Below are 144,179 nucleotides of genomic sequence, written 5' to 3'. Positions count from 1 at the left end.
CTGGCTTTGCCCCCAAAAGGTGTGGAAATGCATATTGTTTTAGAATGCGTGCAACACTGAATGACAAAAGAAGAGGCCAGGGCAATACCGGTATGGTCAAGTTTTACAGGATGCAGACAGGAACTCATCTCAACAATAGAGAGATATGCACAGCTGTTTCCCCCCGCCCTCCTCCCCCCGCACTAATACTTACTCTGGGTTAATTAATAATTAAAAATTGATTTATTAAATATAAAAAGTAGGATTTAAGTGGTTCCAAGTAAAGACAGACAGAACAAAGTAAATTACCAAGCAAAATAAAACAAAAGCACACAAGTCTAAGCCTAATACAGTAGGAAACTAAATACAGGTAAATCTCACCCTCAGAGATGTTCCAATAAGCTTCTTTGACAGACTAGCCTCCTTCTAGCCTGGGTCCAGCAATCACTCCCACCCCTGTAGTTACTGTCCTTTGTTCCAGTTTCTTTCAAGCATCTCTTTCGGGTGGAGAGGCTAACTCTTGAGCCAGCTGAAGACAAAATGGAGGGGTTTCCCCAGGGGCTTATGTAGTCTCTCTCTCGTGGGTGGAAACCCCTTCCCTTCTCCTATGCAGAATCTAGCTCCAAAATGGAGTTTTGGAGTCACATGGGCAAATCACATGTCCATGCATGACTCAGTTCTTTACAGGCCGACACCACATTCCCAGGAAAGCTCAGATGTGGATTGGCATCTTTCAAAGTTCATGGTTAGTTTAGGTGTTTCTTGATTGGGCACTTACTAAGAATAGTCTTTTCTCAAGGAGCTGACCAACTGCTTCACTTAGGCTACTTAAAATCAAACAACTACATAGCCAATATTCATAATTTCAAATACAAAAATGATACATGCATGCAAATAGGATGAATATATCCAATAGATCATAACCTTTGCAGAGAGATATGTTACATGGCATTACTAGCATAAAACATATTCCAGTTATGTCATATTTAAACTCATAAGCATATTTCTATAAAGCAGTATGGGGTGCAACGTCACACATATCTCCAGTCCCTCAATAAAGATGTTGAGTATATTCATCTTTAGTGCTGCCAAGATCAAACTTTTTTGGATAGTTACTGGAAAGTGGGGGAAGCTGCTCTGTAATAATTCATGCATACTGTATTACTTTATTTGACCTGGTTATTGCAGTGTTTGCTGTATGAATAGGTTGGTTTAGCTAAATAGCTGGCTGTTGGAAAAACAAGCAGGAAGATAAGATAAAATACTGTCATGTAAACACTCTAGAGGGTATTAAAAGACAATGTTTGAGCTACTGTCTGGGAAAATCCTACTTCCTTGGCCCTTTGTTACACAGCTTATCTTGCCAATGCTGGAAAACATCAGATCAAAAGGACCATAAAGAGATTAAAAGCTTCTCTCTCTCTGGAGAGGAAGCAGTTGTTTGGGTGTTGTGTGAGGGGAAAAGACTGGCACACACACACACACACACACACCTGTTTGGGTCTAATACCCAGCCAGACCCACTGCATAAGCACGGTTGGTAACCAATGCACTGTAGCCCAGGACCTGGCCTAAGAGCAGGGATTCCACTCTGAGAGAGGTGAGGGCACAAGGCCTGAGGTGAATTAACTAAGAGAGAGACCAGGGGAGGGGTCAGAGGTGCAGCTAGCCCTAAAACTGTGACAATATGTAAGCAATAAGAATTAAGGGCCCAGGGCATTTCACCTGGGGATTAATGACCAGACTGAAGAAGTGGATGTGACAAGAGTCATTGACCAAAACCACCCATTGGGTATGTCTACACTGCAATAGAACACCCACATCTGGCCTGTGTCAGCTGACTCAGGCTACAGGGCTGTTTAATAGTGGAGTACACATTTGGGAGCTTGAGCTCTGAGACCTTCCCCCCTTGCAAAGTCCCAGAGCCTGGACTCCTGCTTGAGCCCAAATGTCTCCACTGCTATTTTATAGCCCCACAGCCCAAGCCCCATCAGCCCAAGTCAGCTGACATGGGCCAGCACGGGGAGTTTTAATGCAGTATAGACAAACCCATTAAGACCCAGATAAGCCCTATAATCATGTTGCTATTGCTATTCTAAGACTAAAATGAAATGAAAGAAAAATATATGATGAGGTTTTTTAATGGTCGGTACAGTTTCAAGTGTCAGTGCATTTCTAGATAGAAAACGGTAGCACTATTCCCATTTCTAAGGCATTGTGAGGTTACATGACTTGCTCAAGGTCACACAGCAAGAGAGCGTCAGAGCCAAAGTCAGACTCCAGGAGTTCCTATCTCAGTCCACGAAACCATGCTCTAACATCAAATAAAAATAACAATAACACTTATCACTTAGTGCTTCGCATCATCAGAGTCCCACTCAAACAATAATTAAACACTGTTGCTGAATTCTGGATAATTCTATGACCAATAAGAATGTTTGAAGTTATGCAAAGTAACAGTAATCATATCTCATTGGTCACAGAGTAAATTGGTTGTCCGGCATCATATTGGCTCAGAGGGTGAGGGAAGGGAGAAACAAGGCAGGCCCTCTGGAAGGTGGAGTCAACCCCAGGAAGCAGGAACTTCCCAACAACAGCTGAAAGCAGTAGTGGCGACTGGGACCAGACAGTATCTCTACATGTTAGTTCAGTACTTAGCATAACAGGGCCTCATCTAAAGGGCATTACAGACAATGGGAGTTTTACTGCTGAATTCAGTGGACTTTGGATTAGGCTCTTACTGAGGGAAAGCTAAGTCAAAGAGATGAGTTTTGCATTTAGGACCTGAGTCAGCAAAAGCACATAACCACATGCTTAACTTTAAATCCATGCTTGAGTCCCATTGAGCCAGTCCCAGTGCTTAAGTGCTTTGCGGAATTGGGACCTTAGTTCTCAATGCAGTGAAGCCCATGATCATTCTTTACTCTTGGTGGAGTGAGTTTCACACTCTAGATCCATATCCTGTGAACGTTCTATCTCCTGCACAGTACCTCTCACGACTGGTTGACAGTTTTGTTGGAACTTAGCTGTTTCTGGTAGAACTTCGCTGTTGTAGGAGGTCACCATCCTGTAAGGAGAGTCAGTCCCCTGGAGAGCTTTGAACCTCAGTACAGAGATGCTGAACTGGACAGTGCAGAGCACTGGAGTGATGTCTCCAGGGCGGCTTTTCTTATTTAGCAGACAGGCTGCTTGCTGCATTTTGTACCAGATCAGATGGAGGTTTTCAGAGTGTGTGGCTTCTTTCCTAGATAATGTAATTTCAGTCGGGCTCTGTGCAGGTGCAGGAGTCTGCCCACACAGTTCAATTGGCAAGATTGGGCCCCAAGACTGGAGGTTACAAACATGTGGAACATCATGGCCAGATCTGTAACTCATAGGAAAAAAGTGTCTTCTTCTGGCTAGATATAAATGGATGTGGGTGCTTTTGGCCACCTTGATTGTTTGGGCATTGAGGATTCCCTGGTCACGAAGGAGTCCAATAGATTGTTGAGTGACTAAATAATTTGAGCGCAGATGTTAATGGAGGATTTATAGATGAGGCAAGTTTTCCTGCTTTCTGCTAACAACACCTCAGTCTTGCCTGGGTGGCATTTTTTGCAGGGAGGGAGGTAGTACTGCCAGAGCCTTCCACCGAGACATGTAGCTACACACCACAGTGTGAGTGCAGCCTGCTTTTCACTATGGCATGTAGCTACACATACCCCTACATGCCACCACCAGTCATGTGCAGTGTAGATGTAACCTTAGAGTGATGGGAGAAGGTGGGCCTGAATGAGGATTGAGTGTGCACGCTCCTATACCAGCTCAACTCCACTGCCAGGATGGGCAGCATGCAAACTCCTGGCTCCTCCTTGCACTGCCTTTCTCCACTCCCCTGATGTGACTGATGCCACTGCCCGTAGTAGACTCTCTCCATCTTTGCATGGTGGAAGGAAAGGCAAGGACTGAGAGGATTTCTACGCCCTATTTAAGAGTCCAATGAGGATGATAAAGTTCCCTGTGCCATCTCCTCAGCTGAGCCCCAGCAAAGTGCTAACCAGAATTCTAGCCCATAATATTCAGATTCAGAGACATTAAAGGGAAAGCACTTAAGCACATGCTTCATTTTAAGCCCTGTGGCAGCCCATGGGACTTTACTAACATGTAAAGTTAAGTGTGTGTTTAAGTGTTTTTCAGTATCGGGGCCATCAGTTCAAATTTACTAGAGAAGATTAATTGCTTGTACCCTTTCCCCCCATCACCCAGTTTTTTAATAAGCTCTAGCAAAAGCAGGGAAGTAGCAACAGTTTGCAATAACATTCCTTTCTTAACATTATTGTGTCAATTCCTTATTTGTCCAGGCGCAGAATCATCCCTGCCTCCTCTGGAACATTGCTCTGGCTGTTGTGAAACTTATTGGTGAGGGCAGCAGAGCTGATTAACAGCAAGGCAGCCTGCTTCTGAATTCAGCCAACAAACTGCATATGACCCATTTCTCCCACAAAATTTGTCTGCTTTGTGAGTTTATTGAAAATTATGGGGGGGATTTCCCCTTTTCCTCCCTTCCCGCAACAAGAAAATGCTCACTCAGCCAAGATGCAAAACCCTGTTGTTTGGCCCTGGTGGCAACAATAGATGCAGACTTCTGTGGGTTCCCCTCTAGGTACCACAGAATTGCATGATTTCCATGCGAATCGATGCTGCTCTGTGTTTCCCAACAAGGAATGAGGGGGCTGGCTCACCCCAGTGCTCTGTGAGATTCAAACCAGAAGCATTTTTTAAATTGTTGGAAGCAGAGTACCTGAGGGGATATCTTAAAGTTAAGACAGTATGGTAAGTGGTGCATTAGATGGTCAGATAGGTCACTCAAAATTACCTGCTGCCCTAGGTAAAACTTCAGTATGCCACCCCCTTCCTCATAGGTCTAGGGTAGTATATTTGGCCCAGCTGCCTCTCCACCATGACAGAGGGATGGCTGGGCCAAATTTGAATGAATGGCATTGAGACCTACTGCATAGGGTCATAGTGCCACACAAATTTGGCCCAACTGCCACTCCATCATGATGGAGGCACAGGTGGGCCAAATCTGTCACCCTAGGCTGCTGCCCAGAAATCTGCCACCTTAGGCAACTGCCTAGTTTGCCTAGAGCTAGAATGGCCCCTGGATAGAGGGGGGGAAAGACTTTCAGAAATTCAAGTGGAGAAGACTTCACATTTGTACAAGATATTGCCTGCTCCAACAGACATATTGGTCTGAATCTGAGTGATTTTATGAGCAAAATAACTTGAAAATGCCTCACAATGGGAAAGATTCAACTCAGTTACCAAGTGAAGACAGATTGGATTGAACAAAGTATTCACTACTAAAACAATTCCACTGATTAAAGGTGCTATGTGGACTCTTCTTTGCTTCCTGTTCAGGGCATAAGAATGGAAAAAATGTCTTACAATGCAATCAATCAGCTTTGGCACAAGACTTCTGTCACTGGTGCTGTAGCCACCTTCCTTCCTGCTTGAGTTGTTACACACCATCCACAAACCAGGGTGACCTGTGCTGATGAAACTGGAGAAGAGGTATTTAGGTGTCATTCTATTGAAAGAGGACAAAATCATTACAAAGTGCTACCAAACCATTGGTAGAATTGTCCATCAGAAAAACAATATTCTCCCTTGGATCTCACTGATAATACCCAAGTTCCATCAGCCTCAGAGACTGTACCAACAAAACTTATCCCTTACCTTGACACAAGTGGTGAGTCCTAACCTCAAACCACATAAAAGTCAGTCCATGATAGGGTCAATATTTCCAATTGCTCAAGCCCAAATGCCATGTCACGAGTGTGGCTAGCTAGCTGAGTGGAGCCTTTGACTACCAGGAATAGTCTCCTAGCTGGCACTGTAGCCAACTGAGAGAAATCAGCATTAATGTAGGTGACTGAATTAATACTGCAAAGCAGAACTGGTTAAAATTTTTTGTGCAAACACATTTTTCAATAAGAGCTTTTTTTCAAAGTGAAATTTTTTGCAGAGAACTTTCATTTCATTCAAAGTTTTCCAGATTTTCAATGAAAAGCTAAAAATATTTTTGGCTTTCTTTTTTTGTTTGCTTTTTGTTTTTGTACTACCTTTGAGACATTTCTTCCCCCTTTTCTTTTTCCCACTAGAAAAGAAGAGGGGGAGGGGACTAAACAAACAAACACTCAAAAACTTTTCAGTATTTGAATTTGGGTTTTTTGTTTTTTTGGATTTCAAGAAAAAAAAACGTTTTTTGATTTTAGTTTTTACTGAAAAACAAAGTAAATTCATGGAAAAATTTTTAAACAGTCAAAACAATGACCATTTTCCCACCAGCTCTCCTGCATAGCTGTTAGGGGCACCAATCTGAATGACATAAGAACAGGCCAATGCCTTCTTACAAAGGAACCTCTTTCCAGGGTCAGTTAATGTTTTTTGTTCTTTTTCATATTCACACTTTTCTGTGGTTGGATCCAGAAGCAGTATTATTAAAAGGAAAGGCAAGTGAAATGAACTGAGTTGGTGGGAAAAGGGTTAAGCCTTTTAGTAATATTTATTGTGTCACGGAGATTTATTTGTTACACTGACCTATTTACGGAAACAGTAATTAATACTGTAACAAATATGTGGCCACATAGGAACCTCATGAATGGGTTTAGTGTGAAAAAACTGGTGGTTGGTGGCCTGTGATATACAGAAGATTGGACTAGATGACCTCGTGGTCCCTTCTGGTCTTAAACTGTATGGGCTTGTCTACACTGCAATAAATCACTTGCAGCTAGCCCAGGTCAGCTGACTCGGGCCAGCTGCAAGTGTTTTATTGTCATGTAGGCATACCCAATGAATGACTCAGTTTTGCACACCATGGTTACCTTGAACTTCACAGCAATAGCAGGGACAGAACCTAGAACTTCTTATTCTGTAAGCACAGACCTCCCCTAGAGGAGCATCACTGCCTGTGAAACACAGGGCATTTGAATTGAAACCTGAACGCTGCTCCAACAGTAGCTGTAACCGTTGGTCTGTCCATGCTCAAGAAGAGAACATTCTTTTTTTTATTTTAAATTCGCAAATTGCATCACAATGCATTGGTCAAGTGTGTCTGTGAAACACATCCCTGCAGTGGATAGAATCAAAGATTTGTAACTATGTGTCATATACTACACACATTGCTCTATTGTGCTTAAAAAAGCCAACAGAGGTCGAGGAGATGGTGCTTAGATTCAGAGACTTAGGCAGAGCATATCTTGTAGATATCCAGTCTTAACTGACAGACTCCAACTGATGGAGAATCCACCATCATATCCCTTGGTTAGTTGTTCCAATGGCTGTCTCCTGACTCGCCAAGAGTCTTGCCGGCTGCCTCCTGTAGGTGGCAGTGCTTTACATTTTTCTCACACAAATCAAGAGATGCTGTAAGTTGCCTATTGCTGTATAACACGAAGGCTTATATGACAAATACTATGGGCCAGATTTTCAAAAAAAAACAAAAACCCTCACCTCCCAGTTAAGCATCAAAATAAGCATCACAGTGAGAGTTCCTGGGTGCTGAGCACTTTGGAAAATCGGGCTCTTCTCTTCATACATAAATGAGCTCTGAGCAATTTTGAAGATCGGGCCCCATGTCTATATGAGGGAAAACTTGAATATGATACACATTTAATCTATTAGTTCACAGTTACGCTTTCAGAAACAGAAGACTCAAGATTCTGACTCTCAAATGTCCTTCATTTCAAGAGAGGTTACCTATTTTAGTCCCAAGGGCACCACACGAGTTTGGTGTCATCTCACTTGACAGAAAGATGTGTTTACACTAAAGGAATGAATGCTGCATCATTTTAAACTTCCTGCATGAATAATTTTGTGTATCTCTCCTGTTTCTTCATCAGATGTCATGTCCCACATTAGGGCCTTGGCGGATTGAGAGCTATGATCAAGATCATTTTTAAAATATGTTTTTTTTCTTTTGAAGGGGCCAGTCCTGTCAAGTGACAAATACCGTAAATTCCCATAGACCAACACCTGAACTGTCAGCGATCACCCTAGTTAAGGGTGCTCAGTCCCTTGCATGATTGGGTCCTTAGTTAATTAAGTATTCGTAAAAGGTACTGGCTTGACAGTCCTGGAGAATAAAGTCCTTTTTACCTTCAGAGCAATTACAGCTTGGACAGCAGCAGCGTAGACTTCCCCCATGCTGTCAAGATGTCAGCTTGACTTAAAGACATCACCTCTAGGGTCTCAAGTAATTCACGGTCTTGTCAGCGTTCAGCCCTTCTGAAAGTCAGCGCATGTCAGTCCCGGTGCCCACATCACCCCAGCTTCTCTCTGGACCCTGCCGACAAGGGTGATAATAGAGATGATGGTTCTGTGGTACTTGTCTGTTGGGGAACAGACCGAGAGAGAGTACTTCTGACAACACAGGGAAGCGTTAAATGAAAGTGCAATCAAAATGCTTGTTCCCCTTTGCCCACATAGTCCAGACCTGCACCCAGGGACATGTAACACTTACCCCAAATTACAGTATAAAATTAATGTGTTCAGGATTAATAGCTCTTATAATCAGGGCTTGTACCATATAATATTCAATAAAAATGCATGGTTTTCTTCTTAAACACATTTCAGCTTTTGTGTGTGAAAAGAGCCCATTATTCAGCCTGAATTATTCAAGCAATATTGCAAGTGCCCCTGCCCTTTTGTTAATTTGCTTGGCTTGGTGCACATATGGCATTTGTTCTAGATCATCTGTGGAACTTGCTTCTTTAACAAGTTTGCAGGTTTCAAATTCCTCTGTTTTTGATAGATGTACTGTATGTACTATTAGGTTAAAAAAAAAGTTACAGGTGGCTGGTCTTTTTCTCAATTTAACCCCACAAAAGCCCCTTTATTAAAAGAAGTCTTAATGAAAAGTAGAGCTACTGTATGTGAGGCTGCAAAGATCCCTGGTGGAAATATTTAGTGTTTACATTTTGCTGAACTATTTATAGTGTGGACACATACTACACTAAAGGCTCTCTTTCCCCCATATAATAGAAATCCTTGTTCCTGAATTCTATATACTTAGTATGGTTTACATTTTTTTATCCAGCCTTACCACATTTTATTCCACCCAGCTTTCCACACTACTTTGTGTGTCTTTAACATAGCTGCATAACAGCAACACCTTCTGGAAGAAGGCAGCCATTGGAAAGCAGAGCCATTTTGGCCTTGCACAGCCTGTTGCAGTCACTGGTAAGTGTATAATGTGCACAGAACATTTCAAAAAATAATTAGAACATATGAATAACAGTATGTGCATTTATTGCTCCAGTTAGTGGTAATTGAAAACTTTGGTTTTTAATACCTCTTTGAGAGTCTTTTTTATTAAGGGTACTTTTAACACTAACATTCGGTATTTTAATTACATCAGATTTATAGGCCTAATCCCTGCTCTATACACTCTTTGTTTGAGAATATTGAGAAAAGAGCTTTGGAGCCCCTCTGCTGGTTAGTGGAAGCAGTCTCCTTTTCCCCCCACAGAATGCTACTGGCTAAATCAGTGGTTCTCAAAGTTTTATATTGGTGACCCCTTTCACACAGCAAACCTCTAAGTGGGATGCCCCTATATGAATTAAAAGCCTCTTTTTTATATTTAACACTATTATAAATGCTGGAGGCAAAGTGGGGTTTGGGGGTGGAGGCTGACAGCTTGCAACCCCCCCCCGTAATAATTTCATGACCCCCAGTTTGAGAACCCCTGGACTAAATAGTATGAAGAGCACAGAACCAACATTTTCAAACCTGAATGTCTAAACCTGGGCTCCTAGCTCCATATTTAGGCACCTGAATTGAAATGGTCTCATTTTCAAATGTGCTGAGCATCTGCAAATCTCATTTGTTTAAATGACAGCAAGGGTTGCTTAGCACCTCTGATAACAGAGTACTTCTACTTAGGTGCCTAAGTTAGGAACCCAAGTTTGAAAGCTTTGGATTATAACAAACTGTTCCTGCAAATTACTACTGTTGGACTGCATGAGTACAGATAGGAAGCACTATGTTGGTCATGTATTCTTAATAAGCAGTACTGTAGTACCTTTATCTTTGATTTTTCACTATATTCCCTTATTTAAAATACTACAGCCTATTATAGTAATAATAAACATCTCTGGAGCAGCATATAAACACGTTAATTAATTCTCACACCACTATTGAGTGGTAAGGAATCAGACATTATTATCGCCTTTTTGGGGAAACAGGTATAGAAGAGTTCAGTGACTTTGCATAAGATCACACAACCAAGTAAACAGCAAAGCTAGAAGTAGAATTTGGGATTTCCTTATCCCAGACTCTCGTGTTTAGTCATCTAGAGATCACAGTCATCTACAATCATCTAATCATTTACAACTTGCTTGAGTGGTACTAGATTGTTCCAGGCCATTAAATAACCATAGCAGCTACTGTTCTAGGGATTGATCCTGTACTGTTGAAGTTAATAGGAGTTTTCCCATTGACTTGAATGAGAGCAGGATCAAGCCCTGGATAAGCATTGTAGAATTTTATTCCCTCACGCACTCAGGGCAAGTAATACTTTTGGATGGCCAACTAAAAGCGTATTAGATTTTCATCATCATGGGCAATTAGACCTGGGGCTGGTCAACTTTGATGGCAATCTTGCAAGGGTGATATACAGGGCTTTTTCAGTTTCAAAGCCATTAACAAACACCATTGTAGAATACTCTAAAATGCAGGTATGTCTATAGCCAAAATACATTCAAAGTTGTGATTTTTAACCTCTCTCTTCTATGTACTATTCACATTTTTTTTTAATATGGTTTGTATTTGTTGGTTTCTACCCTTTCTCTCCCCACACCTTTACTTGTGCTGGCTCCTTCCTTAGCTCCCACCAATAGCCAGCCTTCACTGATAAAGAAGCTAGTGTACTGCAAAGCTTTCACACAGCGCAGCCATCATCCACAGGATCGCTCTAATTTTATTTGTTCCGTCGAGAGAAGCAGCTCTGAGGAGTAGCCTGGTGAGAAATTAGGAAGAGGTTTGTCCAGAGTGGCAGTTATGCTTAGGGGTGCCTTCATGGGGAAAATTATTTAGGAAAAAAGCCTGTGAGTGGTCTGCGTGACCTGACTTACATTGGTAAAACATTCAAGGGCTAACTGTACCCATAGGCTTCCCAACAGCATGGAATACGTACTCTTCCCAACCAACCATAGCAGTACACAGCCTTCCCTCTCCACTTCACTTTTCTCTAAGTAAAATAATATTTGCTCTTATGAAGCACAGATCTAGGGCTTGATCCTGCATGAGGGTAGCTTGAGAGGCATTAAGAAAGCCACTCGAGGGCAGCGAGCAGCTGCTCAGCTCAGCGTAGTGCTACTAGCCAACCAGAGAATATGTGGTGGGCCATATGGCACCAGCTGTGCCCCTGCTCCCCACAGGCGTACCCATTTCCTAAGCAGTGTCTGTTGCAAGTCTCATATTCTGTAGTTTGCATGAGGATGCAGCATGCTTGCAATAAACAGCCCTCGCCTCTGCCTCCTCCGCTGCACGGCAGGGAAGGTGCAATATGCTGAGAACATCACACGGCTTTACCTACTTCCTGTTCCCATGCTGGGGTGTAACAGGGAAACATCTCCACTCTGTGATTCCCTTTGCCCCCTCCCCAGGTTTTACATTGCAAGATTAAGCCCCTAGTTCTACCAAAAAACAAGTAAATTTGTTTCCCAGAGAAGTAAAGAACAAGAGCCCGGGTGGAAGTCAAGCATGCTGCACGATAGAGTAGGGAACTGTACAAGTTCCTCCCCACCCCTCCAGTTCTGAAAAGGCATCCATAATCATGACTGAAATTGCCCAGATTACGCCAATCCTAAAGAGAGAATATAAATCATATGGGCTTTTGGGGGGTTGGTTGGTTGGTTGTTTTTTGCAGAGAGGAGAAAGTTAAAAATCAGTAGAGATGTTTTAACTTGTGTGGTCCAAGACAGCCTTCAGCACAGGTCTTCAGAAGTGACAGGCATGAAGTGCCCTACCCAACAAGAGAACCTTCACTATAGCTGTCCTCAAGAATTTGCATATCCCTGCTTCTTCCCTTTGTCTATGTTGGCAGCCCATTCTTGCAGTCAGTCTAGCTCACCTAAGCCTTCTCCAGCTGGTGAAGCATCTTGACTTTCCTGGCTATCCACGTCCACACATTTTTACTGACTTCAGTGAATAACCCTTTTAAATGCTGTCTTGTGGGCCTAATTATTTAAAGATACACTTTCTGATTAAGAAAGCCAGACCCATGGAAGTTGAGCGCCATCTATTGTTAACTCATAAAACAACAATTTGGTTTGCAAGCGAAAGGGCCCTTCTTTCCATCTAAGAGTGGCCTTAGCTACAGCGATCATGAAATCCATGAGAACAATCCTTAAGGCTGCTGGGAGCCTCATTATCTGAGCTGGTGGCTGCCATAGTTTATTTTCACATTTAGAGAATAATCTGAGCCAGTGTCTTCGGGCTGGAAATCTTATGAGATCCAGCTTTCTTATGAGATTGTCAAAACAGCCTGGGTAAATCTTGTCCTCCAACATTATTACAATAGTGTCTGGCTGGTATTTCGGTACATATCATGTGAAACTCTATGACACCAGCCTCATGCTGGTATTTCATTAACTATCACCTAACTAGCACTGTACATTTACATGGCATGTATAATAGAGTAAGATCTATTTGTAACCTATAAATCCACTCATGCAAACACTTACTACCGAGTACAGTACTTACTACTGAGAGTAATTCTAGTGAAATCAGTAACTACTCCCAACAGTAAATGCTATCTCAGCTTTCAATTAAAAAAAATAGTTTCTAGGGCTCATGGCTGCAGAGAAAGGCTGGAAATTGTGAAAAAAATACACCCTAAAAGCTCAGAAACCCAAAGGAAAAGGAAAAGAGCTCAAACATTTTTGTGGTTTTTTAATCTCATTATTTTTAAGACACTCTCATGACATTTTGGGTCCTGACTCATGATTTTTGAATGCTGGGAATTGGCAACGTTGCTGATCCAAAACTAACATTTTACTTAGAAGATATGAACGGACCAAAGAAGGAGAGATGAGATACTGGTGTTGCTGTAGGGTCAGATTTAAAGTTGTTTGAGTGATCATAACTGTGCATTTTAATCCTTTCAAGTATTTGGGTTTCTTTTATTTAACTATCACTGTTGTTTTTTGATAACTGCAAAAGTCTTGTAAAGCTTTTTATCCTTATGTCAGTGATACGCACCCTCAAGTTTACCTCCTAATATTTTTGCCTTGGGTTTTACACATGGTTAGACAACAATGTTACACAGTACTAGATTTCAGACAGTGCTGTGGCCCCTTGGATAGCCCCAGAAAGCTGCCTAACTTAGATACCAGAGGCCTCTGCAGGCCCCAGAATTGGGAGGGAGCAAAGGTGGCTTAAAACCACCATAGCACCTCTGCCCCTGAGCTGTGAGTATTGTGCTGTGCCTCCAAGAGGCACAGTGCAGAATCACATCCTTGGGCTGTAAACATGTTTGGTGGTGACAGTGGTTATATATAGCTGTGTACTGTGTAATTTAAAACTATTATTTAAAACACTGTGCTGTCTCCTGGATACTTTACTTTCGTTCTTTCTTGTAGCTGTTTTCCCTACTCAAAATAAGCCATTTGAGACTGAAAGTATATAGCTGCTCTTTGTGTATGGAGAAACAGAACACCCGTGTCCTTTAGAATTTGCACAGGACACAGAAGGGGCTCTGTTTTATCCCAAGACTGACATTTTTCTTCAGGTAGGAAGAAAGATCCAATCATGCGTTTCTAAAAGTTAAAGGAGTAATTTGCCTGAAAAGTTAAAACTGTGATAAACAACCCAGAGTCATTCTGCCAGTGGAAATCAAAGGGGTCATGGCCTGATTGCTGGAGACAAGGCAGGTTTTAAGCATAAGCTAAATGAATAAAAGTTGGGAGCTCTGTGTTTTATCAGAGAATGAATGTTCCTGCAGCTCAGGCATTCAAAATTGGATTAACCTGGAAAAGCCAGAACAGGGACAAGATACAGACATGAATGTAATAGGTGCTGACTGCAAGGGCTTCAGGGTCCCTGCTTGTCAACTTTTGCTTCTGCAGTGGAGGTCACAGAAGATTTTATTTGGTGAAAGGAACTTAGCTCATTTTAAAAACAAAAAACAAATAAACAAACAAAAAGCCAGTACTACAGAATGAGTTGCAGTAATAGAAAATACCTGATAGCAGCAATGAAGGAAGAGGCCAGATGTGGATCTCACTGTCCATTACCATGTGTCTCAACCCACCTTTCTCATTATTAAACCCTTTGGGCCAGATTTTTCATCTACTAAATACATTTTGTGCCATATAAAGTGGAATTAAAGCAGCCAGAAATAGCCACTAAACACTCCCCCTGTGGAGCAGAACTCCCCCTAGCATAAAGTTGGCAAAGGCAGTCTAGCCACCCCCAGCCACCTCCAGCCTAAGTGGAGGGAGGGTGTGCACATGTCTGACTGGCATTCCAGCATGCCTGATCCTCCATTGACAAAAGGTCCCTTGCAATTCCAATTTGCAGGGAAGCCAGGCAGCTTGGGTTTGAGGAGCAGAAGATCACAAAGGAAACCTTTGCACAGCTGAGAACTCATGAGGTCTCATGAGTTTCAGTTCAGCGACACAACTCAAGACCATGCTTCTCTTCTCAATGTGAACAATTTGTACTTTAATGAATAGACTAGTTGGATTTCTTATTTTGCAAGTCATGTCAAGAATAGCAAAGATAAATGCAGTAAGTATTATCATGTACTGCATGCCGGATAATAACATGAGTGGACTCCATGCTTGTAAAACTAAACGAGCTCTTTACACAGGTGCTGCGACTGCCGCTGCCATTGAAACCATGTGCACACAGACTAACTTCCTGGTGCCTCTTCCAAACTCTTCCCTGTTGCAACCTGTGATTCTCTCTCCAAGTTCCAGGCAGATTCCTACATTCAAGAGACAGAACTGATTAGATTTCAAGTAGCCAAGCACCATTTAACAAGTACATATTGCTGTGCCTGTACTCCGTTATTGTTATGGTTAATTTGACATCAAGCCCTCAGAGTTCTGATAGACCTAATCCTAGTCTCCAACTAGAGCTGTGGAAACCTTTCCAAATTTGGGTGACAAATTGGCTTGCAATTTCTTTTTCAAAAGTCAGAAGCAGCTTGCATGGATTCACAAGCCCTGAAGCTCTAAAAGGTTTGGGTGTGAGCTCAGTTTACTTATATTTGAAGCCAAGCTGAAGGCAACATTCAAGTTTGCAAAGCTTTGCTGGGACTGGAAGTGATACTGATCTTGCCATAAATCTGATTGTGAGGTTTAGTTGAGAAGATTTTGTAGAGAATAAAGAAAATGTATTAACAAAACTAAGCACTTTTACAAATTAATGTGGCAGAGAAAAGGACTTATAAAAGGAGGAGCTGTGGGGATGGCAGAGGAGGACCATGGCAGAATCTATTTTAGGTTCATATGGCCCCCCATCACCATAATGTCAGAAAACCTTACAATCTTGAATGTATTTTTCCCCATCATGCCCATGGAGAAGTGCTATTATCCCCATTTTACAGATGAGGAACTGAGGCACAGCAATACTAAATGACTTGTTCAAGATCACACAAGAAGTCTGTGGTAAAGCAGGAAATTGAACCCATTTCTCCCGTGGCTGAAGCCAGCCACTGACCAGGTACATGTCTCCATGCCATGGGGCCTGTATGCTAGGTATGTCTTTAAAATGAATCATTTAGCTCTTCCAGAATAACCATAGAAATACCAATATGAATTTAAAACGTGCTATTTGATATAAATGTCAGGGATTTATTCCTAAATGAAAGCTGTTTCTTAACTGGTAATCTTTCATTAAGCACTGAGCGCAAGAGGAGCAGTGGTCTTTTAGGAACTGGCAGAGTTTTAAAGATTTACCATGACAGCACTTTTGGTTTTCAGCCTACGTGTGAATGATCTTTAGCCCACAGCCTATGACTTTAGCTATGACTGCACGAAGCAGAGGTTTGATCTGTAGATCACACGTGGTCTGCAGAGTCGAACTAGTCAGGAAACAATTTTTTTCAAATGGAAAAATTTTAGGTTTTGTTTTTTGAAAAACCAAATTCTAGAAAAACACATTTTTCCATGAACATTTCAGTTTAGCTGAAAGGTCATTTTTCATAAAAAAAAGTTTTGACAAAAATATTTCAACCAACTCGACTTCAGAGCATTTGCTGAGGGTCCACAGAGAGCTGACAGGGGTGCTGGCTCCTCCTGCTTGTTTTTTTCCTATTAAATCCCATTAAAATACATTAAATCCTTTCCTAATGTAACTTTTCACTATAGTTGCCATAGAGATGCTATGAGATTGTGCATGGGAAGGGATGTGTTCATGAGACTCTCTCTGTTAGGATGTGAGCCTTATGAAAAATTTGGGAATCCCTGGCATAAAGTATTCTTGTCCCTTTGGCCCGAGCAGTCAGCCAATATTCAGGGCCTTCCAGGGTTGTTTCAGTTAGAATGAGAAATCAGTGATATGAGTCCAGTATATTCTTGGGTGTAATCTTGTTCATTTACTAAACATGTACACAAAATGTTGTTTCCCTGAACATAAGAATGACCACACTACTGGGTCAAACTAAAGGTCCATCTAGTGCAGTATCCTGTCTTCCGACAGAGGCCAATGTCAGATGCTCCAGAGGGAATGAATAGAACAGGTAATCATCAAGTGATCCATCCCCTTTTGCCCATTCCTAGTTTCTGGCAAACAGAGGCTAGGGACACCATCCTTGCTAATAGCCATTGATGAACCTATCCTCCATGGACAACCAGCAATAGTTAGTTACCCTGCTCAGAAATCCTCAAGTCTGCTGTCCCATTGATCTCTGTGCCCAAGAAGCTCTGTCTCTCTGCTTCCACTCAGGGTTACTTTCATCACTGCTTCTCCAGGCTTTCTGCCTCTATTACGCACATGCTGCAAAACCAATATCCTAGCCCTCCATGTTTGCAGCCAGGGAAATCCCTTAGTCCATGTGGTTTAGCTGTAACTTGCCATATGCCTTGGGTGGTCCCACCATTGTAGTAAAGTTGGGTAGGAAACAGATTTTCCATTTCATGTGAAAGCCCATGACTGTGAAATTTTTCCATTCTGAAATGGAACAAAACACACACACACACACACACACACACACACACTTTCAAAATTGCCTTACAAACAAAATTTGCCCCACTCCAAAAAAATAAAAAATAAAAAAATCATTTCAGGTCAATCAAAACATTTAACTCTGATTTTGACCTTTCAAACCCCCTTTTAAATTTGTTTTGTATAAAAACAATGAATTTTATTTCAAAATGAAAAAATCAAAATCTTTGTTTCTGAAATTATCACAATGGACTGTTTCAGCATTATCACTTTGTTTAAAGAAGAACAGGAGTACTTTGTTTAGGGATTTTTTGTTGCTTTTTTTTTCCAATACAAAATTTTGTCAGAATCAACATGTTTTTCATGTTTAATTTTCAATAAACTAGCGATTTTTGTCGCAAAAAAAATAAATAAAACATTGCCAATCAGCTCTAGTTTGTAGCTGTTAATATTATGCAAAATAATTTGATTGGTTCTTTCAATGAGTCGGAAAGTATGCTATTGCAAACCCATTGACGCTAATGAGGTCTGTGATTGACTTTGAGTCATAGACTCACCTGATGGCAACCATTAACACCTTTCAACACAACAGTATATTACCTGCAGACAAAGAAACCAAGGCACAGATAGTGATTTGCCTAATGTTGCATGGGAAATTTATGGCAGAGTAAGATGGAGAACTGAAGTTGATCTCCTGCTTCGAAGTCCCGTGCCTTAAACACCAAACCACCCTTCCTCCCCTGCAGCAAAATTATCCAAAGACCTTGTTTATTTTTCTTAAAGAGATGGAATAGGAGTGGTCTTTAATCAGGCAATTTATCACAAACCCCTCCAGCCTCATCTGAATAATCCTAACAAGGACTCTACAAGTGCAGGCAACTTTGTGAAGAACAGGTTCTTCCACTAAACTTGAAGTTGCATGGCTGGGCTCTCAGGGCCAGGTTTTCAAAGAGAGTCTTGATTGCAAAGTCATGCTCATTATTACCAGCAATATTTATATTATAGTAGCACCTTGGAGGCTCAATCAGGATCAGGGCCCTATTGTACTGGTTATTGTACAAACATAGAGGAAGACATGATCCCTGTATGAAAGAGCTTACAAGACACTCGTTGCATGTGCAACCAGGTATCTGTGTACACAACTAACCAGCATGCATGTGCAGCACAGCTGCATGCCACCCCAACTTCTGTTGAAATATAACCTTTAAAACAAAGCTACAGACGTATGCCATTTATGTGCCATGCAAAGTTAGCTACAGTTTTTAGGCACAGTATAAATGGGAAGCCAAGGCTTTAATAAAATCTCTCTTACTTACAGTACAACTGGGGAGTCAAGTATTTTAAGTTAGATTGCTGGCAACAACTTTCACTGAGTAAACACAGGTGTGGAATACTCAGAGGGGTTTCACTCTATTCCATTCAGTGGGGCAGGAGGTTTGTGACTTAGGAGAAACCTACAGAAGGTTGTGATTTGTGACTCAGGAGAAACCAATTCAATTTCAAAGACCAGAGGGTACATTTAAATAACATGAAGGCTGTGACACAAATTCAAAGTTGATAGGAGAGTCTAAATTAAGGCTGATTCTTCCTAATGGTGGCAAAAAACAAGGCCCAAAACATTCACAGGACACCATATGAACCAAATTCTGTTCTCACCAGCATCCTGCAGCCCCATGGGGAGTGATAGGTGTAACTGAGGACTGGATTCAGCCATGCTCCAATAGGGTACTTTCAGACTTTGGTCTGTTTGTCATGGGGTTCAGAGTCCTCTCATTCACACCAAAGTAAATCCCTGGAGTTAAAGCAGTTAATCAGGCACACTGCTTCTAAAAATACAGTAAGATCAGCATGTATTAGAGGAAGCGGAGGAAAGACTAGGAGGAATCAGACAGAAGTGACATTGAGAAGTGGGGAGAAGATTTTAAAAAGGTGGGAGAAGTGGTGAACTTGGGAGCAAAGGACTGGCAGTGAATGAGTCGGACAGACCTGAGGCAGTCAAGGTCATCAAGTCAGGCTGTAAGGAACAGAGCCTCCACTGTGACAATGGTAAATCCATACCAAATAAAGAAAACTGTTTCTTTAAACTTTCTTGTGTCTGCGCCAATCCTTTTAAACTGTTTAAGAACCAGTGCATATGGGAAATTAGCCTGAACATATGGACAAAGTCACCAAGAGCAACATCTCAGCACAGAAATAGAGCTACAGTCCAGAACACCAGGGAGGCATTACTGCTATTTAAACATAAGGGTTTTGAGGGAAAGAGACTGTGTCTGACTTGCCTTCTGTGTTTAAATAGGTTTCTTGCTTCCTCTATAGCATCGCCCACTACTGAAGGCATCTGCTCTCAACATTATTAATCAGCCTGCAACCTTGTGTTCCTTTCAGACTCCTCAGTCCTACGTGGTGCTCAAAAAGATATGGAGGCAGAAAAACAAAGTGCCCATTTTGATCATCTCACTAGAAGGGTGCATGACATCCTATCAGACACAGATCTGTACATGTGACCCTCCGGTTTGTGACATCCAATCTGGGGCCCTGATCCTGCAAACAGAATTGCATAAGTGTACCATTGCTCCAGCATTGAAGTCATGTTATCTTAGGGTGACCAGACGTCCCGATCTCTGGTCGGGACGCAATTTGTCCTGATATTTTGCTCGGCCGGCAGCACTCATATTTTTTTTTTGCCCCCCCGTGTCCCGATATTTTCTTCATCACATCTGGTCACTCTACGTTATCTGGGAATGATGCCACACACCTTGGAAAAAAAAATCCATCTGGTACAAACTCCAGAAGCCTGTCTGCGTAGTCACCATGGATGCATCAACCCAATGAGAAGAGTTAGATCTCCATAGGATTGACTCAAACCACCCAAGAGGTTGCCTTTTTCTCCATGATCACAACCTTCACACTGATACATTCCAGCGGAACAATTAAACTGTCAACCAATAGGCGGAGGTTCTGTGTAGGAGACAGAACGTTCACTGGACGTGGACCTACAGTGTGGAACTCACTCCTGTACGAGAAAAATTGACCTCAGATCTTGTCATGTTTATAACTCAATGCAAAACTAATTCAGTCAATTTACCTCTGTCCCTCAGTAAAGCCCTGATCCTACACCAGTCAAGTCCCTGGGCATTTGCCTTTGACTTCTATTCACTAAGGACCAGACTTTTAAAGCTGCAGACAAGTGCTTAGTGGGATTTTCAAACATGCTTAGGCACCTAAATCCCACTGGACACTTTTGAAAGCCCCACTAGATTCCTATTTGCATCTTTGGAAGCCTAAATACCTTGAAAATCTGCCCTAAAAACCATCTTTCACACATACCCTCAGACAACACATCTTCCCCTCCACCCCCCACAAACCGCTACAGCATAACCAAGCTGTTTCTTCTACAGGTTGGGAGGAAGAGAGAGAGTCAGAGATTGTTATTACTATTTTTAAATACTTGAGGAGTACTCAGATGCTAGGGACCTCATAAGTAGGTAGATAGAACATACCAACATAGTGACTAGAAAAAAATCTAAGATATGGATATATAATTCAATACTATAAAAATGAGGTTTCAAACTAGAACCTGATTCTGCAGCACATCTGAAGCACAATACTGCTTCAACAATAATCTCCCTGGATGGGAGATGGATGGCCCACTGAGCTGAGCACCATCCTTGCCCTGCCTCTGCTCTTTGGCTCAACTATCACCTCCCTTTGCCTTCATTCAGAATACCTTAACCACTGAGCTCTTAACTATGTTTTTAAATCTAATATATATAGGTGAACCCTTTGGGAAGATGACAGCCACTTCAAATATGAGACTGAAAACCGGTATGCAAAATCTCTGTGTAAGGCTGTTTCCATTGCTCCTTCCGGCTATTACAAGGAAAGCTGGTTGAATTTTTTTGACATTCAAACTTCTGATGAAATTTTGAATTTTAAAATTGGGAAAAATTTTCACCAACTTTTTGTGAGTCCTCCGCCCCTCCCACACCTCCAAACACACACACACTTCAGATAACTGTAGAGCTGGTTGAAATTTTTCAAATTTCAAAATTTCAAATGAAAGAGAAAAGGAAACACAGTGGATCACATATTGAATTTAAATCAACAATGTGATGCTGCAATCAAAAAGGCAAAGGTCATTCTGAGCTGTATTAACAGGACTGTAATATGTAAGACATATTGGATAATTGTTCCATTCTGCTCAGTACTGCTGAAGTCTAGCTGAAGTACTATGCTCAGTTTTGAGCACTGCACTTTAAGAAAGATGTGAACAAATTGGAAAGAGTCCAGAAGAGAGCAACAAAAATGATAAGAGATTTAGAAGTCATGCCCTGTGAGGAAAGATTGAAAGAATTGGGCATGTTTAGTCTAGAAAAGACTGAGGGGGGACATCAGATATATAAAGGGTTGTTATAAAGAGAACGGTGATCAATTGTTCCCCTCTTATCAACTGAGCATAGGTCAAGAAGTAATCACGTTAGTTTACAGGAAGGGAAATTTAAGTTAGATATTAAGGAAAATTTTCTAACCATGAGCATAGTTAAGCACTGAAACAGGTTATCTACGGAGGTTGTGGAATCCCAGTCATCGGTGGTTTTCAAGAACAGGTTAGACAACACTTTTCAGGGATGGTCAAGGTTTCCTGCCTTGAAATAGAGGGACAGATTAGATGACCTGTTGAAGTCCTCTCCAGCTCTACATTTCTATGATTATTTTTACCCTCACCTAGCATAAAAACTTAATAAAAACTTTTCAAAAGTGCTCAGCATTGACTTAACTCCACTCCCATTGAAGTCACTGATACATGACCCACTGATTTAATTGAGCATAATGAGACCAACGCTGAGCCCTTTTTTGATAATCCTACAGTTGAATTTCAAATGATCTAGGATAGAGATGGACAAAATTGTTATGAAGTCATTTTAGGTAGGGCCTGCCACTTGCTTTTGGTTCCAGGTCATTTTGGATCGTGGTAAAAAATAGTTCTTCGAATAATGTGCCTATAGGTGTTCCACTTCAGGTGCGCAGGCATCTCTTGAGCCTTTGATCAGAGATTTTCCATTAGCAGTATCCATTCAGCCCATGCATGCATCCTATACAACCTCGTGCCTTGCACCAAGGCTACATAGGGGTATATACGTCAACTGCCCTCAGTTTCTTCTCAAGCACCTCAGCCTGAAATGGTGCCCTACTGTGTCCGTCTTAAGCATGTCTTGGCTAATTTCTTGTTTATAGTTTTATATTAGTTGGTATTAGACATTTGTTAGATAGTTAGTAGATAAGTAGTGAGATGATTAATTTGTTCCTCTACCTCTCTCTTGGCAGGTCATGCCCGGATCTCCAGGATTCAAACATTGCCTTTTTTGTTGGGAGGCTAACTCAGTCAGCAATGGACACTCTAAGGCCATCTCTACACTAGCACTTATGTCAGCAAAACTTTTATTGCTCAGGGGGTCTGAAAAAAATACCCCTCTGAGCGACATGCGTTTTGCTGGCATAAGTGCTCATGTGCACAGTGCTATGTTGAGCTGGTTTTAGTATGTCGACGGGAGAGCTGTCCCGTCGGCATAATGTGGCTACACAAGCGTTCTTACAATGGCACAGCTGTATACTCTTCACTATAGGCCAGGAACTCGTTCAATACAGATTGCTTCCTTTAGTCTTTCCTTGGCCCTAATGTTGCCCTGGATTTGAGGGGTGTGTGTACCCCAGAATGTGATTAAACTAATTGCCATCATATTATGAGCACTCAGCCACTATGAATTAATAAAATAGAACACCACATAGTTAAGGGTTAATTTGGAGACAGGCTTTCAGAAGCAAGATCATAATTATTTGGCAGTTTCCACTAATCAGAATGGGAGGAGGGGAAAGACAAGTCAACAACTGAGACTGAAAACCTTGGTGGAAGGAGGACCTTGAGTCTGGATGCCTCTCATATTAGAAGTATTGAAAATTAGAAAAAATTATGATCCAGAAGGGATAATTATGACCTATGTTTTTTGTAGAAGTTAGTTATAAAAAGATTAGCTAATAGAGTGTACTTTGGAGCAGTCCTTTGAAGCCATCTTGAGAGATGTTTTTCCTGACATCTTTTCTTCCCGGTGGGTGAGCAACTGTCCACTGTGAACCCGCTGTTAATTACTCAATACCATTCCAGATGTTAGGTAAATATCTGGGATGTTCTAAACCTATTGCTTATGTATGTGTGCACTTAAATCTAATAAACTGCAGTGTTAGATAAGAGCACACTTACTTGCATTTATTAGATGGAATTACTGTGTTCCTGTTGATTTATTCCTGACACTGCCTGGAGTGAAACAGTTAAGTTACCACTGCTGGGGGTTCTCAAAACCCTGGGTAACACTAAGGGTGTTCTCAAAGGTTCAGAAGTAGTGGTCACTTACCTTCGCCAGGAGATAATTTTAGTCTTCCCATACCTCAACAACTGGCTGTTCAAGGGTCAATTTTATGAAGCAGTAGTCATCCACTCAAATAGTCCTTTCTTTTTTCCAGGAATTGGGTCTTCAGCTCAATAAAAGAAAATCCACAATGACCTCTGTATAGAGAATACAATTCACAGGGGTGTACTTAGATTTGTTGACAGCCAGGGCACACCTTCACACAGACAGATCCTTAGCTTTATCAAACCTAGTCAGGACAATTCAAGGGAGTCCTCCAGCCTCAGTAAGAAACTGTCCACAGCTTCTGGGTCATATTGCACCTTTGTGACCAGTCACACAAGATTGCCTCCATTGCTTCCAGGTGGAAAGATCAAACTCAATGTCAGTGCCAGCACTCCTTTCATTCAGTCACCTCCAACAATAACCGTAACAATGGATACATCTCTGTTGGGATAGGGAGCTCACCTCAGTTCTCTCACAGCTAAGAGCAGATGGTTGCCTCAGGAAATCAGTTTCCACATCAATCTGTTGGAACTCAAGGCAGTCAGGAGTGCTTGTCTTCATTTTCTACTCCTCATCAGGGAAAATCCATCAGGATCATGATGACAATGTGGCCTTCATGTTCTATATCAACAAACAAGAGGGAGAAATATCCCCCTTCCTGTGCAATGAAGCAATAAAGCTGTGGAACTGATGTATAGCCCATCGGATCCAAATTTCAGCCATTTACCTCCCAGGGGTTCAGAAAACCACGGGGTGACATCCTCAGCAGGCATTTCTCCCAGGACTCTCAAATTCCCCACAGCATATCTCAAAATTGGGGACTTCCAGAGGTGGATCTCTTTGCTACTTCCAGGAACAAGTAGTATCATCTCTTTTGCTCAAGAGGAGGTCTAGGACATCACTCTCTGGAACATGACTTCCTTCTATCTTAGATGAAGGTACTATTCTATGTGTTTTCTCCAGCACTGCTAACACTGAGAGTGATGAACAAGATCAGACACAAAAAGTCCAGGGTTAACCTTTTAGGACTGACCTGGCCAGGACAATCTTGGTATCGTTACCCTGCTTCATCTGTGTGCCCACCCAGTGATCAAAACTTCCGATCATTCCTCATCTCTTCTCCCAAGATGCAGGTCATTTACTTCACCCCAAACTCAAGGCATGGTTCCTCAATGGTTCGCAGGATTAGAATTTATCTGCTCTATGGAAGCATAAGTGTTACTGAATTGTAAAAAGGAATCCACCTGAATTACTTACCTGCAGAAATAGAAGAAGTTCAACCATTGGTGTCAACACCACTGACTCATGTCTGAATCCTCCTTGCTGTCAGCTATCCTGGATTACCTGTTGGATTTAAAGAAATACGGGTTACTAATTAGCTTGATTATGGTTTACTTGGCTACAATATCAACATCCTCCAGTAGAAGGATTTCTATATTTGCTCACCCTATCTCTTCACGGTTTATTAAGGGTTTGGGGAACCTCTACCCCTCAAGTTAGGAGCCCATTCTGATTTGGATCCTCAACCTCATACTTAGATATCTAACAAGACCTCCATTTGAATCAATGACAACATATTCTTTGCCTCACTTATCCATGAAGACAGACTTTTTAGTAGCTATCACGTTAGCCTCTAGAGTCTGAGAAATTGGGGGGGGGAGGGGCGGAAGGAGAGGGGCTTGATAGCAGACCTCCTCCACTTGACAGTGTTCTTCAAGGACAACATCTCTTTACACATAAATTCTTACCTGAAGTACTACTAGATTTTCATCTTAACCTGTCCATTCATCTGGTGTTTTTGTCCAAAAAACACAGAAGTTTCAACTTATTTTCATACCTTAGACAGACACGGGCCTTCTGCCTACCCAGGACCAGTCAATTTTGGGAAGTCACACAGATGCTTCATTTCCATCGTGGACAGATAGATGTCTACAATCTCTGCTCAACCCCCCAAAGTGAGGTAGCACATTCTACCAGATCACAAGTAACATCTATGGCATTACTCAAAAACATTCTAGTACCTGAGATGCCCAAGGCCATTACATGTTCTTTACTACATACATTTTCTAAACACTATACCTTGATCCATGTCAGATGTGGCACTTGGTAATACAGTCCTGTCTTCAGTTCTGGACTCAATTCCTCCCCTCCTTCCTGTGGGGATACTGCTCCGAAGTCACCGGAAGTGGAGCACCCATAGGGGGAATGCATCTCAAAGAACCACAGTTACTGCAAGAGTGAGTAACTTCTTCCTTACACAACTAAAAGGCATTTTAATAGACTGTGGCGATGTTGGGGTTTTTATGATAGACGTGAATTAATGGAAGTGTATTATAGTACTTTATTGTTCAAAAGAAGTAGCACCATAAGGATTTCCCTGTATGAGCTCTGAAGTTCATTCTAGTGTCTTGGAACAGAGAGAGATCAACCATCGCCAAACTCATGCAGTTTCTGCCAGGAACACCTCTTTGGAGAAGCATAGAGGACAGATGTGGAGATATTGGACCAAATTCTATTTTTCGTTGTGATGGTGTAACTTTAGAGCAACTTCACTGTAATGATGCTTATGACCACAATTGAGCAGGGGGAAGGGGAGAGGAGAAGCTAACATGAAGTCGAAAACCACCTTTGTGCCAACATAACTCCAAGCACTGAATTCCAAGTCTGTATTTTGACTGCATTTATTGGAAACTCTGGCATGACTTTTTTGCATCTTTCCTTGTTTGAAGAGCTATATAGCAAAGAAATTTTTTCTCTCTGGCCTCCATCTAACTAATGTTTTAAAACCAGTCTTTCAATGACAGACATATCTGTCACCTCTGTTTTAGAAGAATCTGTACCTTAGAAGTATTGTTCTGGAAATTATAAGTGCATACTTCAACCCTGCAAGAACAATGTTGCCATTTATACTATTCTTCTCTCAAAGGAGCAAACAAGTTCTTTGGCAAATAAAGCTTTTGTCACTCATTGGGAATCTCCAAATAGTATTGGTGATTGGATCCTCTCAAGATTTTGCAGTGGGAAGCAGTCTCTCTCTCTCTCTCTCTCTCTCTCTCTCTCTCACTAAGGGTCTGGACCTATTGATGGTGCTAATCATTTATTAGAGAGTGCTCAGCACTTTGCAGGACCAGGCCCCAAATTAACACCACTTGGGATAAGCAGGCTTTGAATATTGTATTAGCGAAACAAAGGCAAATACTACTACTAAGCACGTTGATTGAATGGAGGAGAATAGAAAGGGGGAACATGGGAATAAGTCTGATTCTGACATGCAGGCTTGTCATTCCCTTAGCAATAACTAACACTTAGTACTTACATGAATATGGGGGGCACCACTGATGTGTACCTCATCGGTGTATGGAACTGTACCATCTTATTTGCAGTATTCACTGTACCAAGAATGGGAAATAGGGCAAGTCATTTGGGAAATGTGACTACTAGATATGGTAAGTGTCACGATTTTAATGACAACCATTCTACAATCCTTTCCATCTTCAAAATGCTTCACGTTAGTCAATGTCCTTACCCCTCAGAAACACCCTGTGAAATAAGCACTGTAAGTATTCAGTTTTCTTCTGGATTGCTTCACTCCCTTGAAATCTTTACTGAGAAACCCTGATAATAATGGCTTCATTTAATCACTGCTGCAAAGTTCTGATGTGCTGTTAAAAGCTGTTTCATGACATTGTGGTTAGCAGCCAGTCAGTTTAACTGCTTCATTTGCCCAACAGCTTTTACTCTAATGAAATAAGTATATCTGCATCCAGGTTTGGCTAGAAAGATGCATGTCTGATATTCTTAGGGCCCAATTCTTCACCCATTTCCTTGGATGTCATGCCCCTTTACTTCAATGAGTAACTGAGGGCAGAACCGAAATTTAGGATTTTTACTACACAATTAGCTCCTCAGCACTGTGTGTGTTTCCATTGGCCTAATTTGATAAAATACTTCTTTAAAATTCAGCTTTCAAGCTTCAAAGTTATACATACATGTGGTATGTATGCCATATTAGATGTACTTGACAGTGCAGATTTCATAACATGCCACAAACAGCGGTCCATTAAATTCCTTTATTGAAAACAGAAACACTGCATAATTACAGATCTGATGAGGAAACTGCAAACAATATAGACTACTTCTATTGCCAGCAAAATACAGTTATAACAGGAAGTTTAGACATACAAATATAAAGTGTTTCTTTCATGCCAGATGGTTTGTGTATAACAATGCCATTAGGAGTGTTTAATTGTGCTTCTACAAAATCTTTAAAGAAGGATGAGGTAGAGTTTCCTTTGCTTTACCCAATATTTTTTTCCCACACATCTGTTCCTTTAATACTTTTATATGCTCAGATCTTGGTAAAATATCCTGTTAACTTGAACATTTATGAAAGCAGAGACTCTTCAGAGGTGTTTATTTCTCCCTGTTTAAGTTGACAATTTCTCCTACTTAAAATGCCGGAATTCCAAGTATTTCTACAGTACATTAATAACCAATTCAGAAACTGATTAGATTGAGGCATTCATTGACCCAAACACATACCACTCTAATGAAAATGCTTTAATATAATTTAATATAAAAACCCTATTATTCCTCATCATTATAAAGACCCTTCAATATCCAGTCAATTTATACTGCAGCAGCCCAGGCAACCCTACTAGAAGGTGAAGGATGGAGAAGAAAGAGATTAATTTCTTGGCAACATCTTAAATTAAGGGATGATAATAGTTAACAATTATCTAATTCTCCTCCTATCATGAGCCCTAGCCAGCTACTGGCACATGATATGATAGAAAGGTTTTGTGGGAGTTCGATTTGAAAAGATATGGAACCTTTCATCTTACATGGTTGGCTTGACTCTAGCACCTAACATTTTTTTGCTGTTTGGTGACCTATACAAAATGAGTTGCTGGTCTCAGTCAAGCTGTTAGGCTCCGATTCAGGAAAGCAAGTGCATAACTTTAAGCACTTAAGCTTGTGATAAGCACTTTTCCAAATACTGATTCACATCATAAATCATCACTCCAACATTTGGCACTAATTGGCAGTCTTGCTCTAAGGGCCGAATGGGCATAGAAATACTATGTGGACCCCAGAACATGATTGAGGTACTGTGGTGGAGCACACTGTAGGAGGTTATACTGTCACTGCCCTTGCTGTACCTGTTCTGCGGATAGAAGGCTTCACCCTGGCACCTCCCACTAGCACTTAGTATTGACCGAAAATCATTGGAAGCCAAACACAATGGGAGCTACATTTGTATTCTAAATCAACGCGAGGAAGTGCTGTCAAATGGGGAGACACCAAAGACTAGAACCACCGGGGGTTGTCTTGTCTCAGAAGTGCAAAGATAAACTCTGAGGTATAAGAGAAAGGAAAAAGGACCCCCTATGTTATCCATTTCACTGAGGAACACCCAGGGTAGAAGGGGGGGGGGTTGATTCATGAATGTTTTGGATCCTGGTTTGACTGAAACCAGCAAGCTCTGCAGAAAAAGCTTAGGTGAGAGACTATTTTAGACAAAGGATTGTAGCCTGCTAAAATTAAATTTTAATCTAGCAGACGTGTGTTATACTTTTATTTGTAACCTTTGGCTCTTATTACCATTCCTCACTATCTCTTAAATCTCTACTTTATTAATAAATATATATTTGTTTTGAGTATTAATAGATTACAGTGCTGTGTTCTTAGATTGGAGCTGGTACTCAGTTGAATCAAGTAAACTGGTATTTGTGTTCTAGTCCCTTGGGAGTTGCAACCCCCGTAATTACAGAATGTCCAGTGACAGGGGCTGAACACTACGGGAGGGATGCTTTTGGAGTGGCTGGGGGACTGGGATGTACCTATTGTTAACCTACAATGCAAAGTAAGGGCCGGCAGAGCCCAGAGGACAGTGTTTGAGTGGCTGAAGGGCTGGTAGTGACAGGGAGCTGACAGCCAGCTACCAAAAGAAAGACTTCCTCATGCTGGAGGCAGCAGGATAATGTGACTCAGAGTCCTGGGTACCCTAAGAAAGTGTCACAGCTGTTGCTTGTTTTTCTTCTGGACACTTCTTAAAGATTATGGGTGAGTTTGGGGTTGTTGGGAATATTTAAAAAAAAATTTAAACCAAATTATTTTTAAATCCATGTATATTTTAAAAAGAAAACCAAAAAATTTGTAAATATTCCTGTACAGAAAGTTATCCAAAGCTCTTTTTCTTATCTCAATCACTTTTACAATTATGCCAGACATAATAGAGCTGATGACCCCTTCAGTGTGTCTGATCCTGCTGGAGGGCAAGTGCCTCCGATGGCAGTTCCCACTTAAGTCAACCGCTAAGCACCTGGCATGATCAGGTTCTAAAACAGACTTAAATGAACTAAGAGAACTAACTATTGTATGGATGGAAGGAGAACATATTTTACCTAATATTTTTCCACACACATAGTTGGTCATTAACATAAGTGATTTCTCATGGGGGTTATTACAAAGAATTGTGAAGTCATTTGTAAATCATGGTTAATTTCTTCTTCAAAGTCTTAGTCTCTTTTCTTATAATAACCTCATTCAGCCTGTAATTCTAAACATTTAGGCAAAAAAAACTTCTGAAACTTAAAGTTAGACCCCTGAATCCTTATCTGGGCTCCTGAAAAAATTGCCAAATTTTCGTAAGTTCTTAGCATCCAGCAGCTCCCATTGACTGTTAGGGTCCAATGTTAATATCTTGGCCTTAATAATTCAGATAAAAAGTGACTGATTGTGTCTGGTTTTTAAAATCACAATTTTTTAAATGAGCAACCCCAGAATAAACATATCCCCCAAAACATTGATTCTATCCTTTATCTACTGAGTCTTTCTATCCTTTTTTTTTTTTTTTTTTTTTTTTTTTTGGTGGGGGGATTTATTTTGTGTATTTCAACACAGGTCTTCCTTCAGATTAAAGGAGAGTCACATGGGTCTATCCACACTGGCAAGAGCAGAGTGTTTCCAACGTGACTGATCCTAGTAGGGTACTGGCATGGTTCTCTAGCCCATGGGGACAGGTTTTTTTTGTGTGTGTCTGAGAAACGACCTTTGCAATTGTGCCACAGACCAAGAGCATGACCAGTCTGATTTGGTAGTATTTTTACACCTACTTTGCACTGGTGTAAATGACTGCACAAGGGCAATGGAGAATCAAATGGAATTGGGGACACCTATAGCATGGTTTGGCTAATACTGTTGTCAGATTTTTCCATCCTGGTCAGGGAAAATATATTGGAACCTAGCCTAATAACCACCATGTTTAACAAAGGAAGATGATTCTAATACTACTGGTAAGATGATTCTAATACTACTGTTTCTTTACCAATTCAATGTCAGTATCTTCCTCCTCCATTATGAATAACAATCTAGCTACCTAAATTAAGCAAGAAGGAACATTATCTTACCATTAGGAAGAGGTATTTTAGCAAATATCAGTTATTCTTTGCACAATCTTGACCTTCATGACAAAATGTATTTCTGTAGAACTGGATAAAACACAGCACTCTAATAATTCTCAACTGCTACTTGCTGAAGTCAAGAGCACTCAGCACCAGAGTAGGATGGATCCCACAGGGTGATTTGCATGTTATGTTATAAGGCACAGCTCTAAAACGGGATAGGGTGGACTTCTAGTATACAGGGGTTTAGAAGCATGATGGATAAAGTTGCTCCTACGCCCTTGATTTTATTTTTATAAACGTAAAAATTAAATTTATCTCTGATCAGTGAATAGTGCTCTTGTCAAATCTGTACTGTGTGTCAGATGCAATTTTAAACTTGGAACTGAGCTATGCATTTTGCAGGATTATAGTCCTACTGCAGGAAACCTTAAAAATAAGACACATCATACAAAAAGTGTGTGTCTACATATAACATTGTTCCTCTGTATAATCAAGATGTTGCAACTAATCAGGAAGGGATGCTTCAAATGCTGGCTCTGCATCTGGCATCTATCTGTGCTGCTTAAACAGATTTCTTGAAGTGAATTAGATTCATAGAAGAGATTTTACCTGTAGCAAAATAAATTCTGTTTTGTTAAAGGCTAGATTGAATCCTACGAGCCACATAAGACGTCGTAATAATTATAAGAATATTTTGCATTTACCCACAATGCTTGTTGACCTCAAAGTGCTTTGCAAACACACAGTTCCATTTTTGGATTACAGGAGAGCTGATGGTTAGAGGATGGTGACAATACATACCTCCCCAGAAAGACTCCTGGATGAGGATCATTCATCCTCCTTCTCCTTGCTCCAAGGAGGACCCACTTTGTTGGCCAGGGTCTTTAAGGGAGGCTATTGCTGGCAGCACTAGCCTGGTTTAATCCTTGCATTCAGGGGAGTGAAAGGACAGACTGTGTCCACTTCCTGGATGGACAGGCATAGGAATTGCCATACTAGATCATCAGATCAGTGCTCCCTCTACTCCAGTATCCTGTCTCTGACTGTGACCAGTACAAGATGCTTCAGAGAAAGGTGCAAGGAACCCTGTGGTAGACAGTTATGGGATAACCTTCCCATATGGGGAAATGTCTACCTAGGTCCCAGCAGCTAGTGGTTGGCTTATGCTTCTGTGCTCATAACAGGGCAGACTTTTTAAGATTTCTCCCGTGTCCCCCAGGCCAAAAATATGAGATCACTGGGTATTTATTCCTCGCAACACCTGCGAGTTAGGTTGCACTGTTTCCATTTTGCAGGTGGGCAAGTGGAGTCAAAGAGAGGCTAGATGACTTGCCCATGATCACAGAGTCAATGTGAGAGCCAGAACTGAAACTCTGAAGTACGTGGCTCCTCAGCCTTTGCTCAAACTCCCCTCCTCTCTAGCATGTGCCCCATTTTGCAAATGGGATCAAAGAACTCAGGGTAAAAAGTTTTTGGCTAGGCTTTTGTGTTATGCTCCAGGTATGAATAGCCTACTTGGCTTTCAGTGATAATTTGGTTAGATACATGGAAAGAAATAAGAATTCGGCAGTATATTTTGCATTTCATGAAGGCCATGAGACTCCAGACTTACTGTTTAAACTAAAGCTGGTTTTGTTCATTATGTTTAATAGAATTTGAATTAATGGAATGCCCTGCGCAGTCTTGTCTAGAGGCTGACCATGTGAAAGGAAATACAGATTTAAAAGCTTTAATAAAAATATTTTGGAAGAGGCACTTTGCAGACTGGGATGAGTCTGCTAGGGGACGTGGGCAGACTTAGCTATGGCTGGAGTTTTCTGGGAATCCTTCTCATGGACACTGTTGAAGACTATATTGAGTCATTGAGATCATCCAGTGGCCATATTCCCTGGCCAGCATCTCCCATTTTTTGGTCCTTGCTGCCCTCCTAACTCCCCTGTCAAGGAAATTACATTTGCTTTGTGCTGCCACAACCTCCTCTGGATGGACTTTCTACTCTGAGGATCCTTTGCCAGAGTTCTCACCAGAATAAATCATTGTTACCCCTGGGTGAATTTGCTCTGAACTGCTATTATGAATCTGGCAATGCAGTGACAGCTGCTAATTCCACAACTCCTGCATCATCAAGGTTTGTATGAAACACTAGTTTTTGTGGACCTCTGAAATGGGATCTCATTTTAAGGACTTCTTTCTGACAGATAAATAGCTGAAACTAAACTGAAAATTAGGAACATGCTCAAGGCTGAAAATAATCAAAGAATGAAGTGGGGGAAAGAAAGAACTTGCAAAAATTATAGTTCATCATTATCATTTTAAAGTACCACTGTTTGTAAAGCATACACATGTGAGAGGCTGAATCGCATTTGATCAGCCAATTAAACATTAAATAATTGCAGCCAATTATGCAAATATCACACAATTATTAATTTGTTGATCTTTTCTGAACAGCCTCAAATGTTCCTAATGTTAGACTATCTTATTTCTTAAATGATCAATTAGTGTAACCATAACTAAGTGATGAAGAATGGATAATTGCCTAGTTATGATGTACCATACCCTTTCTATGTTAATCTGCTACAATTAAACAAACAGCGCACATAGAAAAGAGATGCGCAGATGTTCTTTTACAGTCTATCAGCTCAGGGAATAGCATGGTTCCTCCCTAAACTTTATGGGCTAAAATAAGGAGAACACAGTATTGATCAAGTGCTCATTGTTATTTACAAATGTTATTTCTTGGAATTTTATGATAAAAGAATAAAATAATACAGATGCAGAATGCAGGCTATGTATTTCCACACAGGATTGTCATGAAAGATCAAAATACTCTGCTGGTTTATTTAGTATATAATGTTTAAAAACTGGAATCTATTCACCCAGAGCCTGAATGAAAATAATCAAGGCTGTTTGAATTTACCAAGAGGGAGCAAAAGTATTCACAGAGATGACACTAGCTGACTGGGAGTGCTCTACATGGTTTCACTTTTTCTCTAAGAAATAGCTCATATTTTTGTGGATCTTCCAATTTTATCCTCTGTTAGCCCTTGCTCTTTTGAGGTCTCCAGCAGTACAAGAGGTGAAGAGATAAGACAGGAGGTCTAACTCAGGTCTCCCCAAAAGTCAGTGTAGACTACAACAATTACAGGCCAATGTCGAGCCCCACTTAAAATTATTGTAGTCTGATTTAAGACTTTAAGGCGTCAACCACTTAAAGCGTCAACCACTCTAAATCAATTATTATAACTGGTCTTCATTTTTTCATTCTGACTTGTGAGTAGATTACTGTCAGTACTGTCCATGGGGAATTCGATGTGCAACTTCTGTTAATACTACTGATTTCTCAAGTATGGGAGTTGCACATCCAATTCCCCAGGCATCTCAGTCAAACCGAACCACCTAGACTTTTGCTGTCAAAGACAATTATCTAAGCTAAACGTGAGGGAACAGGTTACAGTTCAGTAATAGGAAGCCATTTAGTCTCATTCATGACGTAATCTGGTATGAGCTCTATGACACACTCTAGTCAAAGGCACTCTTCAGTTGTGGTACTTGCCTTGTTGGAAAAACGCCTCTACCTCACATTGTATCTCGATGTATCCCCCATGTTAATTTTTCCAGTAGATGAATAAAAATAAATAAACTACCACTAGCCTATGATATATCACAAGAAACTGAACAGAGACCAGAGCACAGTACAGATTTAAGTTGTGAGTAGAAGAGATACACAGTACTACTGCTACCATAAATGAAACAGCATTTTGTGCTTGTAGGTATATTCTAAATAGAACACTGTCCAACAACTCACTCTGAATAATTGTCACTGGTAACCTTCAACTGTTCTTCAATAAGGTATCAGAACAGACTGCAGCAAGATCTGTCTAACCCATCACTCACGGGACCAGCAGAAAATGGTGGCCTAGTAGAGACTGAGGGTTAATGTTTGACCAAATACTGTACAAGAAAGCCCTGTGGATAATTTTAAGTGGTGGCTTAAGACAAGGGGCTGCCCATTAGAAATGATGCTTAACATATTTTACATTGTGTTAGCAACTGCCAGTTACAGGTGGGGTCAGTTAGAAAGTGTGGGAGAGAAACTCTTCCCCCCCTTATTAAAAAAATACAAGTTAGTTCCCAAAATACTGCTGTATGGCTAGTGTAAAATGTAGGGTCTGAGGCTCCATTCTGTTAAACTGATTTTATGCAGGTATAACGCCACTGACAGCTATGAAGTTATATAAGTTCTATGTCAGAATAACAGAAGAATCAGGCCCCTAGCATTTTGGAGTATTACTACCGAATACTATAGTTCCTTTTTGGCAAGAGACATCTTAAAACTAGTTGAGAAAAGTGTGTGCATAGATGAGAAAGCTTATATGGATGGTAGCATATTTAAGGGTTAAAGAAAATTTGCAGAAGTTATTTATTTCCTAATTGTGAGCTAACAGCTCTGTATCTGCTTCCAAATGGCAACAAGAGAGTGTATCATGAGTCTAGTGGTGTATGAAGAGGTAAGGGAACATGGTAGTGCAGAATGACAAGGGGTGAACAAAATTCCTCTGTTCTCCTGCATTGAGCACTTTTCCACTGGCAAGCAGCGGAAGATATAGGAGAACCCATACTGGAAAGCCACGGCCTCTTCAGAAAATAGAAAGATCATATTAAGAAACAAGTGGGCCAGCCAGGGCTGGGAGCACTGTAAAGCCTTGGGTGGGGAAAGATCACTTTGTATCTTGTAAGTTCTTATAAGCTGATTTAGAAGTGGTGTTGTTGGGCTCTGAAGGGATTTCCCACCAAGTCATCCTCATTCTAAAGGCGTGGTTGCTATGACATAGGGCCTAAAAGGTGAGGTATGATGTTGGCAGAATAAAAAACAGGGGCTCCTCAGGGCTCTGGGAATGCAGAGAGGAACCTCCCACATAAGTGGAGTAACAGAGAAAAACATAATCCATTGCCTGAGGATGCAAATGAAATAGGACTAAGGGATAGTAACTGTTCCCCTAAGTAATGGGCAACTTTTTTTATATGGCAGTCTTCTCCGGTAGTGGTGGCAGTTGAAAAAACATCGTGGCTTACACTGAAGACCAGTTGAAGGGTATTTGACAAGTTTTTGGACTGTACATAAGACACAAGGAGGCACCAAGAAAACAGTTGGGACAGTTCTATTGCTTACATCTAGCATCTCTAACAAGAAGATAGGCTTCTATTAGCAAGACTATGGTAGAAATCATAATGATTGTGTTCACATTCCCTGGCATGTGGAAACAAATCACCCTGGGGAGGAAAGGGAGAACACTGACTACCCTACGCACAGCTCTAAATGGGCAGCTACAGAAAATCGGTGATTATTCTGGTGTAACGGTTTGGCCTGTCGGGTAGTGTATGGAAGGTCTGATCCCCGCCACTCTGCATTCATGACACCAGGAGTGTCCATTCGCTGTCTTCTCTTCCGTACTGAAACAAAAACAAAGAACGTATTTCAGGAAATAAAGATAACTCTGCACCAACAAAATTTTCCCGTGACCTGACTTTCGTTCACTCTAAGGCCCTTTTCCACCACTCTGGCAGGGTAAAGGGACCTGTAGTGGGAGTAACTATAACTTACACCTACTTCAAAGCTCCTTTCCACTGCCACAACTGCCCCCTATAAAACACATTATTTGTGGTTTTATGCCTTAGCTACAGTCTGTGTTTTAAACAAAGCTGAAGGCAGTTTGACACTTTATCCATCTCTACGGAGTAGACTGTGAAGGGGTGAAGATACTCTCCTGTGAGAGGATATAAAGCAGACCAGTCCTGCTTTGATGGAGGTGTTTATGCATTTAATACAACATGTGTTAAAAGTCCCGCAACTATTCCCTGTGGTCATTTTACTAATCTGCTCACATGTGCAGCCCCTGCTCAGGTCCCAATATGCAAATGCATCTATTTCCCCCTTTTTTAAAAAGTAGCTTTTTATTACATCTTTTTTATTAAACCTGAAATAAATCTAATCACAAATATCACAGAGTAAAATTAGAGAAGATGTTACACCAACATGGTAAACCAAAAAAAACAGATCTACTGTGGATGAAGAATGAGTCTGCTCTCACTGTGTAATAAACAGGGTTACAGAAGGCAGGGATGGAAAAGACCTACCATCTCTCTTCAATACAGTCCCAGGGCAGAGGACAGTTAGCTATTACACTGACACTGCATTTGATCTTAATCTGAAGGTAAACAGTTCTAAGGCTCTCTGTCACAAACCCTGTAATCAGACACAGCTCATTCATTTAGGTAAATTATATGTGGATATAGGTTAGTAGTAGATGGAGCACTGGATCCTTCTGAGAGGGCATGGAAACTCTCTGCAACAATGGGACAAGGAACCGTTCAGAGTCCATTTGTGACTGTCTGGCCACAGAGGGTGGAAGGAAGCTACTTTTCAACTTCTAAATCAACAGTGAGGGAGACCAGGGCAGACCTGGGTGGAGAAAGGACTACAGCTATACAAATTAGTCCTGGGAAGGGACAAGAAAAAGACTAGTAGAGCCCAGGAGGGCTGAACATTGTTTGGGGTTTGGACTTTTGTTTATCTTTGGAAGGTGAGGACTTTGGCTTTTGACTAGTGAGTCAAGTGTACCACAATGGTGAAGGTAAAGCCCTGTTACAGTGAGAGAAAACAGCGGTCAGAGTAGAGAGAGAAGAGAAATCAGTAAATGATGTGGGATTGTGGTTAAGGGGACAGGTGGAAGTAAAGTCTAATCTCAAATATTGGACATGTCAACTCAATTACTACTTATATTACAGTAGCACCTAAAATCCCTGACATCAGAGCCCTACTGTGCTAGGCACTGTACATATACATAGTATGAGACAGTCCTTGCCAAGAGGAGTCTACAATCTAAATGGACAGACAAACCAGAGAAGTAGTATCCTTGCTTTACAGGTAGGAGAGGCAGCATAATAATGAAATAATTTGCCCAAAGTCACATGGGGAAACTGTGGCAGACCCAGGAATGGAACCCAGATCTCCTGAATCCCAGTCCAGTGCCTTTGAGTCAGATTATCTCTAGACTTCACCTGTGGGTCAGACTAAGATGACAACAGAGAGCTGAGTACCATCTGCATACGGAAGGCACTGCAGCCTATACATCTCTAGTGGCCCAGTATACACACTGAAATGGAGTGTGGAAGCATGGAGACCATAAGAGAAAAACCTTAGGGCAGAAGAGCAAATTAAAAGATGAATTCCGAAGAAGAGAAAAAGCTCTTGGCTTGTTGCTGTGTTCACTTGAAAAAACAGCATTTGGGAGTGCTGTCTTCGAAGGCTAGTGGCTGAACAGCTCTCTGTACAACACAACACCACAATGTCTTCTAACAGTCCTTGGGGATATTTCTTCTCCTTGTTGCTAATTCTGCTATCACTGGACACAGGTCTGCAGCACAGCTGACGGAATGTGTTACACCATGCTCGAAAAGCAGGGCTCCATTCATGACATTTCCAGGTCAGTTCCTTGTCCCCACCATAGATGCTTCATGCTTCCCTGGCATTGCAAAGCAGCCATAATGCCAGTTTAACCGAACAGTGCAGGATTCCCCCAGCATGGGCTAATCCCTGGGTGGCAAAGAGACACTGTAATGTAGAGGGCATGACTGGAGAAAAGGGAGTTGGCGCTAACCCTGGTGATCCTTTACTATGGAACAGCCCCTTGGGAGTCCTAGGCAGCTGGTATAAATCACAGCAGCTGTGAGGCTCCTCCGATTCACACTAGAAATTTACCTGGCTCAAGCACTGGCCAATGAGGCACCATAAAGGCTCCTGTCTCCCTTCACGCCCCGTCCAAGCTGAGCAGAGGCTGCATCAGCATTTTCCATTAAAAGAGGTGAGTTCTTTATGTTGAAGTTTACTCTGCTAATTAGGATAATTACTGCTATTAATTCACCTGTCAAGTAACTGAGTGAAACTCAAAAACCTTGGGAATTTATCTGAACCTCCAGAACCTGCAAAAATGGGCAGGAAATCTCCTGAAAACAAGCTCTCTTGTGACTTCCAGTATCCCCTGCTTCTGTTCGTAAGAACAGCCTCACTCAGGGCAGATCTACACTGGGGGTGGCGGGAGATCGATCTAAGATACGCAACTTCAGCTACGAGAATAGCGTAGCCGAAGTCGACGTATCTTAGATCGATTTACCTCGGGTCCTCCCGGCGCGGGATCGACAGCCGCGGCTCCCCCGTCGACTCCGCTTCCGCCTCTCACTCTGGTGGAGTTCCAGAGTCGACAGGAGTGCGTTCGGGGAACGATTTATCACGTCTAGACGAGACGCGATAAATCGATCCCCGATAGTCGATTACTACCCGACGATCTTCTGAGACGTACTCTCAGACTTCAGTGTCTCACCCTGTTCAGCACCAAGAAATGCAGAGGTGCATAAAACTGAAATCACAATCTAGACTTCCTTAAGTTCCCCAAAAGGGTCAGTATGGATTCAGTTTTTGCCAAAGGTTTGAGTTCATTCTCATATTTTAGAAAAGAAGGATGGTTGTGCAGTTAAGACACTATTTTGGGACTAAGTAGATCAGATTCCATTTCTGGATTGGCCACAGACTTCCTATGTAACCTGGGCAAGTCACTCAATCTCTCTGCTGCTCAGGTTCTGATGTGTAAAATAGAGATAATAATACTTCCTCCTCTAGCCAACCCTCTCTACCACTATTTTCTCAGGCTTGCCTATTTAGTGTGTGTAGCAGGACTGTCTCTTATTATATATTTGTACAGCACCTGGCACAATGGGGCCTTGATACTGATCGTGGCCTTTAAATTCTACTCTAATACAAATAATAATTTCACCTGAAACTGTTGACCTATCCCACCCAAATTGCTTTCTGAGCTACACTTTAAAAATGAACAAGCTTTCACTGCATCCTCCTTAAAAATACAAATCATCATGAAGAAGCCATAAATAATCTACAATATTTGGAACCACTGGCCATATTAGCCAAAGCATTCAGGGCTTCTTATTTAGGGAAGAAGGAGGTTGCCTGCACTGATTGGCATTTCAGAGGCAGTGCAATTCCCAGAGAGAACCTCATCTTTAAATCCTCTAACTCAAGCTGTTATAGAACACAGTATTCTGTGATTGATGCATTCATAACCACACCAATGCTATACACAGAGTAAATTATTTCATCTAAACTCTCTATCAATCTATAGTAATCACAATTTCCTTTTAGTAACACAAGTGTAAATGCATACTGCAGCGTTCCCCTGTCTCTTGCTACTGCCGCGAGAAATGTAATCAGTACTGCCCACAAAGTTCTAATTTGTCATTCTAGCTCTACTTTCCACTGAACAGCTGTTCAAATCTAAGTAAATCCTGTTGCACATGGAGGATTGTGGATTACAAAAAACAGTAAGTGGCAGGAAAACAGATCTAGATGCAAAATAATCAAAGAAATCTGAAAATGTTAAACTAGTATGTATTGCATACGAGGGAACTGGATGGCAGAGGTGATTAGCAATTGGATACGGAGCGATTCACCTCTAGGTTACTGGTTCAAATGCAGTGTTCATTGCTGGAACTGAAAGTCCCTATCATCTAATCACTGTCAGTTGGCATACACAAAATGAATTAGTAGTCTCAGTCCAGCTCCTAATATAGAGACCATTACGACAATTGGGCCTAATTCATACAGCATCTTTATGCAGAAGCACACACAAGCCCTTTACGTGCTAAATACAAACATATGGGAATTGTTTCCTCTAACACTGAAATGCTCCACACCTCCATGGTGGAATGTGGAAGCTGCTTAGCAGAGCACAGCAAACAATACTGTATTCCACTGAAATTACATGGGGAGATTTTTTTGAGGGGAATCAGAATATAAATGACCCAAGTGAAGGGCATGGGAGCTGCCTGTGATAGTTTATTAGTATCATGTGTTTCATCTGTCAGTTTGATTATTATTGTGTTGTTTGCTATATGATTATTAAGGGTTACTTTTAGCATGGGTTAGTTTGCAGGTAAACAGGAAAATGGAGAAACCCTCCTGATAGCCACCAGTACTTCATGGGACAAAGCAGGTGTCGTTCCCTCTGAAGTTTATCTCAGACTATGTTGGGTTCGACACCCTTGCCTTGACAGAGGAGAGGGGAAACCCAGGCAGAAAACTGAAACAAAATTTTGTAGTGGATAAAAACCTGAGTCCCTGAAGCTCTGGCGGCAGGGATGCAGAGACTGCAGGTGTGCAAACTGTCTCCCGACCCCAGAGGTGGGGCGTATGGATTGGCTAGGCCTACCTAAGCTTTAGGTACGACAGGCATGCATATAGGCTGTTTGTTGTGTTGAAAAACCTTTTTGCCTTGTTATGTTCCTGTTGTGATCAAACAATACTTTGTTTTGAAAAGGTGTAGAGACTACTCTGGATGGGGTCCATGAGGGAACTGGAGACAAGCCTAGAACCCACAATGGTGGATCCGTGCCACCTGAGAATTCTGTCACAGAGGGGGAATCCAGCAGGGCACAGATTCAACAACTTTCTAGCTGCTTTCTAGCTGCTTTTCAGCAGGGTGATGAAAAGCAGGTCGGACAGAATCTATATGATAGTATCCATGTGTGAAACCTGCAATAAATAGAACAAGAATCCAAAAGAGCTACTGAAACTACCTAAGTTGCTCGACTGTCCCTAGTCCAAGGCTGGTACACACTACTTGATTTAAAAAATGAAGGGTTAGTGGAATGCTATTCATTTTATTTTATTTTTAACTACTCTATTGTACAACACATTGAATATCACATTGTAAATCTCAATATGTTAGCCATGGGATTCCAGGTGAGTTGATAGCAGACAACGGGCCACAATTAATGAATGACTCAAACTGACAATTTTTTTATTGCTCTATCAGTTCATGCCCACCAGGTGAGGATTTGCAGAAGAGTCAGTAAAAATTTAAAATAAAAGCCCTGATAGATTCAAGGGATCCATATTTAGTATGGATACTGCAACACATCTCACTATGTTTTATTAGGATCACCAGTTCAGCAGCTCAACGGCAGGAGGATAAAAACCTTAGTGGCAACATCTAATGTGCTTCTTGAGCCACAGACATTAACTCTGGGGCAATTACGAAATAACTATTGCAACCCAGATCAGAAGAAATACTATGAGAAGAATGCCAAAGAGTTACTGCCATAGTAAGTGGGAGAGAATGTTAGAGAATGTTTGCAAACAAAGCGACTTGCAACCTGTCAAGGTAACAGCTATTCTATCCATGCTGAGGCCATATATCATTCACCACCCCCTACAGGAGGAAGAGAAGACATCTAAATAAACCAAGGAGGACACTGGTTCTCAGCTTCTTGAGGATGTCCAGAATGCTATTGACAGTCTTTGTGCACTGACCGAAGTAAAACATGCCTCTCCAGATACTGAGAGCAAATACAAGTGCCAAATGGTAGATCCATCCATCTTAACATCCAACAAGCCACTAGAGGAGGAACTGTTTTGGGAACAAGTAGTGGCTGCATGATCAGAAAGACATTGAGCCTACAAGATAGCAGTTACTGGCCAATATCAAATACCATGCCCACCATCCAAGACATCACTTTGTGGGGGGGGGTTAATTGATTGGCTGTACTATTTTGTGGAAGTTGATATTAGGTTTTATCTGACTGTGTATTTTTTTAAAGGGAAGATGAAACAGCTGCCACTGGAGTTTGTGGATAATGACTGAGTATAACTTTTTATAATCCTGGTCCATGTCATGTGACGAGGACATAAACATCAGTCTTTTACAAGCACTCCTGTATTTCACACCTGTATAAAATCACTCTGTTTCAAGATGAAAGAGGGAGGGCAGGTTTTAAGGAGTAAAACAGCATCCCTCAGTGACATGTAGGGTAAATATCTTCCTGCACCATCCCTTATCACTGATAATCTACGAAGGTTTCAATGCCAGGAGAGGTGGGAGAAAGAGTCTATATTTTGATTCCTGGAGCCTGTAACAGAAAAACTATTCATTCATTCTATTTCACCTCTTTCATTATGTTATCAATCTAAAGAAGAGAATCCCTTACTTGGATATCAGTCAGCTGATTCAGGAAGCGGGTTGCTAACTGAGGTCCATTCTCCATAGTTGGAATGTGCAAATTCTAGATGGAATTAAAATGAGAATAAGTCCTAGAAGCTCATCATGTACAGTCAAATAACAAAAGCAACAACAAGTACATGCAGATATAAATGTCTTTCAAATCTGAGGACCTCAAAGCACTTCACAAACATTAATTAAACCTCACAACACTCCCATCAGGTGGGTAAGGATCATTAATATCCATTTTATAGGAGACACAGAAAGCTCAAGGATCAGCTGACATTCACGTCAACTGTACTACTTCTATTGACTGTAATGAGAGTTGGTTTAGGCCCTCCTCAGGGGGGCCAAAGGAGTGGCAATAAAGGACTTGGCCAAAGGAGTGGCAATAAAGCCAGGAATAGAACCCAGCTGCTACCGGAGTCCAAGCAAGGTCTAATCACTACTCCACACTTACCTTCTTGCTCAATCAGTAAGGCTTGAGGAGGAGGATAGTCAACTCAAAGAAGCACCTTTCTATTTACTATCTACACTGTGTATTGTGTTAAAAACAAGTACATTTACCATAATTTTCAACCGTCAACATCTTAATGTTTCCCATTCGTATCTCAAAAGCATGATCAGATTAATAGATACAGTCCCTCTATTAGAAGCATCATTTTCTACATAGTTATTTTATTTGTTCTGTTGTCTATCTTCACGAAGAAACATATCAACATACCTCTTGGGCTGGATTCACTGGTCTGCGAAGTTCATTTTGTGCAATGTAAGCAGTGCAAAGTGAACTTAAACAGGACAAAGAAATGCTCTACAGAATTCCCCCTGTTCAGGGGGAATTTCCCAACTGGTGTACAGCAGACAGAAACAGTTATGCCATCTCCTGTACCAGCTCTGCCATCTGTGTCCTCTCCAACAGAGCTGTGCTGCCTGGTATAAGGGGAAGGATTAAGTCAGGCATGGGATGGGGTTAGGAAGGAGACATATTAGGTCAGGGGCGTCTAAGTGCCCGCGTACTGGCTGGCGGACGACTATCCGCCGAAATGCCGCCGACAAGCAGCGTCATCCAGAGGCGTCGTCACCGAAATGCCGCCAAATTCGGTGGCATTTCGGCGGCGATGCCTCTGGATGATGCTGCTTGTCGGCGGCGACGCCTATTGACGTTGCCGCTTGTCAGCGGCATTTCGGCGGATGCTCATCCGCCGCCATGGTCCTCTGTGGCTCATCATCTGGCGCCCACCAGACGAAAAAGGTTGGGGACCACTGTATTAGGGGATGGAAGGGGAGTGGTCATGGTGGAGCAAAGCCATGCTCTCTGTATGACCCGTTTCTGCTGATGGAAGAATTTAAATCTCCTCCTCTGCAATTTTAATTTATGCCAGGGATGGGCAGAACAGAACTGAGGAACTGTGACTGGCTGTCAGTCTCCCTATTAAGGGAAGATTTGACTGTAAATCACATCACAGAGCTGGCTGAAATGCTTCTAATGGCAAAACGTTGATGAAATTTCAAATTTTGATTTTTTTTGTCTGAATGATTTTTTTTTTTTACTTAAATTTAAAATAAATCTGCCCCCCACTTTTCAACGAACTATAGAGCTGGTAAAAAAAATGAACATCTGAAATTTCAAATTAAACACAAAAAAGAGGGTGGGGGAATTTTGAAAAAAAAAATCAGTTTTCCCTTGAGAAGGGAAAGTTGAGAAGAAGTTGGGAAGAAGTTAGGAGGCAATATACTGATAAGGTACTTCCCGCATGAACCTCAGACAATGCCAAGCTGTAATTATATGGGGAAGAAAAAACAAACACAAATACTTTCCTTACCTTGCCTTTGTATAATATTTTAGAAATAGGGCATACGACACAAGCTGTGCCAGCACCAAACATCTCCTTCACTCTGTTTTCCTCCAAGGCAGCTGTCAGATCACTCATGGTGATGTACCGCTCAGACACTTTAAATTCTCCCTGCGCCAGAGATCAGAAACACAAAACCAGAGCACATGTTCTTAAAGGTCGTAATTCTTTCCTTACATTAGACACCTGTAATTGTATCACAAAGGTGATATTTTTAACAAACCCAGTTGTAGCCAGTTAATTTTCAGTTCTCATACAGCTAAGCAAGCGATGGCCTAGTCAGTAGTTAAATGAATGACCTCCAAGGAAAACCCAAGATCTAGAAAGTGTGATGATGGCAATTCACTAGGTGGCACTTTCCCCTCAAATTTGGTGCTGAACCTCAGCATGGTGTTCAGGAACTCCGTGCAGCTGCAGCAGAACTTTTGGATGGGATGTAAACGGAGGACCTGTATGCTTTTGATCATTGCTGAGCTTATAGTACTTTGTCCATGAGAACTTGTATTCAAGTACAGATTTGAAAACTGCAAGAATACAGGCATTACATCTATGGCTGGACTTAAGGCTGTACCCTGGTTGCTCAGAATGAAGGTGGAGACACATGGGCTATAGGTGGTGGAACAAGGAGCTGATGAGTAGAGTGTAGATGGGGTGATGAATGACAGTTGCTTATTTCCTTACTTTAAGCCAATTGTATTAATGGGATGTGGAGTCTGGCAACTCTAACACAAAATTAATGAAGATTTTTGTGTGGGAATACTTATTGGGAACTAGTTAGACTGTATGTGGCTCCGTGGAACGAATCCTGGTGTCTGGGTGGTTTGGCCAAGACTTTTCAATTTTAACATGCTTCCCCAGTTCGTATTTGGTTTAAAGGATCAGGTGGAACTGTGAGCCATTACTTGAACACAATAAATGAGTTACTTTCATAACAGCGTATCTCACAGTTGTTAAAATTGCTACTACTGAGGGACAAGGCAAACACCCACCCACTTGCGTGCCAGCTCCAAGATGCTCTGCCTCGTCACTCCAGGAAGAATGATGCCATCTAACGGTGGGGTTGCCAGTTCCTCTTCTGTTGAAATAAAAATGCAAACAAAATAAAATATTTAAATGAGAGCAGAAATATCAGACACCATCATGCAATATCCGATATCATAAGATACAAACATTGGTTAGAATTTCAGAGGGAGTTTCTAAATTGCACAAACTCAGTTGGATGCCACTTGTTTTGAATCTATGCATATATCTGAGGGCAGGTCTACACTACAGCCTAAATCAATACAATTTACATAGCTTAGGGGTGTGAAAAAGCCCGCCTGAGTGATGTAAGTTTCGTGCTGTCCACACTGGTGCTATGTTGGCGGGAGTTGCTCTCCCGCCAACAGAGCTTCCTCTTCTCGCCGAGGAGGAGTAATTATGCTGACAGGAGAGCGCTCTCCCATCGGCATAGAGTGTCTTCACCAGACATGCTACAGTAGTGCAGCTGGGCTGCAGTGTAGACTTGCCTTGATTGAATTGGGATTAGGTGTATTTAGTAGTTAGAGTACATGACTGGGTTCTATTCCCGGCTCTGCCACTGGCTCACTGTGTGACCCCGGGGAACCATTTAACTGCCCAACTGCGACATAAGGAGCCACAAGTGGAAGCTGGAAGTGACCCACTCTGTGTCTAGCATTCTCGTCTATAAAATGGATTTGCTACCACTGGTTCTCTCACCGGGGTGCTGTGAGATGCAGTAAATAAACATTTGTAAGGTGTCTGGAGGATGATGTATCATACAAATAAAGCTCAAAGTTAAGTACATACTTCCGAGCTCTGCTCAATGGGGCCTTCAAGTGAGATGGATTTGATAACCTAACAGGTTTTCTGTCCCAGCCAAAGATTCAAATGGTTTAACTGAAAACAAGATTTTGGGGAAGGGGTTGTTTAAACAGAGGGAAAAAATCAGATTTAAATAAATATGTGCTTGACATATCTAATCTCATACTTGGCAAAAAATAACATAGGTAGTTATCTTGGATTAGGTGCAGTAAAGAAACAAAGTATTACATTTCTAGAGAGTGCAATCTCCTTTTTTCCCCTCTGACTCGTTCAGCTAGTCAGCATATCAACAACACAGCTTCTGGCAAAGATTACCAAAAGTGACAAATGATTTTGGGAGCCCAACCTATAACATCTGGGGGCTTGATTTTCATATAGTGCTCTAGCCCCTGCCCTTTGAAAAACCAGGCCCTTTACTTTATAGAGACTCAGAGTTGGCATCCAGCAATGGAGGTGGCACCCAAAAGCACTTGTCACTTCTGAAAATCTTGGCCCCTGCTTTTCAGTAGCTTTCTTCTCTCTTTTTCTACTTTTAAGCATCTCGTTCCTCCCAATTACAGTCCTTCATCCCTTCTGATCTTAAATGGTGTGAGCCTGCTCACCATATCTGGCAGTCCCCAAGGTATTTACATGGATGTCCTCTCACGGCAGGTTATCATCATCTCTTATGCAATGTCCATTGTATGCTTTGCTGCCTCAGTCCATTCAGGGCTATATTTCTTACTGTGGATCAAGAGCTTTGGTTTCTGTTTTTCCTACATAACTTGAGATGTTCCTTTGAAAGTGGGCACACACAATAGATTCAAATTGTCATGGCAAACTATTCAAGTGCTGCCAAAATGTAAGGAGACGACATCTCTTAGGTACCTAACAGAGGTAGGTACAATCCACCCAGGATATGGCTACACACTGTGGGTATGTTCATAGTTCGAGCTGGAAGAGTAATTTCCAGCTTTGGCAGACATACATGCACTAACTTTAATGGAACTAGTGCACTAAAAATAGAAGTGTAGCCACGGCTGCGCGAATAGCGGGACAGGCCAGCTGCCCAAGTTTGATCCTCCTCCAGGACTCTATGCACTTACTTGGGCAACTAATCCATCGCACTGCCTGTGCCACCACAGTTACACTTCTGTTCTCCAGCTCCAGTGTCTATGTACCCAGCGTTGGCAGTTTGTCAGCAGTGGCCATTTATCAGCAGTGGCCATTCCTGATTCAGTGGCAGACTGCTAGATGCCAGGATGCCATCTCTTTCCTTTCTCCCAGGGTTGGAAACTCTAGCTCTCCTTTCTCCTATGAATCCACCTAACAACCAAATAAACTCTCCCATGCCTACCTCCAAGGGCTGTCTGCTCTTTGTCTGGGCCCAGCCAATAACTGAAAGTGACTAAGTAGAAATATCTATTATGGGCAAGTTATTCCATAATTGTCCACCTCTGAAACATTTGGTTACTGGCCATTGTCAGCCAGGATTCTGGATTAAATAATCCACTGGTCTGATCTGGTCTGGAAATTCCCATGTTGGGCGTTTGCTACTTCACCAACTTTGGAATCATCAAATTTGATCATGTCTGAATGTACATACTCCTACTAGTGAAAATAAGAAATAATATGGACCTCAATATTGAACCCTGTGACACACTTGATACTGTTCCCTCTTCAGAGGCTTTACCCTGAATGGTGGAGCGGGATGTGTATAAGATCCAAAATATACTTTGATTGCTGTGAGCTATTTTGAAAGCTTGCCAGGCCAGCTGCCAAACAGCATGGAGTTGATAGAATATGGGAAATATGCAAAATGTTTTAAACTGCCAGCTTTATATAATTTTGTCAAGTATGCATATTATGTCTACCAGCCTGGGGTCACCTAGAGGAGCATCTGCCCCCCTTGCAGCATGTCATCATCTCCGTCTGGTACCATGTGTACACCAAATCTGGCTCCATATGCATTCAGCTTGCCCATCTCTGGGAAATCAGACTATGAACTCACAAACCCCATTTGTCTTTTCATGGGAGAGTCATTTTGATAAGCTGCAAACTCCTGGATTTATAATAGCACATAGGAAAAACAGCCCTGTATGGGAAAACTTCCTATTTGTCTGCTTTTATTGATTTTTATATACATTTATTTGTACTGAGGTAACTTTCCAGAGTCCCCATGATTTAGGGAGACAATTGCTTTAGCTTAGTTGACGAACATCACATAAAGACCATGGTTTTGCTCCCAGCACTTTTCCCAAAGCTGACAGGCTGGGAAGATCATATCTACAGTGCCCTATCCAGGCTCGGGGATGATGTTTCCCACAAGATAGATGTTAAGTCAATTCAGTATGACCAGTGCAATAATTTCCCCTGCAACAGAGGGAAGGGAAATGCCATAGTAATTATCACAGTTTGACCATTCACCCTTACGTTTATAGAGGTGTACAATGTTGGCACCCTTGAAATTCTGTGGCACTGTCTCTTGCTCGATTTTTTGTTCATCTTTGGAAAGTTTATTTTTGCTATTCCATCCTTCCATGAAGGTATGATGACCAGAGTGGTGGGAAATGGCGAGATATCAGAACCCTTTCTGGTCACCAGTGGCACCAAACACAGTTGTGTGCTGGCTTCCACAGTCTCTTCCATCCTTTTATTGGTTATGCTTATGGATGCATTTCATGACACTGACAGAGGAGCATTTACCCAGTTCTGCAGTGTTATAAGTTGTTCAAATTTGCAGCGCTTCCATTCTTGCATGAAAGTGGCAGATTTACGCATTAAGGAGCTTTTATTTGCTGATGACTGTGCACTGACTGACCAAAAGAGCCAATGGAAAGGCTAGAACATTTTAAAATTGGGAAAGAAGCTTTCCCTTTGCGTCTGTTGTGTTTCTCTGGGAAAGAGGGGAACAGAGGGCAGCAGGAATGCTGTGTAAATCTTTAAGACAGGTCTGAGAAATCATCAGATCATACCTAGAATTACTTATTTGAAACCCCCCAAATATGTAAGTAAATTAGGAATGTTTAAATAGAGGCGATCAGGTTTATTTCTTTATTTTGGCTTGTGGATCTCCTCTGTGCTAATCCCAGATGCTTTTGTTTGCTTGTAACCTTTAAGCTGAATCCCCACGAAAGCTATTTTGGGTGCTTAATTTTTGGAATTGCTCTTTTAAAATCTAGCAAAAGCCTAAGTTCCAGATGTATTTTCTTCCTTTTTGTTTTTAATAACATTTACCTTTTTTTAAAACAAGATTGGATTTTTGGTATCCTAAGAGGTTTGTGCATGTTGTTTGATTAGCTGGTAGCAACAGCTAATTTCCTTTGTTTTTTTTCTCAGCTCTTCCACTGAGGGCGGGTGAAAGGGCTTGAGGGTACCCCACAGGAAGGAATTCCCAAGTGCTCCTTCCTGGATCCAAGGGGTTTTTTTGCATTAGGGTGGCGGCTGCGTTTACCAAGCCAAGGTCAGAAAAAAGCTGTAACCTGGGGAGTTTAATACAAGCCTGGAGTGGCCAGCATTAATTTTTTGAATCCTTGCAGACCGCCACCTTCTGCACTCGAAGTGCCAAAGTGGGGATTCAGCCTTGACAACTTGCATGAAAGACTTGAAACTTATGTTGTTCAGTAAAATACAAGACCGAATTTTAAAATCACTTTACGCTCCCCAGATCTGGAATGGTCTCTTTGGTACATGTTTGTTCAGTGCCTTGCGCAACGGGCCCCTGGCCTCTCAATGCTACTGCAATAATGATAATGGAGTCTCACATAGCGTCAACATACGAGCATTCAGCAAACACTATAAATGAACACGTATATGTGAGTTCAGACCAATGTGAGAATTGCAAGCATGGTTACATGGGGGACAGACAAGATTGTCCATGACCATTGCAGGCTGTTGTAGCCTTGCTTTGCGCTGTTCATGTTTTTCACCTCAGGTGTTGCTGATGCACCTTGCTTCAAAGCAGTTAACTGCAATATGACAAATCTGCTGCCACTTTGCTCTGTTGTGGGCTGTTGTTTCCCATTGACTGGGATTGGCTGATATGCTTTCATGCATGACTTCAGTGTGTCTATATTGTTTGTACTGGCTACCATGAAAGCAGGTGCCATGCTGTAGCTGACCAGAAATAGGGCCTTGGGTATTCTTGAGTCTGCCATATGAACGAGATGCCAAGACCAATGTATAGCTGAGTTTGTTTGTTTTTTGAGCATGCTTTGAATGTCAGACCTGTGGGCTTGTTAACTCTTTACAGGTAAAGCAAGCAGAGAACAGACACCAAGAGGGATTTTACAGCTAACTGGCTGGCTGGGTGTCTACACCCCCTTCATTTATCCCACAACTATTTATGAACATGCACTGATTGATGCATACGAGATGAGTTTAGAGCTAGGCAGATTATTACAAAATGTAAAAAAACACCAAAATGTTTGCATGGGTGGGGCCACCAAGAGAACTTCTGGATCACATAGGCCTCAGGAAGCTCTGGGGTCCATACCCTATCATAAACCCAATCTCCCCGTCCCTCTGTGCTGCTCTCTCCTTCATTTTTTCTCTTTTCCTCACACTTTCCTTTCACCCCAGTTCTCCATTCCATTTTCCCCTCCCTTCTTGTTCCGATTGCTACTTGCTCCCAGGCCCTCTATCCCTCTCTCTTTTTTTCCTTTCTCTGGCTGTCATCCCATACATTTGTCAATCTCTCTGTCACTCTCTACAAAAATTATCCATCCTTTTAGGATCATTGTGCATCTAACAGCCCACACAGTGTCACCAGCAAACTTCATGCTCCACCACCACATGGCACTTTCTGCAGCACAATGACCATTTTAACAATCATCGAGCTCTGTTTTTCACACATATAATAGCATTATTTTGAACTTCTGTGAGTCTTTTCATCTGAGGTAGGGCTGGATTGAGGGGGCAGGTGACCCCAGCAACCACCTGGGATGCCGGCTTGGGGGACACCAGGCTTGGGGTGTTATTTTTGTTGTTAGTGACAAAAGGAAAAATAGGATGTTTGAAGTAAAATGTTTCAGGTATTCTGTATGTGGATTCATTTTTCACTAACCACGTACAATGTTCTGGACCTTCGTAGAATCTCATGGAAACTTCCAGACTTTCTGAGAGGTACATTTTCCTCAAAACCTCCTAGAATGTTGTATATAAGGGGCAGGACATTGCCAGTCAGTCAATGAGATATAAGAACAAAGTGAAGTGAGAGCCCAGCTGCGATATTGTGAACTTTGTTTTATTATGTAAATGCGAAAGTGTACTTTGCTTATATATGGCATGAATAAATACAGATTTACAGATCCTGGCGTGCATATTTATATCTTATACAACAGGGATAAATCGTGCATCAAAGTTGTGAAATGGGCTATAAATACGATAAAAATAAGATATTCAAAAGTTTAACTAATGGAGTGGGGCGCTAAAGACGCTCCTCACCTGGGGCACCACGTGGTATAGGGCTGGCCCTCATCTGAGGATTCCAAAGAGCTTTTAAGGAATTAAGCATCCCATCACTCCTGTGAAGTAGGTATTATTATTCCCATTTTATTGATGGGATAACTGAGGCACAGAGATAAATAATTTGCCCAAGGTCACACAGTGGCTTAATGGTTCAGCCAGAAATAGAACCCAGGTGTCCTGACTCTTTGCAGCTAACCATTCTCAACACTGCCTCCGTATACTGGAAAATAGAAACAGATTCCATAGTATACAGCCCCCATTTGATATATTCTCTAGACTGTACATTTGTTTTGATTTTAAAGGTCTTCATCTCTGCCAAGCTAAGCCCCTAGGTAGAAGAAACAGACATTCCATTTAATATGCTTTCCACTCCTGCCACCCTTTGTCTCTCAACAATGTTATGTGCCGGGAAAAGGTAGGCCTGTAGGATCACATAGTGATCAAGCTTTACATTTTGTAAACATGGAAACCTTCCTGGGTATATGTCACTCTCCAAATATGCCACTGGTGAAAGCAGTATTTCATGAACGGAAACTACTGCACTCAGTTATTCCTGTAACAATAGTGATCCAGATTTAGCTACCTTATAAACTCAGCCAGAGCAATGTTAAATGTACAGAATCAGCATAATGTGTGTCATGCAAATTTACCAGAGGTTATTGGGTAATTTCCCCCTCCCCCTACCACCATTGTGAATGAGACATTTTCTAGGGTTCACCCAAGACTGGAATGTTAGACACCTCTTTTGTCCAATACCAGGGCTAAAATGATCTAGAAACGGCTTGCAGCACTGTTGAAGTCAGTCCCCATCTAGTGCATTCATGAAGGTACACAAAAAACATAGCACATACACACAGAGTTTACATTACTCCCTGAACGCACAATGAGCTGTATGGTCCTGATGCTTAAACTGTACCCATGATTTCTAGTTCCAAATCTACTGTATTTCTATGCTTAATCTCTCTCTCCCTCCCCCGCCCCATCACCACCACTACTACTGCAATATATGCACAATGAAGCAAACAAAACAAGGACCACCTAAGTAGCATTTAGGGTGACCAGATGTCCCGATTTTATAGGGATAGACCCCATATTTGGGGGCTTAGTCTTATATAGGTGCCAATTAACTCCCACCCCCGTTCCGATTTTTCACCCTTGCTATCTGGTCACCCTAGTCCTAGTAGCATTCCTTATGAAGAGAAAGAGCACAATAACAGTCACTTTTTGCCACGGTGCAAGGGGGTAGGCAGTTATACACTGGTGCGCATTTTCTTGATGGCAACCAACAGTTGTAGGTGTTTTAGGTCTTACCCAGGCTTCTTAGTAATACATTGCTAAGTAGCTAATTGCCCTTGCAGCGCAAGTGATCATAGCATGTGTAATGGCCGGTCTGTTTTGGAATAGGACTGGCATATAGTAGGCTGGATGGCATGAATTACAGATTGTTTGTTCCACCCATGTCAGAATGATACTATTCAGTAGTGCACTGGTAACACATTGGTTAGCAGATCTTTGGAACAGTATGGTATTGCAGCTGGATAATTCCTGCTTATTCCTGGTTGAAAAACAAAGCAGAACACTGAATGCTAACCAACTTCTTGTTCGCGCTGTCCAAATGGGCCAAATTCCTTGCTGGTGTAACTCCAGTGAAGGTGCACGAGGGGTGAATTTGGCCCAATAGCTACAATGTCTAATCCATTGTGATGAAATATTAAATAACAACATTCACATATATAGCATCATTCACTTGATCTCAGTAAGTTTTTTAGAGCTAGGTAAATATTATCCCTATTTTACAGCTGTATAAACTGAGACACAGAGAAATTTAAGGGATTTGCCCAAGAATCAGCAGTCAAATTGGAAATAGAACCCAGGTTTCTTGACTCACAGACTTTTATGCTAAATAAAACACAATGCTGTTTCCATTGTGAGCCACTACTAACCACCACTATAGCACTGGCAGAAAAATGGCAATGAAATGGCATTTTACAAGAGTGTGCATTGCATTGTCATGAAAAGGATCAGAGCTTGAATCCCGATTTCTTGTTCTTTTGTTTCTGAGACTGGCAGATGGTGGAACAACACTTTGCCTTTATTTAGGACCTGAGCCAAGGTCCTGGGAAGTTAATGGGAGTCTTTCTATTGACTTGTATGGGCTTTGGATCAGGCCCATAGTCCTTCAAACTAGGTTACCCTTCTGTACTAACAACCAACTGCAGGCACAATTTTGTAGACATAAATAATTGCATGCACAAATGAAGGTACGCAAGTGTCTAAATATCTGGTTGCATGCAGTAATTAGACAATCAGTTGTCTAAGTGGCATAATTTCCAACCACAAATGATTGCAGATGCAAAAAAAAAAAAAAATTTAGTATTGCTTTAAAAATCTGGTCCTACATCTTCAAAGCAATTTACCAGGATTAAAGATGTAGAAGATTAAAAGATGTAGCAGCTTCTCCTGTCTTGCTTAGCGGGAAAATCATGATTCAAAAGGAAGGTCTGATTGCTTTGTGGACACAGGTCATGGTTCAGGAATAGATGGGGATGCCCCTGCTCGAGGCCATGACAGAAGCAGAAGAGATATAGAAGGCAATCGCAGCCTGTCGCAGAACTGCAAGGTCAGAGTCTCTGATCAACTGCCTTCTCCACAGAGGGAAGGTCCCAAACCCCATTTCTTTGGAAGGGACTTGCTGGAAGGAAGAAGTTGTGTAGGCTAGTGGGGATTGACTAAGGGGTGACTTCCCTCCTCCCACTAAAACAGAAAAAGAAGGCAATGCAGACCACCATTCTTTGGGCCAGAACTACAAACCCAAGAAGCATTATCCATACAACACTGACACCAGGCCTGAGGTTACAACTGGCTCCCAGGCCTGAGGACTGCAAAGAGCAGAGGTTTACTGCCACATACTACTATACCTCCATCTTCATTTTCCCAGTACAGGAAAAGATTCATTGTTCCGACTTCAGTGATTTGATGATCCTCTCCATACAGCCACAGAACCTGCTGACACCCTAATTCCATAGCTTCACGCTGGGCATAGATGGAAGAACCATAATTCCTTTCAGGAACAAAAGAAAAAGAAACAGCTATCACTAGCTAGCTGGGTATTTTCCTGCCATAAAACTTCCTAATTCTCCTATTTCTAAAAACAGCTTACATTACTTTCAGTGCCCAGATTGCAAAATCTGCCTCTCGATTAATGCTCTGCACAGTCATTTCCTGCCCCTGACACGATTCCATTGGCAGCACTTAAATGAATGAACTACAAGTCACTTTGCTTCTGCAAAATAAAACTCTGAAGGGCTCAGCCAGAGTCAAGGGTTCCCCCTACCTACCAGGACCATACTGCTCCACAGGGTCTGTGGACTACCAGACTACCACAGGGTCTGTGGACTACCCCCTACCTACCAGACTACATCCCATTGGATCCTGGGATGTAAAGGTAACCCCTGACCCAACTGACTCTTGAAAGTGTGACGTTTGTACAAGCAAAGCGGCTAACAGATTATGCAGTGAAGGCCACAGCACTTCAAGTTTATGGCTTAAAGCTAGTCTATGTGTAGAAGCAGAAAACTTGAAGCAGTTCAATAGGAGACAGGGGATTCCCCTAGCCGTACAGACTCCCTCCCTCCCCTGGGCTCTCACTGGCTGTTGCTGTTGTCTGATGTTTAACTCTTTACCCAATGGATTTGCTGACAGAAATCCAGTCAGAAGAGATTTAAACTTTTTGATTTTTAACTTTGGTTTTCTTTATAACCGCATATTTCAGACATGTACACACACAAATTTGCAAGATTTTAGGAAAAACAAGTTTCACATTTTGATAAAAGGAGGCAGAAAATCATGAGGCACTGCATGAACACTTTAAGCTGGGATTAATTTTAACTTCAACATTTACAATTACCACACTTGGGAAACGATCTGGTAACTCTAGTCAAACACTGTTGACTTTCAACAGTGACTAAGGTAGATCAAACTTCCATATACATTTTCCCCAAAAAAATAAGACAGGACAGAAGTTTCTCTGAGTCCCTGCCTCTTTGCAATTGCCCTTATTCCAAACTTTTGCCCTCATTCTCAGAACTTTTCATAGTGTGACAGCTTAACACAGAAATTGTCTCATGTACACCTTCTGCTCCATTTTCTGACAGAACAGTAGCAACTGCTCACATGGAGAAACAACATTAGAAAAGCATTTGATTTATCTTTATTTTAGCAGCTGGAATCATGAAGAGACAGCTCCACAGACCTATGCAGCTCATTATGGACTGACTACCAGTGGTCCACAAACTACAGTTTAACAACCTTGGCCTTAGTCTATCTATGCAAGGTGAACAGATTGGCAGTCTGCTATTTTGTAGCCTATTTTGACTGGAGGTGAGCTACCTCTTTTCTGGAAATGCCTTTGTTACAATTTTTGATTTGCAACATTTAATAATACAGCATCATAGCCAAAATTTTACTGAAAGGAAAAAACAATCCAACAGTTGAGCTATGTAATTAATGCATAATCAGGCTCTCTTACCCTCCCAATTTGCAGTCCCCCGTTCCTCCTTTCCAGGCTCTTACATATTTGGGATCTGCCCATAAGGATATTGGATTAAAGCTTCCGCTTGCAAAGTATGGGCCCACAGGACTCAGTATAACATACAGCAGGGCTTTAGTTGGCTTCTTGACTCCAAGAGAAGGCTGCACAGTAAAAGAAACACACATCATTTTTGCTTTGTTTTCTTCTTCATGTCAGAGTTTAGATTTTCTGAGTTACCACTTTCAAAGCACCTGCCGCAGGAGGGTGCTCCATCATTGGTCAAAGGGCACAATGCATCTCCAAAGATGCCACTTCAGAAACCAGCCTAAGCCAGTGGTTCTCAACCAGGGGTCCGGGGCCCCTTGAGGGGTCGTGAGCAGGTTTCAGCAGGTCCACCAAGCATGGCCAGTGTTAGATTTGCTAGGGCCCAGGGCAGAAAGCCGAAGTCCCACTACATAGGACTGCAGCCCGGGGCACCAAGCCCCACCACCCGGGCTGAAGCCAAAGCCTGAGCAACTTAGCTTCACGGTGTCCCATCGTGTGGTCTCTGGGCAATTCCTCTGCTTACTACCCTCTAATGCTGGCCCTGGCTTTTATATGCAGAAAAACCGTTGTGGCACAGTTGGGCCATGGAGTTTTTATAGCATGGGGTGGGGAGTAGGGAGGGGAGGAAGACTCAGAAAGAAAAAGGCTGAGAATCCCTGGCCTAAGCAACCCTTATTTTACACATGGCTTTCATTTGACGTCATAAAAAATGGTTACTAAACTTTCCGTAACTGTTGTTCTTCAAGATGTGTTGCTCATGTTCATTCCACTTTAGGTGTGTGTGCACCAAGTGCACTGTTGCCAGAGATTTTTCCCTCAGTGGTATCCGTTGGGCTGGCTCTAGTGCCCTCCAGAGCCACACGCTCATCTGCCAGTATAAAGGGCACTGCCAGCCATGCACCTTCTCAGTTCCTTCTTACTGTTAACGCTGACAGAGGGGTAGGAGGGTGGGTTGTGGAATGGATATGAGCAACACATCTCAAAGAACAACAGTTACAAAAGGTAGTAACCATTTTTCTTCTTCGAGTGCTTGCTCATGTCCATTTCATGTTAGGTGACTCACAAGCAGTATCACTGGAGATGGGCTTGGAGTTCATGCACATGCTGACAGCAACACTGCTCTCCTGAAAGTGGCATCATCCCAGACCTGTTGGGTGATGGCGTAGTGATATGCAAAGGTATGTACTGATGACCAGGTTGCAGCCCTGCAGATGTCCTGGATTGGGACCTATGAGAGGGATGCTGCTGACGAAGCTTGGGCTATTGTGGAGTGAACAGTTAAGATGGCTCATTGCGAGCCCGAATACAGGCAGCTATCGAGGATGAGATCCTCTGGGCTGACACAGGTAGGTCATCCTCTCACCGTTTCCACTATTGCTATAAAGAGTTGTGTGGATTTGCGGAAGAGTTTAGTCCTCTCAATATAAGAGGTGAGGTCCCACATAATGTCCAATGAGTGAAGCTGCTGTTCCTCAGAGGTCTTGTGAGACTTGGGAAAGAAAACGGACAGGAAAATGGCCTGGCTGTTATGGAAATGTGACACCACCTTAGGCAGGGTGGGAGGGCACAGCTGGACCTTGTCCTTAAAGAACACAGTGTAAGGCGGTTCTGATGTAAGGGTCTTGCCATGGGAGCAAGAAAGCATCGGAGAGGGAGCCCAAGCTGTGACCATGCAGTGAGCAAAACCGATGGCATTTCCTGTTTTGTCTGGTAGCGAACAGGTCCACCTGGGGAGGCCCCCATATTTGGAAGATGAACCTGGTGACCCCCGGGTGAAGGGACTCATGGTGAGAGGAAAAGGATCTGCTGAGGTGATCCACCGGTACTTTCCGGACTCCTGGGAGATGTGACATGATGGATGGAGTGTTTCGTGCAGAAGTCCCATAGACGGATGACTTCCTGACACAGGGCCGAAGATCAGGCCCCTCCCTCCTTGTTGATATAGCAGGTATGGCCGCACTATTGTCTGTCAGGACTTGCACCACCTGGCCTGAGATCTGGTGAAGGAACACTTGACAAGCTAAGCATACCGCTCTTTGCTCCCTGACGTTTATATGCAGGGAGAGTTCTTCTTGGGACCAGAGGCCTGAGTCCTGAGGTTGGTGAGGAGGCCTCCTTGCCCTAGGTCTGACCTGTCTGAGATTAAAGCTACCAATGGTTGAGGGATAACAAAGAGCATCCCCATCATTACTGATCTTGGGTCTTTCCACCATTTCAGGGAGGTGAAGGAATAGGGGAGGAACTGTTGGCACGGAGTCCAAGAGGTGTCTGCTTGGGGAATATACTGACACTAGCCACATCAGAAGGTCCCTGAGGTGCAGTCTTGCATGTTGAACCATGTAAGTACATGTCGCCATTTGCCCCTGTAGCTTCAGGCAAACCCGAGCTGTTGTAATTGGGTGGACCCTGGCACTGGATATCAGGTCTGACATAGTCTAGAACCAGGCCTCCAGCAGGAAGGCACTGGCTTGAGCTGAGTTGAGCACCGCCCCAATAAATTCTATTCTCTGAGCTGGGACAAGAGTTGACTTCTGTTTGTTTATCAGCAAGCCCAGTGCTCAGAAGGTGGCTTGGACCATGCTGATGTTGTTCTGAACTCGAGCCTGTGACTGACTTTTGATCAGCCAGTTGTCGAGATACTACCGCCAGACACTTAGTGAAAACCCCTAGGGGGCCACCGATAGGCTGAAGGGAAGAGTGGTGAACTGGCTGCGTGGAAGCAGTCATTATGACATTATTCCTGTTTTTTTGGACCTCTGTATGTAACAGGAAGACAGATAGAAACTTGCCTAACAGACTAGGATATGGGATCAAGAGGATCTTTCGGGCTGGATTCTATGCACAATGGAACCCTGACCACAGCATCTAGTGTGTGCAGCAGCCTGGCTGAGAACAGGTACCCCAGGCAGTATGTCAGGAGCCGCGTGTTTGCTGCTTCCGAGTAAATAGGTCTGTTGAGGCCAACTCATTGCTTAAGGATCTAAACAATCAGGGGAGGGATGGAGATCCTCATTGAACACTGTATTCAGATTAGCCAGCTAAGTGATTTACAGTCTTCTTATCCTGGGTTTTCTGGTTCAGGTATATACTTACCACAGCAGAGTCGTTTGACTGGGTCATTGCTGTCTTTTTCCTCACAAGAATCCCCCTGAAACTGCCCATCTTGAGATTTCTCTTTGGTTTTAGGGGAGATTGCTTTCACAGTGCCATCTGGGGCCCTGCATGAGCTCCCCACCCAAAAGACTGGCATTTGTGGTTACCACACTACAGAACAGGTCAATTCAACAAGTCTCATTGGATGAATGAACTTCCTGCAGCCTCCCAGGTGAGCAGTACATTGATATGAGGAGGAACTAGAACAGTTTTAACCAGATTGCATGAGCAGCATTTATCAGTAGCACCTGAACCATTCAAAACTGCAGGTGATCCCAGGAGAGCGCTATAGGATTGCAAGAGGCAGAAACTGCGACATCCAGCACCCTGAAGTCCCAGACCAAAGCTTTCATGGTCCTCAGGAAGGAGAGGAAGACTTGTCTGCAAATGCAACCCTAGACAAGACCCTGATTGTTGTCAGAAGACGCTTGTCTTGATTCATAAGAAGTTACAGTTTCTGAAACCAGTCCACGACACAAATTAATGTTGTAAAAACATGAGAGGCCCAGAATCAGGGCACAATACTGTATGTGAGAACCACTAAACTAAATCTTGGGGTCCTGCTGATGCCCTGGAACCATTGGCACATTCAGATATATATCCTTCAGGTCCCTTGAGGTCTTTTTTGATTTCTCACTAGACCTCAGCCAAAGAAAAAAGATAGTTAACTAAGGCCATGCTGCTGCTAAGTGGCAGCAGGTGTAGACCCTAAGAGGATAGTGCTAGAAAACAAGGAGTCCTGTTGTTTATCTTTTGCAAGTCAGAGCAATTTTTCTGCTTGATATGGGTAAAGGACCGAACAGTGTGGACTAACCTGAAACAATGAGAGCACTTTACTTGCCTAATGAAGCCCCACATTGAAGAACCTCTGAAAATCATTATAGCGAATCCCACTTCATATTAATACTTTGCAGTTACTGCAGGGAGATCATTTCATTGAGGGTCTGCAAGTGCTTTACAAACATTAAGTTAACAAAGCCCCAACCCCTTTGTGAGGCAGCTAAGTCTTACAAAGATTATTTACAGATGGGGAATTGAAATGAAATGACTTGCCCAAGGGCAGACAGGAAATCAGTGGCAGAGTTGGGAACAGGAATCACACCCTGATTCCTATAATCTAGCCAGTAAGACATAAAGTTTTCCCTCTTATGAGAGCTTACAAGAAACTAAAGTGTTTCTTATCCAAATTGTTTTACTGACATTGTAGACTTGCTTCAATCACATCCGCAAGCAATTTGTGTATATGCACACACATAGTCCTACAGGGGAGCTGCAACGGAGGTGAAATTCATCCATGAATGAGGAAAAATTCACCCATGAGAGAATAGCACTTGGGGCTCCTCCAGAGGGGAACAACTTTAAATTATCTTTTGGTCTTTAATTACCTTGCCAGTGAGAGACCATGAAATTCAGTCATTGAATTAGCATGTATATCTCCCACAGCCTTTTCTCTCAATTACTTTTCAAATTTTCAATGCACACATTGCTGTGTAACTAGCTAGTCTCCTTTTCCTACAAAACCTCAGTTGAAATATACTGAATAGAAAAAAAGTTAAAATCGTTCACACAGACTATGTGAAAAATTATCTTAAATCTAATGATCTGAACAAGTATCATTACTAGATGGACACTAGATGGTGCTGTGCTCAATGTAAATGAGCTGTCATAAAATGAGGCTCTATGGAGTGGAGCATTTCCTAGGTAAATCAATGTGCTAATGGCAAAGAGAATTTAACAGTCGCAGGTAGGCAATCATTGGAAAAAATAGTTTGGACTAAACACTGTTAAAGATTTTTCCCATCACTGAAATTGGCTTATATGTTCTGCTAGCTGTATAATTCTCACTTGAAGTAATAAAGATAACACTATTTTTACTGGCAGCCAAACAGTCTGATTTACTGTTTCTGCTACAATTATAGCGCTATAGTTTATCACACTTTGACCAGCCTACCACTTGGCAGCAACATGTGGGGAATCCACAAAAGAGACCACAATTTGTTAGCAAACTTCTGATTCCTCTTTGAATTGGTGAAACCTGGATGCATTTATGTTCCAGCAGCAGGAGTGAGCACAAACCTACCAGCCAATCTGTAGTAGAAAAGCAGGACAGGGAAGGAATGCTGTGATTAGTGAGTATTCAGAGGCATGTATGGATGGAATTCTTGGAATGATGAGTATGTATACAAACACAAAAAAGGTACATGCAATTACGTGAGAGAGATTATACTGTGGCATCGCTTTAAATGTGCCAGACTCAACGCTGCCATAGGGTCCCACATTGAATGAACAAAAAAATCCAACCACACCAGTGCTTCCAAATTGGTGGCCAAAAGGTCTTTAATATATATAATACAAAATACAAACAGACAACACGCGTATGAGATTATAGTACAGATATTGCCAAGGGGATAGCAACTTCTCAAATCATTCTTAAAAAGCAAAAGAGGATAGGTTTTTCTTGATTATCCAGACAGTCAGGTTACGTTAGTTCTTCTGTTGGCAGACTAAGAAAAAGAGGCTGATGACTGAATGGGTGTTGAAGACTGAACTGTCTCATCACCCTGAGAGATCTTCACTCCAGGATGTGGGTGAGGCGTACAAGCTTGTTCTGATGCTGTCCATATTACATATGTTCTATGTCAGGGGTTCTCAAACTGGGGGTCAGGACCCCTCAGGGGGTCGCAAGGTTATTACATGGGGGGTCGCGAGCTGTCAGCCTCCACCCCAAATCCCACTTTGCCTCCAACATTTATAATGGTGTTAAATATATTTAAAAGTGTTTTTAATTTATAAGGGAGAGGCGTTCAGAGGCTTGCTATGTGAAAGGGGTCACCAGTACAAAAGTTGAGAACCACTGTTCTATGTATAAATAAAGGACTTCTGTCCAGGCCAGGCCAGCACCTTTCATGACCACTAAATTCACTTTAAGTGAATTTAGGAAGAAAAAAGAATAGATGCCATTTGATTTGTATGTGGGGGAGTTAAGCAATAAGATTCCACTGAAGCCAAATGTGGTTAATCTATTTTCTAACATGCTACTTTTGAAAGCAATCATTTACATACCAGAGACGGGGAAAAAAGGTAAAATATAGTTAACCAAGCAGCCTGCCATTCATAAAACTCGTGGCACTACATTCACTTGTGCATTATGGGTACTGTGCACTCTTCTGGCAATGCAAAGATGCCATAAACCAACTTTGATTGGCCTGCTAAACCAAATGTATAGAAACTGTACATGGCCAGAGAGACACAAATCAGCCACAGAATACTGGTGAATATATCCCAATGCCTCAAAATAAAAAGATCTGTATAGAATGTTTATTATGAGTTGTATTACAGCAGGATCTACAGGCCTCAGTCGAGATCAGGGCCCCATTGTGATGGGCACTGTACAAACATAAGGGACAGTCTCTGCCCTGAAGAGCTTACAATCACTGCTCTAGCCTAAGTGCCAAAATATGATTGCCACTCCAGCTGTAGAAAGAGAATTAAATGCTTTAGTCTCCTTGCCATGGCCTATTACACAATATGGATTTCAAAAGTTTAAGATAAGAACAAAGCAATGAAAATGTATATAAAACTCAGAAGAAAAAAAGTTTTTTCCACACCTCTGTTCCAATTAAAGTAGGGCGGATATACAGGCTTGCAGACGTAGAGTGCGGGACCCACTCTTTTTCCACTTCCACAAGCTTCCGGATGCACTCTAATAGCTCCTCCTTGTCAAAACACTGAAAGAAAGAGAGAAAGAAAGAGTTATGGAAAATTCTAATGCAGAGGTGGGCAAACTATGGCCCGCAGGCCACATCCGGCCCTCGGGACCGTCCTGCCCGGCCCCTGAGCTCCTGGCCTGGGAGGCTAGCCCCAGGCCCCTCCCCTGCAGCCTCAGCTCACTCGCTCCACCACTGGCGCAATGCTCTGGGTGGTGGGGCTGCTCTGAGCTGTGTGGTGGCAGCGGTGACATGGCCCGGCTCCAGCCGGGCGGCACGGCTGTAGCGCCACCAGTGCTCCAGGCAGCGCGGTAAGGGGGCACAGATCTGGGGGGGTTGAATAGAGGGCAGGGGAGTTCGGGGTAGTGGTCAGGGGGCAGGGGTATGGATGGGGGGGAAAACGGGGTTGAATGGGGGCAGGGGTCCCGGGGGGGGAAGTCAGGAAGGAGGGGGGGTTGGATGCGGTGGCAGGGGGCAGTCAGGGACAGGAGTTCCGGGGGCAGTCAGGGGACAGGGAGAACGGGTGGTTGGATGGGGCAGGGATCCCGGGGTCGCCATCAGGAATGAGAGGAGGGGCTGGATGGGGTGGCGGTGGCCCGGGGGCAGTCAGGGGACAGGAGTGGGGGTGTGTGGATGGGGCAGGGGTCCTGGGGGGACCATCAGGGAAAAGGGGGGGTTGGATGGGGCAGGAGTCCCAGGGGAGGGGGAGCGGCAGATAGAAGGTGGGGGCCAAGCCACAACCCCCGCCCCTAACCGGCCCTCCATACAATTTACGAAACCCGATGCGGCCCTCAGGCCAAAAAGTTTGTCCGCCCCTGTTCTAATGGGAACTTTTAATCATGATGAAGAAATGTTTGCAAGCTATAAAAGTCCACGATTCTAACATCACCCTTGCTGTGTAATAAGATACAAGGGAAAAGGCCATGTGATTTTAAGTGCCAAGAAATGAGCTGTCTAAAGATCCTTAATGATATTGTGAAATATATTTCACAAACACAAAGAAAGAACCAGTAGGATTACTCACCTCCAATTCTGTTGTACAAAGCACACTGTAAAGAACTCAGTGTGTGCATGGGCAATCCCTAAACTTTTCAGGGTCACATAGAGTTTAAAGCCTGACGGGACAATCAGATCACCTAGTCTGACCTTCTGTATAACACAGGCCACTAAACCCACACAGTTCCCTCTGCATTGAGCCCAGTAATCTGGATTAGACTAAAATATTACAGCCCTCAGGAGACAATACTATTGTGTGCCACAGGCAGAAAAAAGGAGGCACCAAGGTGTACCAATGCCCAAGGCCCCTCAATGGTAGGGTATTGATTAAGTGAGATATACCTGGATGATCCTAGCAGTTTGTTTCCAGAGCTTAGATCGGAATTTAAGGCCTGTGAATTTTCAGAGCATTGTGGATAATGATGAACATTTCACTATAGAATTCCTACATACAATATCACCATAACAAGCATGGCAGGGAACACAGAGGCCATGGTGCAACTAATAGGAGCACATATCTTGTCCTGCTAAAGCTCATCAGCATAGTGATAAACTTGGGGTACCAAGGGGCTACAGGACTTGACTAAGGTCACAAAGCAAGTCAGCAGAAGAGCCAGAAAATAAAACTCTGACCTTGAAGACTTAGCCACTGGAAACAATGGGTTAAATTCTACTTGTGCAAGCCCATGGACTTCCATAACTGTAAGAGAGAGTACAATTTGGCCCACTGTCTGTATATAAATGTTTAGAAGGATGTGTGTATTATATGCCTTCAGCTTCTAAAGGATTGATTAATCCCCTGAACTTTAATTTCCATCAGTGGGGAAGGGCAGCAAGGAGAGATGGAGAAAATTAACCTCCATCTTAGTGCCAATGATCTAGCACAGAGATTCTAAAACTATTTTTTTCCAGGCCCCACTTTGAAAATATTTAGGCTGTGATGACCCTTCCCCCCTTCCACCACTTGCCCGCTGCTGCTGGCCAGCCGCCCAGCTCCGAAGGCAGCGCAGAAGTAAGGGCGACAATACTGCAACCCCTCTACAATAGCCTTGTGACCCACTATTGGGTCAGGACCCCCAGTTTGAAAAACACTCATTTAGCAGAAGAGTTAATTTCACCAGCTCCCTACAATGACCCCTTCACCATGACAAGACTCCTAACAAGATTTAAATGGAAGTACTGTATTTTCTTTGTAGTCAGCAAGGGTTTACAACTCCTGCGCACTTCAAAGCCTCACACCCTAAAAATAAAAATACTTTCCTAACCCAAGGAAAGGATAGGTTTCAGTTACATACTGGCAGTGTTGCTCGTGCCGCTGACCGCACCATCCTGTCCATGTTGAGCGTTGGACGGAACAGGCGGATTTTACCATCCACTCCTCGATAAGCCTTCATTCCTTCAAACAGCTACCAACCCAAAAGGAGAAAGGAGCAAATGAAAATTGTGCTGGGTTATCCCATGAACACCAATACAAAAATAAAACATGCCCTTTGGAAGTAACAGAACTTAGCACTTTCATAAACACTTTACATCTTCAAAGTACTGCATGAATTCTAACTAATTAATCTTTGCGGCACCCCTGTGAGGTAGATAAGTATTATTACTCCCATGTTACCACATGTTAGTGTAGTTGCCTACACTACAAATACATCTGTCCCAGGGGACTAGGTGATAATGTCATTATCCTGAGCTGGTTCCAACAATTAAAATGTGTAGCATGGGTGAGACTTTATGATACCCTCATACCCTGACTAATACCTAGGACTGATCCCAAATAGCATCTTCCCTTATGGAAAAGTCCTATAGAATTTAATAAGGAATGATAAATTTTCTTTAGATCTCCACCTGACGTGTGCCTATTCTGAAGGAAAACTAAGGAAGCCTGTTACAATCCCTTGATCCTGTATCAACTGGCCCTGGCAGTAGTTAGAGCAGCTGAGGCTTGCTCCATCTGTCTCCCAACACACCCCTATGTGGGGAGATGGGGTGAAACGGGTGGAGGACACAGGTGGCACAGAAGTCAGCTCCCTCAGCTTTATGCCAGAAGAAGAATTCAAGAATTCTTATGGCCAGAATCCAGCTACTTTGAACCATGAGAGCAGACTGGAAAATCTAGCTCATAGTTTTTTGGACCATCCTATAGAATGTAATAGAAAACTAGTTCTATGTGACCGAATAGTTCTAAAAACATACCGAAACAATTCAATTCTTTAAGTTCTAGGAGTTGTTTTTAGAGTAGTTTCTATAGAACTTAAATGGTTTCATCACTATTACATTCTACAGCACTTTTCCATAAGGGTTAGTACAGTAGAGGACTATCAAAGGCTTTAATGCAGCTTCCAGGACACAGTGAGGTCTTGTCCACACCACAAATTTTAACTGTGTCGTAACTGGGTCACAGGACAACCCAGCTGTAGTATAAACAGAGCCTCAGTGATTTTCCCCTCAGCCATACTTCAATCAAGTGGCAGAGCCATGATTAGAACTCAGGGCTTCTTGCTTCTCGGTGCTGTGGACCATGCCAGCTTCCGCTTCATTAAAACTTCTTGTACAAATTTAAAAGGAAACCATCCCACAACAAAATTTGACACTGTAGCCAGAGAACAAAATGCACCTTTAATAAGTCACGGCATTGCTGATGATATAGGAACTTTAATAGGATTTTGTACTGGACTAGCAATCAGCTAATACCGTAATTTTCTTATTGTGCCAATTGTGGTTATTACAAAACAGCTGTTTTCCCCAATATTCATTTACAGAATGTTTTATGAGAGAAAGAGGAAGGAATGTTAGTCTAAGATACGATCAATGGTTTCAGAGAAGCAAGAATCACATCGTTATTGCAACATAAAGATTGCTCAAGCCTTTAAATCTTTTTCTCCATGGATGGATGCTTGTCATTTTTCAGAGCACAGAAAATCTTTTCACTTGTAAAGAGAGAGTACCTGTGGTGTGTTCTGGGAATGCCCAGCTCTAATAAAAGCAACGGCTGTAATTGCTTGCTGGTTTTTATACAATTTGCTGCTGCAAACCGTTGCAGGGCTGTAAATGTGTGCACACTGTATCATCTGGCACCTGTAAGTCACAAGAGCTGGATCCAGAGGCTAGCAGATCCAGGATATCACAGTGTATCATGGAGGGCAAGGAGAAGGGAGGGGGAAATGCCAAATTCATCATTTTTAATATACCCACTGTGTATTCATTGAGCCACACCATTGGGACCAGATTCTCCTCTGTCTCTCCTCTTGGCTAGAGGAAACGTGATGCAACAAAAGTAAAAAGAATAAAAAATGGAAAAAAATAAGAGCATATTCATATTAGCAATGATTTCAGACTGGGCCAGAGGCCTAGCATTAAAGCAATATGCTACTATGAGTGAAACATACATTTGGGACTCCAGCGTGGTTTCTTGCTCCCTGGGCTGATCAAGAGCCGTATTTAGCCACCCTCAGCCACAGGGACCTGTAATCATAACACAGATCCTTGAAGGTTAGTTGACTGAATGGAAAAAACGGGGTAGGCCAGAGCCTTGTGGCTCAGAGGAGTCTCCCAGGCAAAAAAAGAAAAAGCCATGAGCCTATTTCTCTTCTTTTACACCAGTGTAACTCCACTGAATTCATTGGAGTCACTCCTGATTTATGCTGAAATGGAAGGAGAATCAGGCCAATGTTTTCACTGTATTTCCTAGATAGCTCAATGTGTCCCTACTGATGCTCTGACACGGACGAGAGTTTAGCACAAGCCGCTCCAATAACACAGAAAAAGCAGCTTTAGACAGCTAAGCATTTTTGAAAACGATTAACCACGCTGGCTTCCGGTTGTTAACATTTCACTTCCTTATGGGCAACTCCTTGTTGCTATTTGGTCTCTGCTCTAGTACATTTATTTTTAATCTTATAAGATTGCCTGAGAACTAGTCAACAAGTGGGAATTAAAAACAAGAATCTGCCTAGTGTGTCCTGCAATCCAAGCTATGGATCTTGACTGCATTCTATCAGTTTTTCAGTATGCATGCCCAGTCCCCAAATTAATACCATGAGCTTTCCTAGAGTCTCATACAGACCATTTCAGTGTCACACTAGAGTACGAAGCAGGGTGAGCTGGAAAACCTGAGCCAGATTTTGCTCTCAGTTAATCAAATGTAAATCAAAACTAACTCCACCAAAGCCAATGGAGTTACTCTGGAGTGACACCAGTGTTAACTCAGCACATTAGGTCAGTACTAACTAACTAAGACAGTAATGGTACTTAGAACGTACTACGACATGATGTTTTCAAAAGCTAGTAAAGAAAAGGTAATTTCCTAATCCATTTGGTACTCACTTCCACAGCATAGTGGAGAGATGATGAGGCTGGATGTAATGAAAGGTTCTCAAGAGGCCTAATATAAGGTTTCTCCCATCCTGAAGTCAAAGACCATTCGACTGTCAGCATGTTGTCTGTGAAAACAGTTCCGAACACCAAACCACTGGGGTCTGGTTTTTCCTTGAAAGTGGTAGCTGGGTTAATAATTAAGTCTGCAGCCTGGAAGAAACATAAAACAAAGATGTATGAGTATTTAAAAATAAAATAATTCAAAATCGGATTAAAAGTGCTTATGCATCAATCACCACAGAACCATAAATAGGCAAGGGAGAATTCAATGTTTTGTTTTACAATTTTGACAGATATCAATGTTTAATTTGAAGCACTTTTTCTATTTTTATCTATTTACATTTTAACAGTTGTGGGAAATTATGGGGGCGAGGGAGTCAGACAGTAATTATTTAATGACAGAAACTGAAATTCAAAAATCTTCCTACAAGGTCACCTTTCCAGGATACAAAAACTTCTTCATATAAGGGAAGATTGTGACTTGACATAGGCAAGTCATGTGCATTTTTGCTCCCTGCATCATGGTGGAGGGAAGGGGAGAATAGAGCAGGCTCTGAGGGGCTGCTACTCCCCTTGCATACAGAGATGGGCAGGAGTGGCTGGAGCAGAGGAGGACATGGGCAGAGCCTTGCCTCTATTCTCCCCCCCTCACCTTCTCATAACATGCTGACCAGCACAGCTCAGCTGGCTCAGAGGGGAAAGTAATCTGTCAGAAAAGATTGTCATACTGAGTCATACTGCCTCCCTGGCACAGCTATGCACTGCCCTTTACTCACTGCTCCAAGTTAAGTGTCACTCTTTTATTTGATACTTAAAAATACTGTGCAATTAAATCACAGATGCACTAAGGTAGAAATGGTTCAGCACTAGCCATCACAGATTCTGCAGAGGACTTGGCTTTTCAGACTTAGAAACAACCATTTTCCAAAGGAAGAGGAATTTGGTCTTAGTCTTTTGAAAAAGTCTCTCTTTAAACAATCTGATTTTCAGGAAGCCTTTACTAAACAATGGCCTATTTTTATTCTTCTTTTTGCATAATGTATTTGATGTAAAATGAACGGTGGGTCAAAGCACATGAAGAGCCTGACGTTTTTTCAACCATGATAAGACTTATCTAGGTATTACAGTGCAGTAGTTTGACTGTACTAATAAAACAACAATTACAGTTCTCTTTGTAGGAACTTTTAGCCTGCTGACAGTGAACTCTCTAAAGGGAATAACTCTGCTTAATGATTCCATGAAACCAAGAAAGGATTCTACTGAAAACCTATTATCAACTAACCATGAAAAAGATATCACCAAAAGCTGTACATCAAAATAAAAACCAATATTTTTTAAATTAAATTAATGGAGATATCCTATCTCCTAGAACTGGAAGGGACCTTGAAAGGTCATTGAGTCCAGCCCCCTGCCTTCACTAGCAGGACCAAGCACTGATTATGCCCCAGATCCCTAAGCGGCCCCCTCAAGGATTGAACTCACAACCCTAAGTTTAGCAGGCCAATGCTCAAAACACTGAGCTATCCCTCCCCCCTTTGAAACCTGGGTGCCTAAAACTAGCTATCTATATATAGTTCCTTATTTCTAGAAAACACTTAAGCACAACCTTAGCTTCAGAAATTTGGCTAACCGTTGATGTCAATGGGTCTTATCACATACTCCAAGCCAAGCATGTATTTGAATATTCTTTGCTTTTCTGAATCTGAGCCTTAGGTATCCTAAATTAAATGATTTTCAAAGGTGCTGAGCACCTGCAGCTGCCACCAAAATCAACAGTAGCTTAGTATTTCTAAAATATTTCTAGGCCTCTTTTATTTAGGTGGTTAAATTTAAATTTGTGCGCTTCATTTTAAGCTCCTGGATTTCAAAAATTTTAGCCGGAGCTTTTGGAAGGGATATTTAGGTTTTTTTCATATGGGCACTGATTGTACTTGAATAATGTCTCTTATTTTAAAAGATGTTATGCTGAAAGGTGCTAATGGCTACCATTGGGATGGGGAGGGGAACAAGGGGCAGGGGAGGGTTCTTGATCCAACACAATCACAGGTCTCGTTAAAGCCAACAGCTGTGCCAAGTGCTCTCTTTAAGGCTCAAGAGAAGGAGCAAATCAAAGCCCTTAATGTAGTAAAGACAGCTGCAAAAAATGGAGGATACCATCCAAAGCATTAGGGTGAGAACTAAGCTATGTGGGACTGAGGGGTTTCTCTGGTCGCAAATGCTGGGGCTATGAGACTGGGCTGCAGGCTGCGTATTGGAGGCAGAGAGTCTGTAGAAGGAATTGTGAGGGTGGTCCTGGAAGGAAGCACCGACAGAGCTTCTTTAGGCACAGAGCATGCTGGAGGGGTAACTGAGCAGGATAACTCTGAGCAGGGTAACTGCCTGCTGCTGTTTGTTTCTACTGAGTTCAGGGAAACAGGCATTTGTGTAGAATTTTTGTAAATAAAATATAAACAACACTAAGATACCTGACTCCTCACTGATTCCTCATCCTAACAGAAACAATTCTGCAAGGCCCCAAATATTGGCTAATGGCTCAGGCCAAAGTGTCAACAATAATTAAATAGGCAAACAAAAGGCAGATTTAGTGGGTCTCATAATCTCTGATGTGAAAATTTACATGGGATAAATTAAAAGATATATATAGTTTGACCTCTACTGCTATCTGTCCTTTCCTTAAGCATCTCTCTCTCTCGCCCCACCACCTTCTGTTAATTTCTCTTCCTTTTTCCTCTTTGTGTTTTCTGTGCTTGACACCAAACTACTGTGGTGATACCTAGATACCACACTGATTGGATTGAAACACACACAAGAACAACTGTGAAAGATGCCACATTGACAACACTGCAAACTGAAGTCTCCTGTTTGCCCACAGAAGAGGCACAACACATGCAAGCGCAGAGCAAGTTTCCCCACGCCCTTCAATGTGCCCCGCCCCTGAAATGGAGAGCCCAGCATTAGGGGTGGGAAAAGAAAACTTTAGTGTCTATCCCTGACCCCTCTATTCAGACTGCCAATACAGGCGGCAGTTACAATGGTGGCTTGTATTAGTTAATGCTCTCACGCATTTCTCAACACTTCTGCTTGCCAAAGTGGGAGCACAGCTGGGAAAGTCACACAAGAGATAAAGGAAGTTATTTTTTTATTACTTGTATTGTGGTAACATTCAAAAAACCTAGATTGGGGCCACATGGGACAAACATTGGCATGGAACTAGATATGTTGGATTCGACCCTCATCAGATCCAAGTATCTCCCTCTGACTTCAACAGAATTTATTTGCATCCCGCAGTGGGAGAATATTGCCTCAAGAGTCTTGACTCTCAGTTCCAACCTCTAGCCACCAGATCCAGCCATGGCAGCATGATTTAGGGGACTGGAAGCCAGGGCACATGGGTTCTGTTCCTGGTTCTGCCATCGGCATGCTGGGTAACCCACTTCACTTCTATGCTTCTGTTTCCCTTCCCATCCTACTGTGTATTTATAAGAGATCACAAGTTCCCTGGCAGAGACTGTCATTAGGTGTTTGGAGAGTGCCTCGTATAATAGGATTCTGATCTCAATGGATGCCTCTAGAACAGAGGTGGGGTTTGGATCCGGCCTGCGGGATTGCCAGCCCCATGGCGCCACAGGGCTAAGGCGGGCTCCCTGCCTGCCCTGGCCCCGCGCCGCTCCCAGAAGCGGCCGGCACCACGTCCCCGGGAGAGTGGGGGCGGGGGACTCCGCGCGCTGCCCTCGCCTGCGGGTACCTCCCCCGAAGCTCCCATTGGCTGGGAATAGGGAAACGCGGCCAATGGGAGCTTCGGGGAAGGTACCCGTAAGCGAAGGCAGCGCACAGAGCCCTCCCCACCCCCTCCCAGGGGCCACAGGGACGTGGTACCGGCCGCTTCCGGGAGTGGCTCGGGGCCAGGGCAGGCAGGGAGCCCACCTTAGCCCTGCTGCGCACGACTGCCACCCCGGAGTCGCTCCAGGTAAGTGGCGCTGCACCGGAGCCTGCACCCCGAACCCTTCCTGCACCCCAACTCCCTGCCCTTAGCCCCCTCCTGCACTCTGCACCCCAACCCCCTGCCCTGAGCCCCCGCCGCACCCTTCCTGCACCTTAACCCCCAGCCCTGAGCTCCCTGCCACATCCCACACCCCTCCTGCACCCCAACCCCTTAGCCCCTTCCTGCACACCACACCCCCTCCCACACCCCACACTCCAACCACCTGCCCCAGCCCTACATTCATGGTCCTGCATGCAATTTCCCCACCTAGATGTGGCCAAAAAGTTTGCCCACCCCTGCTCTAGAATAATGCAAATATTAAGCATAAACAAAATATGGCAAGTCAAAACAGATCTGTCAGTTGTGACTCAATAAATAGGTAGAAACTTATTATCAGCTTGTGTTCAATGGATAACTAATTGCATATGCACCAGTGATATCTTTTCAAATGTCATGAAGCCTCCCTTATCTCGTCACATTCATTCCCATTGTGATTTAAAGTGAAGCCTGAGGCTCGAGAACAGAGAGTGAGCCATGAGGCAATGAGGCTGAAGAAAGAAGAAAATGCAGTGCTCTTATGTGAAAAAGGAAAGTGTCTCCTAAGTCGTGCCAGAAAAAAACCTGCAAAAACCTCAGCTGCTCTACACAGCTTAGCTTGCAAACAGGATTTCTGAACGTCCACTAGCACACACACCTGGTGCTACAGCTTGCTCTATTTTGTCTGACAGGATAGGAATCTGAACTGAATATACTCTGGGTAATATTAATAAATAAGATAACCAATGTCAGAGCAGAGGGGACTTAAACCTATGGAGCCAGTTGGAACCGTGGGTGGAGAAGAGGGGAGTGGCAGCTCTGGGGCTTGCTTGCCTTTTCTCCCAGATCCTGAGAAAGCTCCACTGCAATCAAGCTATGCTTGGAGGTGAGGCTGGAGAGGTGGGCAGGGCTAAAGGAGGGAGAAAGAACTTCTGGTTTTGCTTCCCTATTCTCCCTCAAGGCAGCAGAAAACTAACATTAACTCAGACTCCAAGCCTCTCAGAGGAAGAAGGGGCCAGAGCAGCGGTGCAAAGAGGTGGGCCCACGACAGGATTGGAGGCTCCCTTTCCTGTGGATCTTGGCAATGAGTGGTGTTGGGGAGCCATACGCATGCCTCCCCAAACTTCTCCTGCTTGTGAACAAGATTTCAAGGAAACTTCCCAATTCATCAGAGCATTTAAGCACAAGCCTAACTTTAAGCACATAAGTAGTCTCATTGACTTCAATGGGACATTCTTAGGGTTAATCATGTGCTTAAGTATTTTGATGGATCAGGGCCTGATTCAAAGCCCACAAAGTCAATGTGACTCTTTCCCTTGACTTCAGCGAGCTTTGGATCAGGTCCTAAAGGAGGCAAAGCTCGCGGAATCGACAGGCTCTTTGAAGCCCCACTCTGGAGTTCCTCTTCACGAGGGCACAAGTTGGACCAATTACCCTTGTAATTTGGCCCTGAATCATTATCCTTTTGCTCTTCCACTATCAGACTTGCAGTGAATTTTTCTTTATATAAGAAAGAAAAAGTTATTTTTTCTGAATCTTACAGAAAAATTTCTACCTGTAGATTAACAGAGCAAGTCTTCCCTTCAACAGCAAGCAGCGTTTTCTTATATAGCAAAAAAATCACAGCAAGCTAATCTGTTATTTATTAATCAGGTGTTAGACGGGCCCTTTGAAGCATTACCTGCCTCTCAAAAATGTAATAAAAAAAAAAAACGATCACAGCAAAAACGATGGGGGTTTCAAAATAATACACTTTAATTAGCAGAACAAATATCTGACCAGAAACTGGGAAGAACAATGCAATGACACTTCTGGTCGTTTTAACCACTTGTACCCTGCCTATTGCAAGTGCATCTCGCCCAGGGGTAGGCAACCTATGGCACGCATGCCGCCTTCGGCACGCGAGCTGATTTTCAGTGGCACTCACACTGCCCGGGTCCTGGCCACCGGTCCAGGGGGGCTCTGCATTTTAATTTAATTTTAAATGAAGCTTCTTAAACATTTAAAAAACCTTATTTACTTTACATACAACAATAGTTTACTTATATATCATAGACTTATAGAAAGAGACTTTCTAAAAACGTTAAAATGTATTACTGGCATGCAAAACCATAAATTAGAGTGAATAAATGAAGACTCGGCACACCACTTCTGAAAGGTTGCTGACTCCTTTCTAGCTAATTCATGTATATTAAGAAGCACCAACATCTTAGAATGCTTGGCAATCACAAACCACTCATTCTGTAGCATCCCCATCCCCTCGTAATGTAAGTCTGTTCAGTGAATACCCATATGCAAACAAATGCTTGGGCAAAACTCTTATGCCCTGCAATATGTTCTGAAAAGAAATAAACTCTACTGCTAGCAGACCTGAAAAATAGCAAATTATCTCCAAGTATCATGACTTTTAAAAAAGTATTATACATTCACAAATGCAATGGGTCAAATTCATCCCTCAGTTACACCCTTGCTGAGACCAAGTTTGGCCCAATATCATGTGACTGTATTACATTTAAATCTCTCTATATAGCCATATTTTAAAGGATTCTTTTCGTAATGGAACGCTTTATTAAACTAATTACAAAATATGATTAACAATTAGTATCAAAAGCCTGTTTTTAAAAACTTATCTGCCAGCTGGACTGATTGACTAATGTAATTTTTAATGCTGTGCTGTCCTTTGCCTTACAACTGCTGTATTGCTGCACTGAAGCATAAACACCATGTTCCATTTTTAGAAAGCGTTTGCCTGGAAGAAGGTTTGATTCTAACACAAACTGAGGGCGCACGTTGGCCTGTGACACACAACTGGAATACAGAGAAATCTGTAATACTTCAGTGCTAGATCTCACTGTATAGTAATAGAATATTTTGATTTATATAGCATCATTCACCTGAGGACTTCAACACTTTAAAATTGACTAATTTCTTGATAAAGCCTCAACCACTTGAGAGGCACCTTGTTACTACAGGTATTTCACACATATGGAAACTGAGGCACAAAGGATTTTGTGTCAAAAATTTCTAACATGTCGAAAGTTTATATTTATATCCATAAAGTTAGCCACTTAAAGCAGCAGTAGCCTGATTTTCAGAAAAGCTGATTTCATCAAGAGCTGGAAGTGCTTAGCATATATGAAAATAAGGTCACCTATTCAGGTGCCTACCTTCAGGCAAACGAGTTTGAAATTTCCGGCCCACAGGACCCTCCTGCCCTGCCCCTGAGCCCTCGGCCGCTCCTACGCTGTTCCCCCTCCCCCACAGCCTCAGCTCACTGCGTCGCTGGCGCAATGCTCTGGGCAGCAGGGCTGTGAGCTCCTGCCGCAGCGCAGCTGCAGAGCCGCGGCCTGACCCGATACTCTGTGCTGTGCGGAGGCACGGCTGCCTGTCCTGGTGCTCTGGACGGCGCGTAAGGGGGCAGGGAGTAGGGGGGATTGGAATTGAGGGTTGGATAGAGGGCAGGGGAGTTCAGGGTGGTGGTCAGGGGGCGGGGGTGTGAATAGGGGGCGGGGCAGTCAAAGAGTGGGGAACAGGGGGGTTGAATGGGGGCAGGGGTTCCGGGGGGCGGTCAGGAAGGAGAGAAGGGGGTGGATGGAGCGGTGGGGGGCAGTCAGGGGCAGGGAGTCCGGGGACAGTCAGGGGACAGGGAGCGGGGGGTGGTGGATGGGGCAGGAGTCCAGGGGGGGCCATCAGGGTACAAGGGATTGGATGGGACAGGAGTCCTGGGGGGGACGTCAGGGGGCGAGAAGCAGGGGAGGTCGGATAGGGGGCATTGGCTGGGCCATGCCTGCCTGTTTGGGGAGGCACAGCCTCCCCTAATCAACCCTCCATACAATTTTGGAAACCCGATGTGGCCCTCAGACCAAAAAGTTTGTCTGCCCCTGGTGTAGGAGCTACTAGTACAAGGACACAGCTGAGAAAAAGCCAGATGCCTACTGCTGCTGCAACAGCTGCTCATCATGATTCCATTGAATGACTGCAGGCAACAGCAATGCCAGAGATTTGCTTTCATTATTTAATTTACAATATTAATGACCTTTTACATTGTAAAAATAACCAAACAATGTTTACAGTTATTGATTTGTGTGTGTGCACACGCACATGCTGAAGAGTTTAGGCTTTTGATAGTTTGAATTATCTGAAAAAGGTCTGCAAAATATCTTGTGCATCTGGGCAGGGTTAATTCATACATTGATGATAAATTAATTTTACAGGAATGTGTAACTCCGCTGTAAGAATATACTTATGGGCTTGAACCATGACAATCGAAGGTCTTGTCTACGCTGGATTTTTTTTCCTTAAAGCTTCCCATCATTGCAGTGCTATCAATGATGGAAGCTGTAGTGCAGATAAGGTGCCCCAGGAGCTGCCAGCATTTGTACTACAGTGTCACCTAGATCTGTTCTGAAGAGGGTTAGAAAACATTGTGGTTCAAATACCAGCACCTTGTCTAGCCTCCCACTCCCCTGTTGCTAGCACTAGAGCTGCATGATGGGAAATTTTAGGGAAAAGAATCTAGTGTAGACATAGCCAAAGGTTTCCAGTGAGAATATTTCTGCAATTTTTTAAAATAGGCTACTTTTATGTTCTGAGAGTTAAAAAGTTGGTTTGGGACACTTTTTGCCATGAATTGAATTTTTAAAACAATGATCTTCTAAAACAGAGCGAGAAGGGTATTTCAGATCTGTAAAATCTGTTAATAATGTACACAGGCCTCTTACATACACCTCTACTCTGATATAACGCTGTCTTCGGGAGCCAAAAAATCTTACTGCATTATAGGTAAAACCGCGTTATATCGAACTTGCGTAGAACTGCCGGAGCACGCAGCCCCCCCCCCCGGAGCACTGCTTTACCGTGTTATATCCGAATTCGTGGTCTATTGGGTCGCGTTATAGTAGGGTAGAGGTGTATTTTAAAATAGTACAAACGGCACAGATAGCATTGCCAGAAGCTGGGAATAGGCAACAGGGGATGGATCACTTGATGATTACCTGTTCTGGTCATTCCCTCTGGGGCACCTGGCATTGGCCACTGTCAGAAGACAGGATACTGGGCTAGACGGACCTTTGCTATAACCCAGTATGGCCATTCTTATGTTCTTATAATAATGTTTACAAACCGGAGACAATATTGACACTTTTGAATCCACAGGCAAAATCAGCCTTCTTCCTTCTCCAAGAGGCTGCCAGTAGCAATGCAGACCCTATTCGTATTGAACATATATTGTACAATACAATGAAGAACTTATAGCCCATACTGTGTATTCTATAGGTAGAAATATATTACTATTTATTTGTATTGCAGTAGCACTTAGGGGCCTCAATCATAGATCAGGAATGCATTGTGCTAGGTCAGGGGTGGACAAACTACAGCCTGTGGGCCAGATCCGGCCTGTGAGCCATTTTAAGCTGGCCCACGAGCTCCTGCTGGGGAGCGGGGTCTGGGGCTTGCCCCACTCCGGTGCTCCAGTGGGAGCGCCAGGTCGGAGGCCGCACCACATGGCTCAGCTCTGCTCCGGCAATCCAGCTGGGGCTGCGGGCCACCCTACGCGTCTCCCGGAAGCCGCAGCATGGCCCAGCTCCGAGGGTCGGGGGCCACTCCACACATAGGAGCCGGAGAAGAGACATGTCACTGCTTCCCGGAGCTGTTTGAGGTAAGTACCACTCGGAGCCTGCACCTCTGAGTCTCTCCCCATGCCCCAACCCCCTGCCCCGATCCCCCTCCTACTCTCCAAAGCATTCAATCCCAGCATGGAGCATCCTCCTGCACCCCAAACCTCTCATCACCAGCCCCACCCCAGAGCCTGCACCCCCAGCTGAAACCTGCACCCCTTCCCGCACCCCTCCCCAGCCTTGATCCCCCTCTGAACCCCTCAGTCCCAGCCCAGAGCACCCCAAAACTCCTCATTCCCAGCCCCACCCCAGAGCCCTCACCCCCTCCTGCACCCCAACCTCAATTTTGTGAGCATTCATAGCCCGCCACACAATTTCTATTCCCCGATGTGGCCCTCAGGCCAAAAAGTTTGCCCACCCCTGTTGTATAGGCCCCGACTCTGGGGCTCGAGATACGGGTGCCAATTTTCCAGTGTGCCAGAGGGTGCTCACTGTTCAACCCCTGGCTCTGCCACAGGCCCTGCCCGCACTCCACCCCTTCCTGCCCCCTCCCGAGCCTATCATGCCCTTGCTCCTCCCCTCCCCCCCCCAAGCCTCCTGCATGCCACAAAACAACTGATTGGGAGTGCGGGGTTGGGGGGGAGGCGCTGATTGGCGGGAATGCTGGTGGGCGTGAGGCACTGGGAGCAGGGGGGAGAGCTGAAGGAGGTTTCTGTGTATTACTGTGGCTCTTTGGCAATGTACATTGGTAAATTCTGGCTCCTTCTCTGGCTCAGGTTGGCCACCCCTGCACTAGTTCATCTGCCAACCTTCCAATGAACCATTGGATTTGGGAAAATAATGTATGACAAGAGTGCAACTAGAATTCATTACTATCAACAGTATTGCATTGAAGTCTCCTGTGAATATATAATGATGAAGTATGTATGGTATAGTCCATTATTATTACTTATAGGAACAGAAGTGTGGGGATTATAGTTTTAATCAGCTAGTTGATCATCCTTTATTTTTTACAAAAATAAAATATAACAAACATCTCAGCTGGCATGTTATGTCCCATATCTGGTGTACATAAGCAAGGGGTTACAAACTACCAAACACCCTGTTGCCAGACTATGTACTCGTGCTTTCCCGGAGGGATAAGAATGCTTCCTTATGAATGGGATTAGCCAGACAGACAGCTGGCTCTGTATATTGCTAGAAAATGAGTATGAAGTTCAAGAAATATGGAAAGTTTTACAGACAAGTAAAAAAGCCAAAGTAAAACAACAGGCGAGCCAAGTTTTATGAAAGAAGTCTGAATCCCTTTCCTACATTGTATTTCCTATCACCATGATGCTAAACTAAAAAAATCATAACATACTGTATTGGGGGGGACTCAACAGCAAAACTACCAGAGGAGAACATAAGAAGGTTAGAGTAGCAATTGCTGGATGAATGGGATACAAACAACTAGAAGGACGTAAGCTTCTTGGGGAAGGTATTGTCTTTTTCTTTGTGAAACAGTGAACGCTGTATTGTTGGTGCCAGGGCTTTGGAAGGTCGCCTGGAGTTGGAACACCGAGCAGTGGAGCTGCAGGTTTTTGCCCGGAGCTGGAGCAGAGCCGGAGCACAGAAAATCTTGGACTGCTCCAGTTTTTTTTTTTTCCATTTTCAATCCAAAATGAATGATATTTAGCAAGAAAGTCCTAAAGGTGCCAAAAAGTTTCCGATTGTATAACAATTGATATTAACATCTACTTTACCACTTTACATAATATGTCACAGTTATTCTCACTTCGGCCCAAATCAAGATTTAATGTACAGATACAAAAATTACAAAGTTTTTTGGAGATATGTTTTATTAAAGAATCAGATAATTATCAGACATCCGGCAACACTGCAGACTGCTCCCACCCTTGTGCCAAGGTTAGGCGACTACGTACTCCCGTAGATTAGTTAGATAAGTATGTGCTGATACTTCTTTTGTAAGGGTTGATCAAAGAGACTCGCTGAGTGCTGCAATTACGGAAAAGTGTGATGCAAGACGCAACATTTAAGATATCACAAACAGGTATATTGCAAAAAAAATCATGTTTTTGTTTATTGATATATTAAGATATCACAAGAGATATTAACCAGCGGATTTGATTGCTCCAAATCCCTGGTTGGTGCTAAGCAAGTAACGTTAAAAAAAATTATTCACATTGAGAAAATCCACAAAGAGATGGAAAACAAAAAGGGTTTTTCAAAAATATCTCAACCTCTTTGCTGTATGATGCTCACCTTTCTTAAAGGTCAAGTTCCCAGGTAAAATAAATTAAAACAAAGCATCACTCTCCTTCTCCAACAGATTAAGCCAAGAAAAACCTCTTTCCCTGGTTGTTTTTCCAGTTTCTTCCATTTATCTTGGCTCAGATCTGTTATTTGTTGGAGACAATTAGTCTTTCGCCTTTTATCTTTTCACCTCCTCCACTTGAAAATCCACAGAACTTTAGATAATGGGCACATATATACCATCAATGGCTCCACTGCAGAATCATTGGGCAGCACAGAGAGATTCATCACCCATTAAAAACTGCATCAGCACTCCTCCAGCCCTGCATGTAGATTGCACACTCCCCTTAAAAAAGTTCACTGTGCTTTCTCCTGGTACCAAGCTACTGCCAAAATGTCCACCTCCATTTCTTCCCCCTGACAAAACGAGAGGAGCATGAGTGCCAAAATCTGGTACACATAGGTCATTGCTCCAAATTGGATCCATGCCTTGCCACCAGTTGGAATGAAGACAGTGGTTACAAATCTGGAGGATGCTAAGCTAGATGTGGTTTACTTTAATGGGTGGCTGGGTTCACACTACTTCCGTGCAGGATCCCCAGAAGGGACAGGCAAGTTCTCACACAAAACATGTCAGGAGCCCAGCTGCAGAGATGGGGCTAAGGCCAAAAGACACAGTCTCCACTGGTGTCATGCTGAAGGGACAGGGTCAGAGTCAGTGAGCCATCCTGACTCAGAATCCCAATGGATTTGCTGAGGCTGGGATAGTGGAGCAGGGGCAGCACAAGGGGCTAGTAGCACGAAATAGGGACCTGAAATTCAAAGCCAGGAGTGAGGTGAGGTATCAGGAAATGCAACAGGGTTACTCCTGGGGGAATTCTGTGCCAATTTTTTTTAAAAAAATTATGCATAATATTTTAAAATTGTGCATATTTTAATTGTCAAAATAACACAATATAATCATGCCAGTTTCAATTATTTTGGTAATTTATTTCAAAGTACCTGTCAGCACATATGTCTGTAACGATACAGACAACAAAAAAGATTCAGGAAATGATTTCTGGCAACTAGATTCCTTACTAGGCATAATAATACAGAAGTCTGAGTAATAATTCATTTAAACTACAATACAGAAATGTATTTCCCGCACCCTTCAGAAGCAGTGCAATGCTTTGGGGGGTGGAGGGAGTCAGGGGTAACAGAGGAGCTGAGGGAAAAGAAAGGAATTGCTGAGAAGGAGTGTGACAATGTGAGGTCTATATAGTTTTATAAAAACATGATAAGTGAATATAATATAACTGGAATATGCTTCATGCAAAAGGTCTCTTGTAAGGTATCATTACAAAGCTTATAATCTACTGAGTGTGATCATCCTATTTGTATAAATGTACTACTCTTGTATCTGAAACTAGAAATATGAAATATAACTCTGAGGGCCTATTGTAATTATGCAAAGTGTGGGCCACTAATAGTGGTTTGGAATCTTGATGACTCCCACTGTCTGCAGATGGCTGTGTTTACCTGTGAGTCTTCCTGTATATGTGTGTGCTGGCAAGTGGGTAATGAAGTCTTGCAGTGACATGTGATCATGTCACCTGAACTGGAATCCATCTTTAACCTGGTGCTTTTCCAGTGAGGGGGGAGTGGAAACCCAGAGGGACAAAGGGTTCCCACCTTATGCAAAAGATATATAAAGGAGTGGAAAAGAACAGAGGGGGAGAGGAGCCATCATGAAGAATCCCCTATCACCTGAGCTGGAACAAGAGCTGTACCAGGGGAAAGAATTGTGCCCAGGCCTGGAAGGAGTCCATTCTGAGAAAAAAAAATTACTGAAGCATCTCTGAGGGTGAGATTATCTGTATTCAGTTTGATTAGACATAGATTTGCGCATTTTATTTTACTTTGCCTGGTTACTTACTTTGTTCTGTCTGTTACTACTTGGAACCACTTAAATCCTACTTTCTGTATTTAATAAAATCACTTTCTATTTAGTAATTAACTCAGAGTATGTATTAATACCTGGGGGAGCAAACAACTGTGCATATCTTTCTATCAGTGTTATAGAGGGCGAACAATCTATGAGTTTACCCTGTATAAGCTTTATATAGAGTAAAATGGATTTATTTGGGTTTAGACCCCATTGGGAGTTGGGCATCTGAGTGCTAAAGACAAGCACACTTCTGTGAGCTGTTTTCAGGTAAACCTGCAGCTTTGGGGCAAGTAATTCAGACCCTGGGTCTGTGTTGGAACAGACAGGAGTGTCTGGCTCAGCAAGACAGGGTGCTGGAGTCCTGAGCTGGCAGGGAAAACAGGAATAGAAGTAGTCTTGGTACATTAGATGGCAGCTCCCAAGGGGGTTTCTGTGATCCAACCTGTCACAAGGAGCCTGGGAGTGAATCATTTGGGTCGTTAGGTATGGGTGGGAGAAGTATGGAACAGGGTTTTTGTCAGGGGAAGAATTATCAGGGAGTTGGGGAGCCTCCCCCATGCAGACCGTGGCTGACCCCTGGCCTCTCCCATTCAGTCAGGCACATCTGCCCCTGTCCGTGTGTGTCCCTGCACCCCCACACAGCTAGCCCTCCTCCCCCATCCCCATGTGTCCCTGCACCCCCACTAGCCCTCCTCCTAACCCATGTGTTCCTGCACCCTCAATCCCATTCAGCCCCTGGCTCAATGCTGTCAACCCACTAACTCCTGTGCCCCCATCAGCCCTTCTGAACCCCAGTCTGTGTGACCCCCTAGCAGTTCCCTGTGCCCTGCTCTGTCTGTCCTGCCACCTGGCCCCACAGGCAGGGTGCTGTGAGGAAAAGCAGCCTCTCCTCCTCCCTATCCATGGCTGGCTGCCCTCTTTTCTGAAACCAAAGCAGCCCCAGTGGGCAAAAACTGTAATTGAAGCACCTCTCTGGCAGAATTTATTTTCTGTAGAGAAAAAAAATTCTGCGGGGGACATGAATTCTGCATGTGTGCAGTGGCACAGAATTCCCCCAGGAGTACAGGGTCTGCTTGCAGCAGCAAGCTGTGGTCCACCTAGTTGCATATACAGCCTTCAAGTGTTTTCCCCAGGTCTTAAATAGCATACCTGAGCCAATTAGGAGATTTAGTATGCACCACCAATTAAGGCCTCTATGGCTGGGGCATCCAGTGATGCCTGAGCAATCAGGGCTCCTGGGCTCTGTTCCCCGCTTCACCGAAGTTATCAAATGGCTGTGTGGACAGGAGCCAGCAGATGCGAATTCTAGACCCACAGATCCTCACAATATATTGCAAAAGCATTCATAGAGCAATGCAGTTTACTGAAGTTTACATAACCATGGGATGTGCTGCCAGAAGTCTTAGTGCCACATACAAGTGAGTGCAGCATCAGTGTGGATGTAGAACATTACAGCAACACCACTCAGCACTTGACTGGTATTGTGTACTGTAGCCATCCTCCCTCATGATAGGCTAATACGAAGAAAGTTACTTAAGGGTAGATCACACAAACTAATTCTGCAACACAGATGTGCTCTTAGTTTACGAGAAGGTAAAAGGATGTCTCTTTCTGCCAGTAGTCACTAGATTAGAAGAACTGCACTGAAAAAAGACACTGCAAGTGTTAGGGAAAATCCCAAATCTAATGCTTTGAGCACAAGACTATGAGTCAGTAAACATGGATTCTGCTCTTGACTCACCAACAGATTCATTGTAGCACTCAGGGCAAATCATTTAACATCTCTACAGTGAGAAGTTAAATTGATAACTTCAGCTTCTCCATCTGTAAAGACGTTGATTAGTACTGCAAAGGGCAGTAATAATTAAACTCTCATACATTGCTTGGAGATCCTCAGATGGAACGTGCTACATAAGGACAAAGTACTATTATTCCATCAACATCAGAACTGGCTTCTGGTCTGGTATCTTGAGTCTAATAGTGGCTAATGCTAGACATTTCAGAAGGTGATGTAACCCTCCTCCCACCAAATGCCATCAGTGGGTAATATTATATACATTTAACTGGACAGTTTATGTCCTGAGGCAAGAGGAAACAGTATGTAAAAGCAGCTGTCTTGGGTACATGTATTCCTGGAGTTAATGCTCATTTCACACAATCAAAAGATTAGGAAAACAGGATGAGAAAATGTGGATTTATTTCCTTTATGCAACTTTTCTCCGAAAGGAAAATTTATAGCTGAACAGCCAACATTTATCATGAGGACTAATATAAGCCATTAAAGTAGAATTATTAAATAAGGAACTAACATCAGTAGAGGACATCCTCTTAAGAGAAAACCAACCTCTCCAACACAATACATGGCCCTAGAGAGCAATAATACAGTACAAGAACAGGTATTTTATGATCAAGTGGGCAAATGAGCTACAGATGCCAATAAATGCTGATAAATTGAGAGCAAAGGAAAGGGAAAGAGATACTAAAATCTTCAAATAGAGGATAATATCTGAAGACATGTTGTGACAGGGTTCTGGCTAGTAAACCCTGAGCCAGACCTCTGTCATGCCAGCTCCAATCAGGAAAAGGGAACTGGAGCTGGCTGAATAAGTCCAGGCCTATATGGCAAATGGGGAACAGCTGCCGGCCTCGTTAGCCAGGGGCTACATAAAGGCAGGAAGGAAGCCAGGGGGAGAGGAAAGGGAGGAGCCAGGGAGTTAGAGGCTGTAAGCTTGACACTGCCTGTAGCAACAAGGTGGTGGGAACTTCTACTGTAAATAAAGAGCTCAGGTGATAACACCAAAGCAGAGGTCTCTGGCTCATTTGTGGGTGCAGAAGTGGTAGAAGAAAAAGGAGCCCACCTGTGCCCTGTTACACGTGGGGGCTTGTCTGGGACCTGAGCCAATGGACGTGGTTGGAGGCCCGGAGATTGAGGAGACCCTGCAATGGCTCGTCAAACAGCAGAAGGAGATGCAGAAGCCCATGCAAGGCTTCCAGCAGTCCCACCAGGCTGAGAGAGAGGCCTTGCTAACCTGGCGGGCAGAAAAGCCTATAGGACTTTATAAGAGAGCAGGCCAGCGTGCAGCACCAACACGTAGGGGATGGCACCCGGCCGCCGGGCTTGGGACTCTGTAAAATGGGCCTGGCAGATGACCTGGATGCCTTCCTCGGTATGTTTGAGCAGGTAGCCATGGGCGCCGGATGGGACAGGGCAACCTAGGCCCTACAGCTGGCTTCTTACCTGGTGGGAGTAGCTCAAGCGATGGACAGGGGATGTGCGGTCCTGGGCATTTACCTAGAGACTGATGGACTGGGCCACCCGTTGGCTGAGGCCCGAGATGCAAACGGTGGGGGAGATAACAGATGCCCTCGTCCTAGAACAATTATTACAGGGCCTCCCCAAGAATATCCGAGACTGGGTCAGGCAACATCAGCCAAGTACGGTCGATGCAGCAGTCAAGCTGACCGAGGAGTACACAGAGGCAGATATTCCCCGAAGGGAAGGTCGACCCTATAAAGACAGAGTTGGGGAAGAAGCTGAGGGAACCCATTCCTGGGAAAGGCCCCGAGAGGAAGGAGGAACCCCAAGGAGCTCCCAGTAGAGCTGGCGTGATTGTTCCGCTGGAAGTGCGGGCACCCAGAACATAAAAACGGGGACTGCCCAGATACGGAATGTGGCTGGGCCGAATTTTGTGGCTGGACTAATGTTGGAGGGTGGACAAGGGGGCAGAGGCTGTTCACTATCCCAGTGAGGTTGGGGAGGAAACCCCATAGGGTCCTGGTGGATACAGCTTCAGCCTGCTCGCTCATCCAGAGGAGGCTGATAAAACCGCACTGGATAATTCCAGGTGCAGGGATGGCCCTGGAGTATATCCATGGAGACAGGAGATACTGCCCGGTGGCCCTGGTGCCCCTAGATGTGCTAGGCAGCTTTAAATGGAAGCAGGTTGGGGTAGTAGAGGGGTTACCGTACCCTGTTATGTTGGGTATGGACTGGGGCCCTCTCCCCCGAAGAAAAAGGAAAGGTTCCCTGAAGGGGGGGTCCCCTAGACTGAGAAGCCCCGAGAAGGAAGAAGAGCAAGGTCCTTGGGGTAATGAACATGAGAACCCTAGACAACAGAGCCTGGATAGGGTAGACAGAGGAGGTGCGGGGGAGATGGCCAGCCCAAGCCCCATAGAGGGAGAAAAGGGTCAACTGGAGCTCCCCACACCGCAGCTCCCAGGAGAAGAAATGGTGGCCCCTGTTGGTGGCTTGGGAGGGCCTGGGGTGTCCAGCAGGAGGTCAGGATTGACTTTGACCTCCTACTGGAAGAAAAGGGGATAAAGGAGAAGGGACACCCACAGGGGTCAATTGGTGTAAGGTCCTGTGGGTGGCGGCAGAGCTATGGGGACATCCACTCCCCAGTGTACTTTTTGTGAGTGGGGGATGAAGGAACCCACAGGAGATGATGCAGGTGATCTCCTGAAAGAGGGGGAGAGGTTTCCCCGGACAAACCCCACTGGATGAGAGCAGAGAGGTTGGAAGGACGAACCTGGCAGTTCATAAGGGGGGAGGTGTGTGACAGGGTGCTGGCTAGGAAACCCTGAGCCAGACCTCTGTCATGTCAGCTCCAATCAGGAAAGGGGAACTGGAGCTGGCTGAGTAAGCCCAGGCCTAACTGGCAAACAGGGAACAGCTGCCAGCCTCGTTAGCCAGGGGCTACATAAAGGTGGAAAAAGTGAATTTGTGAGGAAATTTCCCACCTCACCCCCTTTTTTTTGGTAAAGAAAAAAAATTATCACCTCTACAGCTGATTGACTTTACAAGGAAAGAGTTGCAAACAGAAAAATGATTATTTAAAGACAAAGTGATCATTTTTAGAAAATGTTCAGTATCTCAAATCAAACACTGGATGGGTCAGATCCTCGCCTCAGACAGACACACATAGTTGCTACTAACTTCAGTGAGAATTGCACCCACCCATGCACCACCTTAGAATTACAGTGGTGTAAAAATGGAATAATGCAGTGATGCATCAGGCCCTACATTTGGAGACTATTTTGCAAATGGGGATACCATTTTCCAGTGGAAGCTAGGAAACTATTTAATGCTTTCTGGATGTATTCTTCCTGTAGAAAATCCTGCTGCACAGAGTAACAACATCCAATTTGCCTTGCAACTTACTTACATTTGTTTCCTCATGAGCCAAATCCCATCATGCATTCTCTGGGCTGCTTATTTATGCTCACACACATTTAGGAACTAACAGCCAGTTAAACCGCACACCTGCACAGCTCTTCACCTCAAACCACAATACATGAAGCTTTTAATCTCTGCTACATTAGCCGCCAGAAAATGGAGAAATATAGGCCGCCTCCCCAATGATGCGGAGAGATGAAAAGCACAAGCCACGCCGCTCACAAAAATATGACTATCAAGAGTTACTTGATTTGGGGATTCATAGGCTGAGCACATTAAAACATAGAGCTAAGACTCCTAGCAGAAGGAATAGTGACAGCTGTCTAATAAGACCTGCAAGAACAAAAACCAAAATGTGCAGGAAATTTTACTGGCAACCTCTCAACATGGACCATAAGCACGTGCACTTCCTTTGTAGTGTATTTTTAGTTGCTTTACACTTAATCTGAGTGTGGAACAAATTACTGTTTGGCACTACTGTGACAGAGTTGTTTCTCTTTAACAACTGTTTTTGAGGGTGAGTACGAGTGTATACAGAGAATATTATATTACTCAACTATACAGGTTCATGGGGGGGGGAGCCTTTAAAGCTCAGAATCTGCACTCTTCCCCCCCACCCTTCACCTAGTGTTGGTATCACCAACACCATTAAGTGTTCTCTAAACCCTAAATCAATTGTAACCATAGTGCCCTCTAAACCAGTAAGTCAATTGTAAATTAAGGGCAAGATTCTGTAAACTGAGGAAGCCTTGAATTTCTTGTTTAGTGTTCATGTATGAACTTTTCCATTTATATTTAAAAAAAAAAAAAGGGGGGGGGAAATTCCATGACACAAAACTATGTTAAGGTTCAGAGTAAGCAGCAGTAATTTAAGGGTAAAAAAAGTTATGCAGATATTATAATTATCCCAGGAGCAAACATTACAAACCCAGAACATTCAGAGCTAGGGTTATATTTAAATATGAAATTCAAATATGATAAAGTATAGAAATGAATAGTTGACACCCAAGCAATATTAATCTACCCTTGGCGTAATCATGAATGTGACCAACCACCCTAATGTGATTTTAAAAAGTAACTTCAATCTAATCTGGAACCAATGCCTTAATCATAATCACAGCCACTGCATGTTATCACTACCTGGCAGAGTTGGAGACTATATCTGTTCTGCTGTGAAGATTTTGCACTTGTGTAAGCTCATTTCCTGTACGTACGTCAACCTCAGAAATATTTTCTGCAATGCATAGTATGAGCACAATTTCATTGATCAGTTTCCTGTGTTTTCATGTACTGCACTCTTTTGAATACAAACTAGATGTAGAAGACATCAAAAGAGCTAAACACACCTTGTTAACCACTGACAGTCCTTTGAAAAGTACAGAAAAAGATTAGTTGAAAAAGTGATATTAATGCTGGTGAAAGGTTCTGGGTTGACAGCCCTAGAGACTGAAATCCATTGTACATAAAACTGATACAACACAGGTAGCAGTAGTGTAAGCATTGCTCCCATTGATGTGCCTCATCCCTAACTTAATTAATGGTGCGGTGTCAGTTGTAAATGTGAGATTGAGTCTTCAGGAAGCCTAGACTTTGAATACAATAAGGGTTAGCTTTCTGACTGCTGGAGAAATTTAAAAGGTATTTTAGTGATAATTCATGCGCTGGAAATGCGGAATCTAGTCTACTGACTTCAGAGTAGTCAATGAGAGTGGAGAGCAATGAAAAGCTAGTGGCGGAGTTCGGTACTTAGCACACCCAAAGACCCATAAGAAACACTTCCCGCCAGTCTGCAATGAGATGAGCCTGCAGTCTTTTGTTAGATAAAAGTCCCACTGATGTTCATAGGAGTTTAACCTGTCTAAAGACTACAAGCTAGGATCTAAGAAGAAATGCTGTCTCAGGAGAAGGAATCTGGCATTCAAGAATGGGCATTACACAATTTACACAATACATTTTACTTACCACCATTGAACTATGCCCTCTTTTCTGTACTTCCAATTGTAAGATCTTGGACCACCAGGTTATTGGTGCATAAATAGCAACTTTCTCCAGCGTAATCAACCTCCTATTGAGTTTGATTCCCTTAGCAATATCATTATCGGTTGTTTCTGAAGTCACAGCTTTGCAATTTGCTTCCACTGAAATGGTTGTGAAGTGCACTGGATTGGTTTGGGGTTTTATTTTTCCCCACTAGCTCCCTGCCCCTCCCCAATTTATACAGTGTTTTTAATTTGGTTGTAAAGTTCAAAGCAAGTATAAATTATTATTTCATACAGTGTGACCAGCAGGATCCCCAGGCGGCCCTCTCAAACACATAGACAATAGAATATTTTCTAAAAACGCATCCCTGTCAGGGGTCTGCACTTAATCTTACCTCAAGTAACAGAGCCGTAAGGCAGAAATGGACTTACGAATTAGACCTTATCCTGAGCTGGCTGCTTTTTAGGGTTTCTCCATTCAGGACCCTCTGTCCCTCCTGCTAGCACTCTCTTGCCTCAGATTGACTCTCAGTCATTATTCTCCATTCTGGCTAAGATGCGGTAATGGAGGGGAGCAGAAGGAGGGGGAAAAGGAAAGTGCCTCCCAGTATTCTCAGCCTGCTGGGGATCTGCAAGACTGACAGTCTAATTTAGCACAGCCACAGGGTTGCTCTAATCTATGCTCAGTCTGCCCATGGCCCCAAAACAGTCAGAGCACATTGGCACGCTGGTCCTGTCTTTCTTCCCTTTGGCATATGCTGGAGGTTCCAAGTGGGGGAGGAGAAAGCACATAGGGCAGTTCTGCCAGCCCTTACAGCAGGATTATTTTGGTGTTTGTTCGGGTTTTGTTTTTTTACACAGGGGAGAGCCACTGGCTTTAAGGCCTCTTTATAGCCCTATAAAGTATAAAGGGATCAGAGGATAACAGTGGACCTAATGAAACTTACCTAGTCTGTCTGCCAAGGGGAGTCAACAGAACAGCTCTAGACTTCCACACATACTGGGCCCCTGAAGCTTGACAACTAGTTACATACAATATAAATATTTTTAAAAACTGACATTCTCCAAAGCAGAACTTCTAGTGGAAGAGTCATCCTAAACCATTACCCACACAGGCAGAACTGTGGTGCCCACTATGAAATGGCAGATATTAGGATCTGGCTTCCCGGCATCCCTCTTTATGTGCAGAGGGAGGCAAGAACTACAAGAAAAGTGGCGGCTTGTTGCCATGCGGCCAAATCTTGCTACCAATGAAGTCAGTGGCAAAACCCTTGTGAATGTCAAATGAAGGCCAGGATAAGAATAGGCCTTATCAAGACTGATTATAACCTTTGGTAGCATTTATTTTTCATTTCTGATTTAAGCCTGGGCAGCTAAAAGGGAAATAATTACTTAAGCCTAAAACAGAAGTGTGCACTGGGCTGGCACAGCAAGCAAAGAATCAGGAAGGGCAGGCTGATTACCAGGGTTATCACTACAATTTCGTCCCAAATACCACAGTAGTCAACAGTAACTATGTTGCTGAGGAAATGCTGAAAAAGCACATGACGGTTCAACTGGGCTTTTTTAAAAACAATTGCACAAATCTGATGGGGCTTTTTAAAGGACATGAGTATAAAGTATGAAGAGAGAGAGAGAAAAAAATACACAGATGTGAAAAAAGGAAGAAAGGCAAAACTTGTACAGACAAAACAAAGAGGATAAGTAGGAAGGAGGAGGAAAGAAGGAAGAAGCAAAGGCAAAAAATAGCATAGAAGATTAAGCGGAAGAGGAGGAGTTTCTGGGGCGCTCTTGCTGAGCTCCAATTTTCCTGCAGAAATCATAGAATCATAGACTTTAAGGTCAGAAGGGACCATTATAATCATCTAGTCTGACCTCCTGCACAACACAGGCCACAGAATCTCACTCCACCCACTCCTGTATCAAACCTGAGCCATTGAAGTCCTCTGTGAAGTTGACATCTGTGCACATACACTGCTTAAAATCACCAATGCATTTTGTAGAGGGGGTAAAGGGCGAGAGGAGGAAAAGAGAAGAACAAAATCTTAAATTGCTTTAAGTTCTAAACATACAAGAAAAAGCGGGGCACTGCTTCGTAGCAGCTTCTGGCAGCTCATCAGCATTAATAAGTATTGTCTGGTTGTTAAGCTCTGACAGTATGCCCAAGCTGAGGTGCTAGGCTTTGAAGTGGCTGCTCAGACCCTTGACTCCAGAACTTTGAAGCGGGCTGGAAAGGACTTACTTGTGAACATTGCAAAAGCTTAATAAATAGGAATAATAAATGTATATGATACAGTCTTTGTTGGGAGGAATTTTCCATCTCTGAATCAATACTGGATGATATTGTTTTACATATGGGAACGGCGGTATGTTGTAAGTGTTAAGGTACACGGATAAATGCCGTTTTTATTTAAATTTAAAGACTAATATCCAGCAACTTTTTAGCAGGCACCGAATGCGGTAAGATTAGGTTAGTTCTCAGGCAGTCCTTTGGACAGTACATAAGCCACCAAATGCATTATACACCTCCATGATGTTCTGCCCTGAGCCAAATTGGGCACGTTATGTAGTAGGATGCCTATGAAGGATAGGTGTCTGCTGACACCGTCCAGCCATCATGTTTTAGATCTTTGGGGAGGGGGGGGTCCTTTTTCTTCCTGCTTTCACTGGGTCAAAGTTGAAGATGATTCTTGCAGGGAAGTTGGTAGGCATTCGGAGAAGTTGACCATACCACCTTAGTGAGAGTTGGATGACTGAGAGAGTGGGACCTGTCTAGTTAGGAAGCAAGTCACTTCACTTGACTTGAATTTGATGTTTCAATCATTCAGAGATGCTTCATCTGAATAGTGTCCAACTTCTTTTCACACTTGACAGTAAGGAGCCATGTTTCAGTCCCATAGGTCAGAATACTGACCACCAAAGCATTATATATCCTCATCTTCATCTCACCGTGGGGTACTGGCGAAGATTTGTTGCACAAGTGTTGCAGCATATGTGTGGGGCCCACCTCTTGTCCTGATCTCCAATTTTGCAGCCAAAATAAAGGTGATAGGCTTTCTTAACCATAGTGGTTATACTGCGCTTTTGTGATGCAAAAGTCACTTCACCACAAACATAGCAGAAGTTATCTGCACTGTTCACACAAGTACGAGGCATCTCTGCTCACTTTGGATAAACAGAAATGTGTCCCTTTGCAAAAATCAAACACTGACAAATAAGAGAGCAAGACACTGTATGATTTCTAGAGCTGATAGAGGGCAATTTGTTCAGCAGAGTGATGTAAGCTTCGTTATGATTGCATCATCCCTGACTTCTAGGAATAACATGATGCAATTCATATCATGTATGACGCAATACCAGCTTCAGATTGCATCATTCATTGTTTTGCCTAAAAAGCAAGTACTGTCCAAACCCAGTCATAGATTTATTCATAGATCCAGTCAAAGATGTATTTTAGTCATTTCTGGTTTAAATTGAGATCCCTTCCCTTTATAACTCACTTATCCTCCGCCATTCCCAAGTCAAGGGTCGTATATACTGATCCAATAGCATATCTTGAAAACTAGAGCCAATCAACCATTTTAAGCATCATTTTCGTTCTCAGTGACCCAGAATTAGTAAAGTTTGACTACATTTATTTCAGAAGCATTTTGGCTGTAGAGCAGTGTTATCAGCAAAATCAGTGTCAATGAGGTTATCATCATCATGCAGTATACCTAAAATGCATTTATTTAGTGTCCATTCAAGCACAGAGTCTATGATAGCATGGAAGCGTTCTGAGGCAGCAACGCATCCTTGTTGAATGCCCAACCTAATTTGGAAGAAGGCAATCCTTTCCCATTTACAAGAAAGCAGCTTGAGGAGTCATCTTATATAAGAGACAGAAAATTCTTCAGAGCTTGTCAGGAATGGCTCTGAGTTTCAGCCAAAGACATTCCCTGTTAACAGAGTCAAAGGCAGCCTTGATATCAATGAATACAATTTGAAGGGCCTGCTTGAATTCTCTTGCCTTCTTGCTAAGCTATGGACTGTGACGATTTGCTCCACGGCCGAATAACTGGAATTGAAGCCAGCTTCTTGTGGTCTTCTCTTGCTTCTTAAGATATCAGTGGCTTGGGCCAACAAAGCAGAAGCAAAAAACTTTCCCTGGTATGGACAGACGAGTAATGCCACAATAGTTACAAGAGTCTCGTTTGCTGCCTTTACATTTCCAAAGTAATAAAAATTCTTTTTTGTCAGTGGGACAGGACCGACTCTCCAGATGATGCTGAACAGCATCGCATTCACACAAAAAATAGCCGGTCCAGCACTTTTTAAGAGTTTTGCAAGAATTCCACAGATTCCAGGTGCCTTATTTCCCTTAGCTTTCTTTACATCTCTGTGGATGTCATCAATAGTGAATTTGCCAGGATGATTTTGTGAGGAATGAGTCAACTCAGCAGTGGCCTTAATGTCAGGGTCCAAAGAAATTGGGGGTGCATTTCACAGCTGGCTGAAACGTTCACTCCAGCATGCCATTTACTCTGCTTTTGTATCAATTAGCTGACCTGAAATGGGAGTAGGTCATTCACTTGGTACTGTCTCTCTTGTCAGTGAGGTCACAAAAGTGTTCATAAAAAGAGGCAAAATCATTCCTGGCAGACGCTTTCTCAAGTGCGATGGCTCTGGCTTCCATAAAAGCTTTGCAGTCACCATGCATTGCTTTGTTACGAATGCCATCTAGCTTACAATACATGACCGTATAACCTATCAAATGAGCCATACGCAACTGTTCCGTGATAGCTAAAGTATTAAAGGAGATCCAGTCCATCCAGGTGGTTTCAGCATCAGTATACTCTGGTAGGGTCTCAAACTTATTCAAGATTTCAACTGTTTAGTAGTTTTGAAAACCATCAGTTTCGAAGTTGGGTAATTCAAATTTTGGTGATCCGCTCGTCACTTTGCCTGCACTTTTTAGTCTAAATGGAAATGTGCAGAGAATATTTTGTGATTGGTGTTACTAAGCTTGGCAGACCAATAAATTCTACAGCTGTTGATGGATGATCTTCAACAACAACAGATTACATTCTAATCAATCATTTTCTTTGTTCGGACTTTATTACTTGACCAAGTAAACTGGTGAATTCCTTTCCTAAGAAACCAGGTGTTCATAATGACAAACTCTTTAGAAACACACAACTGTAAAAGACATTCACTGTTGATGTTTAAGGTATCTGGAGTAACTGGTACAGTAACAATTTCCATGTGCCACTAGAACTTTAAAGTCACCAAGGAGAGTGACGGTGTCATAATTCGAGATAGGTGAAAGAAGAAAGCAGAATTAATTATAGAACTGACTTGCCTTCATCAGAAGCTTCACTACTTGGAGTGTAGCAGAGAATTGTCCATCTTCCATGCTTATGCTGGACCTCAGCTGTAAGCAGGCAACTGGAAATTGGTTCAAATAATCAGATTGATTTCATAGATTCCAAGGCCAGAAAGGACCACTGTGATCATCTAGTCTGACGTCCTGTATAATACAGGCCATAGAACTTCCCCAAAATAATTCCTAGAGCATATCCTTTAGAAAAGCATCCTCTCGAGTTAAAAATTGTCAGTGAAGACTCTACCATGATCCTTGGTAATGGTTAATTACACTCACTGTTATAAATTTACACCTAATATCCAGTCTGAATTTGTCTAGCTTCAACTTCCAGCCATTCAAATGGGTTATACCATTCTCTGCTAGATGAGTGGTTTTCGTGGGTCTTGACCGAGTGCTGGGTCATGGAATGTAAGGCACTGGGTTACAGCGGTTCTGGTCAGCACCGCCGACTGGGCCATTAGAAGTCACTACCTGTTCCAACACCCCGGAAGCGGCCAGCAGCAGGTCCGGCTCCTAGGCAGGGGGGCCACGGGACTCCACGCGCTACCCCCGCCCCAAGCACTGGCTCTGCACTCCCATTGACTGGTTCGCCATTGACCGGGAGCTGTCCAAGGTAAGCCCGCGCCCCAATTTCCTGCCCCATCCCTGAGCCCCCCCAAACCCAGGGCCCCTTCCTGCACCCCAAACCCCTCATCTCTGGCCCCAGCCCAGAGCCTGCACCCCTAGCTAAGAGCCCTGACCCACTCCCATATCCCAACCCCTTGCCCCAGTCCAGAGCCCCCCCACACACCCTGAACCCCTCATTCCCGGCTGCAGCCCTCACCCCCCACACCTCAACCCTCTGTCCCAACTCTGAGCCCCTCCCACATCCCAAACCCTTCATCCCCCGCTCCATTGGGTTGCAGGCATCAACAATTTTCTTCAACTGGGTCGCCAGAAAAAAAAAAGTTTGAAAACCACTGTGCTAGACTGAAGAGCCCTTTATCAAATATTTATTCCTCATATAGACACCTACAAACTGTAATCAAGTCACCCTTTACACTTCTCTTTGTTAAGCTAAATAGACTCAAAGAGCTCAATCTATCACTATAAAGCATATTTTCTAATCCTTTAATCATTCTCGTAGCTCTTTTATGAACCCTCTCCAGTTTATCAACATCCTTCTTGAATTGTGAGCATCAGAACTGGACACAGTATTCCAGCAGTGGTTGCATCAGTGTCAAAAATAAAGGGAAAATTATCTCGTTACTCCTGCTTGAGATTCTCCTGTTTATGCATCCCTGAATCGCATTAGCTCTTTTGGCCACAGTGTCACACTGGGAATTCATGTTCATCTGATTATCCACTATGACCTCCAAAACCTTTTCAGAGTCACTACTTCCCAGGATAAAGTTCCCCATCCTGTAAATATGGCCTACATTCTTTGTTCCCAGATGTATATATGTAGCAGTATTAAAACTCATATTACTTGCTTGCATCCAGTTTACTGAGCGATCTAGATCACTCTGAATCAGTGACCTGTCCTCTTCATTATTTACCACTTCCCCAATTTTTGGGTCATCTGCAAACTTTATTAGTGATGGTTTTATGGGTTTTTTTCCAGGTTACTGATAAAGATGTTAAATAGTGTACAGCCAAGAACCCTGTGGGATCCCACTGGACACAGATCCACTCAATGAAAATTCCCGGTTACAGTTACATTTTAAGACCTTTTAGTTACCCAGTTTTTAATCCTATTAATGTGTGACATGTTATTTATACTGTTCTAATTTTGTTATCAAAATGTTGTGATACCAAGTCAAACGCCTTACAGAAGTCTAAGTATATTATGTCTACACTGTTACCTTTATCAATCAAATTTATAATCTCATAAAAAAACCCCATCATGTTAAGATCTATTTTTCCATACACCCATGTTGATTTGTATTCATTACATTACCCTCTTTTAGTTCTTTATTAATTGAGTGCTGTATCAGCCACTCCATTATCTTGCATGAGATCAAGGTCAGGCTGACAGACCTATAATTACCTGGGTCATCCCCATTTACCCTACTGGAAAATTGGCATGACATTAGCTTTCCCCCCCCGTCTTCTGGAACTTCCCCAGTGCTCCAAGACTTATTGAAAAATCAACATTAATGGCCCAGCAAAATCCATTTGGCCAAATCCTCAGATTTGTAAACATGATATTTAAGAGGCATCCAACTTCTTCCTTTCTCATATCCCAAGCAGCTGATCACAAAAGATAGCAGTTGCTTATTCTTTCCTCACTGCAATAAGGAACAAATGTGGGTGGTTTTTTTGGAATGCTCTAATTTCTACAGGGGTTAATGCATTATCTTCAAATGCTGTCAGCATGAAACACTTATGTCCAGCATTATGATGATCCAACATGTCCATAAACCCAGCGTCGTGCACAATGATCATAAACATCTCCAGATCACTGTCTCTCACGGCGTCTGAAATGTTTCATGCACCTATCATTTTGCAAACAACTTACCTTGAAAGATTCACTCGCTTGCTTTGTGGCTCCCCCTGTACATCCTCCAGCTGGGCACTCATTCTGACAGCCCTGCAAGAAATAAAAAGCAGGAGATACCAAATTAAATGCATGTTGCAAAGAGGCAAATACCTAGTCAATTAATACTTTGATGACAAAATCAAATCAGGCTTCATCATCACTTGATCAGAATAAGAATATTAGGCACTGTATTTTCCACCATCCTCCTGTTTTGTTTTTTGTTTTTTATTTTTCTTTCAGTTGAGTGATTTAATACAACTGCATTTCTGGGCTTTAGCAAGACTGGTTAAATCCCACATTAGCCTTATATGTCTCAGGGTCACAATCCGAGAACAAAAGTGCAATTGTTTCACTTAAAGCTGAATAAATACTCTGGGATTTTACACAATTATATCAGGTCACTGAATCCCCTTTAGAGGCAGACACCTCAGCCTTGTAGTTTCCCCTGTGCCGTTATTCAGTGAAAATGACTTGGCAGGGGAAGGGACGGGAGAGAGGGAGGAAACATTTACTCCAAACCATACTTCCTTAATTGAATGAGATAAGCGGTAATGAATGAACATCCACAAAAACAAAATTAGTCATGAATCTATACCGTATTTCTCTTATAGCCATTTTGTGTCTTTTAAGTGCTCCACAAACGAGTGGGATTATATTAGCCGGCAATTGAAGGAAAGGGGAGGGATAGTGCAAATCAGAAGAGTAAGCCGACAGGTGCATGACCCACGAAAGCAAATCATCTAGCAGAAGCATCCCATGTCCTCAAAGCAGCTTCCATGTTGCTTTCTTAGCATCCTCTCCCTGCCAGTTCTACAGCATTCTGGTCGCAGACATGAAACGCACATTACACACAGCGGCACCTGGGTAAAGAGGAGCAGGGAATCTGACATGTCTTTCTGGCTTTGATCATTGGAGCTAATCAGGACTTTCCAAGACAGTGCTGGAAGGATTAAGGGATGCAGGAAGGCTTCGCGGGCAGGGATCACAGGGATGGAATATTTGGGGGATGGGCACTCGGAAGGCTACGGTGCTGAATATACAGGAGGATGGATGAGGGAATATCAGTAGAATGCACAGGAGGGAACGGGCATTAAGAGGCTTCAGTGCTAGAATGAATGTGGTATGGGGAGGAGGAGGTTAAATTATAGAACAATTAGGTGAAAAAGGGATTTTGTGCTAGAATCATCTGGGGGAGGGGGACAGCAATGCTGGAATGTTTAAGGGCCAGGAGGAGGGGAAGTTAAGTTCTCTCCCTTGGATCAGATGCTTTCTCCCTGTTTCTCTCTTGCCCCCAAAAATAAATTCAGAAAGCCATGCAAAGTGGGAAATACCTGGCAAGAGAAGGCATCGGCTGCTCCCTGCTCAGCTGTCAATGAGCTTGCCATGCTGCCGGGTGAGCATGCACAGTGCACCTCTTGCTTACTGAAGCACTCTCTACTACCCAGCTGAGGATCACAAGCAGCAGTACAGCTACCACCACCGCTGAAAACCAAGCCCCTAATCATGCCAATGCACTGCAAGTAACTACATGACGTAAGATTTAAACTGTAGCACTGTGTTGTCTGAGAGGCCAGCTCGGTGCCTGGGGGGCCAGGGGTTACTAGTATATGTTGGTAAAATATAAAGTAGCCCCACAATATTCTCTCATTAAAATATCCACATACTCCCATATAACTCTCTGCTCAGAAGATGACAATGATATACTTGTAGCTATTCATCCCACTCATTGAACCAAGAGACAAGTACCAATCTGTCTGGAGTTATGGCAATTTGTATAAATAAGACATTAAGGAGGGAGGGAATGACATAGGAAAATTTAAGCCCCTTGTAGAAACTAGGTGCAAGCAAAATCCTTCATCATCAGATTGAAAGAGCCTTAAAATTAATCCCCACTTGTGAGAGAGGCTCTGCCCCAGATTTGTGAGACTTGGCAGAGCGGTTTATAACCTGTAGACCATGGTTTGTGACACAAGAGCCACAGTTGTGATGGGACATTCATTTCCGTCATAAGTCTGGTTCTGGGCAGTGTGTAACTCAGAACCAAATTTGCTCTGAGCTGAACGTGTAGCGCCCAATCCTGCTCCCTTGTAGCTATGGGAGTTTTGCCACTGCCATCAACAGCAGGATAAGATATGGTCTAGCCATTATAATTTATACAGACACAGGAGAGGGAACCAGGTGAAGGACTAGGTTAATCATTTCAATGTGGCTTAATATGCGAGATTTTTCAGCCAAAGAGTACTGAACTCGAAGAACTAAGCAGTGTGTGTCACGGAAGCACAGCAGTTGTAGGAGAGTTTAGTAGTTGAGAGACTAATACAATGTTCTTTCACTTTTGCAGCCCTGTGGTTTGTTTATGGGTTAGAATAGATCACAAATGAATAGGGATGTGGTGGTCTCCAAGTAACCCTTAGCGGATGACAGTCCCAACAAAACCATCCCCACAGGGTTCAGGAAGCTTGCATCTCCATCTGTCCCAGTAACCACATACAATCCCTTGCCCCTTATGCTCATCCTCTTGCTTGTCCTCATCCTTAACCTCAACTCTCTCCTCTGCTTCCTTCCCCTCTGTCACACCACAGCTCTGCCATGGAATTATGGGTCACACACTCATTTAAGACCAGTTAGAGGAGGAATGCAGATACTTTACAAGGAAGAACCCACAATGGGAGAAAAATGGCTCATCACCAAACCACTACTAGCTCTTCCTCTGCCTGCACCTGCGCTGGCCCTGGCCAGACAGGCAATCTGACCTGGGGGCTTCTACCGAGGTCCAAGTCTTGACTTCCTAGGAACACAGCCTGCATGTCCCTGAAGAAAATGAGGCAGGGAGAACCACCTCACGTGAGAAGTCTGTTGCTGGTGTCCTTGAGGAAGCAGGTAAGAGAGCTGCAGGAGGACATGGCTCATCTGCATAGCATCTGGGACCACGAGGACTTCATCGACAAGATGTACATGGAGTCATCCAGGCCAACTACAGAAGCACCAGAGAAGAAAGGAGAACTGACTGCTGTGCAAGAAGGAGATTGCTGCACAAGGTGGCCATGCAGCCAGACAGTGCTTCACCCCCCCACCCCACTCCAGATCCCCTGTTCATTGCAGTCAAGAACCACTATGCTGTACTGGCAAAAAGAGGAGAGAAGCAGACCCCAATGACTGAGGAGGAGCCACCTGCCCCCACATCTGGGAGGCTCATGGCCACTGCACCCAAGAGGAGGAGCCATAGGGTTCTGGTGGTCGGGGCCTCCCTTCTGAGGGGGGACAGAGGCATCCATCTGCTGACCTGAAATCCTGGGAGGTGTACTGCCTGCCTGCAGTCTGCATCCAAGAGATCACAGAAAGGTTGCTGAGGCTCATCCATCCCTCTGACCACTACCTCGTGCTGCTCCTCCACATGGGCACTACCGATAATGCCAAGTATGACATCTACCCCTGAGCAGATCAGACCACTAAATCAGGAGGAGATGGTGGAGGAAGCATTTCTACAACAAACAACAGAAATATCCAAAACACAAGACCAGGTAACAATGGGGAACTTTAACTACCCAGACACAGCAAAACACAAAACGTCCAACAAGTTCTTGGAATATATTAGGGACAACTTTCTGTTTCAGAAGATGGAGGAAGTAACCAAGCACACAGACATGTGAGACTTAATCTTGACTAATAGGGAGGAATTGGTTGTGAGTCTGAAAGCTGAAGGCAACTTGGGTGAAAGTGATCATGAAACAAAACAAAACAAACAAACAAAAACAACACACAACAGCCAGGAGTCCTCCTTGTTTTTGCTGATACAGACTAACAAGGTTACCACTGTGAAACCTGTCATGAAATGATAGATATTCTTATTCTAAGGAAAGGAAAAAAAGTGAGAACAGCAAGATAAGGACAATGGACTTCAAGAAAGCAGACTTTTCCTGAGAAGAAGATATAAGGGGAAAAAGTAGTTTAGGAGTGCTGGCAACTTCTCAAAGGGACAATATTAGAGGCAAACAGCAAACTATTCTAATATGAAGAAAAGATAGTAAGAGTATATGCCTCTACCAGGAGCTCTTCATTGACCTGAAAATCAAAAAGGAAATTTACAAAAAAAAAGAAAAAAAAAAAAAAAAAAGAAAATATGGACAAATTCCTAAGCAGGAGTACAACAGAAAGCACATAGGGGCAAAAATCAGAAAGAAGGGAAGATTTACTTAGTGGGGAAGGAGAGCTAATTGATATCAAGAAGGCTGAGGTGTTTAATGCCTATTTTGCTTCAGTCTTCACTAAAAAGGTTAATTGTGACCAGATAGTTAACAATTAATATTAACAATGAGCAGGAAGGAATGCAAGCCAAAATAGCGAAAGAACAGATTAAAGAATATTTAGGTAAATTAGACGTATTCAAGTCAGCAGGGCCTAATGAATACCATCCTAAGGTACTTAAAGAATTAGCTGTAGCAATTTTGGAACCATTCGTGATTATTTTCACGAACTCCTGGAGGACAGGGCAAACATAGAACCTGTCTCTAAGAAAGTGAATGAAGAGAGCCCAAGGAATTATAGACTAGTCAACCTAACTTCAAATTCTTGGAAAGATACTGGAACAAATTATTAAACAATCAATTTGTAAGTGCCTAGTTGATGACAGGGTTATAAGGAATAGCCAATATGGATTTGTCAAGAACAAATCATGCCAAACCAACCTATTTCCTTCTTTAACAGGATTACTGGCTTAGTGAATGGGGGGAGCAATAGATGCGCTATATCTTGATTTTTGTAGGGCTTTTGTTACAGTTCCACATGACATGCTCATAAGCAAACTAGGGAAATGTGGTCTAGAGGAAATTACCATAAGTAGGTACAAAAATAGTTGAAAGATCATACTCAAAGAGTTGTCATCAATGGATCACTGTCAAACACAGAGGACATATCTAGTGGAGTCCCACAGGGTCATTCCTGGGTCCTGTACTATTCAATATTTGCATTAGTGACTCGGATAGTGGAGTGTAGAGCATGCTTAAAAAATCTGCAGAGGACCCCAAGCTGAGAGGGGTTACAAGCACTTTGAAGTTCAAGATTAGAATTCAAAACGATCTTGGTCTGAATTCAACAAGATGGAATTCAAAGAAGACATGTGCAAAGTACTACAGTTAGGAAGGAGAAATCAAATGCACAAATACAAAATAGAGAACAGCTGACTAGGCAGTAGTACTGCTGAAAACATCTAGGGGTTATAGTGGATCACAAATTAGAAATGAGTTAATGTGATACAGTTACGAAAAAGGCTAATATTCTGCATGAGTTCAAGTGGGTAATAGTAGTATTGCCTTTCTCAAACACTTCTGTAGGATTTCCACTGTAATTCCAGCATAAAGGAAATATAAACTTTATTAAAGGTTATATTAGTCACCTATCAGTGTGAGGGAGCTGTGCATGTTACTCTCTTTAACACTAATGGAGGTTATAGACTTGACAATATTTTGTGTTTATATAGAACCTTTCATGCCAAAGAATGACAAAATGATTCACAAATAGAACCATGGAAATAAAGCTGCACACGGATTGGAGAGTGACAGACAAATGTCATAGAGCACAACAGTAGAGAGAAGAAATTCTGACTAAGGATTTTGAGGCAAATGCCTAACTTTATACAAATATAAATGCATAGTAAATAGGAACAAGGACACAATCACCTTGACATTTATTCAAATTAAAACACCAGTTTAAATTAGTTTCAGGTATTACACCTCCTTCACACTCCCTCTTCCAAGTTTTGTTTGTTTTACCATCACATTTTCCTATTTTAAATTCCCTCACCTGATCCTGTATGAAGGATGCACACAGACAAAAGGGGAAATAGTGACCGTAACTGCTGTTAAATGTGCAAACTTAAAAAAAAATCAACGTAAGAAAGTCCACAACAAAAATATTTTTCTAATCTCTGTTAATTCCTGTAATCCTAGATGTTATTTGAAACAAAAATATGTGAAGCATTTCCAGACAGAGTGAGATTTTAAAGTTCACAGTGTCCCTTTAAGGCCTCAGTCGAGAGACCTCACACTGTAATCTGTCTACTGACCTGACAGCTTGAAAACTCCACTCACTTGCTCATCACTGAGGACCAGAAGTGGAGAATTTGGGGAAGGAGGGAGGAGGGAGACACGAAGGCATTGCAAGCAACTTATGCAGAAGCCAAGTTTTCATTTAAGAAACATTAATGGCCAGCTTTTGAAAATAGCTGCACTTCTAGCAATTCCTGGGAACAGCAGAAGAAACATTTGAGTGGGCATATACTAATCTACATATTCTCCAGCCTCCTTTCTGGGGCCGCCTCTCTACTGAATAGCTGCAGTGCCTACCCCTGCCACCACTCATAGCTTTCCTAAGCAGCATCCCTGGGAGTTGCTAGGTGCTGAGCACTTATGAAACCAAGTGGTAAGATTTTAGGTGCCCAAACAAGAGCAGAGCTCTCTTGAAAATCTGTCCTTAAGTGTCTAGTCTTTATGGCTGCGAAAATAGCCTTTCAAACATTAACTGAGTGTAAACTGATGCAGTGAGATCTTACATGAGTCTGAACACAGACCGTTAAGGTGTCTCTACTGCTACTCAGAGCGTACATGAAAACAGAGTGAAAACTGACCAGAGTTTTGCTGGTTTTCACTTCAGCTATTTAAAAATACACGGGCAGCAGTAAGCAAGTCAATTTCACTCTGCTACTGCTTGGGAAAGCTAGGATTAGTAGAAGAGGCAAGCAATGCAGAGCTATTCACTGGGAAAGAGGACCCAAAGAAACAGCTAGTAGGGTTGCCAACTTTCTAATCGTACAAAACAGAACACCCTTGCCCCACCCCCTTCCCAGCCCCTTCCTCAAGGCCCTGCCCCTTCTCCATAGCCACATCCCCCACTCACTCCGCCCCCACCCCCCCATCGCCCACTCTCCCCCACCCTCACTCACCCACTCATTTTCACCAGGCCGGGGCAAGGAGTTGGGGTGCAGGAGGGGGTGAGGGCTCCGGCTGGGGTGCGGGCCCTTGGGTGGGGCCGGGGATGAGGGGTTTGCAATACAGGAGGGAGCGCCGGGCTGGGGGATGGGGCCTTAGGATGGGGTTGGAGTGTGGGAGGGGGCTCTGGGCTGAGGCAGGAGGTTGGGGTGTGGGAGGGGGTACAGGATCTGGGCTGGGGGTGCGGCCAGATATGAGGAGTTAAGGGTTTGGGAGGCAGGTCCAGGCTGGGGACGAGGGGTTCGGAGTACAGGAGAGGGCTCAGGTGCGGGCTTCGAAAGGGAGTTTGGGTGATGTAGGGGGCTCCGGGCTGGGGCAAGGGGTTGGGGTACAGAAGGGGGTAACACTTCCTTCAGGCGGCTCCCGGAAGCAGCCAGCATGTACCTCCAGCTCCTTGACAGAGTCACGGCCAGGCAGCTCTGTGCACTACCCCTTGCCCACAGGCATCGCCCCCGCAGCTCCAATTGGCCGTAGTTCCTGACCAATGGGAGCTGGAGAGCCGGCACTCAGGGCAGGGGCAGCGCGCAGAGCCCCATGGCCACCCCTACACCTAGGAGCCAGAGGGACATGGAAGCCACTTCCCAGAAGCCACACGGAGCTGGGAAAGGAGCCTGCCACCCCCGCACTAACCGGACTTTTAACAGCCCAGTCAGCGGTGCTGACTGGAACCGCCAGGGTTCTTTTCAACTGGGTGTTCTGTCGAAAACTGGACACGTGGCAACCCTAACCTACAGTGGAGAAGGTGCAGTAGAAACATCTTACAGCACTTCTACTACCTACAGCTGCCACCAGGTTGCAGATGGGGTAAGGTAGCTCAAACTCAACCCTCTTGAAGCAGCCCTCAGGCTCCAGCAGAGAGACTAAATTAATGTTCCTCCTCCTTTCAGGACCAGAGGAGGTTCTTCAGATACATCAGACACCTAATAGCCAGAACCTATATGAAAAGTGGCACCTCCAATGAGGCTCCAAGGAGAGCACCCTTCCTGGCAAACTGACTAAGGCCTTGCCCATGGAGAGTGACCTACCCTCCTCTTCCATATTTGTCAGACACTTACTAGCCAGAGGCAAATATTTCAAGCTCTAATCTCCCTTATCAAGATAGGAATTCCAGCTTCTGTTATGTGTGATTCCAGGTAATTAGTGGCTCAGGCCAAAATCCTTAAATTCTTTTGGGGAGCTGGGCCTCAATTACTTCATTATTATTGTTAAACATTTATACTGTACTGCCTACAGGCCAATCAGGTCAGGGCCCCATTGTGCTAGATGCTGTACAATCATTAAGTAAACAGAGTTGCACCCATGGGCCTGAGGTGCTGGAAATGATGTTTGCTCTACTGAGCCACCTATAATTTTGCCTTTATCTAAGCACCAGGAGAAAAAGCTTAAGACAAAAAGTTACCCTTCTGATACTGTGTGACTAGAGTGTCAAACAAAACATCCCTGTTTTTTAAAAAGCTAACAATAATTAAAGACCAAACTATAACAATGCAGAAAGATCACTCTCTTTTGTGGCTTTCCAGGGAATTCTAGTACCACTTGGCAGCCACACAACATAAAAAAAAAAAAAAAAAGAGGCTACAGAAAAAGTTGCACTGAAAATTGTAATGGTGCTTGTTGTGTTTAAAAAAGGTCCACAAATTCTGTCAGATGGAGTGAGAGATTTTTGCATGTTGCTCTGGGGTTGAGTCATAGAATACTATTTATAACATCAACTGAAAAAAACATTAGCTCATCATGACCTTTACAAGGGGCCTCTAGACTGTGGAAACTCATTCATGGTATCACAGAGCCAGACACAGATGCTTTCAGTTTAACTCTGTTGAATTAACCTATACTATGTTCAGCAATTGGTTGCACAGTACAAAAAGTAATGAAAAGAAAATATCTGCTGAGCTAGCTCACTTAGAAGAGAGTAAGACTGGACGTCTTTTACTGTAAGAGAATGGGTATATCTCACCCACATTTTCTCTTCACGCCTTCTTCCTCAGGTGAGATTGAACCAAGAGGAATGATCGGTTGGCTGCTACTCAAATTGTGGTTCCAACCACTACTCAAGCCACACACAGGCGGCCCTTGAAATATTTTGGGTTTGCTGAAGTCTGTTAGGTACCAGCTTGATAGACTTAAGATACAGAAGTCCTCTATTTATCCACAGAACATATACAGCACAGGCAGCAATAGTGCACGTCCCCAAACTGACCCATGGAAGTGCCTCAACCTCATTCTGCAGAGACCTCCTCAAAAAGGACAATTCAGCTTTAGGCTCTTTCAGGGCTTAGCCTCTCTTCCGCCAAGCAGAATTACAGTTATGGTCGTTTCTGATCTCTGATATGTTTCCCTCAGAGAAGGTTTTCAAATTTTGGTTTGGGATACAGAGTGGAAAATAAGATTGGTGGAATGCAATAAAGAAAAGGAAAATTTAGGCTATCAGGAAAAACTTCACAATGATGTAATTAGTTTTCTCATTAATCTCCCAAGGAAACAAGAAGCTCCAAAGCTTGGCACATTCAACGGCTTGTCTACATCAGAAAGTTCCACTGGTATAAGTTATGGCTGAATTAAAAACCAATATAATTAAAATAATCCAAAAGGCTGCATAGTTGCTCTTATTTTGGTTTAAGAATGGCTTGTTTTGGTTTACCTTAAGTCAATTAAGTGAAACCGAAATATTCTGCTCTTAAATCATAATAAGTATCCATCCAGGAGTCTTCAATGGTTTTACTAAATTGATGTAAAAGTCCATTCAAGTTATACCAGTACAACTTTCTTGGTTATACAAGCCCTAATACATTGGACAAAGAAGTAGAAAACTTACTACAGATGGGACAGATCAATTAGTCTGTCAAAATTTTATGTTTATATAGACAAGGGTTAATGTCAAGAAGAACAGGAGTACTTGTGGCACCTTAGAGACTAACAAATTTATTAGAGCATACAGCCCACTTCTTCGAAAGCTTATGCTCTAATAAATTTGTTAGTCTCTAAGGTGCCACAAGTACTCCTGTTCTTCTTTTTGCGGATACAGACTAACACGGCTGCTACTCTGAAACCTGTTAATGTCAAGAAGGTTCAGTATTGTTATATCTATGCTCTATCTTTAAAAGCAGACTGAGCTAGTTTCAATGGGCAACTGCAGCCAAGATGAATAAGTTGCCAAAGTAGGGTCATCAAAGCCAGCAGTCAAGTTAGACAGTCTTGGAGGAGGGGATATTTACGTGGGGTGGAAAAATAAAAAAAAAGGGGGAACAAAAATACAGGAGATGAAACTTTTTAGTCACAACACTTGAGTAACATTCTGAATTTGGCTTTCTACTGTAATAAAAAGCTAGGAACAGCAAAGACGCCTGATACATACAGCAGCAGGTAAATGAGAGGATATATATAAAGAAGTATAGCAAGAGGTAAAGAATAAAGCACACCTGAAACCCAAAAAGAATGTGTGTCTGACAGGCTGGGTGACTGAGAGAGCCGGAGGGGAGAAAACACTCTTTAGAAATGTAAAGTATTTTTATTCACCGTAGTAAGCCCTAAGGGGAGCCTTTCTAAAGAGCTATACAATCTCAGGTAGCAGCAGTGCCTAGTCTCACACCAGGTGCAGCCACTGATTTACATCTATGCAGTGTGGGTCTAAAATGTTACCATTCTGACCGGTTAGTGTTCTAAACCACCTAGCACCAGCATACGTTACGACATCAGGTGCAGAACAGCTTGAATTTCCCCCCCTTACTTATTTTTGCTGCTTTTCTCTCACAGATTACTACTGCCTTGAAAAGATGAAAACAAACAATTCTACTTCCTATTTTATATCATTAGTCCAATGCCTAGAGATACAATGACCTTATAGAAGTTTCCTTCCCAAGTGACCTCCTAATGTTCTGTCTTCTTCCTTTTGTTTTCTACGCCTATTTCCCCTAATGTTCTTCCTTTTGTTTTCTTCTCTATGAAACTTTTGTTATCACATTCAATACTATTTCCTCTCTTCACCCTTTTGCTTAGTTCAACAGCTTCTTCCTTTGTCACTGTAGGAAACAATCTTGCACTGGTAGACAGAAAGACTAGATTTCCTAATGATTTTCTTCCATCTCTAACCCCTATGAACACTGCTTCAAAGTGTCTCTTTTGTTGGCTTGTCAGCTCTCGCATTAATTAGTTTGTTTAACAAGGGCATTGTTTGCTGGAATGACACAAAGGAAAACACATTAAAGCAGCCAGTTGTATTCAGTTGACTTATAAATGCATAAGCAGGTTTCTTAAACAGACACAATTCATGGCTGTGTGTCATGGTTATTGCTAAAAACAAAAAATAATTTTTCGATGTGTATAAAAATCACGAGGGCCTTGTTCTATTTGGCCTGATTCTCACTCCTGCAGCATGAAGGGGACATAAACATAATGTATACCCCCTTTAAAAGCACCTTTATATTCCCAGAGAGCAAAAAGGGGTCTTAACGTAATGAAAAATCAGACCACCCTTTGTGTTTATGTTTAACCTCATTGTTTTTTGGTCTAGCATTTTGCTTTGCCTAGGTATTCTACAAGGCCAGGTCTACACTGTAAACTTTTGTCCATATAGTACTGTTGGTTAGGGGTATGGTTTTATATTTATTAAATCCCTATACTGGCAAAAACCCTAGTGCAGATGTAGTTATACTAGCATAAAAGTACTTTTGCTGGGATAGTTTATTTTGCTCACTGAATGGGTATAAGCTATACTGGCAAAAGCACTTTTTTGCTTGTACACACACAGCTATACCAGCTAACCTTGTCTACTGTAAACCAGACTTAAAAATGCAATAAAATTTGACAGTGTTTTATTTGTGACATTCCTTGTTGGTGGAAATCACACACAGATCTTTGACTTTCTGACCAAGCTAAGTGGCTTGTTCACACATGTGACGTTGTGCAGTCCATATGGTTTTATAAAAACTTGATAAGTCAACATAATGTAACTGAGACAGTTTTAGAGAAAATACGGTAATAAGTGAATGTAAGTAACTGGGATATGCCTCATGCAAAAGGTCTCTTGTAAGGTATCATTACAAAGCTTATAATCTACTGAGTGTTATCATCTGATTTGTATAAATGTACCACTCTTATATCTAAAACTAGAAATATAAAATGTAACTCTGAGGGCCTATTGTAATTGTGTAAAGTGTGGACCATTAATGATGGTTTGGAATCTTGATGACTCCCATTGTCTGCAGATGGCTGTATTTACCTGTGAGTCTTCCTGTATATGTGTGTGCTGGCAAGTGAGTAATGAAGTCTTGCAGTGACATGTGATCATGTCACCTGAACTGGAATCCATCTTTAACCTGGTGCTTTTCCAGTGAGGGGGGGTGGAAACCCAGAGAGACAAAGAGTTCCCGCCTTATGCAAAAGATATATAAAGGGGGGAAGAGAACAGAGAGAGGGAGAAGCCATCATGAAGAATCCCCTAGCTACCACCTGAGCTGCAACAAGAGCTGTACCAGGGGAAAGAATTGTGCCCAGGCCTGGAAGGTGTCCAGTCTGAGAAAAACTTACTGAAACATCTCTGAGGGTGAGATTATCTGTATTTAGTTTGATTAGGCATAGATTTGTGCATTTTATTTTATTTTTCTTGGTGACTTACTTTGTTCTGTCTGTTACTACTTTGAACCACTTAAATCCTACTGTCTGTATTTAATAAAATCACTTTTTATTTAGTAATTTACTCAGAGTATGTATTAATACCTGGGGGAGCAAACAACTGTGCATATCTCTCTATCAGTGTTATAGAGGGCGAACAATTTATGAGTTTGCCCTGCATAAGTTTTATGCAGGGTAAAACGGATTTATCTGGGTTTAGACCCCATTGGGAGTTGGGCATCTGAGTGCTAAAGACAAGCACGCTACTGCGAGCTGTTTTCAGGTAAACTTGCAGCTTTGGGACAAGTGATTCAGACCCTGGGTCTGTGTCTGGAGCCAGACGGGAGTGTCTGGCTCAGCAAGACAGGGTGCTGGAGTCCTGAGCTGGCAGGGAAAACAGAAGCAGGGGTAGTCTTTGCACATCGGGTGGCAGCTCCCAAGGGGGTTTCTGTGATCCAACCCGTCACAACACATATTTAGCACAAGACAATGTGAATACTCCTCAAATGTATATATACCGGAGACAAATAAAATAATTGTCTGAGGAATTACTGAACTTTTAGAACCAGGAAACAATTTTGTGGGGGATTAGACTTTCCCTGGCTTGCAAATGAGCCATTAACACTTAGGGTTGCCAACCCTCCAGGATTGCCCTGGAATCCACAGGAATTAAAGATTATGTCATGTGATGAAACCTCCAGGAATACATCCAACCAAAATTGGCAACCCTATTAAGACGGAAAAAAATTAAACTAACTGACTCATAGACTTTAAGGCCAAAAGTGATCATCATGATGCTCATCTACTCTGATCTCTTGCACGTTGCAGGCCACAGAACCTCACCCACCCCTTCCTAGAATAGACCCATAACCTCCGACTGAATTGCTAAAGTCCTCAAAACAAGGTTTAAAGACTCCAAGTTACAGAGAATCCACCATTTAGTCTAGTTTAAACCTGCAAGTGACCCAGGCCCCATGCTGCAGAGGATGGTGGAAAACCCCCCAGGGGTCTCTGCCAGTCTGACTCAGGGAAAACTCCTTCCTGATCCCAAATATGTGGTCAGTTAGACCCTGAGCATGTGGACAAGATCCAGCAGCCAGACACGTGGAAAAGAATTCTCTGTAATAACTCAGCGCCTCCCCATTTTAGTGTCCCATCTCCAGCCGTTGGAGATATTTGCTGCTAGCAGTTGCAGATTGTCTACATGCCACTGTAGACAGTCTTGTCATACCACCCCCGCCATAAACTTATCAAGCTCGGTCTTGAAGCCAGTTGGAGTTTTTGCCCCCACTGTTTCCCTGGGAAGCAGTTCCAGAACTTCATTTCTCTGGTGGTTAAAAACCTTCACCTGATTTGAAGCCTAAAACTTTTTGATGGCCAGTTTATATCCATTTGTTCTTGTGTTAACATTGGCATTTAATTTAAAAAATTCCTCTCCCTCCCTGGTATTTATCCCTCTGATGTATTTATAGAAAGCAATCATATCTCCCCTCAGCCTTCTTTTGGTTAGACTAAACAAGCAAAGCTTCTTAAGTCTCCTCTCATAAGGTAGGTTTTCCATTCCCTGGATCATCCTAGTCGCCCTTCTTTGCATTCATCTTTCTTAAACATGGGAGACCAGAACTGCACCCAGTATTCCAGGTATAGTCTCACCAGTGCTTTGTATAATGGTACTAACACTTCCGTCTCTCTACTGGAAATGCCTAACCTGATGCATCCTAGGACTGCATTAGCCTTTTTCACAGCCTCATCACACTGGCAGCTCATAGTCATCCAATGATCAATACACCCAGGTCTTTCTCCTCCTCTTTCACTTCCAACTGGCATGTCCCCAGCATATAGCAAACATTCTTGTTGTTGGTCCCTAAATGCATGACTTTGCACTATTTAATTTCATCCCATTTCTATTACTTCAGTTTTCAATGTTGTCCAGATCTTCTTGTAGGATATTCCGGTCCTCTTTTGTAATCCCAACTTTGTGTCATCAGCAAATTTCATTAGCACACTCCCACGTTTTTTCCCTAAGTTCAAATAAGATTGGTCCCAAACAGTGTTTCCTCTAATTTTTCCTACCCGTGTGTGGAATTAATTTTGTTATGTGCACCAATATGGAGGTGATGTGTCAGGTGCACATAACAAAATTCATGTAGCAGGGGTGGGGCTCAGGGATTTGGAGTGTGGGAAGGGGCTCAGGGCTGGGGCGTGGGGGGGTGCAGGCTCTGGTTGGGGGTGTGGCCTCTAGGGTGGGACTGGGGATGAGGGGCTCAGGGCTGCAGCAGAGGGTTGGGGTGCAGGAGGGGTGCGGGCTCCGGCTAGGGGTGCGGGCTCCGGCTAGGGGTGCGGGCTCCGGGGTGTGGCCAGGGATGAGGGGCTCAGAACTGGGGTGGAGAGGGGGAGGGCTTTGGCTTGGGGTGCTGGCTCTGGAGTGGGGCTGGGGATGAGAGGTTTGGGGTTCAGTTGGGCTCCCCAGGGCTACAGTGGAGAAAGAGGACTCTCCCCAGCTCTCTCTCTCTCCACAGTAGCACCTGGGATGGGTGCGGGGTGAGAGGCACCTCTCCCCACTGCAGCAGGTCCAGGCTGGGCTGGGTGGGGGCTGGAGGAGGGGCACTTGTCCCCCGGCTGCGGCAGGTCAGGGGCTGGGCTGGGTTCAGGTCAGGGAAGGGGCGCCTGGCCCCCAACTGCAGCAGGTTCCAAGCTGGCCTGGGCCAGGGGAGGGGGCCAGCGGAGGGGCACCGTGGCAGGTCCAGAGCTTGGGGAGAGGCATCTCTCCCTGCCGCAGCCCTGAGCGCCTACGTGGTGCTTAACAGGCAGCTGCGCGGCCACACGCCCACGCAGCTTAGAGGGAACTTAGGTCCCAAGACTGATCCCTGAGGAACTCCACTAGTAACCTCCCTCCAGCCTGACAGTTCATCTTTCAGTATGACCCATTGTAGTCTCCCTTTTTACCAGTTCTTTATGCACCTTTCAATTCTCCTATTAATCCTCATCTTCTCCAATTTACCTAATAATTTCCCATGTGGCTCTGTATCAAATGCCTTACTGAAATCCAGGTAGAACGCATCTACTGAATTTCCTTTGTCTAAAAAAAAAAAAAAAAAAAAAATCTGTTATCTTCAAAGAAGGAGATCAGGTTGGTCTGGCACGATCTACCTTTTGTAAAACCATGTTGTATTTTATCCCAGTTCCCGTTAACCTCTCTATGTCCTTAACTACTTTCTCTTTCAAAATTTGTTCCAAGACCTTGCACACAACGGATGTCAAACTAAAAGGCCCGTAGTTTCCCAGAACACACACCCCCTTTCTTAAAAATAGGAACTATATTAGCAATTCTTTAGTCATAGGGTACAACCCCCGAGTTTACTGACTCATTAAACATCCTTGCAAATAGATTTGCAATTTCATGTGCCAGTTCCTTTAATATTTTTGGATGGAGATTATCCAGGGCCCCCAATTTAGTCCCATTAAGCTATCGGAGTTTGACTTCCACCTTGGATGCGGTAATTTCTACCTCCATATCCTCATTGTCACCAGTCACCCTGCCATTACTCCTAAATTCTTCATTAGCCTCATTAAAAACTGAGGCAAAGTATTTATTTAGATGTTGTGCTATGCCTAGATTATCTTTAATCTCCACCCCATCCTCAGTGCCTCTTCTTTCCTTGTTTTCTTCTTATTTACATGATTCTAGAACCTTTCACTATTGGTTTTAATTCCCTTTGCGAGGTCCAACTGTGCTTGGCTTTGGCAGTTCTCACTTTAATCTCTACACTTTGACCTCCAAGAGGTAGCCTTCCTTGCTGATCCACCCCATCTTCCATTCCTTGTATGCTTTCTCTTAATCACCTGTTTGAGATGCTTGCTCATCCAGCTTGTTCTGCAACCCTTCCCTATGAATTTTTTTCCCCTTGTTTGTGATGGAGGCTTCAGATAGTTTCTGAAACTTTGACTTAAAGTAATTCCAAGCCTCCTCCACATTCAGATCCTTGAACTCTTCAGTCCAGTCCCCTTTCCTAACTAATTGCCTTAATTTTTTAAAGTTAGCCCTTTTGAAATCAAGGATCCTAGCTGCAGACCTATTTTTGTTTATCCTTCTATTTAGTTTAAACTGAATTAGTGCATGATCACTTGAACCCAGCTTGTCCTCTACAACCAGTTCTTCTACAAGGTCCTCATCACTCACCAGTACCAAATCTAAAATGGCAGTTTGGTGAAGAAATCTGTCAGCTATCACATCCAGGAAAATGAGGGCCTTACTATTATTAGTAGCACTTGTCCTCCAAACTATATCTGAGAAATTATAGTCTCCATAATCACACAATTCCCAGTAGTATTTATTTAATTAAAAAGCACATTCCAAAATGAGAACTGCTTAAAGAAGAAAGCAAATGAGAGAAAAAATTACATTTAAGGACCTGATCCTTTATTTCTTGCAGTGAATAAAATTGGATTATTTTCTTTTAAATAACAAATTGGATTTTTTAAATACATGGTGGTGGTGTTTTTTTAAATAACCCTATTTATAATTAAATTGGAAACTGAAACTTAGGTTAAGGCTTAAACTTATTAAAATCATTTAAATGAAATACAGAAAATAATATGAAGTACATATTTGCTGCCAAGTTTTAAAGAAAGTCAAACCACTAAACTGGTAGAAGTCACTGGCTAGGCACCTGGAACCAGAGTTTACTGAAGTGCTGAGACAGCTTTTGACATGAGTAGTCTCTTCTGTAAGTGCAGAGAGAGATTATTTTCTTCATTTATTCAACTAATTCAGTTCAATGATCAGTTCATTCAAAGTTAAGAAACCAGTTGGGAGTTAGAAAAGCAGGAAAGCTTGTTTTCCTCCTCCAATATATGAAATAAAAATGAGGTATGAAAGAATGAGATGTACTACTTCTAAAATCTGGAAGGACATGGTGACCAGAAAAAAAATCAGTTAAATTCACTCTCTACAGATAATACTTCCTTTGTTTAATAAATCTGTTAGTTTTCAATGCAAAACATATTTTGGTAAACTGACTTTTCTCTCTTATGTATTCATCAGCACACTTAAGGTACTTTTATTTAACTAATAAATGAATTTGAAAATGCTTGCTTTTGTGCATTTGTAATTGAATTCCAATTTCTATCCAACTGCAATGTGACACAAATCATGAGTAAAAAAAAATTAACCATCTAGTAATTAAGAAATGTGTCATTCGCTATCTTTTAACATAATAAGCAATGTAAAAATTAAGAATCTGAATAAATGTAAGTTAAGCTATATAATTGTATAAATGAATATGCATAGCTATCATGTATCCTCCGGGTTAGCAAAACCAGCACCAAATTTAGTGTAAAGGCTATATTTAGTTGCCAATTAACATGTTTTAGTGGTTACCAACCAATGAGAATCAACCTTTTTTTGGGAAAATATCTGAAAAGTACAAATGCAAAACCATTAAAATGAGTTAAACCAAGGTTTCCTGCTTGCCGATTTAAATTATGATTAAAAAATCAGCAATTTAAATTGCTTTGATTTAAAACAATCCATCCTTATTTCTTGAGCATCCAACTCCTACAAATTTCAGTGGGAGTTTTGGCCTTGGAAAGAACATACGATCGAACCCTAATGACCTGATTTACTGTTGCCCTGCACCTTGTGTAGCCAGTTATAACAATGCAAAGCGAATGCAAAATACTTGCAAATCAGAATGGTAACTTTTAGGCCCGTTTTGCCCTGAGGTAAAGGGCAGTAGTGAATCAGACTCAACATGCGCACTAAAAACAAAGGCTCTGGTATTCTTCTGGTAGACAAGGACAACTCCTTTTTGTCCCGCAAGTCATGCTTACACTCCCACCGGAGCTAGTCAACAAGAACTTGCTGGCTCTACCAGCCACCAACAACAATGCTAAGAGAATCAAAATGTTCTCTGACTGTGCATGAGACTGCAGGCTGGTAAGAGGCAGACATACACTGGTCTGAAGCCGGATTCAGCCTTAGTAACTTCTACAGGCAACTTAATTGATTACTGAACTGTAAATGCCACTGGTGCATGGAGACACAAGGAGCCTGACTTTCTGGATTGAGTAGAGCTGCCAGTGCAGTTGGCTATAGTATAATAAATTTATTGGAATTAGGGTGTTAGGAAAAATGAAGCTGATAAATTATACCAGCAACAATCTGTCATAGGATCTGAATGGATTAGTTACTGCAGCTGGACCCAGTCCAACCATTAGAAGGATATTTACAGGGTTAGGCTGTTTGTATGTGTTGAAAGGTAGCGTTTAATGTGTTAAAGGCAGTGGTTATTTTCAAAGGTAGTGGGTTGGTATGGATGCTTTCTTTGTCTGGATGCAGAATCCTTGACAGCTAGATGTGGTTCTTGGATGGACATCTAGCCACCTGTCTGAAGAGTGAGTGTGAAATATGGATCAAGAGACCCGGAGGTTGACCTCAGCTGGGAAAGGGTGGTTACAAAGCAGGACAAACCAAGACGAACAGGCAAACAGCAGCTTCTGGCTAAGTGGGGGCTAGAATTGTGTGCTTTATCTTGAATTTGGAGGGCAGAATGGTCTCTGTGATGCTTGTAGTTATTTTGCCACCTTTGTTCAAGGTGAAGAGGAACTGTGTCCATATTTTTAATAGGCTGTATAGGCTTTAATAATACCGTAGTAGCTAAATGTCTCCAAAGCGATTACAGGTTTATCCTCACAACACCTGTGAGGTAGGGAAGTATTATTAGGCCCACGGTTGGGGGTGGGGGTTGCCTATGAGTCTTCACACTGGAGAAGACAGAAACAAAAGCCATATCTTCTGAGTTCCAACTGAACATCTTAATCACAAGACCATCTTCTCTCACACTAGAACACATCTAGCCTTCTCCTCTGGGGCTGTGGAGGCTTCCCAGGCAGAACTAGTGTGGTTTCACCGCACATGGGAAGTTGAGGGCTGTGCAGTGGCTGTATCTCATCTGCACAAAGCCATGCTCTATGCATATTCTCTCCCTGAACAACAGCGCACAGGCACTGCTTGCTCGAATCTTGTCTACACTGCTGCTCCAGCATGTTTTAAAACTGGTGTAGTTGGTTTGAATTTAGAGGGAGAATTTCCTCAGTTTTGATGAAGCCTGAGTTACATCCTCTTGGTGCATCTCACGGTGTTTACAAGGGTAGCTTTAAATTATGTCCAGTTAGCTCCTATCTTGAAGGAGAAGAGGAGCTGAAGCCCCTTTTCTGCAGCAAAGGGTATTGGAGATAGAGACATACTGCACGGAAAACTTCGTCAGATGCCCAAAGTGGGTATTCACCCACAAAAGCTTATGCTCCAATACATCTGTTAGTCTATAAAGTGCCACAGGACTCTTTGTCGCTTCTTTCTTCTGTCTCCTGAATTCCCGTTTCAGTTACCAAACACGGTTAAGCATGTATCATGATGAATATGATTGCTGCAGGTAAATACACCAGTTGCATCTTTGTATGTGCACGGGGTCCGAGTTACAGTTGTGGGGAGAATCTTTACTTTGACACATGGCTTTATTGATGGAAGGTGCTCAGATACTATGGTGATGGGCAGCCGCATAAACCCCATGATAGATATTTAAGAGTTTTAAGTTAAGTTATGCTAGTTTTTACATGTGCTACTTGTTAATTATATGAATCTCCTTTATACTTAAATTATTAAATTTATGCTAATACATACTATAAAGTCCACAAGGTGATGCAAATAGAAATCAGTGTCTACAATTATTTAAATACTGAGCGTAACACTGTGCCAACATTTTACTTCTCACATATCAAAGAAAGACAGAAATCTTATACACTTTAGTAAATTTAACAACTAACCATTGAGAATTGCAGAAGTGAAAATGGTATCAGTCACTGTCCTCTGAAAAACAGTTACAAGTGTTCTACCAGTTTATGCAAATTAAAAGTGTGGCATTTCTTCCAGGCAAAGTCCCATTAAAAAACACCAAGAACAAAGTAAATGCAGAGTAATGCACATTGGAAAACATAATCCCAACTATACATATAAAATGATGGGATCTAAATTAGCTGTTACCACTCAAGAAAGAGATCTTGGAGTCGTTGTGGAACAATTTCAAACTCAATGAGAAATTGTTGATTTTTATATAATAATAAATAAATAATAATAAAATCAACCTCTAGAAGTGCTATGGCACAGCAAAAGCCTATTTTTGGAGGACCACAGTAACATACTAGCCTTCAGAAGAGATAGGGGAGGGAAATTAACTCACATAGCAATGGAGCTGGTAAAACAACACTTTGAAAGCTTAAATCCGACTTGATTTCCTATTCTTCACACATCTAGAATGAGACAGAGCCAGGATTGACCAAGGATCACACTTTGACAAGCCCTGATATTTCTGTGCACAAGCATGCATGTGCTAAGGCCATGACCCTGCAGACGCTGCTATCAAAGGAAGGAGATTTTCAAAGACACAATGGTGCCCAGCTCCTATAGACTTTGAAACATCCAACCATCCTTTGTGCCTCTGAAAACTTCCCCCAGTCAATGGGATTAACCCATAGAAATAAGCAGCATGTCCAAGAATGAGTGTTTCCTAGCTCAGACTCTAACATTGCTTACAGCACAGACTTAAACCCTGAAGATTGGAAGGGCTCCAAGTCCTCAATTTTTTTTTTTTTTTTAATTTACTATAACAACTCTGGACAATCTTGTTATCCACATCCCACTATGAACCTCATTAAATTCTTCTGTACGCCTTGGTCAGGTCCCCTCTGTTTCCCCTCCTCTGTGAGGTAAACAGTCAGCATCCTTTCAGTCTCTCTTCATATGGAAGTATTTGCATGCTTCTGATCACTCCCACTGCCAATCTCAGAACCTCCTCAATTTCTACTAGACCCCTTTTCAGATAGGGTGGCCACCACAGAACACACAGTATCCCCAGAGAAGCTGAACCACTGGTTTATATAATGGTATTATCACATTTTTAGTATTATTCTTGAGCCCATTCTTTAAATTGTTTGCTTTTTTTGATCCCATAGACCATCATCTCCCCTGTGCCATTCTGGCCCTCACATCCTCTCTGAGTTTTTTGTTTCCCTCCTCCTTTTCCACATACCTCGGAGTGGGGTAGATGGGTGTGTAATGTTCCTTGGTGCCAGCGGTGGTCAGGATGGGATGAGGAGAAGACAACCATCTGGGAGGGAGTAGACTCTGCTGCTGCCAGATCAGAGGAGGAGGCAGTAGCTCGGCTGCCCCATGCCAGGGGGAGGCAGGAAATTCAGGGTTTAAATCCCTTCTCATTGCTGCCTGTCTGGCAGAGGCTCTGGAAATGAGTCGGGAAGGCACTGTCCCCTGGTATAGCTTCGGAATACTGACTGGAATACTGTCTCGCTATGGGTTTTAAGGAGTTAATTAAATGATTCAACTCATAAAAAGCAATTGGGTGTCAACAAAATGACTATGCCTCTGGGGCATTACAAGAATTCTTACAAAGACTTCACGTTTCAGAAGACATATCTATTCAGTATCTTTAGGTAGCTTTCTAAAGAAACCACCTACCTACATTACAGGGTTGATTTAACTACTACTGTTTGTAAAGCTCTTCAAAGTTCCTCAGGATGGAAGTATTACTGATGGCTTTGTACAGCAGTTCTCCAACTTGTTCAGTCCATCAGCATCTTCCACACAGAAGTCTCTGTCTTTTGTGCTCATCTTAAGGACAACCATGAGCAAGACCATCAGCAGTGTGAACACAACAGAACCTCTGCCCAAGCAAACACCAATCTGTATTATTGTGTGCAAGACGAGGGCTCAGAAAAAGAAACCTTGGACCTCTAGCTCCTCATCTGAGAGTCTTGTTTTCAGGCTCCAGGATGAATAGCATACCGTGTACTACTGCACTCTGCTAGCTGATTGTGGAGCAGGGCTGCACTCTGGAAGGCTGCCCATCTTCCCAGCTGCAGAATGAGTGTAGTAATCACAGCTGCTACAAGGAACTGAAGTGAAATAGTATTAAGAGCAATTCCCCAAAATTAGATAATGTGAAAGCGTTCAGATTCTGGCTCACAGAAAGGGTAAATGCAAGTGCTAGCACTGTTTGGGGAGGTAAGGGAGACCCTGAGGACTGGGTCTGCTGGGTCTGAACAAGAGAAAACAAAGGGACTGGTCCTGCGCTGCTAAACTCTCATGGACTTAGTGACCTTGAGGAGGCATAGTAGAGTCTGCTGCTGATCCTGCAAGATTCTACGTCTGTCCCGGCTCGTTGTCTCCTCCTCCTCCTCCCACCCTGACCACTTCTGGCACCAAGAAGCACCAACAAAAAAATCAATATTCTAGTCTTACAATCAGCATGAGCATTGTTGTTAAATTCATGAAACACTCAGGTAGGTAAGTTGTACTAGTTAAGTACAACTTACACATAGTTAAGTACTCATACTATATAGTTCTTTTCATCTATCTATATATATATATATATATATACACACACACACTAAAAATGTAACTTGGGCATGAACGGTGAACTTCAAAAGGGAAGGTAAGTAAATGAATAACTCTGGTCCGTAAAACAATAATAACCTATGTGCCAAAATGGGTGTATCATGGAAGACAGATGGGTTAAAGCTTTTGATTACTTTTAACAACAGTTTTAATTGGAACTTCATGTTATTTTATTTGGCTCTTATGGTTTGCACAAGAGAAGGAATCGCTGGACCTTTAGACAAGCAAACAACTGGATTTTCACTGTCAGTAACATATGGTAATATTTGCTAGACTCCTGATGGACCAGAGTTAATCTCACCTCTAGTATAATAAAGGTTTATGATGACAGGTGCTCTGTTTTATGAGGTAATAATCTGGTTCCTTAACGTATAAGCTATGAGCCAACGGAACCATTTCTAAGGAAAGTGGGGCCAGGCATTCCTGTAGTTGTGAGGTAAGGATATCAAGTTACCAGAATGGGTGACTGTATGATAAGTTATGGCCATATACTCCCTCAACATGTGCTCAAGCTGTCATGGGAGTTTATGCTTTCAGTGCTGAGGCCAGGAGTTCAATCTCCACATTACAGACACCAGGGCTCTCAGTCAGTAGCTACACTTTGTTAGACTAGTACTCTGGACAGGACTTGAACTTCTCTGGCTCTCAAAGCCTTTGACTAGCTTGTCCAACAAGGTGGAAGATATAACTCATTTGGTATAGTGACTATGATCGTGTCATCCCTGCTGGTTGGGGCTAGCAAGAATAAAGTCCACTATTTTCTCACAGCAAACAGACCTCACAATTTTTTTTGCTAAAAGTCCTGGTTTCAATGCCTACTATTGACCACAGTGTTTTTATTTATGTAGCCACAGTTATTTACAGATACAAATAAAATGACATGTTAGTATGGGAGCAACTATGCTAATACATATGCTGAATCTTTAGCCTGCCTAGTGTGGATGCATTGTTTCAAAAGGCCTGAATAGACTGTCAAGGCTGAGTGCTCATGCCATTAATAAAATGTGATGTGTCTCTTCTCCTGACAATCCTGACCCCTGAGTATTTACTGATCACTGTACTCCTAAGGAGAAATTCATTCCTGGTGTAACTGCAGGGGAATAATTCCATTGAGTTATACCAGGGATGAATATGGCCCATTGAAAAATATAAGCTGCGTGCAAGCTAACCTCTTTTTTGGTTCCTTCTGTTTCTCCTGTGACTCTATAACACTGATTTGGGCAGTCAGCCCCAGTGCCAAGGAAATCAGACCGCCCACATCCTCACAAGATGATGCAAGTGCTAGGCCTGTCAGCTGAAATCAGTTGCCACAGAGGGACAAGGGAGAACTAGAGAAACCAGAGGTAAATTCAGTTCTTACACATAATATTTCTGTAAAGAGGGCTCAGAGACAGGAAGGGAACTGGAAAAGGGTTGAGGGAGAATGTGTCTTTATTGAAGTAGCAGGGATTTAAAGCAGGAAATAGGGAAGAGGGGAAACCTCAAGGGACAGGGAAGTGTAATGATATATTACTGACAGATACCTTCATAATTTTATTTGTATTACAGTTATGCCTAGAGGCCCAAACTGTGATTGGGATCCCATTGTGATGAGTGCTATGACTGTACAAACACACAGTGACAGTCCCTGTCCTCAAGACTTTACAGTCTAAATAGATAAAACAAATGAAGGACAAAAGGGAAAACAAAAGGCACAGAGAAGTGAATTGACTTGCCTAAAGTTACACAGCAGGCCAGTGGCAGAGTGTACAACCCAGATCTCCTGTCTCCTAGATCAGAGTACCATTATATCATTCCCAATATATCACTCCCCTATGTTTCTTCAGTCCAGCAGAGTGATCCTTTTGCTTAGAAATAGTGTAATTTCATTGTCAAGCTCACTGTTGTCGTGATCAGTCACAGCGCTATGGATCATATTTTACTTCCTTTTTTTTTGTACGTGCATGGTTAGTACTGCTGTAAGGTGCTGGATAACAGTCCTGGAGATTGAAGTCCACTGCTCTGGTCAGTCATGCAACCGGTACAGCAAAAACACTATATGGTGGATAGAAAGATGGCTAGATCGTCGGGCTCAACAGGTAGTGACCAATGGCTGCAGTTGGCAGCCGGTATCAAGCAGAGTGCCCCAAGGTCAGTCCTGGGGCCAGTTTTGTTCAGTATCTTCATTAATGATCTGGAGGATGGCGTGGACTGCACCCTCAGCAAGTTTGCAGATGACACTATACTGGGAGGAGTGGTAGATACGCTGGAGGATAGGGATAGGATACAGAGGGACCTAGACAAATTAGAGGATTGGGCCAAAAGAAATCTGATGAGGTTCAACAAGGACAAGTGCAGAGTCCTGCACTTAGGACAGAAGAATCCCATGCACAGCTACAGACTAGGGACCGAATGGCTAGGAAACAGTTCTGCAGAAAGGGACCTAGGGGTTACAGTGGACGAGAAGCTGGATATGAGTCAACAGTGTGCCCTTGTTGCCAAGAAGGCTAATAGCATTTTGGGCTGTATAAGTAGGGGCATTGCCAGCAGATCGAGGGACGTGATCATTCCCCTCTATTTGACATTGGTGAGGCCTCATCTGGAGTACTGTGTCCAGTTTTGGGCCCCACACTACAAGAAGGATGTGGAAAAATTGGAAAGAGTCCAGCGGAGGGCAACAAATATGATTAGGGGCCTGGAGCACATGACTTATGAGGAGAGGCTGAGGGAACTGTGATTGTTTAGTCTGCAGAAGAGAAGAATGAGGGGGGATTTGATAGCTGCTTTCAACTACCTGAAAGGGGGTTCCAAAGAGGATGGATCTAGACTGTTCTCAGTGGTACCAGATGACAGAACAAGGACTAGTTGTCTCAAGTTGCAGTGGGGGAGGTCCAGGTTGGATATTAGGAAAAACTATTTCACTAGGAGGGTGATGAAACACTGGAATGGGTTACCTAGGGAGGGGTGGAACCTCCTTCCTTAGAGGTTTTTAAGCCCCAGCTTGACAAAGCCCTGGCTGGGATGATTTAGTTGGGGATTGGTCCTGCTTTGAGCAGGGGGTTGAACTAGATGACCTCCTGAGGTCCCTTCCATCCCTGATATTCTATTCTATGAACAGCGGCAATGCAAGATTGTAACCTGCTCCCCAGGGCCTACGCCCCTAACTCACAGCATGCTGAACCGGAGAAGCCACGAAGTGGGCTACTAGGAGCATTTTCAGAACTTCTCCCATCACTGGTCTAATCCTGTCTCAGCTGCACTGATGCTAGCAGTTGTGGGAATCCTCATGTACATGGAGCACAGATGAGGTGGGGTGGTGATAAAACACTTCTCTACTAGTGTTCCCATTACTGACAGCATCTGTGCAGCTGCACCATTGCTAAGGCAACAGCAAGAAAATTTCAGAAAATGTTCAAGGTAGACAAGATCCAAGGATGAGAAAAGGGCAACACGACAATCGGCAGGGGAGAGCAGCATGAGTGAAGTCTACTGTTGTTTCCCCTTCCTCCCCTGGGTGGAATAAGCTCTCATCTCATCTAGCAGAATCATTTAAGTGGAGCAACTATGTACAAGCCGAAGTGCAAATTCAGGACAAACAGTGGTCAGTTCAAAGCCAGCTTTGTACAGAACCTTCTTCAAGACCCCAGACCTTCACATGGTGCAGCTGTTCCAGGCACTGTAAAGTTACCAGTGGAGAAGTTAAAAAAGCAGGAACAGCACTAAGTCCTTTTGGAAGAACAAGGCGTCTCTCCCCACATCCCAGGGGATAGCACGCACACAAAGACTGTATAACTTAAAGGAAGTAGAGACCAAACTGCGACTATAAAAGACTGGTTTCAAAAAAAATGCAACATCTCACATTAAATTTTAACCCGTGAAAACGTTACATTTTCCATTTACACTAAAGCACGCTACATTCTGCTGCCTGTTACCCAGATTCAGGTCTAGCATGACTGCACAGCTAAGAGCTATAATAAACTCCCGGGCACTTTAAATCCATGTCGCCTGTCAGCAGACTATACCCTTCGCAGATTTTTTTTCCCCTTCTGTTTTTTTAACCCCTTAAGAGACCCATGTTAGAAATTAACCCGCGCCGGTAACAAATAATTCTCCCATGCAATGTTAGATTGAAAGGTTTTTCCTCCTCCTCTCCCCACCCCGTATTATTTTTCTCAAATGCCGCCTGCAATTCAACCATTAAAAAAGGAGACGAGAGAGTCACGCACATCCTGCCTCTGAATCAGACACAACCAACTAGCGAGGACAGAGCCTCCCTTGCAAGGCACCAAAGCCAAATCAGAGCAACAATAAATGAAATGCTGTTTTATTGCCACTGTGCATCCCACAATGGACGGGCACCCATGCTGCAGCACAATTGACTCCAATTACCTTCATCGTGCTAGTACAAGAGCAGTAATTGCCAGATGAGGCAGGAAGAGCTTTCTCCGCGGCCCCGCTCCCTTCGGCCAGCGAGCAGGATGAAGCGCCTACGGACTATCTGTCTCTCCCTCTGCAACGCCTCCCTGCTGGGACACGTTGCAGCTGTGAGAAGGAACTGATATTCTCCCTGCTCCTGCTGCTGCTGCTTGGGGGTTCCGATTGCATCAGCGCGCGGCAACGCCACTTTCCCCTGGTCGTCGCCAGGGGGAGCAGCCGCGGGACATCACCCAGTGCTTGCTGCAGCCAGATCTCCCTTCCCAAAGAAGCAGCATCCCCACAATGCAGTGGTTCCCAAACTGGGGTTCGCGAAATGTTACAGGGGGTTCTTGGGGAAAAATTCCCTAATGGCGGACAGAGCTGTCCTTAGGGAGCAGGGGACCAGCAGCCCGGAGCCCCAGGACTGCCAAGAGCTAAGCAGATCAAAGCAAGCACATCTATCACACTGAGGAGATTTAAACTTCAAGACTCCTTATAAGAAATAGAAAGGGAGGTGGATATTTTTTTGCTGTTTTTAAAATTAAATAGGCAGCTAGTATTGTTTTTAAAAGTATTCTGAAGAACAAGTTTAAGTTTTGTTATAACGTGTGTTGTTTGTTTGCTTGAACTGCTCAAGACCTGAATGCTTGTATAAGAGGAACTCTTTGTATTGGCTTCTTACATACCTTCATGCTATTTTCACATCTGATACTCCTTGATGAAACATAGGAGCCTTATCTTATAACAGGCTTATTCAAAGTGATACAAGCTACGAAAGTGAGATCTTGGAACAGTGTTGCCGTTTTCATAATGTAATAAAAATACTGTAATGATAAATAATAATGAATAATAAATAGTGTGTAATAAGCATGTCATAAAAACAAATTTTATATTTCCAAGATCACTGCTTTTATAATTTATACTCAGGTAAAGGAGAAAATCCCTGGAAATACTCATTTTTAGGAGGGGGTTCATGAGACTTGCCATTTTGGTGAAAGGGGTTCACAGGTTGTTAAAGTTGGGGAACCACTGCCATAATGCCAAGGTATTTCACCCTCCTCCCCAAGCCAGTCACAGCACCACGCCTAAGCAAACACTGCCATGGTGCCCAATGTCCCAGCCCAGCGTGTGCTGTGAGAGATTAGTGCATGGGTGTAATAATCTGCCTATCTTCACAGGCTACACAGACAAGGTAGCTACCAGGGTCCAGTGTGGGTCCATTACTGGTCTTCAGAATGTCCCAGACATGTCATTCCACCTCCTGCCAAACAGGAATTCTTTGCACTGAAAATATTTCACACTGACCTAGTGACGTTACTCTTTTTCCTGCACCTCCTTTATAAACACCAGTAAATGCTGATTCGCTCTCTGAGTCATTTCCTCTTACCTGCTTTCAGACTGTCTGGACACTCAACACCTCTCAGTTTACCCTCCCCTTTCCCCGAATCAACACTGCATCCTTCAATTCTCATTGCAGCTGGATTTCATGCACACTTTATTTTCTGCAAAATTTGCACCACTGCAGGTGCAGCTCTTCCAGTGGTAGCAATGGGAGCTTTCACGTGGACAGGCTCCAACTTCTGAACAGAGATAGATGGGACAGGGAATAAACATCAGAGCCCCAAGTATATGCACAATCCCACCATTGCTACTGCCAGTTGAGCTGCACCAATAGGAAGTAGTACATTGGTGAGAATTCTGAAGAAAATATCGGAGTGTAGACCCAGCCTAATCTCCCCAAATAAGGGTGCTTATTCTCATCTTTGCAGATTTTATCTTTTTTCTTTTGTTACCATTTTCATAACTGGTTTCCCTCTTCCTGCCTGCTGGTGAGCAGCTGTGTCCAGCTCTGGAAAAGAGACTTTTCTTCATTGATTCTACTGCCAAGTGAATACTTCAGTAAACTGTTTTGCTATGCATTTGTATGAATGATTCTCCCTTGAGAGAGAGAGAGAGAGAGAGAGAGAGTGTGATTCTCCCTTGACTATACGTGTTTGTATAGTTGCAAAAATAACTCTGGCAGAGCATTTTCATGGTAAAACTCAAATGATAAACAGTAAAAGAATGATGATTTTATAGGTGAGAGTGGAATTACACGAAAAAAGTTGGCCAATGTATGCTAATTTTACAAATCCAACAGCTAGTGTCCTGCTAGCGAGGATTGCAAAGCCTTGTGCTCCAGGAGCTTCCCACCGTGCTAGCTGAAAGTAATATACCTACAGTGTAGGAGCTACTAGTACAAGGACACAGCTGAGAAAAAGACAGATGCCTATTGTTGCTGCAACAGCTGCTCATCGTGATTTCATTGAATGACTGAAAGCAACAGGAATGACAGAGATTTGTTGTCATTATTTAATTTACAATATTAATGACCTTTTAAATTGTAAAAATAACCAAACAATGTTTACGGTTATTGATTTGTGTGTGTGCACACGCACATGCTGAAGAGTTTAGGCTTTTGATAGTTTGAATTATCTGACATTCTTAAGTGGGCCCTATTCAGCAGCAGGGGAAAAGTTCCCTTATATAGCACAAAGGTCTGCAAAATATCTTGTGCATCTGGGCAGGGTTAATTCATACATTGATGATAAATGAATTTTACAGGAATGTGTAACTCCGCTGTAAGAATATACTTATGGGCTTGAACCATGACAATCAAAGGTCTTGTCTATGCTGGATTTTTTTTCCTTAAAGCTTCCCATCATTGCCGCGCTATCAATGATGGAAGCTGTAGTGCAGATAAGGTGCCCCAGCAGCTGCCAGCATTTGTACTACAGTGTCACCTAGATCTGTTCTGAGGAGGGTTAGAAAACATTGTGGTTCAAATACCAGCACCTTGTCTAGCCTCCCACTCCCCTGTTGCTAGCACTAGAGCTGCATGATGGGAAATTTTAGGGAAAAGAATCTAGTGTAGACATAGCCAAAGGTTTCAAGTGAGAATATTTTTGCAATTTTTTAAAATAGGCTACTTTTATGCTCTAAGGGCAGGTCTTCACTACGGGGGGGGGGGTCAATTTAAGATACGCAAATTCAGCTACGCGAATAGTGTAGCTGAATTCGACGTATCGCAGCCGACTTACCCCGCTGTAGGGACGGCGGCAAAATCAACCTCCGCAGCTTCCCATCGACGGCGCTTACTCCCACATCCGCTGGTGGAGTAAGAGCGTCGATTCAGGGATCGATTGTCGCGTCCCAAATCGATCCCCGAGAGGTCGATTTCTACCCGCCGATTCAGGCGGGTAGTGTAGACCTAGCCTAAGAGTTAAAAAGTTGGTTTGGGACACTTTTTGCCATTAATTGAATTTTTAAAACAATGATCTTCTAAAACGGAGAGAGAAGGGTATTTCAGATCTGTAAAATCTGTTAATAATGTACACAGGCCTCTTACATATTTTAAAATAGTACAAACTGCACAGATAGCATTGCCAGAAGTTGGGAATAGGCAACAGGGGATGGATCGCTTGATGATTACCTGTTCTGTTCATTCCCTCTGGGGCACCTGGTATTTGCCACTGTTGGAAGACAGGATACTGGGCTAGACGGACCTTTGGTATAACCCAGTATGGCGTTCTTATAATAATGTTTACAAACTGGAGATAATATTGGAGAGGGATAACTCAGTGCTTTGAGCATTGGCCTCCTAATCTCAGGGTTGTGAGTTCAATCCTTAAGGGGGCTACTTAGGGATCTGGGACAAAAATCAGTAGTTGGTCCTGCTAGTGAAGGCAGGGAGGGGGCTGGACTCAATGACCTTTCAGGGTCCCTTCCAGCTCTATGAGATAGGTATATCTCCATTTATTTATTTGACACTTTAGAATCCACAGGCAAAATCAGCTTTCTTCCTTCTCCAAGAGGCTGCCAGCAGCAATGCAGACTCTATTTGTATTGAACATATATTGTACGATACAATGAAGAACCCATACTGTGTGGTTCTATGGACAGAAATATATTACTATTTATTTGTATTGCAATAGCACTTAGGGGCCTCAATCATAGATCAGGAATGCATTGTGCTAGGTCAGGGGTGGGCAAACTACAGCCTGCAGGCCAGATCCGGCCTGTGAGCCATTTTAAGCTGGCCCACGAGCTCCTGCTGGGGAGCGGGGTGTGAGGCTTTCCCCCCCCACCAGCGCTCCAGCAGGGGCGTTGGGTCAGGGGCCGCACCACGCGGATCGGCTCCTCTCCGGCGCTCCTGCCAGGGCTGCGAGCCGCCCTACGTGTCTCCCGGAAGCCGTGGCATGGCCCCGCTCCGAGGGTCAGAGGCCACTCCACACATAGGAGCCGGAGAAGGGACATGCTATTGCTTCCAGGAGCCGTTTGAGGTAAGTGCTGTTGTAGCCCTATGCTCTGTCATGGCGTCCGGATGGCCATTTGTCGGTCAGAAGGTCACATCGGTGTTGTGTGCAGCACCTTGGTGCTGTGTGCAGCGCCTTGGTGTCGTGTGCAACACATTGGGGCCATGTGACCATTCTCGAACCTTCTGCCTGGTCAATTGTAGGTCACATTGGTACCGTGTGCTACAATTCCAGCGGGCCGTGTGCATAAGCCTAGTGTGCCATGTGCAGTACCTGTTACATAGGGGGCACCAGCTCGGAGCCTGGTTGGTGTAGGAGTGGGGAACCAGTTAGATGCTAGCACGTGCAAGGGTCTTCGAACAAAACTATGTCTCTGGTCTAAATCAGCAGGAGTGTCCGCGTGTTAGCTGAAAGGCCTGATCACCCTTTCAGCCAGGATCTCCTCCGGATTTAGCTAGCTCGTGTCGTGTAATTTCGGGTTCCATCTCATCATGTCCTTGGTGTCTGTACTGCTGGTCAGCTGCGCCTGGAGTGTGGTATGCATGTATTAATTTTTGTAGATATTCTGTTGGTTAGGCCCTTTTTTCTTTATTACTTGGTACCAAATCTCTTGTACAGTGTATAGAGGGCAAATTGTTACAGTTTATTCAGTTTTGTATGTTTGTTCTGGTTTTTGGTGAATGGTTGTAGATTCCTTGTTGTTAAATGTATATAGCTTGTTTTATATTACTGCTCTGGTGATATTTCTGGTTGGTTACTTGTTTGAATTTGTATTGTTGGTTGGTAAAAGTGCTCCTCCCCAGCCCAAGTTGTGATTTTTTTCCCATTAATAAACGGCCACCTGTTTTTGAATTGCAATCTGCCTCTGTCTCAATTTTCCCCCTTCCACTTGATCCTCATTCGAACCTGTATTGGTCTCGGACAAGTGCCACTCAGAGCCTGCACCTCTGAGCCTCTCCCCATGCCCCAACCCCCCGCCCCAGCCCTGATCCCCCTCCTGCTCTCCAAAGCCTTCGATCCTAGCATGGAGCACACTCCTGCACCCCAAACCTCTCATCCACAGCCCCACCGCAGAGCCCACACCCCCAGCCAGAACCTGCACCCCTACCCCAGCCCTGATCCCCCTCCGAACCCCTCGGTCCAAACCCAGAGCGCCCTCCTACACCCCAAACTCTTCATTCCAAGCTCCACCCCAGAACCCGCACCCCCAATCAGAACCCTCACCCTCTCCTGCATACCAATCTCAATTTTGTGAGCATTCATGGCCCGCCACACATTTCTATTCCCCGATTTGGCCCTGTAACGCTATTGACATAATCTGGGACCATATAGAACATGGTTGCAACCAAAGTCCTGTAGTGGCACCAAATCTTGCATAAAGGGGGTCAAATGAGGTGTCTAAGACAAGGTTATGGTTTGCTGGTTATAATTATGCTGTCTATATGTGTGTATCAAAGTTGTAGTTGAAGTTATGAATGTTGGCTCTATACTGTCTGTATTTCAAACTTATGCTATGCTTCTGGGAAACATCCCAGACAAGTTGGTGTTAGCTCTGCCTAGCCTGCTTGATGGCCCATTAAGGACCATCAGCTATACAATTGACCCATTAAAAGAAGGCAAATATGCTTTGCAACTCAGCAAAGTATACAGGGACTGGGCCATGTAACTCCAGACTCCATTTTGCTGTAATTTTCCACAGTAAGGACAAAGAGGTGTTCTTACACCTGGAAAAGAATATAAAAGGCTGATGCCTCATCTCCATTTGGTCTTCAATCCTGCTTCTTACCTCTGGAGGGACTTTGCTACAAACAGAAGCTTTGAACAAAGGACTGATGATCCATCCCAGCTGGGGATGTACTCCAGAGACTTGATTTTGAACCTGCAGTTTATTTCATCACTGCTACAAGCCTGAACCAAGAACTTTGCCATTAGTGTATGTAATTGATTCCATTTAAACAATTCTAGCTCTTATCTATATCTTTTTCCTTTTATGAATAAATCTTTAAATTTTAGATTCTAAAGGATTGGTAACAGCGTGATTTGTATATTGACCTGGATCTGGGGCTTGGTCCTTTGGGATTGAGAGATCCTTTTTTCCTTTATTGGGGTATTGGTTTTCATAACCATTTGTCCCCATAACGAGTGGCACTGGTGGTGATAACTGGGAAACTGGAGTGTCTAAGGGAATTGCTTGTGTGACTTGTGGTTAGCCAGTGGGGTGAGACCAAAGTCTTCACTGTCTGGATGGTTTGGTTTGCCTTAGAGGTGGAAAAACCCCAACCTTGGGCTGTAACTGCCCTGTTTTAGCAATTTGTCCTGAATTGGCACTTTCAGTTGGGTCCCGCCAGAACCAGCATCGTTACAGACCCTCAGGCCAAAAAGTTTGCCCACCCCTGTGCTAGGTACTATTGAAATAGGTAACAAAAAAACCCAGTCCCCTGTCCAGAACAACTGTGTATTTTATTGTAACTCCTTAAATCAGAGATTTTCAAAAACAGCTATAGGTTTTAGGAGCACCAGTTCCACTGAAAGCCAATAGCACTTTTGAAAGTCTTCCACAGCACACAGTCAACCTGTGGAACTCCTTGCCTGAGGAGGTTGTGAAGGCTAGGACTATAACAGGGTTTAAAAAAGAACTAGATAAATTCATGGAGGTTAAGTCCATTAATGGCTATGAGCCAGGATGGGTAAGGAATGGTGTCCCTAGCCTCTGTTTTTTGGAGGGTGGAGATGGATGACAGGAGAGAGATCACTTGATCATAACCTGTTAGGTTCACTCCCTCTGGGGCACCTGGCACTGGCCACTGTCGGTAGACAGGATACTGGGCTGGATGGACCTTTGGTCTGACCCAGTATGGCCATTCTTACGTTCCCTTAAAATCATATTAAAATAATAAAATATTCACTTACAATGGCTCCCTTGGTTTCTTTCTTGGTTTCTTTCATGCTTTCTTTTTTTCTTTCGTTCCCTTCAGTCTCTCCACTTTTTCTTTCCTTCCCTCCACTTTATCCCCCTAGCTCCCAGTTCCAGAACTGATTTTCCCTCCTTCAGCAGCCTTCCTCTGACCATCCATCTCAGACCCACTCCCCGAACAGTGCTCTCTCTTGCTTACTATCTCTCCCATTTTTTCTCCATCTCTATTGGCTATCAAGGCAAAACTGACCTGTATTTATTGAATCCAGCATGTATATTCATCACTACTGGAATGTAATACTTTTGCCAAGTTTTCTTTTAAACCATTCTTTCCTCACACCTCCTTTGAATTGATTATTAGGGGTTTTCCCCCCTACTTTCTTTCCCTCTTCAGTTCCCCCTGATTTTGGCCCCTGCAGTATTTTCTTCCTCTTCTTTCTATGCTCCTTCTCTCCTGGCCTTCCTCCTCCTAAGCCTCTCAAATGTAATAATAAAGCTCCCTCATGACTTGATTTTTCAAGATGCTGAGCACTCTGGTCCTGATACAACAAAGCACTTAAACATGTATTTAGGTCAACTGATGTCAATGGGACTACTCATAGGCTTCAGTGTTTTGCTGGATTGGGACCAGTATTCTCAGCATCTTGCAAGATCAAGTGTCTATAGTGCTTCTCAATTGTAGATCTCAAAATGCTTTTCAAAAGAGATTAGATGTCATCCTCATTATACAAATGGAGAAACTGAGAGACAGAAACTTGCCCAAGGTCCAGGACCAGAACTTAGGTCTGCTGATTCTTCATCTAGTGCCCTATCCTCTGGATGACACCAAAACTGGATTTCTCTCAAAACCTCTCATTCATCCCCCTATAGCTAACCTTTCGCCTTGCTAATGGAGTGCTAGGCTGTGTTTCTTCTCCAGCTCCTTTCCTCCTCCCTAAGGAATCCAGGAGTGATTCTTCCCCCTTTCCTGGCAGCTGTAAGGGAAAAAGGGAGAAAATTTTTTACAACTGCTCCCCCGCCCCCAATGTTCAAAAATCATGAGTCAGGCTCACCAAAAATCATGAGACTGGCTTTCAAATCACGAGATTATGTAAATAACAATAGATTTGGGGGTCTTTTTAATTGCCTTCTGCTTTTTGAACCTTTGGGGTCACATTTTGAAGGTTTCTTCACAGCCCTGAGGGCTAGAAACTGCATCCTCTACCTATTTATTTAGAGGGAGCCCAGATGTCGGTTATACCCATCTAGTGTTTTCAGGAGCACCCAGTAACTCCATTTTTTCCTTTGGTATATTACGTTTTACATGATTTCTCTATATACTTTTCTATGTCACTCCTCATGTCTAAGCCCCTGAACAAACATTAATGAATTTAGCCTCACATTCCTGGCGGGAGGTGCTAGCCCTATTTGACAGATGGGCAAAGCGCTGCATGGAACTGTTAAATAGTTTCCCCAGAATTACACAAACTTAGTGGTAGAGTCAGGAATAGAATCCAAGAAGCCCAAGTCGCACTCCCATGCCTTAATTGCAAGGCTATCCGGCTGATGAAGGTGGGAGACTTTTTTGCTGTGTTCAAAGTATGTGTGGGCATCTCATCCAGCTTCAGTCCCACCTGCCAAGTTGTCTTCTCTTTCCAGCTCTAAGATTGCCTCTTTCATGCCCACTGGGTCTCTGATTGCCTCCCTCTTTCCCTGACCTCTGCATTCCCCTGTTCTGGCCCTAAATCAGTGATTCTCAACCTATTTTCCATTGGGGCTGCATATGCAGCTCTCTCTGTGTTATGTGGGCTGCACGCACATATAGATACTACCTGTATAGCCCTGAGGATGTCACATGGGCTGCAGCTGTGTGCTGATAGGGCCGCAAGAGGCACATGGGCCACAGGGTGAGAACCACTGCCCTAGAGGATCTGTGTACCCTCAATACCCAACATTCATACCAGAAGCACTGTGTGGCCCCCATTTTCTGCCCTTCCCCCGCTACATGCACACACACTCCGACTGTGCAGTCACTTCTTACCCCTCTCCCGGGACTGTCTCTATGTACTCCATTCTCTCCCCCACATGCTAAGGTTGCCACCTGGCCAGGTTTCCCCAAGATCGTCCCTTTTTTGAGGTAGCTGTCCTGAAAAATCTGTAAAGGGGCTCAGTCCAGCTCCACAGGCTCAGGATCATCCCACAGGTCCCAGTTGTTGTTTTTTTTGTTACTTCAGACTGGCACCCTACCCACACCAGAGGATTCTCTGTGTCCTTCCCTCTGTCCCGTATGCCTAGGACCCTTTGTAGCACACCCTCATCTTCTCCCCATCACAACAGGGTCTCTGTCACCTCCTTCCCACCCCCCACCCCAAGCTATTGAGTCTCTATGCCCCTCCTTGTCTGCCCAAAGGGGCTGCTGTCCCTCACCCTTGGATTGGGAGGGTGGCATGCAAGTGGCAATTATTTGCGGGGAGACAGAAGGAGGCTTTTTTCTTCCCTTTGGCTCCCCCTGCTGGGTAAGTGTGGCACCGCCTCCATCTATGTGTTCCAAGCCATTCTCAGCTGAGAGCAACTTGTCTGGCTCTGGGTCAGTGTCTAGTACCTCCCCTATGCTAGAAATTCAGATACTTCTTAATAAGGTCTGGGCTAACGCCAGAAATGAGGGGATAGAGTCCCTCCCCAATCTGTAGGGCAAGGAGTGAGCAATAATACCCACCCTCCCTGCCCCCCACCCCTTGGATGGGATGATCTGAGGGGCAACCCACTGAAGGGAGTTGCATGTGCTGTATGTAGGAAAAACCTGCACCGGAGACAATCTGAGCCTGAGTAAAGATTCAAGACTGAGTGCTAAGAGACAAATTGCAAAGCACCCACATTTTTGCCCACATGCCTGCTGCACTGATAACTCACCATGGGCTGGGTGTGTGTGTCAAACCTAGTTTATAACGACAGGTAGGATCTTAAAGTGATTTATGTACATTAAATAAGTCTCACACCACTCCGGGACATAGGGTCCTATTATTTCCGTTGTTTTCTGGCCCTTTTGCACTGCAGCCGATAAGAGAATCATTTATTCATACAAGAGGAGTCATCTCACCCTCTACTAAAATGCAGCCACATTTGCAGTGGAACATGGCATCTGTTGAATAGCACACAGCACCACTAAACAAAATTTTAGCACTGAAGCATAGATACCCCCAAATACACATGGATTATATGAAAGTATAAATCAGGCACATGCACTTGTATCAGCACAGAAAAAGGCACACCTCTCTGAAAAACAGATCCTAAATATGGTTAGTTGTTATTAATATAGATCCAAACATTTAAAAAAGAATAGAAGTGTCCATACAAAATAAAAAGGCAATTCAGGTTGAAGAGCGTCACAGCAACTGCTTTACATCAATGCTGTCATTTCTCTGCAAATTCACATGAATATGAAAGCTGCTTTGGCAGATAATCAATACTCGGAAATTAGCATGGTGGAAAGAAGATCACTATGGAGCAGGATCTCTTAGCCTAGGGAGCATAATGTATGTTTATCCTGGAATACAGTCTACAGGACAGTACCCTGTCTAACAACCTAAATAACAAAACCCAAGACATTGTGACTGAGCTTGAGTGCTGAGACACTTATAAATGCTCTTCTTTAAGGGATCATTAACCACAGGGTTATGATATGCTTTGCAAAATTCACAGCATAAATCCCCCCTTATTTTTATCATTGGTGGGGGCTGAGCAAAAGCTGTGCCAAATAGTCCCTAATAGGTATTTTATTCAAGTTTTAAATAGTATATTTGTATAGCCTCAACCTGGAAAGTGAGTCAAATTGGGTCCTCCTATTTTTAAAAAAAGTGTTATACATGAAATTCTGTAGTTTCTTTAGGCTATTCTCCACCTCCCATTCTAATAAAGGGATGGAGGTACCAAGAGCAAAATTAAGATTTTTTTTTTTGTATCAGCAATGGTTGGTTTTAATTAACAGTTAATCTGTATTTTGAGCAATACATTCACATTGTCCTCATTATAGAGAGAGAGATGTAACCAAACTAAGCATTTATCCCATTTTGGAGAAGAGTTAAGTTAGCTAGTCTGACACTGTTGGTTCTGTTTTCCTCAGCCCTGCCTGTTAGGTATTTCAGTCAGGCAAGTCAGGAAAAAAAAAAAAAATGGATATTTTGTAGCTATGGGGCCACATGGAATTTGTCAAGAAATGATTATGTAATTGTTATTCTAAGATAGCCCTGTCTTTATTTAGATCTTTACTTTAGATGCAAGACAAGTTTTTTGGCATCATTGCAGCTAGAAACATAGCTATGGGCATGCCATGGTCATAGTTGGGACATGCTACCCATCTCAAATTAAACCAAGGCATCAAGCACAGTTGCCTAGCGCTGTTAAATGCCAATGAGCCACAAGTAGGTTTAGCATTTATATCATTAAAACATTCCATCATACAGTAATTGTTACATTCAAACAGCATTTATATTACAGGAGCACCTAGAGACTGAGAGTGAGGCCACATTGTGCTAGGCACTGTACAAGCACAGAAATGGTCAGTTCTTGGGCAGGAACTATCTAAGGGTATGTTTACACAGCAAAGAAAAATCTGTGGCTGGCTTTTGCCAGCTGACTCAGGCGTGTGGGACTCAGGCCCTGCAGGGCGGGAGGGTCCCAGAGTTGGGCTCCAGCCCAAGCCTGAAAGTCTACTCAGGAATTAAACAACCCTGCAGCCCAAGCCGGCTGGCTGGCATGGGCCACCCAGGGGTTTTCCTTTGCTGTGTAAACATTCCTCTTCCAGCCTCTGTCTATTTAGGGTAACAGAAAGATGGGAAGTGAGCTGTCTAGAGTTACCTAGTAGATCAGTGACAGCAAGGAATGGAATATAGGCCTGAGTCTCAGCTGAGTACCTTAACCACTGGACCACACTGCTTCTTTGATTGCTGCTTGTAAAAAGTGTGTCAATTAAGAAATTTGGTTAAATACCCAGATGATATTAACAGTAGCAAGGGGATGCCTACCTAAGAAATGCTTGTCTGACAGATTTAATACAAAAAAGAGCCAGGTGGGGGTGAAATATCTTTCCAGTTACACAGAGCTCTGTGTAACTCAAAAGCTTGTCTCTTTCACCAACAGAAGTTGGTCCAATAAAAAATATTGCCTCACCCACCTTGTCTCTCCAATATCCTGGGATCAACATAGCTACAACATTCCAAAGATCTAATACAAGACACTCATTCCAGACTCCATATGCTCCACTATGCAATCCAGCAACACAGATGAGAACTGCAGTGTCCCTCTTCCTGCAAGCAAAATGGTATAGAATATTTTCTTCAAAGATGTGGCAGTTAAAAAATAAAAAGACAAACAATTAATAGAAAAAAGTACTCATTTATTCAAGGTATGACAAGTGTATTTACAGTATTCATCTGTTCAGGATAAATCTGTTAGTGAGCCTTAACGCAGCAATTATAAATTACATTTAAAAGAGGAAATGTTCCAAATATGTTTCTGTTACAGAAGATACATTTTTGCAATGACAGAAACACTTAAGGCTAAGGAGTAGTTTTTACTTCTTCCCCAACACTTACAGGTACTTGGCAAAACCGATGTTTGTCTTTGAGACTATGTTACCTTGAGGGATACAGACAGCTAAATGCTACACACAATGTTGTCCCCTCTCAGTTGAGTAGTACATTTGTCAGTCTCATTCCTGACCAAAAACCGAGCACCACTTGTGCGGATACTTGATGTAAAACTGTGAATTCAAGTAGATGTGATGTGAATTGCAGACCTCTGTGTTTCACTGAAGGGCTGAGAGATCATGGAACAGCAAGACATTGTCCCATCTTAAAGATTTTGTCCAAAGTTCTTGTGGAAGAAGGTTCTTGGCATAAGTTTATCAAGCAATTTTCTTCCAAAATGACTACAGAACAGTCATGTGGTACAATCCAGCTTTTGCACTTTAGATAACCTTTTAGAAGAGTCAAGACCTTAGTATTTTTCCACATCTATTGTAAATGAAGTAACATTGTCTGATTAAATAAAAAAAAGATTACTTGATTCCCATGATGCAGACTAGTATTTCAAGCCCATTTGGTTGTTCAGAAAGTAAATTATTTCACTAGTGTTAGAAAGGTGTTGCTTGAGACAGAACAGATACACAGGGGCAATTAAAATTGATTCTTCTCTTGAGGTAGGAGCCACAAGTCATATTTAGTCCTGTTTGTAAATTAACACACATGCCATCAGGAATATAACAAACCAAAAAAAACCCCCAACCCACAACCAAGTTCTTTCATTATTAAAATTAAAAAGCCATAATGCGCACTGACTAAACTTAAAAGATGGACTGGACTATCAGGCTATTGCCCTATTCATTTTGTTCCCAAAGTGTTTTGCATTTTACCTTCCACTACCTTGTTCCCCAGAAGAAAACAAAGTAAATAATCCATGGTGATTTATACATCTACAACTGGAAAACCCATCACATATGCAAAGATGTTTTTAAACTATGTACTTCCAAAAATGTATATTTTGTATGTGATGGCTTATCCCATCTTAAAAACATTATAAAAAATTAGTTTGGTATTTTCTAACTTTGCAAAAGAATCACTTATTAGATTGATGAGACTATAGCTACTTGAGTCAAAAAAATTCTGAGAAACTGCTAAAGTCAACGTTTAAACAGATACAAGTTACTTGCTGCTCACTTTAGATGAAAAATACTATGAATCTAGATTTATTGGAAAAGCATGTTAGACATTCCAACAAAATTAGAAAAATCACTACTCGCACTTTAATATGCCTCAATTTAGGCTAAAGAAAATTATAGTCCAGATCAGATACATGCTCTAAGATGCCTAATTGCTTTCATGATTGACGGGATAAATAATTTAAAAATGACTGAAATCAAGCAGCAATTAAGTCATATAAACAGACACTCAGACTGGCATTTGTTTTTCAGTTAAATTTGTTAAATTCAGCTTTCCAGAAACTCTCTCACACAGAGTTTAAAGTTTTCATTTTATTACTGTAAAAAATAAGATTTGTAACTTGTAGTCCTATGGCAAAAAGAAGCGTGGGCTTCCAACTATTTAAAAACATGTTTCATAGTTGAGTAGGGTATATTTCACAGGGTTTGTGTAAAACCAAATGTATCGTTTCATGAACTAAACAGGATATGCAAAAGTTTATTCAGTGACAAAGAGCTACATCCTCATCTTGATGTGCACAGGTAACATGAGTCAAGAAGAAAAAAAATCCAAAGGAGTGTAAGTCAGTTTCAAGAGTTCCCAGCTAAACTGTACAACTTCGGAACCAATTGCATTTTTAGACTGAAGTTAGTAAAGATTGACCTTTTGCATATTCCAAAACTGAAGGCAAATCCAACTTACATTTGGCTCTGAAACATGAAGATAACAATGAAGTTTTATTTTAGCCACATATTTACAAAAAATGTTTACAGTAGAAGTGTAGAGGGGTTTCCTTTGTTGTTACATATACTTAAAAATGATTATCCATCTTAACTTTCATGCAAGAAAGACATCTTTTGTTAAACAACGGGTAATATTTTTTGCCCCCCCCCCCGCTTTTTTTTTTTGGATGTGGCAGGTGATGGGTTGGGTAGGTAGGAGGGGAATGCCTTAAAAATAAAGACCTGTTCACTCTACCAAACCTTCAAAATAAGGAGGTAAAGTACAGGCACCGATAGTTCCATGAGTGTTCACTATGTTTAGCATATTTTCCAAAAACATTAAAAACAGTCTTGAACAGTTGTAGCATGGGTTATCCCACGACTTTCACCTCTTCGGTTTACTTCGCAAATTCTTCGAGTAGCTTGTCTCAGAAGCATGCTTGCTGAGCTTCTTGTCTAATGATGTATTTTGTAGACTATACATTTTAAATTAAACTTTTATATAAAGAATGTTACAAGCTTTTCCTTTGTTCACAATTTAATCTTTGTGCTGAATATTCTTCAAAAGCTTTATAAATAATACAATAAATTTAGAACCAGCCTTCTGCCCACTTGTCATTATACCATGTTGTTGCTTTCTCCAGCTTTATCTACAAGCTGTAGGAGAGAAGAGAAAAAAAAAATTCTTTAAGTTACTTGCACATTTATGCATGTACATTCAAAATGCTATCTCAGAAATATAAATTGGTACTTATGCGCATTTAGTAGGTGACTGAAAATGATTATAGTCAAATAGTACTCACCAAGGTCTCATGAGATTTAGAAATTTGTAAACATCAAAAATACCTTACATTGCAATTTGTGTTTCTGCATGATATGTTTTTCATGGGTATTAATGGTGCAACATGAAAATGCAACAGAATGAAAACATAAATTAGAAAAATGCAGGTAACACTGCTAGCTTAATGGCCAAAATAAAATAAAATAAAATAATTAACTAAAAGAAAAAAATATCAGCCACTCATGCATTAACAGACCAAATAAGATATTTCAACTGACCATTACTGTGGATTCTCTTCTGAGCCTACGTAGGCTTTGAATAAAACATTAACAATTATCTTTTTAAACAGGATTTAACCCAATTAAGATCAATTTATATATATAGGTAAGATCAATTGCTGAGTGGAACATTCAATTGATCGTGGATCATGAGCCAGACCTTGGCCTGGGACTGTTAGACTACAACATTCAAACAGATGAACTTGAACTTTAAAATGAATCAATCTTTGCAAACTGGACTGTGTCTGTCTTAATTGTACAGCTTCTGAATTTTACAATGTATGTATTAAATGGTTGCTTTCAAGACTAAGGTTAAAACACTTACAATTACAAATTTCCAAATACAAAGAGACATATGCACAGTACAAATCCTAGGTTATCATCTCTCTGGTGCTATTTGCCTCTCTCCTATTCCCTGGTTATTTCGTTAAAAGAATGGCAAATGTGAAAAACACAGATCTCAGTAAATGGCAAAACTTATCCCAAGCATAGTGGACCCGAATAAGTATTAATTAGATAAATGATTATGTATCACATGAAAGTTTATGGATCCGTTTTCATTTTACCATATAGTACAAAATAATATATCTAGTCTATTTTCTTATTATACCTGCATTAACATCAACAAGGCTCTACTTCCAGCCATCAACATGCTACATCACGATTGTTCTTCTGGCATTATGAATTAGCCTAATGAATTATACACACAGATCTCATTCATCTCATTACTAATATGGTACCAAAGGACCTACACAAAGGATGCTGGGGCCTAGAGACAGTTACTAGGCATATTCTTGACTCACCTTGAAGGTCTATGCAAATCTTAAAGAGAGCAATTTGAAATTACTCTGGGGCTTTTTTATGTTTAACTTACGCAAAATTAAGTAGATCAAACATAAAAACCTAAATCGGAATTAAAACCGCTCCTAATTTTATTTTTGACCCAGTGGTGCACACGAATAATGGAATCTCAGATCATCGGCATTTGTAACATGCATATGTAATTCAAAACTTGAATATAACGATGCAGGATAATCAGCTAAAAGTGTCTCTACTTTAGAGACTTCAGTGGAAATTAGTTTTATTTTAATCTCTTTAGGATTGAATATGACTCGTATGGTGCAAGAACTGTACAAAATGCATACACAGTAACCATTTATTGTTCTATGACTATGTGCATAGTATTTCTGCATTATTATTTGCTAAATCTACAACCACCATGGATTGAACAAAAAGGTTCAAACTTAATTTTAAGTAGATGAATACTTACCGAGCTTATACCAGGTAAATTCAAGAGATATCCAAGGACTGGCACTCTTCTAATAAAACCAACCACCACAGGAAAGAAACCCCTTTAAACAAAAAGATTCTGAAGTTACGTAGGTCCAACATGACGTGATATTATTCCTACATATTAGACTGGATGAAGGAATGAGTTATTTGAAATGAGATTGCATTAAAAAAATTACTTGTAGCTTTTTAGTAAAAAATAAGTTCTGACATATATATATATGGGATCTACTAATTCAGGAGGGGAGGGAGAGAAAGAAGTGGCAAGAAAAAATACAATATTCAAAAGCTTCCCCCCCGCTTTTTAAATGTTTTTAAAATCTCACCCGATAGAGGTAGGATTTTATAAAGTACCTAAATGAGTTAGGAGCACATTGAGGGTCACTAGGGCCAGCAATCCTAACAATTGGAGTACTTTTGAAAATCCCACCAATATTCAGTAGAAATAAAATACATTTCACCCGTTATTTTTATGCCCAAATATAGGATTAAATTATTTCAGAAGCTGACACTCTGGTACATTATGACAGATGCATGGGCTGATTTGATGTTTTAATGGGAAAGAAATTCTCACAATGTTTAAAGTTTTGGGAAACTTACTGAGTAACCTGGGACTCCCATTGCAGATTACCAAAACTGGCAATTTAACAAGCAAATAATTACAAAAACAAAGGCTGTACCATTAAAATACCATCTGTTCACTTGTTTTGACAAGTTTCTTTAATCTATTTGATAGTTTTTAGTATATCATTAATGTAGTGCAAATGCATTTTATAAAGTAATGAAGGCCTCAGTACAGCAGTCATTTATTAGACATATGCTGAGAAGTAGGAGTAGAGCTGTTTGAATAAATTCTCAGATATACAGATTAGCTATGTGAGAACTTGTGAGGTTCTACTGTAATTCCAATGGGGACTACTAAAGCAAATTTTAAAAAGAAAGTTTATATAAAAAGCTATGTATTTGGCCAGTTATTTCCTGTGGTTTTTTTTTTTTGACATTTTAGACTGATGTGTGGAAGAGAGCTTATTCTTCCTATTTGATTCTGCAGGAGACACCTATTTTTTGATACAGTACTGTGTTACGGAAGTCTGCATGATATAACAAATGCAGCACCATGGTGGAGATGGGCTAAGAAATAGCAACCACTTGTTTTAGAACAAATTTTAGATTTACTAAGTGTCAAGAAAAGAGTTAAATTAAAGATAAGTGGTTTTATGCGCCGAAGTCTTTTAGGTTTGAAAGTAAGACTATGAGAGCTCTTTAATGTCTCTTAGTTAATAAATAATCTAATTGTTCTCCTTTAAAAGATTGTGGTAGGACTCGGTGTGCATTGACTTTAGCCAGCCACTTCATTTCTTTGGAGATTGTTCTTTCATATATATTAGACTTCTGTCACACAGCAAGCACTGTTGAGGCATGAAGTACCACCACGGACAACATTTCAGATTTTTCTTACAATGTACTTTGCTGCTTTTAAAGCTTTCAAGTGTACCAAAGCAATTTTTCTTGCTTCAAAGTGGCTGATTAGAGATGCAAATAGCACATTCAAATAAACCATTTTAATACACTCAGTGAAATAATTCAGAGTATTAATAAGGCTATGATTTAGTCATGGTATTTTTAGTAAAAGTCATGGACAGGTCACGGGCAATGAACTGCCCAGGGCTGTGGCTGCTCTGGCCGGGGAATGCTGCCCGGGGCTGCAGATTGCGGCTGCTCTGGCTGCCTGGACAGGGAGCACTGCTGAGGCCAGCGGACTGCAGCTGCACAGGTTAGCCAGGGACCACTTCCAGGGTCACCGAATCTGTGACAGACACGGAACCGTAATTATGATTCCCTAAAGATGCGATGAGGTACCTATCAACATGTGCTTTTACAACTTTAAAACAAAATGTAAGAGTCAATTTACAAGTGACTAAAGCAAAACTGCCTCTTTGTTAACATACCAATTACTGAAG

The 144,179-nt window shown here is 42.7% G+C and overlaps 2 protein-coding genes across 4 annotated transcripts in view; both read right to left on the bottom strand.

The window, feature by feature from the left end:
• Window positions 1–30,384: 30,384 nt before the first annotated feature.
• On the bottom strand, window positions 30,385–125,508 carry BCAT1 (branched chain amino acid transaminase 1). Of its 3 annotated transcripts, none has more exons than XM_034782352.1 (12): window positions 125,238–125,508; window positions 97,788–97,859; window positions 68,898–69,098; window positions 67,767–67,823; window positions 65,870–65,980; window positions 63,480–63,599; window positions 56,671–56,834; window positions 55,061–55,203; window positions 45,860–45,945; window positions 44,841–44,981; window positions 43,007–43,081; window positions 30,385–36,403 (listed from the first exon to the last, which is right to left on the bottom strand). In XM_034782352.1, the coding sequence occupies exons 1-12, from the start codon at window positions 125,241–125,243 to the stop codon at window positions 36,362–36,364; spliced, it is 1,218 nt and encodes a 405-aa protein (XP_034638243.1). In that variant the 5' UTR covers window positions 125,244–125,508; the 3' UTR covers window positions 30,385–36,361. The 3 variants fall into 3 exon arrangements, with proteins under 3 accessions (XP_034638243.1, XP_034638234.1, XP_034638252.1); XM_034782343.1 differs by lacking the exon at window positions 125,238–125,508 and adding an exon at window positions 99,140–99,235; XM_034782361.1 differs by lacking the exons at window positions 67,767–67,823; window positions 125,238–125,508 and adding an exon at window positions 99,140–99,235.
• A 12,315-nt stretch (window positions 125,509–137,823) lies between these two features.
• Window positions 137,824–144,179, bottom strand: part of GOLT1B (golgi transport 1B) — a 15,849-nt gene continuing 9,493 nt past the window's right edge. Inside the window, exons 4-5 of the mRNA XM_034782329.1 lie at window positions 142,199–142,280; window positions 137,824–140,526 (exon numbers count right to left, since the gene is read on the bottom strand). Of these exons, the coding sequence (XP_034638220.1) occupies window positions 140,488–140,526; window positions 142,199–142,280 (121 nt within the window). The 3' untranslated portion in view covers window positions 137,824–140,487. The remainder of the gene's footprint in view (window positions 140,527–142,198; window positions 142,281–144,179) is intronic.

Source organism: Trachemys scripta, chromosome 1 (genome assembly GCF_013100865.1).
Source record: "Trachemys scripta elegans isolate TJP31775 chromosome 1, CAS_Tse_1.0, whole genome shotgun sequence".
Classification (NCBI taxonomy): domain Eukaryota; kingdom Metazoa; phylum Chordata; order Testudines; family Emydidae; genus Trachemys; species Trachemys scripta.
The sequence above is the reverse complement of the archived record's forward strand: the minus strand, read 5'-3'. Positions and strand labels throughout refer to the sequence as shown.

Excerpts from the sequence above, each read along its gene's own strand:
- BCAT1 (XM_034782343.1), bottom strand. The coding sequence starts at position 99,193 with ATGGCAAGCTCATTGACAGCTGAGCAGGGAGCAGCCGATGCCTTCTCT. Across the intron at positions 63,600-65,869 it reads CGGCACGAGCAACACTGCCA|TGTTTTGACAAGGAGGAGCT; the intron begins GTATGTAACTGA and ends TCTTTCTTTCAG. Across the intron at positions 44,982-45,859 it reads TGGAGCTGGCACGCAAGTGG|GGAGAATTTAAAGTGTCTGA; the intron begins GTGGGTGTTTGC and ends TCTCTGGCGCAG.